General features: G+C 41.9%; 1 protein-coding gene across 1 annotated transcript; it reads left to right on the top strand.

The window, feature by feature from the left end:
- The first annotated feature begins 45,497 nt into the window (after window positions 1-45,497).
- Window positions 45,498-121,218, top strand: LOC124795029 (carbonyl reductase [NADPH] 1-like). The gene is made up of 6 exons (XM_047258804.1): window positions 45,498-45,648; window positions 63,763-63,891; window positions 63,988-64,119; window positions 97,685-97,923; window positions 119,452-119,657; window positions 120,835-121,218. The coding sequence occupies exons 1-6, from the start codon at window positions 45,634-45,636 to the stop codon at window positions 120,957-120,959; spliced, it is 846 nt and encodes a 281-aa protein (XP_047114760.1). The 5' UTR covers window positions 45,498-45,633; the 3' UTR covers window positions 120,960-121,218.
- Window positions 121,219-121,465: the final 247 nt, after the last annotated feature.

Here is a 121,465-nt window from a genome sequence, read left to right as displayed (position 1 = left end):
TGCAGACTGTAACTTACATAATGTAAAATGCAGTTCATGGGAGAATATCACTAGAGAACTAAATGAGATAGGCCAGTCATTAAACTGAATTGTTGATATTGCAAATAATTATGAACTGTTGCCCAAAGGTTCATGTTCTTCCTCATCAAGGTCATCCCCTATTGTCCACCCAAATTCATTATGTGCATTGCCCGAATGACCTGCAGTTTCTAATTGCAATAATAGTAGGAAGAAGAACATAGAAAGAATAATAACGTAAGTAACAGTGAGCATACGCTGAAAAATTTTTGGGGAAAGTAAAATCTTCATGAACAAAAACAGGCCGAGTCAAACTTGACAACGATATGACTTTTCTCCAAGTCTACATCTGTGGGTGTGGGTAATATCAGTACAACATAAAGTTCAAATTAACTATTTGAAAGGCAAGTAGCCACTTCCGAAACTGGATACTCCAAAATATCCGTCTCTCACCAAGTGATTACCATTGGAACAGGTGACTCTTCCATCCAACTGCATTACTATATGACCTGACATATACAAATAATTAAACTGAACACAACAATAGTGGCACTTGAGCGAGTTGGTAAGTTCCAGACTTAACTGAATGCATAAAATAGATTTATATGATAAAAATAATTCTTATCAGAATCATTTTGTTTTAGTGTTAGATTCAAATGAAGTACTTAAACAACCATTTTGCAACATTGTAGCAAATTAGTTAATGCAATAACTATTCTGAAATGGAATGGTAGAGCTTTATAGGAAGCATGAAAAATAGATATTCTGTAATACACGGATAATACAAAATATCATGACTTCTGTGCACCACAAGATTGAATGCTATATTAAGGCTCTGAGGGGTACAACATTCAGTGAGGAAAGTATATGAAAGGAGCAGAGATGAATGGGGAACAATTCTAGCAATGATAAAGGTCACAACTGGCAAAATTGACAAACGTAAGTCGCTTTGACAAATGACAGATTGTGATGGGCCAGTGCCTGGTAATGAGCATCACAGAAATGGCAAAGTTGATTGGCTGCACACGTGCTACTGCAATGAGCATCTGTGGAAAGTGATTGAAGGATGGTGAAAGCACTAGTAAGTTGTGAAATCTCTAGTGTGGCTTCGGCTGCCAGAGACTGTGTGTGTGTGTGTGTGTGTGTGTGTGTGTGTGTGTGTGTGTGTGTGTGTGTGTCAGAATGCAGGGGTCAGTGCTGGTGCAAGAGCTTCAGATCACACCACGTAGTGCACACCATTGAACATGGGACTCTGTAGCAGATTATCCTTACATTTCTCATGTTGACAAAACAGTATCATCAATTAAGACTGAAGTGGGCATGGGATCGTTGAGACTAGACCATGCCTGGTCAGCTGAATCATGTTTCTTGTTACACCAGGTCATGTCAGGATATGCTGTCGTCCAGGTAAAAAGTTGGTCAAAACGTGCATTCAGATACAAACACAAGCCAATTAGGAAGTATTTTACTATGGGGGACATCACTTGGGCTTCCAAGGATCCTGTGGTAATAATTGAAGCACCGTAACACCTGTGGACTATGTGAACATTATTGCAGACCATGCTTCATGTGTTCCCTGATGGCAGTGGCATCTTCTAGCACATAACTGCCCACATCACAAGGCCATAATTGGACTACAGTGGTTTGAAGTGCATCGTATTGAACTCATGGTGATAACTTCGCTACTAAAATCACCTGACGGAACACATTTGGGATGCTATCAAACTCCAGTTCCACGCCCATAAACCACTGGCCCATAATTTACAGGAACTGCGTGACCTGTGCATAGATATCTTGTGATACATACTTCTGGAAGCCTACCAAGCCAAATCCATGCTACAAAGAATCACTGCTGTACTGCATTCTAAAGGCAGGCCAACATCATATTAAGCAGGTGGTCAATCACAGTTCTAGATTAACATTGTTTAACACACAAACAGCTTGAGTGACATCAACAACTTTGGAAGTATTGAAACATAATGGCATCTCAATAGCTCTGAATTTTGATAATGCACCAAATGCAGATTGTCCCCTTGACAAAATGTTTCATTACATTTGTGCAAAGGAGAGCACCTTGTAAGCCACAGTGCAGAAAGGAACATCAAATGTTTTACCAAGTAATTAATTTAATTGCTGTAAATTATGATGTCATTGTTGCAAACTTCATCCAGAACTATCTGCATCTGCAAACCCAAAGCACAGAGCTAAAAAATAATTTGTAGTTCAAAAAGGCAGGTCACAAACATAGTGCTACCTTTACTTTTATATATTAAATGGTCAAAACTATCAACACAGTTAGGCATGTTCCTCAGTGCATACACATGATGATTTATTTCCTCTCATTTGGTCCCAGCTTGCTGCTTTTCTCTTGATTCTTTCAGTCTGTCTAACATAATATACTGACAATTTTGAGAGAATCTGTGGAAGTTCTCAACAAGATTGAAACCAATGTTCAGTTATTTCATTACATGTAATGTGCCACATTTCTCACCTTTCTGTGACTATGATGGATGTCTTCTTCATTGCTAAATATTTATAAGATGATCTACTGGCTCACAAACCTTGTCAGATGAAGATGAGATAGTTTGATACTGTTTACACCATGACCGTCTCGCCTACCCTGGTAGTGCTAGTCCACTGTGCTTTGTCCATGTCTTGTCTGCACCACATTCCCACCCCACTTTCACCATACATGCCACACTATTTGTCTTGCATCGTGCATAAGGATGTTTTAGGTCACTGTCCTGTTGCATATTTCCTCCTGTTGGTTATTTCTAAACATACTTCACAAAACTGACAAATGTTCTCATTGACATTACTGTAACATGCATCTAACTGAAATAATCTGGTATATGGCTGACCCAAAAAGTCATTTAGAGGCAGCTTAATGGAAGAGATAGATGTGTCATCTGTTCTGCACTTAAAAAATGAGAACTCTTGAGTATTACAATACAAATTCACAGCTAGTTTATGAACTCTTTCCACCATTTCACCTGTTCCATATTTCTTGGTCAGAACACATCAGTTGCATATTAAGCATTTCAGTTCCTTTGTTGCTGAATGCATTGTTATATTAACTTTCTTAACATTGTGTTGAAGTTAATGTGCTCCAATTTTCAGCACCTACATTTCTCTTTCAGTTTTAAATCAGGTTTCTATCACAGTTGGACTTCTCCATGCTCACTCTTTCTGTAACTGTTCTTATTGATCCCATTGGTGTTCTTATTAACAAGATATATACTCCTTGAAATTGATGTATATTCCTCCTTAAAATTACATAAGATATAAATAAGTCACTTTTAATATGATTTTATTTCCTACAGAGTAGAAACTTGTAACTAAGTACATTCTGTTCTTGCTATTCAACATTACTTATCTCCCAATCACTTAATTCGTCTTCCTTCCTGTCACTACTCAGAAAAAATCATAGGATTCTTCTTTATTTATATTGTTCCAAAATATTTTCAGTACTTCCTCTGTATCGGGCCAATCCATTGTCACTGTCACCAGATGAGAGTTACTGTCTTACAAAATTCAAACCTTTCTTTTCTATTGTTCATTAGAAGGCTCACATTTCTTCACCAAAGTTTTCATTTTAAAATGCACACACATTTTCTGCTCCTCCTTTCTCCATATTCTGTGAGAGATATTTCTTTCAAAATTTACATTGAGGTACACTATATGATCAAAAGCATCCGAACACCTGGCTAAAAATGACTTAAAAGTTCATGGTGCCCTCCATCGGTAATGCTGGAATTCAGTATGGTGTTGGCCCACCCTTAACCTTGATGACTGCTTCCACTCTCACAGGCATACTTTCAGTCAGGTGCTGGAAGGTTTCCTGGGGAATGGCAGCCCATTCTTCATGGAGTGCTGCACTGAGTAGAGGTATCGATGTTGGTTGGTGAGACCTGGTACGAAGTCGGCATTCCAAAACATCCCAAAGGTGTTCTATGGGGTTCAGGTAGGACTCTGTGCAGGCCAGTCCATTACTAGGATGTTATTGCTGTGTAACCACTCCGCCACAGGATGTGTGTTATGAACAGGTGCTCGATTGTGTTGAAAGATGCAATCGCCATCCCCAATTGCTCTTCATCAGTGGGAAACAAGTTGCTTAAAGCATCAATGTAGGCCTGTGCTGTTGTAGTGCCATGCAAAACAACAAGATGTGCAAGCCCCCTCCATGAAAAACACAACCTCACCATAACACCATTGCCTCCGAATTTTACTGTTGGCACTAGACACGCAGGCAAATGGCGTTCTCCAAACCCACACCCTGCCATCGGATTGCCACATTGTGTACCTTGATTCATCACTCCACACAACATTTTTCCACTGTTCATCCATCCAATGTTTACTCTCCTTACACCAAGCAAGGCATTGTTTGGCATTTACCGACGTGATGTGTGGCTTATGAGCAGCTGCTCAACCATGAAATCCAAGTTTTCTCACCTCCTGCCTAAATGTCATAGTACTTGCAGAGGATCCTGATGCAGTTTCTGCCTAAATGTCATAGTACTTGCAGAGGATCCTGATGCAGTTTGGAATTCCTATGTGATGGTCTGGATAGATGCCTGCCTATTACACATTACGGCCCTCTTCAACTGTTGGCGGTCTCTGTCAGTCAACAGACGAGGTCAGCCTGTATGCATTTGTGCTGTACGTGTCGCTTCACGTTTCCACTTCTCTATCACATTGTAAAGAGTGGACATAGGGATGTTTACGTGTGTGGGAATCTCACATACAAACGTACGAGACGAGAGACACCAAATCACTTGACCACATTCGAAGTCCAGGAGTTCCGCATGGAGCACCCCATTCTACTCTCTCATGATGTCTAATGACTACTGATGTCGCTGATATGGAGTACCTGACAGTAGGTGGCAGCACAATGTACCTAATATGAAAAACATATGTTTTTGGAAGTGTCCGGATACTTTTGATCACATAGTATATCTGTCATAAAACCTTAGAATCGAAGTTACCCCTTGTTCATTGTTTGTTCATGAATGGAGACCAGTTGTTTCATACATCTAATTTTTTCATTAATACATGTAACTGAAATTGATATAATGTGACATGTTTCCAGCATATGGAGTAAATCAATGCTTCCACTTCTACTACGTCAGCTAACAACAATTTTTGAATAATGCTAATCTACTCACACTGATATTATGGAATTTCTAGATTATACTATGCTCTCTTTAATACTATTCAGTTTCTGTTTTTAGGTACTATTTTCATTCATAGCATTTATGTAACTTTATTGATTTCACAGAACATTATCAGCTGTCCATATACTGAATCAGTTAATAAACCTTACATCCCTAGATCCAAATATTCTTATTAATTATGGAAACAGTGGCTGATAAGATAGTCTTTTACTTTATTTTTAAATATCTTTAAGGTTACAATCTTCCACGTGATGTTTACTGGCAATCTTTTCCAGACTTTTGCAACAGAATATAAAACTGTTCTGAACCCCTGACAGAAACTTACAGTTATGTGGAAGTTATTTCTACTTCTAATATTGTGTTTGTGGATTTCACTTCTCATATTAAATTCACTACAAATACCATTAGAGAATATGTGTGTTGGCATGCAAGAGTAAGAATCTATAGGTCCCTGAAGAGGCTGGTGCAAAGCGTTTGGTTACCAACTTTACACAGTATTCTTAAATGCATACTTTTGCAGAGTAAATACTTTCCTGACATTTGATGCATATCCCCAGAATATTATACCATAGTACAGTACCAAGTGAAAGTATCCCAGGCATCCTGTTCACAGATAGACACAGTGAAAGCAACTTGTAAGTGTAAAGTAGGCAGGACTGAGCTTCTTGGTTAACAGTATCACCTCAGTTTATTGGCCAATTGGATACAGAGGACTTTTATGCATGGGGTTTCATTTATTCAATTCCCACCCTGATCTCTACTCTCTACTAAGGCTGTCCCATTATTCTTCTGACTGTGGCTGGTATGTCTTCTATCTTGAATGCTACACTTTATTAAGATAAACAAACTACAAAATACACAGAGAATATTGCAAGAAACAAACCACAAACAAGTCCAATGGTTGCAAGAAATAAACCACAAACAAATCCAAGAGTCACACTCATGACTAACCAAAGTGACTCAGTATGGCGACAAGTGGTCATCTTGCAGTGTTTGTTCTATTCAGGAGTCAGATATCTACCAGATGTTGTGTCCATTTCTGAGGGCAGGGGCACTGCCATTGACTCAGGCATGGTTGTAACGGCATAGAGGTTTTCATCTCTTCTGGTATGCCCTTTTAAACCATTTGTCTCTGGCTAGAACACCATATTCCTCAGTGTTCAGTGTGCTGGCCATTGCAGCCAGGATCTCTCAGTGTGGATGATGGTCCTGCAACATTCTTAGTCAGATGTTGCCTGGAAATTTTGGTGGAGACAGTAGCTCCGGATTCATGAGTAGTGCAGTGGCTGCGACTTTTGGTCCTGCGGCAGTGGCTGCATCTGTGGGTCGTGGTAACAGATTAATGGCACTGGTAGATGTGGTTGCACCCTACAGTCACAGAGGTGGCATGGCTGCTAGCTTTGCTCCCACAATGATAAAGATGATTGAGGAAATGGCAGGGATGGTGGGCAAAGCATTAGTGCTGTCATCATCTATGGCAGGCAGGTCATGAAGGTGGACAGGGGGGTGGAGAGCACTGGCTAGACAGTGAGAGCAGCTGTACCACTAGTCATGGCTGTGACTGGGCACCGAGGGAGGTGGCGCAGTGGTTAGCACACTGGACTTGCATTCGGGAGGACGACGGTTCAATCCCGCGTCCGGCCATCCTGATTTAGGTTTTCCGTGATTTCCCTAAATCACTTCAGGCAAATGCCGGGATGGTTCCTTAGAAAGGGCACGGCCGATTTCCTTCCCCATCCTTCCCTAATCCGAGCTTGTGCTCCGTCTCTAATGACCTCGTTGTCGACGGGACTTTAAACAGTAATCTCCTCCTCCTCCCTGTGACTGGGCTATCAGATATACAGGTATAAAATTTTATTCATGGTTGTCAGTCAGCAGATGTGAAGCACATTTTAAGGATAGAAATTATCAGTCATCAGCTGCACTAATTTTTATTAAATTAATTTCTTGACTAGTTTCAGCAAATTAATTTGCCATCTTTAGAATATTATACAATTAAGCTTACATCAGAAAGCAATCATCAAGCAAACTCTAGACAATATAGTCCTCCATCGAAATTTTTACATAGTACTGTCAAACAGTTAAAATGTAATGTAAAAAAATGCAAAGATATAGTGACCAGAAAACTTTGCATTGTAAGGAAAATATTTAAAAACCTCAAGACATACAATGATTAGCATCAACAGACTAATCTAGTCTGTTGGTACTAATCATCATATGTCTCACGGTTTTTTTAATATTGCTTTTACGATGCAATGTTGCTTGGTCACCATATCCTCACATTTTTTATGTTACTTTTTAATTGCTTGACAATACTATTTAAAAATTTTAACAGTGGACTCTATAGTCCAGAGTTTGCTTGATGATTGCTTTCCAATGTAAGCTTAATTGTATGATGTTTTGAGGATGGCTAATTAATTTGCTGAAACTAGTCAAGAAGTAAATTTAATAAAAATTTGTGCAGCTGATGACTGATTATTTCTATTCTTAAAAGACACACAGGTGTATCTCTGTTTGGGGGCCAATAAGAGTCATGCCCTTCATCACTGATTGATGTATTGTGCACATGGTTTTGCATTGGTGAACAATGGGACACTCTGGGAAAAGACTGGTCTTCATTGTTTGATGTTACCTGCCACTATGAACACGTGGTTTTCTTGCATGAATGACGCAGTGCCCAGTTTCCAACCAAGGCACTACTATAAAGATTCTGTGCTGAGGTTACTGGTGTGGTGATAACTCATCAGATGTTGTTGTCTTGTTGCTACTGTGTTGGCAGTAATGACAATGGTGATCCACTGATGCCAAGGGCAGTGCTGTACCTGCTGCCAGCAGCTTGACGGTTATGACTGCCTGTACTTTGTCAAGGTCCGTAAGTGAAATACTGAGTGCTAGTATCCTTGACAGCTGTTGAGCCGGCCAGAGTGGCCAAGCGGTTCTAGGCGCTACAGTCTGGAGCCGCGCGACCGCTACGGTCGCAGGTTCGAATCCTGCCTCGGGCATGGATGTGTGTGATGTCCTTAGGTTAGTTAGGTTTAAGTAGTTCTAAGTTCTAGGGGACTGATGACCTTAGCAGTTAAGTCCCATAGTGCTCAGAGCCATTTGCACCATTTTTTAACAGCTGTTGAAATGGCCACTGGCCCTGGGTACTGCGGTGTGCCAGAGGTGTTGCTGGTTGTAGTAGAAGGCAGGGCAGCAAGAGGTAGCTTTGTGACAGTGGTCTGCTACTGTATGAGCAGAATCAGGATTTCCTGGAATGGAAGGCCATCAATGCTGCAATGGACTGGTCCCCTACAATAAGAGTGGCGGTGGTGACCGTTTTCATATAAAGGCAAGACTGCTGAGAATGGCGTTGCTGTGAGTGCACAAGAGGAATGCCCCTATTCTGCTTTATGTTTGTCCATCTTCTTGAGCAAGATCTTGCTTTCCACATCCAATAAAGGAAACATATTGGATCTGTGAATTCTAGGATCAGGATTACAGGTATGAAGAGTGTAGTTGGCATGCACTTTATGGTGTGAGAATCGTGCTGTGACTGAAATACTATGAAAGAAACATGTCACTGCACAGAAAGCAACTAAAAAGGACCATGAACCAGATCACAGCAAACTGAAGCTTTTAGTTGTAACTGTGCATATACTTGTTTTTAGTGTAATTGCATGAGTAGGAATAAAATGATAATGTGTCCATTAATATTAATACTAATTATGTATATGCATCATACTGACTCGTTCCTCATTTTCATAAAAGAACTGTTCAAATGATCTATGGAATATGTATCTAACTAACTAACTAATTTACAGGATTGAGTGGACAGACCTGATTGAGGCTGGTATGAAGTGAGTATAAGTCTCAGTTCCCATGGTGGCTTTGCAACATTGTCTGCTGCAGTAAAAAAACTGTCTAGGTTTGAAATTTTTAACCCAAAAGCTTGAAAAGTATCCAGGCTAAACATATTGTTAACCCTCAAGTGAGTGAGCCGATCTGCATAACACAAGCGGGCATGCATGTACACATAAAAACAGCTGTCTTTATTTTACCAAAGTAAACATGTAAGAGCAAAATAATATTTTAATCTTAGTTTAACTAATAACAATAAAATAAACTTGCATAATATGAGATGAAGGACTGTTTAATTACACAATAATGAACTAAACTTTCATTATAGCACTCTGTCTCCACAGACAGGTGCTACCACACAGTAATGACCCACTTGAAGCATTAAACAGCGCAGTTGCATCATATCCCAGCCGACTGGTTATTTGATTACTCATCATCTAGTAGACAGCAGCCTCATTGTAGGATTGTGCTGCTAGCTCATAATGTGGATCATTTTCTTGCACAAATCATTATTTTTTTCTAACCTAGCTCACTTTTTATTTTACATTACTGCTGCTCACTTGGATGTATGACAGCACAACTTATCACTGTGTTAGCTGAAGCAATAATGAAGGAATAGGTGTCACCTCATTTGTGAAACAACAATCAAACAGTGTAAAATAATCTGATTTGTGTTTGGTACACTTTTACATAGGTGCATCTGCTTGAGGGTTAATGTGGGCACTATTCCGAGTAATCATGCAAACAGAATGTGGCACATCTTTGCATTCTGAGATGACCACGGCTTCTCCTACAACTGAGATCTGATGACGTACATACCCAACAAATGAAGTGTTGAACGGAGCAAAGCTGAACACTTAGTGCAGTAGTTAGTCTCTATGTTTAGTTGTTTGGCTGCTTTTCTGGAGTCTACCTGGAAGGCAATGGTTTGGTTACCTGGGAAAAGTGCAATTTCAAACAGCCAGGGTGCTGTACTGGCAAGTGGTGGTATTAATTTCCATACCCTCTGCAAAATGAGAAACCCAAGGAGCTTATTTGTGACTGCAGAATGCTGCCTCAGTTTTGCCCTCTACGTTAAAACATCTGCACAAGTTCCACTGCTAGGGACAGCACTATCTATCATAGCACTTAAAATAGTTTTGGCTGGATAGTAAAGCTTTATTATTGTTACATTCTTCCCACGTCTGCAGCCAGATCATACTGCCCATCTGGCAACCATTTTCAGGTGAAGACTCCATTTGTTAAATCTTGCCAAAACGTATTCCTGCCACAAGCATCAACCCTTTTTTACACCACAGAGAACCAAACCACCTGAGAGAGACATTGTTGCTGCTGCCCCATAATGCAGTGTGAAGGTACAGTGCCCCAGTGGAGAAAGCTGGCAGAAACAATGAAAAGAATATGAGCCTCCGATAGCCAAGTCAAAGACCATTGCTTTGTAATTATAGATAAAATGGGATTCCACATTTTATTTAAAGGATAACTCTTGTCTCTATTTATAATATTATCTACTAGTCTAATTTCAATTGATTCTTTTCAGGTATAGTCCCAATAGCAGGATGCTGGAGCACATATCTGCCTCACCGTAGATCATTCTGTGTCCCTGTAAGACAGTACCCCACCACTGCAGATTCCTCAGGTTGTAGTAATCATTGCAGCAATGGCTGTGAATAGTACAAATCCTCTGATTAACATTTGTTTTATCACAGTGACAAAGTATTCTGTTAATGCTGAACTACTTCAATCCTAGATCATCTTTAACGAGGTCTAATATTGGCTGGAGGATGAAACACACTTTTAATATTAAATCTTTTTTTTTAAATCCTTCCTATCATAGATTATATGCTGCCAAAATATGGTGGGAAACAAATCTATTTACATATGTCTCATAATGGTCCTGGCACAGGTCCAAACGCGAAAGCGTGATGGATCTGTTTGTCTGTATAGCTATTCTGCTTGAATACAAGCTTACTGTTTTCTGGTTTTTGTGTCAAGGTTTCTTCATCCAAACCTGCATAAGCCCTCCTTACTAACATCCACAGTTTCCCTGTGTATTGATATGGCAGATGACAACTCATCACATGCAATTACTGGTAATGTGTACATTGATTTTTTATAGACACTGTATCCCAAAGTCCGATCATCCTTCCTACAGATAAGAATCCAGGAAAGGAACCTGTGTATCCCTTTCAACCTCCATTGAGAACTTGATGTTGAGGTGAGGGCAATTAAAGTGCTCCCAGTAACAGTTGAGAGTGTCTTGTCCACGTAGTCATATGATAAACATTTTGCTGGCGTACCTCCAAAAACAGACTGGATTAAAAAAAGCCATCCTCAGCACTCTGTTGTCAAAATTTTCCATAGAGAAATAGGTGACTATGAGGGATAAGGGATTCCCCATAGTCACTCTAGTAGTTTGTTCAAAATACTTAAAACCAAATTGTGTAGTTCACATCTGCCAGAGAAATAAAGATATGTAACAGCATTCCGACCAACTTGCAGTTACAGAACACTGCAGACCTGGAGCTGATTTGAGCTGAGTGGGCTCTAAAAATAGATTGTACAACATTCCTGCTAGGTTACATTTACATATCTGCTCTATCACAATGTCATATTCCCGGACATCCTAAACTTCACTAACAGCACCATTCATCACCATGTTACAGCAAAAATTGTAATGAATAACTCCATACATTGTCAAGTAATAGCAAAATTAAAACAAAATGCTTCATACATTGGCATTTGACAGACAATTATGATAAACTACCCTGTATTACAGCAAAATAGTAACATATTGCACATGTCACAGCAACATTGTTAGAAAATACCCAATACACCTCTATGTTTAGCAAAATTGTAACAATTTACACCACATATCATTGTATGCCTTCTACAATTCCTGTCCCACCATTTTTGTAAATACCATTCTTTAGAAGCATATTAAGCTTAGCCAAAACCATAAAGGCATAGACCAGTTGCAGTCTTCTATAATTAAATTTAGTTATTATTCTTTTATCACATGCACCACATAAATTTCTCTGTATGAACTATGTATTCATTGTGACATTTGCCTGCTGTATTTCCTTGTTGATGGTCCTCGGTGTCAATGCACTGTGTTGCTATACTGGGTGAAAAATGGGGGTGGGGGGTGAAAGTCAGACACTGGCTACTTCAAATGATGTAGCCAACAGGTGCACATTTGCACTTATGTAAATATTTTTGATAGTGCAGATAACCAGTATCATAAATATTTACATAAGTTGTGGTGTAAGTAGGACCGATGTTGTTCCTTTGATTACGTGATGTGTTATCATGAGAGATGTCGACCTGTTAACAATTACGGGATGCCAATCATCCGTACAGATTCTCATGTTTTCCCATACTGTGGTTGATGATTGGCTTCTAGATTATGTGAATTCATGTACTTGGATTGACACCCCTATATATAGAGATTTATCCATTAGTATTGATTATAAGGTAGTAGTTCATATGTTTGTGCTCGGTTATACCTACTATGGAGTTCACTATATGATCAATTTGATAGAGAATTCGCTTTCCCTTGTCAAACTCCATACTGGACACATTATCGTCTTTCGCTGTTATGAGTCGGTTTCATCTTAATCACTTAAGAGGCCTTGTGTTCAGAATAATTTTACTTCCCACTCTCAGTGCTTGTTCTCATAGTCAGTGGACAGCTTATATTTCAATTATTAGTCTTGTACAAGAACTGATGTATATGGATAAGTGAAATGAATGAGAGCTTATGGAGTATTGCTATGAGCTTGATCATTCTATTGACCATGTAAGCATACTAGAATTACACTACTTGTCACCAAGGTTACTGCTGTCAATGAGACGAAGACGTTGAAAAAAGGTTTTTCAGTGGCATGTTAACTTACGTTTTTATTCGAATAAGTAGGTTTAAGATTGATTAGCATGTGTTTTACTCCACAGAGTACCTTTCACTAACTAGTTTCCATACTTCTTTTCCGGTTTCTTATTATTCGCTTTGTGACATTATGATTGACGTGGTTTCAGTAACTTGCTTCACTGTCACTTTAGTATGATGCAGTGTTATGCAAACATAACTATTTCTACCTTTCCTGTCCTTTACTATTCTTTAACAATGGATCTTACCCTATATATGTCTGATTAGCAATGCATATTCTTTTTAGCACCGTTTATTATCCGTAAGCGTAACGGCTTGTCACCTAGGTTTTTTATGTATACTCCCATTTCATTTAATGCTTGACATTGATCTGCAATAACACGATCATGTATATATAATTTCATTTGTACTTATTGGAACCACATAAATTGTTAATCAAAATATTCACAGGTGTACTGCCGGTCTATAGTGTCCAACGGTCACAATATTTCGGCGATCATACATGTCGCCATCATCAGGTGAACTGACGGACTGAGCTCCTGTGAACGTGCCGGCACGGAGATCCGTACGCTATGGCTGCTCAGAGGGAACTGGGTTCGGTCGCGGCGGCGGCCGATTTAAATACCCTCCGCCCGCGGCGCGCTCCCTCCGCTGTCCGCGCCCCGCGCCATGGTCGCGCGGTGGAACAGATTGCGACGGCGTCTGAGATGACGTCAGAGTGACGGCTCTGTCCGCCGTGGTCGTCACAACTACACGTTTGCTCGATTTACTCTTGATTAACCCAATCGCTGGTTCCCAAGCCTTGCTAAGATTATAGCCACAGTCACGGTTTATAAGGTCGTCATTGCTGCGAATTTCGATGGCCTCTCTAACAACGCTGTCCCAGTATCTCGACGTCTGTACTAGAATCCTTGTGCGTTCATACTCCATAGCGTGATTTTCCGACAAACAATGTTCAGCGACCGCCGACTTGCTCGGATACATCAGTCGAGTGTGCCTCTGGTGTTCACGGCATCGATCCTCGACGGTACGCATCGTCTGACCAATATACGACTTGCTTCATTGACACGGAATCTGGTACCTGCCGGCCTTCCTAAAACCGAGGTCATCTTTGGCGCTCTCCACCAGTGCACGAGTTTTATTCGGAGGACAAAACACAGTTCCGACCCGGTGTTTCTTCAAAATGCGGGTGATTTTCCCCGAGAGTGCGCCTGTATATGGAATAAACGCTGTGCCTACCTCCTCCCTCGCGATTTCATCCATCTCCACAGGTTGTGCTGTAGTGGTTGGGCGGAGAGCACGTTGAATCTGCCATTCTGTATACCCATTTTTTCGAAATACAGTTCTCAGATGTTCCAATTCCTGCGGTAGACTCTCTGCGTCAGAGATAGTGCGCGCCCTATGTACTCGAGTTTTAAGTACCCCATTCCTCTGTGAAGGGTGGTGGCAGCTGTCTGCGTGCAAATACAGATCAGTGGGTTAATCAAGAGTAAATCGAGCAAACGTATAGTTGTGACGACCACTGCGGACCGAGCCATCACTCCGACGTTATCTCAGACGCCGTCGCAATCTGTTCTACCGCGCGACCGGGGCGCGGACAGCGGAGGGAGCGCGCCGCGGGCGGAGGGTATTTAAATCGGCCGCCGCCGCGACCGAACCCAATTCCCTCTGAGCAGTCATAGCGTACGGATCTCCCTGCCGGCACGTTCACAGGAGCTCAGTCCGTCAGTTCACCTGATGATGGCGACATGTATGATCGCTGAAATATTGTGCCCGTTGGACACTGTAGACCGGCAGTACACCCGTGGATATTTTGATTATCAAATACGCCGAGAGAAACTCAAGAATCACATACAAATTGTTAATTTCCAGAATGATTGCATTTAATGAAAATGGCCAAAATGTAATTAAATTTATTGTATTCGTCCATTATGTAATATGTCTATAATATATTTGTTTACATAATAACTCATAGATTACTGATGTCACATTGGTTGTTGTATGTATGGTATATTTTATAGGGCCTGAAGATGACAGTGTTACAACACTGAAACCAGTTGCCAAAATAAAATCGACACTTTAAATATAACTGGAGGAATTTCTTCATTTTTAATATAAATTTATACCAGCTAATGTCCCACTGTCCTCCATTTCAACTATGGACGTACAAAGATATTTCTAGTTGGTGTGATGAATGGCAGCTAGCTCTAAGTGTAGAGAAATGTAAGTTAATGCAGACAAGTAGAAAAACCAAGCCTGTAATTTTGGGATATAGCATAAGTAGCGTCCTGCTTGACACAATCATGTTGTCTAAATATCTGGACGTAATGCTGCAAAGCAGTATGAAATGGAATGAGCAGGTGAAGACTGTGGTAAGGAAGGCAACTGGACGACATTGGTTTATTGGGAGAATTTTGGGAAAGTGTGGTTCATCTGTAGAGCAGACCACGTGTCGGACACTACTGCAACCTCTTCTTGAGTACTGCTCAAGTGTTTGATCCACACCAGGTTGGATTCAAGGAAGACTTCGAAGGAATTTGGAGGCAGGCTGCTAGATTTGTTACTAATGTGTTTGAACAACATGTGAGTATTACAGAGATGCTTCAGAAACTCAGATGGGAATCACTGGAGGGGACACTATTGAGAAAATTTCGAGAACTGGCATTTAAAGCTGACTGCAGAATGATTCTGTTGCTGTCAACATACATTATGTGTAAGGACCATGAAGATAAGATACGAGAAATTATGGCTTATATGGAGGCATATAGAGGTTCGTTTTTCCCTCACTCTATTTGCGAGTGGAACAGGAAAGAAAATGACTAATAGTGGCACATGGTACCCTCCGTCAAGCACCATTCTGTGGCTTGTGGGATATGTAGATCTAGATCTAGATCCTTTTCATTATATTTGCATGGCAGCGGACATAAAAACAGTTGTCTGGACTATCACATTTTGTCATTTTTCTATCTTTTTCCTAGAAATTCCATGGCATAAAAATTAACAAGCTAGCATATCACTGCAAGTGCTGTAGGATGTGTTTTGGACTATCAAACCATCAAGTAATGATATTTTAGTGAGATGGACACGTCTATGTGCTTCCGTATGAGCTGTAATTGTTGTTGCCTTTGATGTTATTATGTGAGTTACACATTTGTGGCAGGAGATCGTTCTGCAGTCTGTCATAGATGTAACTTCTTTAAAATTTCTGACTTATGTTACACAAAAAGAATGACCGCATATCTTTGAGTTGGTTCAATGTCTTCCTTAAGTTAGTTAGTTACAGGTTCCATAGACCACTTGAATGATTCCTTTAAAGAAATGATACGGAATGAGTCAATTTACAAGATTTGTGTACATGATCAGTGTTAACATTAATGAATATATTATTCTTAGACCTACTCGTGCAACTACACTTAAAAGCTAGTTTTTCTACAGGCTACTAGTTGAAATTCGTCTATGTAATAGGGGGGTTGTCTAGGAGAAATGATTAACTGAGGGGTGACTCACAGCTTACAGCTGCTGCTCTGATACTATTGCCATCCAACTGTGTGGCATCTCACAGCCCAGTGATGCATGAGATCAGCTCGCTGCCATTAACCTACCTGTGGAGCACTTGGCTACAGCCTCAGCATCTATCTGTTAGATGACTTTGCACTCTCCTGCTAATGATGGCAAAGTTTTCTTGTCTTGAAATGCTGTAGCGCAATTAACCTGTTGGCTGCTACTCTAATGCCATATTGATCTTTTTCATAACCTGTATTTGAAAGGTATTTGGTAGTTACGATTCAACTTGTGACTTCATATGAACGAGTTTAGCTCTCAAAAGCAGAGGGTGCATGCTTGGTGCATATAAGCCTCACTTGTTTTGACACATCTAGATCTAGCTATTAACGAGAATGGCTTGTTTAATAGCTGACATTCCTCCCACACATTAATTTTTTGCAGTGAATTTTAATAAAAATGTATACACGCTTTGAACTGTCATGGACAATTTATTTCCCGTTCTCCAAGGTTAAATATCTGTGAGAAAGTAATGTTACATTTCTTCAACAGGTGGCAGCGTAACTCACATCACTCTGCAGCACAGCATGGCATGATGTGAAGCAAGTGGTGGCTGCAGAAGAGGCACTCCCTGTGATGTCCTACATATGTTTAAACAAAACGTAGTTGTTCGTATCCTGTTACACAAACACACATTGTAAATGTTTAATGTGACACCATTTTACATTTAGGATAAGTGCGTTTTTGAATTTCCCACCATTTTATACATGCTTCTACGGTTAGCATAACTGACCTGAAAACTGTGCAGCCCACACCTGTACCCCAAGGTACACCATATTGGACTTTCATTTTGGATTCTGACATCTTCAAGTCTGCCCTTGTGTCTACCATCTTAGAATTTATACTTAGGGGAATTGGGTGGGTAAATCTTATTGCACACTGGTAGCATCACATGTGATATCATTATGATGTGTACCAATTGCATCAAAGACGACAGAGACCATGTATTGAATTTTTTGATCATTCGAGATGCTAAGTTTTAGTAGCCATTTATGCAGACATATTAAAGGAGCAGCTCATTATTATTCTCAATTATTAATTGCAATTTTGGAAAGTATTGATGTGCTTATTTTCTCTGAAAATGTGAACAAGCAAACTTGAAAAAAAGGAGCTCACAGTAACTGGTAAATATAGGAGTGTTTGCAACATTACAGTGGCATCATGCTCAATTAAATGAAATTGTGCACTGAAAGAAGCCCTGTCTTCAAAAATTAAGAAAGGATCACTTTTTCATTTTGTTATTCTTATTTATTTTCATTATTTTTTAATACAAAAATTGCCGCCTAGTAGCAGCGTGGGACAGAATTTAAACTCGGCGCAAGTAGGAAATTGCCTTCAGAAATGATTCAGTTGTTAAAATTAGAGACATAAATGTCTAACGCCAAAGTATATTCTCCATTTTGTCGACCAGTTACACATATGATGTCAGTAAGATGCGAAGTTTCGTTAACATTACTCATCACAATCCTAAAAGCTTGGGACATGACTAATGACACTGTGTTTAAGAAAAGTAATCTGCCCTGACACATGAAGCATAGATGTAGAATGGCATAAGATGCCATAGATTATTTTTCCATGTATTTTAATACCTTTGACCCATTTTCCTCGTAAACAGAATCATTCAGTCCATTATTTATCATCATCTGCAATGAAAGTATGCCTGCAAAAATGTGTTGAATCTAAATGAAAAGTTAAATTTAGCGTCAGAGATAGTCTACTGATTTCCCTGATGTCTCTCAGCAAATAAGCCAGACTGGCACCAGTCTGTCTCCCTAGTGAGGTTGAAAACTTTACTAATACACTAACGTACTGGGGCAACTTCAGACACATTGTACCTTTACACTGCCTGTGATGCGATGTGGCGCGACGCGATGCGATGTGAGGCATAACGGCCAAAGCGATGCAATGTGATGGAGCGTTCACATTGCACACGATACAGCATGCGCGCGCGATCTGTCCAGCTGTTATTGAGCAATCTCGGCACAATGTTGTTTTTCCTCGACCCAGTAAATACTTTTTCATTAGAAAACAGTGCTCTGAGAATTCAACGCAGTCGTGAATGGTTGCATGAAATCAACAAGGAGAGGAGGGCTTTAGGAGAATTTCATCATTTCTACAGTAACTTGAGAAAAGATGAGGATAAATTTTGGAATTATTTCAGAATGACCTCCCCCCATGAACTTGCCGTTGGTGGGGAGGCTTGCGTGCCTCAACGATGCAGATAGCCGTACTGTAGGTGCAACCACAACGGAGGGGTATCTGTTGAGAGGCCAGACAAACATGTGGTTCCTGAAGAGGGGCAGCAGCGTTTTCAGTAGTTGCAGGGGCAACAGTCTGGATGATTGACTGATCTGGCCTTGTAACCTTAACCAAAACGGCCTTCCTGTGCTGGTATTGCGAATGGTTGAAAGCAAGGGGAAACTACAGCCATAATTTTTCCCGAGGGCATGCAGCTTTACTGTATGGTTAAATGATGATGGCGTCCTCTTGGGTAAAATATTCGGGAGGTAAAATAGTCCCCCATTCGGATATCCGGGCGGGGACTACTCAAGAGGACGTCGTTATCAGGAGAAAGAAATCTGGCATTCTACGGATCGGAGTGTGGAATGTCAGATCCCTAAATCGGGCAGGTAGGTTAGAAAATTTAAAAAGGGACATGGATAGGTTAAAGTTAGATATAGTGGGAATTAGTGAAGTTCGGTGGCAGGAGGAACAAGACTTCTGGTCAGGTGAATACAGGGTTATAAATACAAAATCAAATATGGTAATGCAGGAGTAGGTTTAATAATGAATAAAGAAATAGGAGTGTGGGTAAGCTACTACAAACAGTATAGTGAACGTATTATAGTGGCCAAGATAGACACGAAGCCCAAACCTACTACAGTAGTACAAGTTTATATGCCAAATGCCAACTAGCTCTGCAGATGACGAAGAAATTGAAGAAATGTATGATGAGATAAAAGAAATTATTGAGGTAGTGAAGGGAGACGAAAATTTAATAGTCATGGGTGACTGGAATTCGACAGTAGGAAAAGGGAGAGAAGGAAACATAGTAGGTGAATATGGATTGGGGCTAAGAAATGAAAGACGAAGCCGTCTGGTAGAATTTTGCACAGAGCATAACTTAATCATAGCTAACACTTGGTTCAAGAATCATAAAAGAAGGTTGTATACCTGGAAGAATCCTGGAGATACTAGAAGGTATCAGATAGATTATATAATGATAAGACAGAGATTTAGGAACCAGGTTTTAAATTGTAAGACATTTCCAGGGGCAGATGTGGTCTCTGACCACAATCTATTGGTTATGAACTGTAGATTAAAACTGAAGAAATTGCAAAAAGGTGGGAATTTAAGGAGATGGGACCTGGATAAACTGACTAAACCAGAGGTTGTACGGTGTTTCAGGGAGAGCATAAGGGAACAATTGACAGGAATGGGGGAGAGAAAATATAAAAATGCAGTAAATGAAGCAGGCAAAAAGGAATACAAACGTCTCAAAAATGATATCGACAGGAAGTGCAAAATGACTAAGCAGGGATGGCTAGAGGACAAATGTAAGGATGTAGAGGCTTATCTCACTAGGGGTAAAATAGATACAGGAAAATTAAAGATAGCCACTTGTATGAATATCAAGAGCTCAGATGGAAGCCCAGTTCTAAGCAAAGAGGGGAAAGCAGAAAGGTGGAAGGAGTATATAGAGGGTCTATACAAGGGCAATGTACTTGAGGACAGTATTATGGAAATGTGAAGAGGATGTAGATGAAGATGGAATGGGAGATATGATACTGCGTGAAGAGTTTGACAGAGCACTGAAAGACCTGAGTCGAAACAAGACCCCAGGAGTAGACAACATTCCATTAGAACTACTGACGGCCTTGGGAGAGCCAGTCCTGACAAAACTTTACCATCTGGTGAGCAAGATGTACGAGACAGGCGAAATACCCTCAGACTTCAAGAAGAATATAATAATTCCAATCGCAAAGAAAGCAGGTGTTGACAGATGTGAAAATTACCGTACTATCAGTTTAATAAGCTACAGCTGCAAAATACTAACGTGAATTATTTACAGATGAATGGAGAAACTGCTAGAAGCCGACCTCGGGGAAGATCAGTTTGGATTCCGTAGAAATGTTGGAACACGTGAGGCAATACTGACCTTACGACTTATCTTAGAAGAAAGATTAAGGAAAGGCAAACCTACGTTTCTAGCATTTGTAGACTTAGAGAAAGGTTTTGACAATGTTGACTGGAATACTCTCTTTCAAATTCTGAAGGTGGCAGGGGTAAAATACAGGGAGCGAAAGGCTATTTACAATTTGTACAGAAACCAGATGGCAGTTATAAGAGTCGAGGGGCATGAAAGGGAAGCAGTGGTTGGGAAGGGAGTGAGACAGGGTTGTAGCCTCTCCCCAATGTTATTTAATCTGTATATTGAGCAAGCAGTAAAGGAAACAAAAGAAAAATTTGGAGTAGGTATTAAAATCCAGGGTGAAGAAATAAAAACTTTGAGGTTCACCGATGACATTGTAATTCTGTCAGAGACAGCAAAGGACTTGGAAGAGCAGTTGAACGGAATGGACAGTGTCTTGAAGGGAGGATATAAGATGAACATCAACAAAAGCAAAACAAGGATAATGGAATGTAGTCGAATTAAGTCGGGTGATGCTGAGGGAATTAGATTAGGAAATGATAGTAGTAAAGTAGTTTTGCTATTTGGGGAGCAAAATAACTGATGATGGTCGAAGTAGAGAGGATATAAAATGTAGACTGGCAATGGCAAGGAAAGCGTTTCTGAAGAAGAGAAATTTGTTAACATCGAGTATAGATTTAAGTGTCAGGAAGTCGTTTCTGAAAGTATTTGTATGGAGTGTAGCCATGTATGGAAGTGAAACATGGACAACAAATAGTTTGGACAAGAAGAGAATAGAAGCTTTCAAAATGTGGTGCTACAGAAGAATGTTGAAGATTAGGTGGGTAGATCACGTTACTAATGAGGAGGTATTGAATAGGATTGGGTAGAAGAGAAGTTTGTGGCACAACTTGGCTAGAAGAAGGGATCAGTTGGTAGCACATGTCCTGAGGCATCAAGGGATCACAAATTTAGCATTGGAGGGCAGCATGGAGGGTAAAAATCATAGAGCGAGACCAAGAGATGAATACACTAAGCAGATTCAGAAGGATGTAGGTTGCAGTAGGTACTGGGAGATGAAGGAGCTTGCACAGGATAGATTAGCATGGAGAGCTGCATCAAACCAGTCTCAGGACTGAAGACCACAACAACAACAACATTCAGAATGAGTACAGAGACATTTGATTATGTAGTGTCCTCTGTTTCAAATAGATTACAGAAGCAAAACACAAATTTCAGAATGGTTATTACCCCTGAAGAGAAAGTTATGGTCACCATCAGGTAAGTACACAATATTAAGTTTACAGCAATCATTTTATTATGAAAAATTTACAAATTGTGATAGATTCAAACAATGAGAAGTAAAATACATCACAGTTCACTCACTTAAGTATCAAAGTTTTCAGAATCTTGGTGGCTTGAAATAACAGTGTCATCAGGTTGAATTTCAGAAATGACTATTTCATTTTGCGGATTTCCAGCAATTACGATTTCAACTGGATTTTCAGGTGCATAGGGCGACATCAGTGAATGTGCAGTGGAAGTGGTTGATTGTTCCAATTCTTCCAAAAGATCCTGCTGAATTTTTATCCTGGCTCTCAACTGAAGTGCTGGTCATAGTTTTCGCATTGCTGGCAGCAAACTCACTACGAAATGATAGCTGTCATTTTGCGTTTCTGATCTCGACATTTGCTGCTCAATTAGCTTCAAGTTTTGCTTCTCTATATTTAGCGACTCAGAGTTTGTCGATTTCTTGGATATCTTGTTTTGGTTTGTGAATAGGGTGGGTGTGGGAGGGGGAATCGAAACGCTACCCTCTGCACTTACAGTCAGTCTTGGTTGGTTTCACCAGGTGAAACAATCTCTCTCTCTCTCTGTAAGAGCTGGTGAGAATGGTACGTCTTCGTGTGCGTCGATGTGTTGCGATGCTGTTCTTTTACTGTGATGAGCATTAGTTTTCGTCTTCCGTGGCGTCATTATGTCAGTCAGGAAGGTCGTTAGCTCGTACCACAGCCAACTGGATTGGAAAGGCGGCATGCCACCTTCGTCTCCTGAACGTTCAGCACGAGTTTTTTTTTTTAGTTCAGAGCGGAAACTGTCACGTAGGTTCTTCCATTTATTCTTCAGTACCTCACCTGAAAATATAGACGTGAAAATATGCGTAAATAATTAAGTACACTGTACACTTAATACATTTTTTGTCCTTAGCACATTAACTGCAAATCCTACACATCCTTCAATTACGCTCATTTCATTCTTTTTCAGATATTTGTCGGTTCGGATGTCTTTCCATGCACTGTCACAGTCGTTTCGGATGGGTCTAACTACACTCGCACAATGTGTGCATGAAACGTGCGCCACAATATGTGAAATTCTGAGCGCTGTACACCTGCCTTCTCCTACTATACCACTGATTCAAACCGCTGCAAAACACATGTATGCCAACTGGAATTTTCCGAATTGTGTTGGGGCCATTGATGGTAAGCGTGTTCGGGTTAAATGAACCCCTCATTCTGGGACAAATGTATTACAATTACAAAAAATATTTTTCGCTTGCTGTACTAGCTGTAGCCGATGTTAACTGTAGATGAACAGCAGTTAACATTGGAGGCTATGGGAAGCAATCAGATGGTGGCATATTTAGAGCAAGTAACTTGTACAATAATATTTTGAACGAAACTGAAAATTGGCCTCCACCGAAAGAACTACCAGGTACTTGAGTAAAAGCCCCATTAGTGTTGGTTGGAGATGAAGCCTTTCCACTACTGGAAAACGTAATGCACCCTTTCCCTGGACTGTCACTGACTGAGGAAGAGAGGTTATTTAACAGGAGGCTGTCGAAGGCTAAAACGGTGGTGGAACGCACTTTCGGAATTATGGCCAGCAAATGGCGTCTTCTCCGAAAGAAAATCGAAACTTCTGTAGAACGTGCAGACATTATTATTCAGTGCATCTGTGTCTTGCACAATATAATAATCGATAAAGATGGGCCTGACATTTATTTCCCTTCAATTGTTTATTTACCAGGACATAACAGAACACAGTGCTTTAGCAGCATGCTTCCAAAATGACAGAGCAAATAGTAGTGCTTCAAGAAGAGCGAGGAGTGTCAGAGAGGCCTTCAAAAACTATGTCAACAGTCATTAATGCAAATATATTTCATGTCGAAATTATCAAATACTGTAACTATTGTGAACGTCATTTCATTATCAAAATACTGTAATAGTATCTATACACATCTAATAAACGGTTACTGTTACTTATTTCTTGGAGTCTTCTAGCTATTTATTTTACTTTTTTGTACTTACTGTCTGTTCCACAATCACATGGTATTTCATTCCATGCTTGACGAACAAAATCCCTATAGTGGTAATATTTATTTTTCTGGTCCCACAACACAGGGCGTTCACGCACATTGTTAATTAGTCTTTCGACGTCCATCGCAAGCAAGCAATTACTCCAGACGCAAGCGCAAACAAGCAATCGCTCCAAACACTCGCGCGTAACGCAAACTCGGTTGCGACTACAGCGGAGACATCGAATCGCACCGCATCACATCGCTCGGCCCAGCCTGCAGTCTAAACGGGCACCGCTCTGTTGCCACTTTTGAACCAAGCCTACCCACTGTCACGCGATTTCAGCGCGTCATCGCTCCGCTCGGCTCGGCATCGCATTGCGGGCAGTGTAAATGTAGCTACACTGATGCTGTTCTTCAATGATATGTGTAGTTGGTTGACAATATGGAGGACATGCTTTGGCTTTAGACATTTCAGTGTTTAATTTTGACAAATAAACCATTTCTGAAGGTAATTCCCTACTTGTGTCGAGTTTAATGTGGACTCCATACTGCACTGCACGCTGCTACTTGGAGGCAATTTTAATATTTAAAGAAAAATCTGACCTGATTTTGCTTCACACATACGACCTCTGTCACTGCATAACTCTGCCTAACAGACTGAGCCACTGTAATGTTGATGTAATTGACTCCTAAATTTACCATTTACAAAGCATATTGTGAGCTCTCTTTTCCAAAAGTTGGCAGATGCACGTTTTCAAATAAAGCAGACACATCAGTAGCTTCAAAAATTGCAGAGAATATACCAACTGAGAATATAATGAGCTGCTCTTTCAATTTGGCTGCAAAATGGCAACTGCCGTTTAGTGTCTTGAAATATCGCAAAAGTCAATTGTGGTCTCTGTCATCTTCGATGCAGCATGTACACATCATAATGACATCACACATGACTCCACTAGCGTGCAATAACACTCACCCAAATTGGTCTAGGTCTGCCATCTTGGACTGCTATGTTGGATTCTGACATCATAGAGGCTGCTCTCTATATGCCAACCTGAGTTATGTACTAAGCACCAGTGAGTTGGAAACCATGCAGTCCTCAGGTCTGCCATCTTGGATCACCAACTTGTACTATGATGTCATATCTCTGGGAAAAACCCAGAAGGACGAGTGTACATCTTAGATTCTTTACTTCCAACATCTTGAATTTTAGCCACAGACAAGTGAGCTGGGAATCATGTCGACCACCCTCAGGTTGGCCATCTTGGATTTTATAATTAGAACAAGTAACTTTGCAAGCCTGGAGGCTATCCTCAGGCCCACCATTTTGGATTTATGAATATGCCACCAGTAGGACAATTGTCCATCTTAGATTTTATGAATTTCCTACCAGTTTGCACTTAGGACAATTGGGCTCGTACCGGTAGCACAAGGAGCTGTGATGTCAGAGGGATGAGGAAGCTCAGTAGCACAGTTGGAATATTTTGAATTTCCTACCAGTTCAGACTAGGGACAATTGGGCAATTAGTACAAGTGATCCAACAACATAGGCTGGAAGGTAGGAGACAAGGTACAGGCAGAAATGAAGCTGTGCGGACAGGGCGTGAGTCATGCTAGGGTAGCTCAGATGGTAGAGCACTTGCCCACAAAAGACATAGATTGCGAGTTCGAGTCTCAGTCCGGCTCACAGTTTTAATTTACCAGGATGTTTCCTATCAGTGCACACTCCATTGCAGAGTGAAAATCTTATTCTGGAACAACACAGGCTGTTCCAGTATTCTCTAGCCTGCCATCTTGGTTTCTATACTACCTGTTAAAAAACATCTGTTTTGTGTTATACCAAAAACCAAAGGAAGAAGCACCTTCTCAGTAGTAGTATAATTACAGTCTACTTTGTTTAATTGTCTGGAAGCAAATGGGATTGTATGTTCATGACCATCAACTTCTTGAGACGAGATTGCACCTATGGCAAAATTGGATGCATCTGTTGAAAGAATAAAAGGTATACTGAAATCCGGATAGGCTAACACTGGGTCTGTGGTTGGAGCAGTTTTAAGTTCTTCCATTGCCTTTTTGCACTCTGTTGACCAATTAAATGTGGCTCCTTTCTTCAGTAGCTGTGTCATTGGACGTGCTATATTGGCATAAATGGCTATAAATCGTCTGTAGAAACTTGACAATCCAAGAATGATTGTAGTTCTTTCAAATTCTGTGGTTCAGGAAAATTGTTTACACCTTCAATTAATTTTGGATCAGGTCGAAAACCTTCACTGGTTATAACATGACCAAGGTAGTTACCTCCACTTTGTGCAAAATGACATTTATCTATTGATAAAAACAGGTTTCCGCTCCTTATACGCTCAAAAACAGATTGTAGTCTCTCAGTATGCTGCTTCATGTTTCACCAAAAATTATTACATCATCAAGGTAAACAAGTGCTTCTGTTGGGGTAAGCCCTCGTAAAACTGAATCCATCAGGTGTTGAAATGTAGCTGGATCATTACAAAGTCCAAACGGCATTCGATGATACTTGTATACTCCTGTTGCTGTTACAAATGAAGTTTCTGCTTGATCACCTGGATGCACTGTTAACTGGTGATAACCAGTTGTTAAATCACATACTGAAAAAATTCGAGATCTGCCCAAGTAATCCAAGGTTTCCACTAAATTTGGTAAGGAGTAAATGTCGGATGTGGTCACAGCATTCAAAGACCGGTAAACAATACAAAAAAAGGAACTGTGATTCTCCAGTCACTGATTTTTTCTTTACAATTACAACAGGAGAACACCACACTGGGTCTGAAATATCTCTTGGTTTTATAATTCCGGCTTCTAATTGTTCTTTAACCATGTTTTCTACCAACTCTCTTTGACTAAATGGTATTCGGTAAGGTTTCTGTGTGATTGAGACTGCATTCCCTGTATGAATACGATGCTGAACTAAGTGAGTGACAGGTAAATTTGCACGTTCTCGGAATAAATCTGCGTACTCCAACAAACAGACGCTAAATTCTTCTGTTCATCCGGTGTCTTCCAAATCTTGTGCTTCAGCTCATTATTAACTTCGTCTCCACATAATTTTGCGGATCTGTTACAAAAATCTGTGTTTATAACTGATGCATTTGTTACCTCATCTGGGATCCGTATTACGTCACTTCAGCAACTTTCGTACCTCGTGGCAAAACAATATCCTCATTGCACATATCCGTTATTGTAATCGGGGCTTTTGCGACATTCTGTCTCACCTTTGTAGCGACACCTACACTTCTAGCAACATAACAATGCATTGTATCCAGCAACTCACTTTTCCCCGATCGCTCAATTAATAACAAAGTTCCTTCCTTGCATCGGGGTGACTTCAACGTAGAATGTCTTTCCTATTCCCTTGGGAATAGGGAAGGTGGAGTGGTGGCCCGTACGTCCCCTACTCGTTTAAAGATCTGGCAGATTGTCTGTTGTTCGCATTACCTTTCTTCTTGTTGCGACAGTATCTCGACACATGACCCTGCATCCCGCAATGATAGCCAATCGAACAGCTTTGCTTACTTCCTCACTGTACAACCCATGAATAAATGTGTCCAAGGCTCTCTGGTTGGCTTCGAACAACTGAATGCGATTTTCATTTTCGACTTCTACCAACTCGTACGTTTGAGTGGTGATGTTTCGAATTGTGTCGGTAAACTGCTCGATAGATTCGCCTCGTCGCATTCGCAAACTGTAAAGTTGCTCTCTGTAAACTCTGATCTCATTTTTACGTTTAAATCTCTGAACAACAATCGTTCTAAACTCATTGTAATCTTCTGTTTTCACGCATGTGGGCTCCGCACTAATGAAATCTTGTGCTGCTCCCTTAATTCTTAATTTGGCAACCACTAGCTTATCGGAATCTGTCCAGGATCCTAACAGGGCGGCACCTTCAAGTTTACGAAAAAACACCTTCACATCATCTTCGAGTTTTCCGGTAAACACTGATGCTGATGGCAATAATGAAAAATTCTTTATTGTAGTTGTACCTGTACTGCATGAACAAGTCTTTCAGAATGTTACGCTTGCTTCTTCCTGCTTTTAACTGCCGAATCTCTTCTTGCAGTCATTAATAAGTTTACAGATCGACAAATTTACTTTGACTGTATTGCGACATTTCGTCTAATTTAACGTCAATGAGTCACTCAAATGTAACATAAAAATCCATCACTGCCTTTCGTATTCTAGCCAAGCTGAAGTAGACCAACCTGAATTCCAGCATTGGACCTCCCCGTGTAGATGGAAGATGTTCATGCTGCTGCTGCTTAAAGTTCACGTTGTGCTGCACCTCTTCAGGACTGTAGATTTTCCATAATTACCCCCATACTGACACCACTTCTATAAGGGAGTTGTTTGTGTTGTTGTCCCAGATGATAATTAGACAAAATATTTGTCAGGATTTGTAAGCGGGGTCCTTGAGGTATGGCAATACGTGAACAGAGAGAAGTAAGTTTAAACAGTTTTATTAACAAAGGCTGTTTATAAAACACGCACCCTACATGACCAATCATCACTGTGTCTGACGTCCTAATTACGGTCGTATCGAAAGGCTCTATTGTTAACTAAGAAAAGAGGCATATTCGCGCCCGAGGCCACGCTAGTTAATATGGCGCGCTGCGGACACTGGCCAGTCGCTTACTCCCTGCATCGCACTGCGGCCGGACGCACGTGTACTGACCAAGCAAATTGTCAGCATTCCAGATAGGTCGGCTGGTGAGCGCGTGTTACTTACTGTATGGCTGCGTGCAACCCGTAGACCCTTACAATATCTTCATTATGTTGCTTGTTAGATTTGAAATTTAATCAAAGCACTTAACAAATGGTGTTATGTAAATTTATTTCAGCAAACCTTTGGATATCATCATTTATTTCCAAGCTGCTTTTTATTTCGGGATTTTCTGTCACTGTCCTTGAACAGTAGGGTTGTATCATCCACATACGTAGGCCTACTATATTCTCATGATTAACAATTTTTAGATGTGATTCGTGCATAATATGAAGAACAATGGGCCAAGTGTAGATACCTGTGGGACAACAAATGAATACCCCAGGTGCAAATGCCGCTAAATGCGTTTTTTGTCGATTTTGAGTTGAGCACACCATCACATAGATTTTTTTCAGCGCCTACACTAAGGAATAGGTTTTAGGGAGCAAAACCCCCTATAACCCGTTGAAACTGTCTGTAGAAAATCGTGTTCGGTTGCAAAAGCCGCTAACCGCACGTTGCCTTCGTGTGCTAAATATCAACATTTGCAAAACTCGCCCAGTTCAACAAGCATAGCAGTCACCATACCATGTCCGGATGCAAAGCACGCAAACTGACGTCAGACTTATCAGTCTAGACATTCAAAGCTACCTTTCAGTTTGTTACAATAAAAAGGGATATTTTTCTTATTCATTGTTAGGTTGGCTGACTGAAGTAAACGAGCACACAACAATGAAGCTCTCGCTGCCGATGCGTTGTCGAAATATACGCCAGTAAGCACAGTTCAGCTGATCAGTAGGATGTCTTTTGATGTATTTGCGTGAGTGTTTTGAGGAAAATAAGTGATTTTCTGGGCAGTAAAATGCAGAAGATAGTACAAACGAAGTGGGAGTAATTGAAATAATAGGAATTCTGCAAGAAGCCGAACTGATCATTGTGGCTGCAAATGATCAAAACGAGACCGAGGACAATGGAAAAGGAAGGGGCATCCTGATCAGTGGAAAAGAAATGTCTCCAAAACAGAAAGGTAAGATCAGGAAAAGTATTATTAAAGGCCGGCCGGAGTGGCCGTGCGGTTCTAGGCGCTACAGTCTGGAACCGAGCGACCGCTACGGTCGCAGGTTCGAATCCTGCCTCGGGCATGGATGTGTGTGATGTCTTTAGGTTAGTTAGGTTTAATTAGTTCTGAGTTCTAGGCGACTCATGACCTCTGAAGTTAAGTTGCATAGTGCTCAGAGCCATTTTTATTATTAAAGCAATGTTATGCAACGAAAACGGTGTTGACACTAGTGGTTATGACATACATGGAAGGATTAGTGAAAGTTACTGGTAACTTGCATTTCCGAATTCAAAAAGCCAAAAGATCCTGTTCACGAAAAGCAAGCCGGCCGAAGTGGCCGTGCGGTTAAAGGCGCTGCAGTCTGGAACCGCAAGACCGCTACGGTCGCAGGTTCGAATCCTGCCTCGGGCATGGATGTTTGTGATGTCCTTAGGTTAGTTAGGTTTAACTAGTTCTAAGTTCTAGGGGACTAATGACCTCAGCAGTTGAGTCCCATAGTGCTCAGAGCCATTTGAACCATTTTTGAACGAAAAGCAAAATAAGGAAGATCGGTCTAGCTCATGGAGAATCCTTCTACAATTTTCAAGCTGGAGAGGGGAAGAGCAATCTGAAGAGGAGAAAAAATTTCAGCAAAGGAAACGACCTAGCACTAATCACAGCTGGTGTAGAACTTTCCGAAGCCAAATTCGAAGATGTCAAAAAGCATTTGGAGCTCCACTTTGATGAAGACTGGGTGACCTACGACAAACTCAAATTCTAGACAGAGGTGTTAGGCGAGTGGGAAGGCACACTAGAGTCGCTCCTGCCGCTGCTAACCATCAGAAAACGTGGGAAGCGATTTTGAGTTGACAGGAGTGTTGGGGTCAATGTCACTTAGAAGAATTTTCAGATAAATTCATTTTCTAGAATCTTTTTTCGCTGTTTTAACTGTGATGCAACTTTCCGCCAATTTTATTATATTCCAAAATTATGTCGATATTTCACTAAGATAAAAATCGGAGCTTATTTTATTTTCTACAATATCTTCTGATCTCAAAAACATGATGGTGTATATAAAAAAATTAGTGTCGAACTTACGTATTTGTTCCTTTTTTGACGTTTATTAAGCCAGTTTTTCGTGGTAAAATAATGTAATCTCCGTATTTTTATATGCCAATTTTGTAAACTTTTCAGATTTCTCTTCGAACTAAAATGTATTCTGTTTATATCCTCAATAATTAAATTCTGTCATTCCTAACATATGGTCGAATAGCAGATTTCACAACCAAATGTCTGTTTCGTATCTGGATAAATATGTTTGCAAAACCCACTAACTGCATAAATCGGGTGTAACAATTTCTAAGTCAATATTTCACTTAAGGTTTTATGTGTAATTAATTAATTATTTTTCTTAGGACCGGGTAGACATATCAAGTTGAAATCTATGTCACATGCTAAAGTCTATGGTTCCATGGCGGTGTAAAAAGCTTTAGCTTTTAAGTCAATATATTCAAAAGATACAGCCATTTATGTCACATAATTTGATACTCACAAACTTACTTGTTAGAACCTATAGGTACTTCCCATTGACCTAGAACCCTGAAATTTGGAAGAAGCGAGGTCTTGCAGTACAAGTAAGGAAAAAAAGCAGAAAATTGTTAAATTGTGCTTCTATCACATGAAAAATATTTTTTGTCATTTGTTATCCGACTTCAAACTGAAATTTAAACATTGTTGGAAGCCTTGGAACTCCCAGGACCAGTATCTTACCAGTATCAATATCGATAACAGGCAAAAATCGTCCGAGATTTTTGATTTCTGGAATGGATAAACTGTCTATACACATAATTAAGTTTGCCTGGAACTCCCACAACATAAGTCCTATTTACACCTGCCCCATTTCTTCTGATATGTATCAAAGTTTTCACCTTTGCTAGTTTTGTGCACCCTGTAAAATAGTTTTATTTTGTTTCTTGAGATAGATATGACTTTCCTTCTCCACTTTTCTGTGTTTTTTGGTGATGTTGATATTAATATTAATTGCTGGAGCTACTGTATGAAGATAAAAAGAAAAAGTATTCATAAAATTTGTTTCTTCATAATCCAATGAAAAATCTTTTTTTCAGTGGGTGGCTCTTATGCATTTCAAAAACTTCAGCAATAAACTCTACAAAGCACTGACATTTATCAGACACTTTAGAATTCATTGTACATACGCAGACAAGAAACACTAGAGTGAAAAAATAGCTGACTGAAACAGGTTTCACACTCCAGATTTCTTTTGATCTCCAGTCCATATGTTACGATTAGTCTGTGCAGCTGTGATTTCTGAGAAGACATCCTGTTAACCAAAAACAAATGTGTTCTTTAAAAGCTGTCTAGAACAGATAGTTTCGAAGCCAACTCGTGATGGAAGTATTATGGATCTAATGGCAGTAAATAGACCTGACCTGTCTGAGGGCGTCCACATCGAAACTGGTATACGTGACTATGAAGTAGTTGTAGCAACAACAATTACCATACCAATGTCCAAAGGGTAACTAAGGTAGGAAGATTTTTATGTTCAGTAGAGTAGATAATGACGCAGTAGTGCTGTGTTACAGTGAGGGATATTTAGCTCTGGACAGGAACGTGTAGAAGAACTGTGGCTCAAATTTAAAACAAATGGCCACACACTTAATATATATGTATCTGGTACCTAATAGAACTGTTTATGATGGCAGTGTCCTTTAATGGGATACAATCTTTGGAAGGATACTTCTAAGAAGCCAAAAGTGGTGCACAATCGATGTGAAACAAACCATAAGGTCTTTGTATTGATATATGCTAAATGAAACGTGTATGGTTGTCTAGAATGCAATGCATGACACCTTCAGTAACTACCATAGTAAAATTTTATCGAAAGTCCTCTCAAAAAACTCAAAGAAATTGGGTCAGATTTAAAGGTTATTTGACAAAAGATTAGAATCCATCAGCAATGATGAACAAGACAGGGACTGGAATTGGATGTAGTAAAGCAAAAGCAGAAATACTTGACGCCGTTTTCAAATGTTCCTTTACAAATGAAAACCACTACTGTCCTCATTCAATTCTCACACCACAGCAAAGGTGAGTAAAACAGATGTTAGTGTCGGTGGCATGGAGGTACAGGTGAAATCGTTGAAACTGAACCACACTCCATGCAATGGAATGATCACAGAAGCTGCCTTGTAAATACACTCCTGGAAATTGAAATAAGAACACCGTGAATTCATTGTCCCAGGAAGGGGAAACTTTATTGACACATTCCTGGGGTCAGATACATCACATGATCACACTGACAGAACCACAGGCACATAGACACAGGCAACAGAGCATGCACAATGTCGGCACTAGTACAGTGTATATCCACCTTTTGCAGCAATGCAGGCTGCTATTCTCCCATGGAGACGATCGTAGAGATGCTGGATGTAGTCCTGTGGAACGGCTTGCCATGCCATTTCCACCTGGCGCCTCAGTTGGACCAGCGTTCGTGCTGGACGTGCAGACCGCATGAGACGACGCTTCATCCAGTCCTAAACATGCACAGTGGGGGACAGATCCGGAGATCTTGCTGGCCAGGGTAGTTGACTTACACCTTCTAGAGCACGTTGGGTGGCACGGGATACATGCAGACGTGCATTGTCCTGTTGGAACAGCAAGTTCCCTTGCCGGTCTAGGAATGGTAGAACGATGGGTTCGATGACGGTTTGGATGTACCGTGCACTATTCAGTGTCCCCTCGACGATCACCAGTGGTGTACGGCCAGTGTAGGAGATCGCTCCCCACACCATGATGCCGGGTGTTGGCCCTGTGTGCCTCGGGCGTATGCAGTCCTGATTGTGGCGCTCACCTGCACGGCGCCAAACACGCATACGACCATCATTGGCACCAAGGCAGAAGCGACTCTCATCGCTGAAGACGACACGTCTCCATTCGTCCCTCCATTCACGACTGTCGCGACACCACTGGAGGCGGGCTGCACGATGTTGGGGCGTGAGCGGAAGACGGCCTAACGGTGTGCGGGACCGTAGCCCAGCTTCATGGAGACGGTTGCGAATGGTCCTTGCCGATACCCCAGGAGCAACAGTGTCCCTAATTTGCTGGGAAGTGGCGGTGCGGTCCCCTACGGCACTGCGTAGGATCCTACGGTCTTGGCGTGCATCCGTGCGTTGCTGCGGTCCGGTCCCAGGTCGACGGGCACGTGCACCTTCCGCCGACCACTGGCGACAACATCGATGTACTGTGGAGACCTCACGCCCCACGTGTTGAGCAATTCGGCGGTACGTCCACCCGGCCTCCCGCATGCCCACTATACGCCCTCGCTCAAAGTCCGTCAACTGCACATACGGTTCACGTCCACGCTGTCGCAGCATGCTACCAGTGTTAAAGACTGCGATGGAGCTCCGTATGCCACGGCAAACTGGCTGACACTGACGGCGGCGGTGCACAAATGCTGCGCAGCTAGCGCCATTCGACGGCCAACACCGCGGTTCCTGGTGTGTCCGCTGTGCCGTGCGTGTGATCATTGCTTGTACAGCCCTCTCGCAGTGTCCGGAGCAAGTATGGTGGGTCTGACACACCGGTGTCAATGTGTTCTTTTTTCCATTTCCAGGAGTGTATAACATGTGGCATACTCTAGTTTATTGGTAGAATACAGTGCAAGAGATATATAATAAGACTGTAAAGGAGATTCCTTATAAAACACTCATGCAACCCTTCCTAGAATGTTGCTCAAATGTGTAGGAAGCATACCAACTCGGACTAACATAGGATACTGAACGGTCACAAAGAAGTGCAGCACGATTAGCCACAAACTCTTATTAGTCATGGGAGAGCATCACTGAGATGCTGCAAGATCGGATCTGGGAAATGCTTGAAGATAGATTTGTGGCAACAGGGAGTCGCGCAATTGTCATCGAGCGATCAGCTGACCACTTACGAGTGTTAACTGAGTTCGCGCACTCGCCACTAGGAGCGCTGGCTTACATGTGATTACTGCATGCCGGGCATGTGTACGTTCCTTGGTTTCCGAGTTATATATTTAACGTTATTCCGTTGTTCATTAACTACTGAGACTCTCGCTCTTAGCTTCAGTCAACGAACTGTTTCCTGTATTTGTGTTAATTCTGTTTCCGTATTTCTTGTAATTCCTGCAATTTGGAAGCACAATAATTACGAAAAGAAAATGTATTGAATGTAGGAGCTGACTGAACGCAATTCTTCCACAGTAAGAATGTAGAATTAGGGCTTAAGCCTCATGCACAGCAGGACTTTCGACAGTGGTGATCCCGACGTGGTTTTTGATCAAGAAGACGATTTGCAAGGCACAAGAACATCACATTCGATAACAGAAACATGTCAGAGGCAGATGCACCCGCAGTCTCAAGACTGCTAACACCATTCTGGCTCCACATCGCAACATTATGATTTGCGCAAGCTGAGAGGCTTCCTTTGTGCCATTGTGACGTCTGATTCCATCAAGCTTGCTTTGGTAGCTAGTCAATTGGATCATCGATATGCTGCCGAAGTGCAAGATATTATAGCTTTACCATCCAACACAGAAGTGTACTGAAACTCAAGATTAGTAGGCCAGGTATCGGAATCACCAAAAGAGAGAGTGCGACGATTGCTAACACTAGAGGAAATTGGGGTCAAGAAACCGTCACTTGAAGAGTAAGGTCGACGCATGTAGAGTTCCAGACAAACTAGTTCATACCTTGTGGGGCAGTAGATTACTGGCTCAAGTGAAAGCTATTGTTGTGCCACAGATGGATATGCTGCTCGACGCCGAAGCCGATCTGGCTGGCTGTATTCAAGAAGCAATTATGCCTAACTCCTGCTCTGACCCAGCGATGGCGTGTAACAGCACATTGATGGGAACCAGACTCAACTATGAAAGTCTACTGAACAAAGTTGAGGCACTGAACAAATAGCTAAATGACAGCTTCTGGAGCAGGGTCGACGCTCCCAGTAAAGAGATGAGTGAGCTAGTCACTGGCCATAACTTTAGAGAACAGTCCCATTAGAGAGTCGCACTTCATCAAACGCACCCCTCTCTGGTAAGTCAGAGTCAGCGAGCTTTTGTTGATTTCAACAGCGATTTGGAGACCAAACAACAGATTTAAACTTCCATGTGAGTTTGTGAGCATCAGGTCATCCCTCTGAATGGTCACTCATGATGGATTGCAAGTCAGGGCGAGAGTTTTTGATAGATGCGAGATCTAATAGCAGCATTCTGCTGCAGGACAAGCTACACAAGTACTGTCCAACCACCATATTGTCAGCCGCTAACTGTTCTGTTGTCATGATGTACAGCATGTAGCACTTGCGACTGTATCTAGGACTGAGGCGTGATTTGTTATGGGACTTCGTAATGGCAGTGTGATGGAGCCTATCATTGGCGCAGATGACTTGGTGCATTATCGTCTGATTCCCGAATGTCGACAATGCTTGGCTACTGGACACCATCAATGGGCTGTCCACCATTGGGTTCCAGCATCACGCAACTGCATTTGATATAGTGACACAGACGACAGGACATCGGTATGCAAAGCTACTCAACCAGTTCTCTGCTCTCAAATCGCCTCCAGGGGCTCCGCAACAGATACGTCATGATACTTTAATGCTGCACCAGGCCCTCCAATTTCACGCAGGCTCAGCTAAATCAGAGTTTGACATTATGCTAACCGAGGGCATCATCCGCCCATCTAGAGGGTCATGCTCATTGCCTTTGCATTTGGTCCCAAAAAAGAATGGTATGTGGCGACTCCTGTACTTTAAACACGAGAATGACCCCAGACCGTTATCTGGCGCATCTACTACGACACTATAACCAAGCATTGTGTGAGGAACAGGTATTTAGCATGTTAGATTTTGCCAAAGTATTCATGCAAATCCCAGTTTCTGAGAAAGACATACCAAGCATGACTATTATAACACATTTTGGTTTGTTTGAAAGTTTATTCATGGTTTTAAGCCTAAGAAACACTGCGCAAATACGGCGGTAACTGATTGATTCAGTGGTACAAGGATTACCATGTTGTTCCACCTACCTATGACGTACTCATACTCTCAACAATGCAAGAGAAACATGAGTGGAACCTCACAGAAGTTTTTGAGTGCCTTCACTTTAGGGCATTGTTTTGAGTGTCTCTAAGTGTATGTCTGGACAATTGGAGATAACATTTTCTGGGCCACCTTATTTTGTCAGCAGGATCACGCCCTTTGCCTGAGGAAGTTGAAGCCATTTTGAATACTCCTCTCTCACAGACAGCCAAAGAATTACACAGACTCCTTGGAGTGCTCGATTTCTACCACTGCCATCTGCCACATGCAAGCAGAACTTCAAGAACCAACTACAGTAGCTCTGGCTGGTCTGAAAACAAAAGTCAGGGCATTTGTGCAGTGGTCACAATCAATGACACATGCATATGAGGCCGGCAAGAAGAACATAGCTGAGGCCACGTTTCTCACTCATTCTGCTGCAGATGCATCCTGTGTGCTAGTGGATGATACTAGCTAGGTAGCCATTGGTGCAGCATTGCAACAATATGTCAATGAGGCCTGGCAGCCCCTCACTTTTTTTCTCAGAATTTGTCTCCAGTCCAGCAAGAATGTAGTGCATTTGACTGAGAATTGTTAGCAATCTGTGCAGCTGTGAAATATTTCTGTCCCCTGCTGAAGGCAAGAGTATTCGCAATCTACACTGACCATAAACCTCTAACCTTCGCCTTCTACCAGAACAACAACAAATGCTCTCCGAAACAGTTTGTGGTTATCACGTATCGTAAGTCAGTTATAACACACTTTAGACATTGTAAATGCATTTATTAGACACTGAAGTAAGCGAGAACAACATGGCAGTACAAAAGTTGCGCGCTGAGAGAATATAGTACACAAGCCCCAAAGAAATCATAGTCAAAGGTAGGACGCTCTACGCCACAGGGGCCACAGAGCCCCCTCCCGGCAGTGCAGAGCATGGAGGAAGGAAGCTACGTCACCCAAACTCATAATCGTCGTGCCAGCGCGGCGGTTGAAGACGGCAGCCGGCGCGGAAAGTATGCGCGTCGAAAACTGCATTGCACGAGTCCCGTGTGGCCAACTGCTGTGTAAGCGGCGGGACGTTGCTCAAAGTCAGGTCCGCAGTGTCAGGAGGCGGAGCGGCAACGACGGCAGGCAGATCAGAAGCGTCAGAATGCAGGTGGGAGAGGGACAACACCGGCTTTAAGCAGTTAACACACACAGTCTGTGGTCGTCCATTTAGATTAATTATGAACATATTCACACCTCGTTGTAACATGTGATGAGGGCCTGAATAAGACGGTTGCAAGGCCGCTCTCACAGTCACCGTGCAGCATCAAAATTCACATGACGCAAGGTCCAAGGACGAACACTGGCAGGGTGGAATGAGGGCGTGGCGGGGGGGGGGGGGGGGGGGGGGGGAGTGCACAGGCATGTGACATGCACACAAACCTGTTCAACAAGGGCTGGAAGGTCCATAGTATCATCCGACGGTGCATCCTCCACGAACTCTGCCGTAAGGAGGAGGGGGTCTCTGTATAGAATCTCAGCCAATTATGCGTTCAAGTCTTCTTCGTGGGCCACAGGGATGCCAAGCAAGACCCAAGGGAGGGCCTCAGACCATAACCTGCCGCGGCACGTAAGTGTGGCCTTGAGAGTTCTGTGCTACTGCTCGACCAGGTCATTCGCCTTTGTGTGGTAGGCCATGGTGCGGAATTTAGTAACACCTCAGAGCTCGCACAGTCGAGCAAAGAGCGCGGATTCGAACTGTCGTTGCTGATCCGTCATAAGGGAAACAGGGCAGCCGAACTGAGCGATCCACGCAGATACGAAAGAGCGAGCCATGGTCTCGGCTGTGATGTCGATGAGAGAGACCGCCTCGACCCAGTGGGTTACACAGTCGATGATTGATAATATGTATCTGTACCTCTCAGAAGGGAAAAGTGGACCAACCATGTCGCTGTGGACGTGCAGAAGGCGACCTCTTGGAACATCGAAATTTCCTAATAGAGGCTTAGCATGCCAGCCGACCTTGCTATGCTGGCATGGGATGCACATGCTGGTCCAAGTGCAGCAGCTGTGCTTCACGCTGGGCCAGACGAAGCATTCAGTAACCAGCCCCGTCGTGGCCCGTGTTCCAGGGTGGGCCAAGTTGTGTAAAGCATTAAAGAAACTGTGCCAAAGAGCGGAGGGTACCAAGGGATGGGGAGTGCCTGTAGAGACATCGCAAAGGACTGGATTTGTCGACTTATGTAGGACATGAGCTTGGACAGCAAGCGATGAATCATTGTCCGAAACTAATCGCTGCATATTGATGTCTTCAGCCTGAAGTCAGGCGAGCTCATCCGAGTTCAACAGTGCGGTTTTGCATACAGATGCGATTCTCCGTGCCGTGGATATAGCGTGTATCAGAAGAGTGCTGACAGATTTAGCCCATATGGCGCAAACATCTCTGCAGAAGGTTCTTAGCCGGGTTATGAATAGCATTCACGAGAGGCTAGTAAACTATAACATTTGGGTTGCATTCAAAAAGTATTGATATAATCAATCAACCTGCTTGTATTCCGATTATATCATAAACGGTCGCCCCTCAAGGTCACTACGGAAGTGTATAATCGCTTTGTACACTGTGAGAAGCTCACGGTCGAAAGCCGACCACTTACACTGACTCTTAGTCAGTTTCTTGGGAAAGAAGCGGAGTGGTTTGGTGGAGTCGGCGATGTGCTGTTGTAAACAGCACCCTCAGCTGAGTCACTGGCATCAGTCATGATCAAAACACGGGCCTCAGGGACAGGCTAGGAGAGTGTGATCGCTTTGGCGAGTGCAGTTTAAAGATTACCAAATGCATCGGTCATGGGTTTGGCCCAGTCCAACATCCATCTCCCCGTGGTGTTTTTTCTGGAGATGGCGTCGGTGAGGTCCAATTGGACAGAGGCAGCCTGGGGGATATTGTGGCGATAAAAGTTTGCCATACACAGAAAACGAAGGAGTTGAGCATAATCTTCAGGAAGAGGGTGATCAAGTATGGTTTCGACGGTCGGCGGATGTCGGCAGAGACAGTATGGCCTAGGAATGTAATCAATGTGGAACTGAATAAAGGTTTGTCATGGTTGATCACCACGCCATTGGCAGCAAGGGCTGAACGGACTGCGTCGAGGTGGACTTGAATCACCTTAGGAGAGGAGGAAAAGATCCGTATGTCATCCAAGTAAACGTAAGCAAATGGCAGAGGTAGCAAAATGGAATCAATGAACTACATCTGTGCAGCATTTTTCAACCCAAAAGGCATGTAGCAGTATTCAAATAGGCCAAAGGGTGTGATGATGGCCGTCTTCGGAATATCCAGCAGATGCATAGGGATTTCATAGTATGTCTTCGAACAGTCTAAAACAGAGAAGAACTTAGAAGCATGTAGTAATTGCGTGAAATCCTGGATATGAGGAGTGGGATAGTTATCGATAGTTGTGTGAACATCAAGGGACCTGTAGTCCCCACACATGCATAAGGAGCCATTCTTTTTAGGAACAAGTTGGATGGGTGAAGACTAGTTGCTATCGGAGGGGTGGAGCACGCCTGAAGCCAACAAATTCTGAATGATATCTTTTGCGCATAGAAGTTTGGAAGCGTTACGGCGCCTAGCCTTATAACGTACATTCAAACTGTCTGTGGTGCAAATCCTATGACAAATGCCACTACTGATAGTCGATACCCATGAAGAGAGACCAGCGAGGAGGGGGGCAAGAAGAGGTCCAAATGCAATGGCACTTCGTCCGCAGCTCGTGGTCGTGCGGTAGCGTTCTCGCTTCCCGCGCCCGGGCTCCTGGGTTCGATTCCCGGCAGGGTCAGGGATTTTCTCTGCCTCGTGATGAATGGGTGTTGTGTGATGTCCTTAGGTTAGTTAGGTTTAAGTAGTTCTAAGTTCTAGGGGACTGATGACCATAGATGTTAAGTCCCATAGTGCTCAGAGCCATTTTTTTAGCAATAGCAGTTCACTGACCTTGCCAGGTCGGGGCGGTGTGGCTGGTGCATTGGCTGTAGTCGATGAAGGAAGGCATGGCACAGAAGCCACGTGGTGTGAGGAATCCCACATACCGTGAACAGGTGCATCTTGGAGATTCGTCTGTGGCAATGGGGAAATGGCAGCTGTTGGTGGAAGGCTCGACACAGGAGCAATGTGGTGAGGAGGTGGTGAGGAGATGCAGTAGGAGCATGTGTTCGTTCACCTTGCTGCGGTTCTGCAGATATGTGACATACTCGTATCATACACCGTATGTGTGACAATTCAGTAGAGGCAGAGGCAATGCGGGTGCATAATGCATCATTCTGGTTGCAAAGTTTGTCAATTTGTGTGCGAACGTCCGACAAATCAGAGAGCCATGTAGTAGTACATTCGAGCACAGATGCACATGTGGAAAGTGCAGCCAAGGAGGCAGAGAGCGAAGTCTTGCTGATCTCGTTTGTGCATGGGACAGTAGAAACAGACGCACGGTGGAGTGTGGTGGTCTGCAGTTCTGGTGAACGTTCGTAATGGTGTAGAAAGTCCAAACCAATCACAGGTTCATCCACGTCAGCAACATGGAAAGTCCAAGGGAATGTGTGGACTGGTGATAGGCGAAGCAACATCTTGATGGAGCCAAGGACCACGATAGGACAATGTTTTGCAATGATCAAAGCGAGGTTAGCAGGTGATAGTATGGTGCCTATGTGCTTGGCCTGGATAACGCTGACGTTGTCGACGAGAAAGCGAGTGCCCGATCACAAGTCCATGATGTAGAGGAGTTGCACCCCTGGAGCAAAAGGTGTGGCATTGGACGTAGGCGTTGTGAAAAATGGTGGCGGGATGTGGTGCCTAAATATGCCTGTCAGAACCATTTGGGTTGGTGCAAGGCATGCGACAGTTGCATGGGGCCTCCCTGTAAGTAACATGGCACTAGCATAGCGGGTCAGCTTGGAGGCGGGGTTGTGAGGAGTGGGAGGGGGCCACAGCTGGCTGTGTCATTGCTGGTGGCTGCTCAGGCTGTTGCTCGAGTGAGATCGGCTAATGTCGGGAGACCGCAGGCAGTACTTCCTGTAGGCCACTAGGTGGCAGCTCCTGACGGGCAGCTGAGGTGCTGAGGTGGGTGTGCTGGCGTCTGCCGGCAGAGTGAGGAACCAAAGGTGCAGGCATGCCAATTGAGGGTGATGGAGATGTCATCCGTGACAGGCGGTGTCGGTGACGAATGAGAGCATAAGCTCGATCGGTCATTCCTAAGCGAACCTCAAGGGCGTCGGCTACGTGAGATAGCAAGTGAAGTTGTAGATCTTAAGGCAATCTGACCATCCACAAAGTCCAAAGCGCACTGTCAGGTAATGCTTGATCATCAATTAATGCATGGAGGTGCCACCAAAGCTGCAAAGGTGTGTAGTCGTTGAGGTGCTCGTCGTGATTAATCTGGTGGATAGCCTCCGCCAGTGGATGAGAAGGCGCTCGATGAGCAGTCCTTTCGCCATCGAATATTTGTGCGAGGTAGGTGGTGGGAGGAGCAGGTCACTGATGAGGTCTGAATGAGCATGGAGGTGACACACCAGGCAGACGAAACGTTCATCATCATCTGAAACACCATGGATGTCTAGTAGGTGATCCACTAATGCGAAACAAGTCTTTGGGTTATCTTTTTCCAAAGCAGGCAGCTTAGGATACTTGCCAGGCAACACATGTTGATGCAGCACTGGCAGACAAAGATCTGTGTGTGCTGGGCAGGAAGGCCCCAGCATTGGGAGTGCAGTAGCTGTGGACGGTGTATCACCTGAGGTCTGCGTGGGGGGGGCGGACGCATCTAGCACACGGTATGGACTGGGCAGATGCAAAAGTTGGCACAGTGTGTCCCAACTGCCGGCCCGATGATGAACACGGCGCGGGTGTAACGGCCAGTGCTGTTGCAACAGCGGGCAGAATGTGGTCGCGGTGCAGCCACAGGGGGGCTGGCCCAGTAACTGGCGCGGGCGGAACGGCCGATACTGTTACGAAAGCAGGCGGAAGGCGATCGTGGTGTAACCATGGAGCGACGGTCGTAGAAAAGTGCGCGTTCTAGGCGATCGGCGTCGCCGAGACGGCCGTGGGGGGAGTGCTGCCAACTAGGTATATAAGAATGAGCAACACCATGCAGAGGAATGTTTGAATCACAGTTCTGGAACCTTTTCGGCACATCACACCAAACCGAAGGAGACTTCATAGCTGAGGGGTAAACCACAACGTCCTTAACTGGGTTATCGTCCACGATGTCACTAGGAGGCATGCAATGGTTATGTAATGGCCGTTGCTGTGTAGTCACACTTGACGGTGGCCATGCTGGACCGGTTAACGTTAAGTGGCTGCCAACATGGCTGGGCGTATCTTAGATAATCGTTCACTTTTAACCAAATGTGCATTAGGTACACTTGACCACTCATGGTCACAAGCACAGTTAATAGGATGCGTGGCACTAGCACCAAAAGACACTGGTAGATCCATTGTTCTGAAGACAACGTGGGCTGGCACACAGTCCATTAATGATGAAGAGAAGCACAAAATAACTCGAATCACATGACAACGATGTCGGGGACAACACTGTGGTTATTACGTATCGTAGGTCGGTAATAACACACTTTAGATATCGTAAATGCATTTATTAGACACTGAAGTAAGCGAGAAAAACATGGTAGTACAAACGTTGCGCGCTGAGAGAGCATAGCACACAAGCCCCAAAGAGAACATAGTCAAAACGTCAGCGGCGTCACAAATTTAATCAGCTAGGATTTTTTACGCAGTTTTCCACAGACATTTAAACATGTCTCAGGATTGAACAATATAATGACAGGCTGTTTATCGTGCGTCAGCGCCATCACAAAAATAATCGATCTCACACGCTTGGCTCAAGCACAACAGTCCGGCCAAGAACTCCAAGATTGCCTAAACAATACTACGGCAAACCTGCTGCTAACGCTCATTGATGGACCAGAGACAAACACTAACATGTATTGCAATACCTGCAATAGAAAAACTCGCCTGTTCGTTCAGGCAGAACTGCGCAAAAAAGCATTTCATAGCCTCCGCGATATGTGTCATCCAGGAGTAACATCGACGGCGAAGCTTGTATCTAATCGTTATGTGTAGCCTGGGATACAAAACAACTTCCATCGATGGTCTTGCGCGTGCATGAATTGTCAACACAGGAAAATTTCACGTCACGTTCAAGTACCAGTAGGCAAATTCCCACATCGACCGAGAGGTTCGCCTACATACATGTTGACGTCGTGCGACCGCTATCACCATCAGAAGGTCAACAACAGTTGTTAACCATTGTTGATAGATTCACACACTGGCCAGAGGTTTTCCTCTAGATAATGTCTCTGCCGAGACACTACCCATTGGGTTTATATCTAACTGGGTCACTCACTTCAGATATCCACTGATTATAACAACTGACAGAGGATGCCAATTCGAGTCCTATTTGCTTACGTTTTTGCAGTGTGTCACATCACACAACAACAAGTTATTATCCAGCCAGCAATGATATGATCGAGCAGCTGCACCAGACCCTAAATGCCGTCCTCATGTGTCATGAATAGAAGTGGACGACAGCCCTACCATTACCTCTGTTCGGCCTCCGCATTATAAGCAAGCCAGATCTCGACGCATCCTCTACTGAATTTATCTATGGGGAAACACTATAGTTTCCAGAGAGTTTGTCGATCCAGCGCCCTGCCGGGACGTATCACAGTCACTGCAGTTCATAGCACATTTGAGAGATCGGATCTCGCACATGCGACCGCAACCAATGTCACGATATGGCATGAAGCAACGTTCGTTCATAAAGAGTTGAAGTGTTGCATCCACAACATACTACGAAACAAGCCTACACTCAAGCCACCACATACTGCACCACACATAGTAGTAGCAAGACAAAACAATGGACATTTAGGTTAATGGCAAGAGAAACACTGTGTCTATCGACCGACTTAAACCAGCGTTTGTCTTGGAGAAATGTTTAGATGATAACATTCCCCATCACCGATAAATGCCAGCGTCTGATAGCCACCTCCTTCAACCCGAGCGACGCAGCTACAACGTTAGAAGCAGTCCGGGCGCACTTCCTGGCAATTAACGATGACGACGCTCCGCTTCCCAATTGGGGGTGGGGTGAAGGGCGTGTGTGTGGCTTATGGGCGCTCAACATCATGGTCATCAGCGGGGGTGAAGGGGAGGGGGTCTGCGTGGCGAGAGGCGATCACGCATCTGTCAGGGAGGGATCAGCTGATCGCTTACCAGTGTCAACTGAGTTCGCTAGCTGGCCGCTAGGAGCGATGGCTGACATGGTTATTCCTTGCCGTGGCACACGGAAGTTCCGTAGTTTTTGAGTTATCTTGAATATTATTCCGTTGTTGATTATTTACTGAGATTCTCACTCTCTTAGCTTCAGTCAACGAATTGTTTCCTTCAGTTGTGTTAATTTTATTTTCATGTTTCTTGTGATTACTGTAATTTGGAAGCATACTAATTATTAAAGTAAAGTGCATTGAATGTAGGACTCGCCTGAACGCAGTTATTCCACAATAAGAATATGTAATTAAGCCATAAGCCTCACGCACAACGAGACTTGCAATATATTCAAACTACCTCGTGAAAGCTTTCTTACGAAGTTTCAAAAACCAGATTTAAGTGATGTCTGCTGCGATGTGATGTTCGCCAACAGATGCCCAGATCTTTGTGTGTAGACTGGCCTAAAGTATACTAAAATAAAAATTGGAAAGTCACTGTGTCCCTTGTCCGTGTTGTCTCTTTGGTTCTATTGTTGTCCGTTGTCTCTTTGGTTCTATTTATCTGTAATTCTGTAGTTACTTTGGTCGTTGGCGGTAAAAGTGTATTTGAATGCTTCCGGAATAATTGTTTCGATAAAATGAAGGTTGCTGTGGTATGTAAAAGAACGATTTCCATATACAAATTAGTAAAATTTGATTATATGGTAGAAAATGTTTTTTCTTAGGTGACAGGGAGCTGCAAGGAGTCGAAATATTAAGTACGAATTCTTCGGAGTTGAGTTGTCTGCTAGTTTGTTTATCACACGTTTTGATTACTATGTATTGTATCTTTACAAAATCTAAAAAAAACTATGTTAAAATAAAGTCAGTTAATTAGCTATTACTTCAAGTCTGAAAATAAATTGAATTGTACGTTATCCAGAAAACAGAGAATAATCGTATACTGTGTTTCTGTTCTCATTCATTGCATGTGATTAAATAAATATAGGTATACGCCCATTTTGTTTGCAAGACCCATTTTATTTCTTTATGCCCGTGTAGATCAACGGTCAAGAACGTGCATGTGACTGGCATGTGCCAGAGTTTGAGTTTCAATCTGGCCAGGAGTTTCATTACATTTATGTTCTTCCAGTGAGACACAAGAGATCTCCAACTGGTGCTAAGCTTTCTGTCCTGACATTTCATGTGCCATCTTTACCAACTCGTAACCAAATCGCGGTCTTCCATCATAACCTACACCTTGGTCTAATGACGCCGGTCCATGTGTCAGCATAATCTTCTCCGATCTGCAAAGAATATGAAATGGTTTCAAAGTTGGCACTCTAAATACGTCACCTCTTTTTCTTTCCTATCAGTAATAGCATAAAACAATTCTTCCATCGGCTAACAGATGCGTTTCCAACCTGTGTACACTAAAGAGGAAACTCTTTCTGACTGGCGCCGCTCGTGTTCTAGAGTGAAGACCTACTCATCATCATTACATTTTATTTGTTTATTCTTTGTCCGTGGACTCTAGATGGAAATTTCCGCCCCCAGGGATATGGAGTAGGAATTTTTATTTACTACAGGATTGTCATACATTATGGAAGTGATTTCCCATTGTTTGACAAGATTGTCATTTAACCAGTTATATGTTAAGTGGCATGTGACATGACACATTGTGAATCTGGCCAGCTCATTCATATCAAAAATGGTAATTCAGACCTTGAGTCTTTCTTCCCCTCCTGCATTTATTTCTGTGAATGTATAAACAATAAATTTGCAATAAAAGAAAACAGGGCTAAGCTTTAAAATGAACCATCCAGGCACTGTTTTTGTTCACAGTAAAGCACAACCAAAAAGAGCATTGCACTTTCAAGCACATAAAAGGTTATTGCATTTTTTCTGTTACAAGATATTTACTTTCCTTTTAAATACTCACTTGAACTGTATTAACATTTCACCATGAGAGAGATGGTTACATGATTTTAAAAAAAAATAATTTCTTTCATTTAGCTAACTGAGGTTTGTAGATTATTAAAAACCCTTTCGCCCGCTTCACCAGGAGCACTTGTTGTCAGTTTGAAATTTCACTGTCTTGCATAATAATTTTCCTTTTGTCTTGTTCCATGGTCATGTATGTCTTTTTTAAGAATGTGAATATCATTTGTTCTCATTGCCATAATATTCTGATATACATATATATAATGAGTACACTGTCATAATATTATATTGCATGCTAGCTTGTCTACAGGAGTATCTGGGTGGTATTATTGCTATATACCTGACTGCTCTTTTCTGAATTACAAATATTGTTTTTAAGTATGGTAATGGAAAGTTCTCATAGAAAACAAATAGCTTGGGTTAATGGAGTGGGAGAGAAAGAAGGTAGGGAGTGGGAGGGAAGATTGGAGAAGAGTGGTTTATGGTTGGGGTGAAAGCAGCAGGTGCATGGAATGGGGATGCAACACACAACTGGCACTAGTGCGAACATGTAGCACACAGTGATGATGATCATGATGATGATGGTGATGATAATGAAGATGATGATGTGAAGGAGTGGATTGGGAAGAGTGACATAACAGAGGAAAGGGAGGCTGGAGATGAAGGCTTGGGTGCAGGACGAGTGGAAGTTAGAGACCTGGAGCGTGGTGGGAGTAGCTAGGACGAACTGAGACCAGGAGGATTAAAGGGACAGAGGATGTGTCACAATGACAGTTCCCCTCAACATAGAGAAGTTGGTGTTGATGGGAACAGTCCAGGTGTCACAGTTCCACTGAAATCAAGTGTGTTATACTCAGCAGCATGATGTGCCGCTTGGTGGTCAGCTCTGTTCTTATCGATAGTTGGCTGATGGTCATGTCAGCTTAACATGCTGTGCCCCTTACCTGTACTCACGCTATCCTAGGATCGTAAGTTGACTCGTCCATCACCACTCCCTTATCCCCATGAACTTCTTTTTCTCTGCGTTGTCACCCCCTTCAAATCTAGGCCTACTACTCCATGTCATCGTCATTTTGTGCTACACAAACTCACCAGTGTTGGTGCCATGTTACATTACTGCCCCACGCGCCTAATGCCTCTACCTCCTTTCTTCCCTCAGGCACTCCACCCCACACAATCACTCACTCTAGTTAAGCTGCAGGACTACGGTCCTGGCAAGTGTGTTCATCTGACGCAACGTAGTTGTACAGGTGTGTGTACATCCTTCTAATTTTGTTTTGTTTTGTTCTTTATGTGTAAACATGTAAGTAATATGCTTCAAAATACTTGTCCATAATCTAATATAGGTTTTCTGAATTTACTTCGTAGTTTGTTTTTATGATGAAGGATGCATTAAATATGGCACAAATGTAAACCTTAGGATATGATGCAAATCAGTCTATTATCACAACCTGTATTTGACATTCGCAATGTTGGCTATGCTGACTCACAACCAAATTATCACCTTCCAACCCAACCTAGACCTCAGAATATACTACAGATCAGTCTTTCACTGCAACCAAGATTTTTGGATGTGACTGGAGGAGGGGTGATACCACCAAACCCTTGCTTGAATGTCAGCAAAGCTTTCAGTGCCTGTAATCGATTTATCATCTCTACTGTTTGGTGAGTTGTTTTGCGTATGAGGATCTTTTTAAATAGCACACCTTTGTGCCCCCTCGCCCCATATCAAATGTGTATCATGATAGTTGTTAAAAGTTTTGTGCTACTTGCATCTTTAATTGACTTTGTATTTATATTAATATGTATGCTGTACCTTTCACTCTGGTGTAAAACACGGGATACATTGTTTTAGACTGATTTATGAAAATACTGTTTTGAAGAAGTTACTCATTTGCATCTTCAGTAATCAGGACTGTTTCTTTTTCAAGCTTCTCCTTGCTCTGAGCTGCATAGATAACTGTCATAAGTTTCTGTGTTATACTGTCTGGGAGCTTCCTATGAACCGTGCACGTTGCCAAGGTTATGTGCCTCAACAACAAACAGGTGCAACAGGAACAGAGGGGTATCTGTATAAAGACAAGACAAACATAAAGAGGGACAGCAGTCTTTCAGTAGTTTTATCAGTAACTGATCTGACTTCATAGCATTATTCAGCATTCCCTGGCTGTGCTGGTACTGTGAATGTTCAAAAAAGGGTGAAACAACAGCCATTATTTTACCTAAAGGCATGCTGCTCTACTGTATGTCTAAATGATGATGGCACACCATTGGGAAAAATATTCTGGATGTAATGTAGTCCCCCATTTGGATCTTGTGGTGGAGATGACTTGGGATGCTCTCGTCAGGAAAAACAAAATAGACTTTCTACAAGTCATAGCGTGTAATATAAGATCCCTTAATTTGGTAGGTAGGTTAGAAAATTTAAAATGATGATGGGTAGGTTGAAATTAGATACTGTGAGAATCAGGGAAGTTTGGTGGGAGAATGAACACGGCTTCTGATCAAGTGAGTACAGCATTATCAACACACAATTACATAGGGGTAATGCAAAAGTGTTTCCAATAATGACGAAGAAAGTAGGAATATGGCTAAGTTTCTATGAATAGTATAGTGAATGTATTATCATTGGCCAGACAGGCAAGAAGGCAACACACACTATGACAGCATAACTTTATATACCAACTAACTCCACCTGCAGATGCCAATAATGAAGATCTTGAAAGAATGTATGATGAGACAAAAGAAATTATTCAGACGGTTAAGGGAAATGAAAATTTGATCGGGATGGGAGACTGGAATTTGCTAGTAAGAAAACAGAGAGAATAGAGAGAGCATGGACTGGGGTAAAGAACTGGAAGAAGACACTGCTTGGTAGGATTTTGTATACATAGTAATTTAATCACCGCTAACGCTACGTTTAAAAATCGTATGTGGAAGAGACCTGGTGACATAGGAGGTTTCAATTAGATTACATAATGGTATGACACATTCTGAAACCAGATTTTAAACAGCAAAATATACTGTTCAAAAGAATTAAGAGAACATGACTTTAGGCATCTGCAATACTCCACTGAGCAGTCATTGATGTCTAAGTACACTACCAAATTATGCCTTTATCTTTCACAAATTAAGTACGCAGTGTAATATAACTAGGTGTATATCCTTGTTCATTTACATAACAAGAACTGAAACGTCTTACAGTTGTCAAAAACAAAATGGGAACAATCATTCATCCCCTCATCCTAGGTGCTTTTCATTGGACTTTGAGAGCTTCAACAATATGTATGTCTTCTGCATGTGTTTATCATTGCCTGACACCTACATAGCATACCCCATGTAAGTTTATGGAATTCACTCTGTGATCATTCCCATCTTCAGTGAGAGGCTTTGAGAGTTCTCACAGAGGCTATGTTGGACAGGGCATCTACAAACACATCTGTCAAGCATGGACTTTCCATTACTTTAGTATCCTGGATTGGCAAGACATCCCTAGTTATGCTCACCTCATGGGTCCTGTCATTATCATGCATGGTAAGTAATTCAGGGCTGCCACTATATGCAGCAGCATATCACATGGTTCAACAGGATCTGTAACGCAACCGTGGACAACAACAAGATATGTACAGCTGGCAACATTGATGCCTCCCCACACCATCACAGAACCTTGGTTGAATGTGTCAGTTTCCTGGGCAACATGTGGCAGGTACTGCTGACCATGACATCTCCACACATGAACATGGCCATCACCTTGAGTCAGAGAAAATCGTGACTCATTTGTGAGTAACACATTTTGCCAGTGACGAAGTTGCCTGTTGAGATGAGGATGACAGAACTGAAAGTGACCTGTAAGATGATGCTGTGTCAAGCGGGTTACTCGAACAGCATGTGTGGGTCTTAAAGGTCCTTTCTCTAACTTGTATCTTAGAGTCTGATCAGACACAGTGGCTCTGGTGGCCATTCTGAGGCTGTATTTCAGTGCTTTGACAATAGACATACAACATAGATATGGCCAACATTGGCCTTCTCATGGGTTTGTCTCCTTTTAGTGTTGCCACAGTCTATGTATGGCAGGTGGAGGACATTGGCATCTGCCGCAACATGATGGAAAACCCACTGCAGTAGCCACCAGAAAGATCGCGGGAGGCGCACATTGGCACGGCGCATCACGGACGGTAGTTGCCGCAAATTGTGTAGTAACACTGTTCACGTTTACGTCGCACTTCACTTAGCGTAGACCGGGACTGTCCCCTAGGCATGCCCGATGTTAACTGATTGGGCACGGCCCGTGCTGCCAGAGTAGTAGTAGTAGTAGTAGTAGTAGTAGTAGTAGTAGTAGTAGTTGTTGTTGTTGTTGTCATGCCGGCAGAGGTCGCGTCCGAATTCTCGCGTGCCCTCTGGTGGACGGGACTCTACTTGCGGCAAGTACCGTCCGTGACGCGCCGTGCCAATGTGCGCCTCCCGCGATCTTTCTGGTGACTACTACGCCCACCTTCTTGGATCAAACACAGTGCCCTTGTAACTTTCACTGCATTAGGATGTTGCCTTGCATGTGCTTGTTGAATACAAGGTCATCAAGTTACAACTGCCATCTGTGTGCCTCACTAGAGAACACTGGGACACCTGTACTCACTTTCTTCTGAGAGGTTTCCTGATGCCGTAACACGTAACACAACACATAGAAGATGAGTGGCTTTAGCTGTTGCATACATTGTTAATAAAGATCTCAAGCTGTGCAATAAGACCATGGATACCTCCTGTATCCGAATGCATTTAACTTACTGGATGTTGATAAATGTGTTCCCCTAATTTTTCTTGAGCTGTGTATGTCCAGGGGCAGATGTAGACTCTGGCCATAATTTAGTGTTTATCAACTGCAGATTAAAACAGAAAAAACCGAGAAAGGTAGGAAATTAGGGAGATGGGACCTGTATAAGTTGAAAGAACCAGAGGTGGTTGCAAGTTTCAGAGGCAGCATTAGGCAATGATTTACTGAAACAGGGGTTAGGAACACAATAGATGATTAGTAGGTATCCTTGAGACATGAAATAGTGAAGGTAGCAAAGGATCAAATAGGCTAAAAGACAAAGTTCAGTAGAAATCCTGTGGTAATGTTTAAATCTAGTTGACAAAAGGAGAAAATGTAAAAATGTCTAAAAAAATTAGATTGGCAGGAAGTGCAAAATGGTGTAGCAGGAATGGTATAGAAAGGGTGTAGAATCAATCGTATCTAGGAGAAAAATGTATGCCATCTACAGGAAGATTGAAGTATGTATGAGTATCAAGAGTTCAGATGACAGATCAGTACTATGCAAAGAAAGGAAAATTGAAATCTGGAAGGAATATAGACAAGGCCCATGCAAGGGAAAATAGCTTGAAGGCAATGTTACAAAAAGGGAAACGGAAGTAGTTGAAGGTGAAATTATAGATACAATACTGTTAGAAGAATTTGACATAACACTTTACGACCTCAGTCAAAACAAGACACTTGGAATCGGTGACACTCCCTCAGAATTACCGAGACCTTTGTGAGAACCAGCTTGAAAAAACTTGAAAAACTATAAGGGGAAAACTGAAGACCTGCCACAATGGGACTGCAGAATAGTTCCATTCAAAAGTAATCACCACATGCATTAAGGGATGTATTCCACTGGGAGATGAGACGGTCAATTCGTTTTTCATAGAACGCGGTTGGCTGCTGACAGATCCACAACTGCATCCAAGCTGGTATTTCCTCATTGGACTGAAACTAACATCCAGGAATGTCTTCCTTCAGGTCACCTAGGATGTGAAAATCATACAGTGAAAGTTCTGGGCTATATGAGAGATGTTGTTGTGTTTCCCAACTACACTCCTGGAAATGGAAAAAAGAACACATTGACACCGGTGTGTCAGATCCACCATACTTGCTCCGGACACTGCGAGAGGCCTGTACAAGCAATGATCACACGCACGGCACAGCGGACACACCAGGAACCGCGGTGTTGGCCATCGAATGGCGCTAGCTGCGCAGCATTTGTGCACCGCCGCCGTCAGTGTCAGCCAGTTTGCCGTGGCATACGGAGCTCCATCGCAGTCTTTAACATTGGTAGCATGCCGCGACAGCGTGGACGTGAACCGTATGTGCAGTTGACGGACTTTGAGCGAGGGCGTATAGTGGGCATGCGGGAGGCCGGGTGGACGTACCGCCGAATTGCTCAACACGTGGGGCGTGAGGTCTCCACAGTACATCGATGTTGTCGCCAGTGGTCGGCGGAAGGTGCACGTGCCCGTCGACCTGGGACTGGACCGCACGGATGCACGCCAAGACCGTAGGATCCTACGCAGTGCCGTAGGGGACCGCACCGTCACTTCCCAGCAAATTAGGGACACTGTTGCTCCTGGGGTATCGGCGAGGACCATTCGCAACCGTCTCCATGAAGCTGGGCTACGGTCCCGCACACCGTTAGGCCGTCTTCCGCTCACGCCCCAACATCGTGCAGCCCGCCTCCAGTGGTGTCGCGACAGGCGTGAATGGAGGGACGAATGGAGACGTGTCGTCTTCAGCGATGAGAGTCGCTTCTGCCTTGGTGCCAATGATGGTCGTATGCGTGTTTGGCGCCGTGCAGGTGAGCGCCACAATCAGGACTGCATACGACCGAGGCACACAGGGCCAACACCGGGCATCATGGTGTGGGGAGCGATCTCCTACACTGGCTGTACACCACTGGTGATCGTCGAGGGGACACTGAATAGTGCACGGTACATCCAAACCGTCATCGAACCCATCGTTCTACCATTCGTAGACCGGCAAGGGAACTTGCTGTTCCAACAGGACAATGCACGTCCGCATGTATCCCGTGCCACCCAACGTGCTCTAGAAGGTGTAAGTCAACTACCCTGGCCAGCAAGATCTCCGGATGTGCCCCCCATTGAGCATGTTTGGGACTGGATGAAGCGTCGTCTCACACGGTCTGCACGTCCAGCACGAACGCTGGTCCAACTGAGGCGCCAGGTGGAAATGGCATGGCAAGCCGTTCCACAGGACTACATCCAGCATCTCTACGATCGTCTCCATGGGAGAATAGCAGCCTGCATTGCTGCGAAAGGTGGATATACACTGTACTAGTGCCGACATTGTGCATGCTCTGTTGCCTGTGTCTATGTGCCTGTGGTTCTGTCAGTGTGATCATGTGATGTATCTGACCCCAGGAATGTGTCAATAAAGTTTTCCCTTCCTGGGACAATGAATTCACGGTGTTCTTATTTCAATTTCCAGGAGTGTATATTGATTGATAGTGTGGATGTGGGTGTTATCATACAACAGGGTGATCCCATCTGACAACATCCTGCAATTTGACATTATTGTGCGTCGCAGTTTCTGCAAAACTAAACAAAGTGCAAAGTTTCATCATAGTGCTGCAGATTGATTGTGGTTCCACACTTGAGGAATTCAATGAGTAGAGGTCCGCTGGAGTCGAAGGAGGTTATCAAGACTTTTCCAGAACTTGTGTGAACAGCTTTGGATATCTTTGGTCGGGGAGATGTAGGGCGTTTTCACTGTTGGTTTTGCCATTTGCCCTCTGCTGTTGGACAGACTCTATCTGTTGCATGATAATGCCTGCCCTTGTTTTGCCAATTGTACGAAGTCTATGTTTCAGCAAATTGGTCAGGAAACACTGTGACATACTCTGTACAGCCTGGTTCATTCAGTATGTGATTTTCACCTCTTTGGTGACCTGAAGAAAGACTTGTGAGGATGGTAGTTTCAGTCAGACGAGGAAGTACAGGAGTGGGTGCGTTTGTAGAACCGTAAGCGGCTCCGCCCATTGTCTAGGTGTAGCGTCTTTGATTAGTAATCAAAATGTCCTCGGTCCTGGTTTCAAAACACACCACTGCTTAAATTTTGATTATGTAAGAAATCACACTCATTCTAACAGTGGCTTTGTCAAAGAGGACGAGGAGTGGACATAGTTTCAGGGAACTCTCTTGTTCTTGGGGTGGGAAACTGCCCATAAAAGTGGAAGAATCGGCAATGATCAACAACATGAGGATGCAGAACACAGTGGAAACTGCTACGTTAAAGGCACACAATGTGTATCCACAGGACATGTGGCCTGTAATTGAAAGTGTCATGATGATCTCTCCAGTGGCAAAAGATTCTGGAGTAGTCCCCCATTCGGATCTTCGGGAGGTGACTGCCAGGGGGGAGATGTCCATGAGAAAAGATTGAGTAACCAATGAAAGGATAATGTTCTATGAGTCAGGGCATGGAATGTCAGAAGCTTGAACGTAGCAGGGAAGGTAGAAAATCTGAAAAGGGAAATGCAAAGGCTCAGGTTAGATGCAGTAGGGGTCAGTGAAAAGAAATAGAAAGAAGACAAGGATTTCTGGTCAGATGAATATAGGGTAATATTAACAGCAGCAGAAAATGCTATAATGGGAGTAGGATTCATTATGAATAGGAAGGGAGACCGGAGAGTGAATTACTGTGAACAGCTCAGTGATAGGGTTGTTCTTATCAGAATCAACAGCAAACCAACACTGACAACAATAGTGCAGGTATACATGCCGATGTCACAAGCTGAAGTTGAAGAGATAGAGAAAGTATATGAGGATACTGACTGCATAATACAGTACATAAAGAGAAACGAAAATCTAATACTCATGGAGGACTGGAATGCAATTGTAGGGGGAGGAGTAGGGCAAAGGTTACAGGAGAATATGGGCTTGGGACAAGGACTGAGAGACAAGAAAGACCAAGTGAGTCCTGTAATAAATTTCGGCTAATAATAGCGAATACTCTGTTCAAGAATAACAAGAGGGGGAGGTATACTTGGAAAAGACCAGGTGATACGGGTAAATTTCAATTAGATTACATCATGATCACACAGAGATTCTGAAATCAGATACTGGATTGTAAGGTGCACATATAGACTCAGATCACAATGTAGTAGTGATGAAGAGTAGGCTGAAGTTTGAGAGATTAGTCAGGAAGAATCAATACACAAAGAAATGAGATATGAAAGTACTAAGGAACAACGAGGTATGCTTGAAGTTCTCCAAGGCTATAGATACAGCATTAAGGAATAGCTCAGTAGACAGTTCAGTTGAAGAGGAATGAACATCTCTGAAAAGGGCAATCACAGACATTGGGAAGAAAAATATAGGCACAGAGAAGGTAACTGCAAAGAAACCATGGGTAGCAGAAGACATACCTCAGCAGATTGACGAAAGAAGAAAGTACAAAAATGTTCAGTGAAGTTCAGAAATACAAGTTGCTGAGGAATGAAATAAATAGGAAGTGCAGGGAAGTTAAGATGAAATGGCTGCAATGAAAAATGTGAAAAAAATCGAAAAAGAAATGATTGTCGGAAGGGCTGACTCGTCATGTAGGAAAGTCAAAATAAGCTTTGGTGAAATGAAAAGCAAGGGTGGTAATATTAGGAATGCAATGGGAATTCCACTGTTAAATGCCGAGGAGAGACAGAGTATAGGTGGAAAGAGTACATTGAAGGCCTCTCTGAGGGGGGAGATTTGTCTGATGTGATAGAAGAAGTAACAGGAGGTGATGTACCGTAGAAGAGATAGGAGATCCAATTTTATAATCAGAATTTAAGAGGGCTTTAGAGGGCTTAAGGTCGTATAAGGCAGAAGGGACAGATAGCATTCCATCAGAATTTCTGAAATCATTGGGGCAAGTGGCAGCAAAACGGCTATTCTCATTGGTGTGTAGAATGTATGAGTCTGGTGACATACCATCTGACTTTTGGAAAAATATCATCCACACAGTTCTAAAGACTGCAAGAGCTGAAAAGTGTGAGAATTATCGCACAATCAGCTTAACAGCTCATGCATCCAAGTTGCTGACAAGAATAATATACAGAAGAATGGAAAAGAAAATTGAGGATGTGTTAGATGACGATCAGTTTGGTATTAGGAAAGGTAAAGGCAAGAGAAGCAATTCTGGCATTGCAGTTGATAGTGGAAGCAAGACTAAAGATAAATCAAGACATATTCATAGGATTTGTTGCCCTGGAAAAAGCATTCAACAATGTAAAGTGGGTCAGATGCTCTAAATTCTAAGAAAAATAGGGGTTAGCTGTAGGGAGAGACTGGTAACATACAGTATGTACAAGAACCAAGAGTGAATGATCAAGAAAGAAGTGCTCAGATTAAAAAGGATGTAAGACAGGGATCTAGTCTTTTGCCCCTAATGTTAAATTTGTACATCGAAGAAGCAGTGATGGAAATAAAAGAAAGGTTCAGGAGCGAAATTAAAAATCAAGGTGAAAGGATATCAGTGATCCAATTCGCTGATATCAATTCTGTCCTTAGTGAAAGTGATGAAGAATTACATGAGCTGCTGAATGAACAGTCTAATGATTAGAGAATATGGATTGAGAGTAAATCGAAGAAAGACTAAAGTAATGAGGAGCAACAGAAATGAGAACAGCTAGAAACTTAACATCAGGACTGATAGTCATGAAGTAGATGAAGTTAAGGAATTCTACTTCGTAGACAGCAAAATAACCAATGACGGATGGAGCAAGGAGGACATCAAAATCAGACTAGCACTGGCAAAAAATGCATTACTGACCAAGAGAATTCTCCTAGTATCAAACATAGGCCTCAATTTGAGGAAGAAATTTCTGAGAAGGTATGTTGGACTATGGCATTGTATAGCAGAGAAACATGGACTGTGGGAAAAATGGAACATAAAAGAATTGAAGTATTTGTGATGTGGTGCTACAGACAAATATTGAAAATTAGATAGAATTATAATGAAGGAATGAAGAAGTTCTGTGCAAAATCAGAGAGGAAAGGAATATGTGGAAAACACTGACAAGGAGAAGGGACAGGATTATAGGATATCTGTTAAGGCATCAGGGAATGAATTTCAGGGTATCAGAGGGAGCTGTAGAGGGCAAAAACTGTAGAGGAAGACATAAGAGTGGTTGGTTTGTGGGGATTAAAGGGACCAGACTGCTACGGTCATCGGTCCCGAAGACATAAGACTGACATACATCCAGCGAATAATTGAGGACATGGGTTGCAAGTGGTACTCAGAGATGAAGAGGTTGGCACAGGAGAGGAATCCATGTCGGACCACATGAAACCAGTCAGAAGACAGAAGACTCAAAAACTAGAGGGGAGGGGGTGGCTGACCATGTTCTATGAAATGGGAATTGGTCATCTCCTTTCCCAGTTGGTTAAATGTCTTAACGTGTGTGATGATTACTTCTGAATATAACCCTTCCATGGTCCCGTTGTGTAGGTGTTCGGTCTTCGTTTGACTGCCTGTCTTATTCCGCATGGTACGCAGACTTCAAGATGAGTATACGTATTCCAGTTCCAAAGAAGGTTAGTGTGCGTGCAGGTGTGATAATTACTGAACTATCGATTAAATAAATCATACTTGCAAAATACTAACGCAAATTATTTACAGAAGAATTGGAAAACAAGTAGAAGTTGACCTTGACAAGATGTTTTGGTTCTGGAGAAATGTGAGAACATGCAAGGCAATACTGACCCTACGGCTTATATAGAAGACTGACTGAAGAAAGGCAAAACTGCATTTATACCATTTGTAGATTTAAAGAAAGCTTTTGACCGGAATACACTCTTTGAAATATAGCAGGGACAAAATCAGGAAACTAAAGGTTGTTTAATACTTGTACGGATACCAGACAACAATTATAAGAGTCATAGGGTATGAATGGGAAGCGATAGTTGAGAAGGGAGTGAGACAGGGTTGTAGCCTATCCCCAATGTTATTCAGTCTTTACATTGAGTTATCAGTAAAGGAAATCAAGTAGAAATTTGGAGAGGGAAAAGAATTTAAAACTCTGAAGTTTGCCAAAGACATTGTACTATAATTCTGATAGAGGCGGCAAAGGACTTGGAAAAGCAATTGAATCGAATGGATAGTGTCTTGAAAAAAGGTTATAAGACGAACACCACCAAAGGTAAAGTAAGAGTTATGGAATTAGTCAAATTTAATTAGCTGATGATGAAGGAGTTGAATTAGAAAATGAGACACTAAAAGTAGTAGATGAGCCCTGCTACTTGGTAGCAAAATAACAGTTGATGTTCGAAGTGGAGAAAATATAAAATGTGGACTGGTTATAGAATTTCTGAAAAAGAGGAGTTTCTTAACATCTAATCTAAATTTAAGTGTTGTTGTTGTTGTTGTTGTGGTCTTCAGTCCTGAGACTGGTTTGATGCAGCTCTCCATGCTACTCTATCCTGTGCAAGCTTCATCTCCCAGTACCTACTGCAACCTACATCCTTCTGGATCTGCTTAATGTACTCATCTCTTGGTCTCCCTCAACGATTTTTACCCTCCACGCTGCCCTCCAGTACTAAATTGTGATCCCTTGATGCCTCAGAACATGTCGTACCAACCGATCCCTTCTTCTAGTCAAGTAGTGTCACAAACACCTCTTCTCCCCAATTCTATTTAATACCTCCTCGTTAGTTATGTGATTTACCCATCTAATCTTCAGCATTCTTCTGTAGCACCATGTTTCGAAAGCTTCTATTCTCTTCTTGTCTAAACTATTTATTGTCCAAGTTTCACTTCCATACATGGCTACACTCCATACAAATACTTTCAAAAACGACTTCCTAACACTTAAATCAATACTCGATATTAACAAATTTCTCTTCTTCAGAAACACTTTCCTTGCCATTGCCAGTCTACATTTTATATCCTCTCTACTTCGACAATCATCAGTTATTTTGCTCCCCAAATAGCAAAACTCCTTTACTACTTTAAGTGTCTCATTTCCTAATCTCATTCCCTCAACACCACCCGACATAATTCGACTACATTCCATTATCCTTGTTTTGCTTTTGTTGATGTTCATCTTATACCCTCTTTTCAAGACACTGTCCATTCCATTCAACTGCTCTTCCAAGTCCTTCGCCGTTTCTGACAGAACTACAATGTCTTTGGCGAACCTCAAAGCTTTTATTTCTTCTCCATGGATTTTAATACCTACTCCAAACTTTTCTTTTGTTTCCTTTACTGCTTGCTCAATATACAGATTGAATAGCATCGGGGAGAGGCTACAACCCTGTCTCACTCCCTTGCCAACCACTGCCTCCCTTTCATGTCCCTCGACTCTCATAACTGCCATCTGGTTTCTGTACAAATTGTAAATAGCCTTTCGCTCCCTGTATTTTACCCCTGCCACCTTCAGAATTTGAAAGAGAGTATTCCAGTCAACATTGTCAAAAGCCTTCTCCAAGTCTACAAATCCTAGAAACATAGGTTTGCCTTTCCTTAATCTTTCCTCTAAGATAAGTCGCAGGGTCAGTATTGTCTCACGTGTTCCCACATTTCTACGGAATCCAAACTGATCTTCCCCGAGGTCGGCTTCTGCCAGTTTTTCCATTCGTCTGTAAAAAATTCGCGTTAGTATTTTGCAGCTGTGACTTATTAAACTGGTAGTTCGATAATTTTCACATCTGTCAACACCTGCTTTCTTTGGGATTGGAATTATTATATTCTTCTTGAAGTCAGAGGGAATTTCGCCTGTCTCATACATCTTCCTCACCAGATGGTAGAGTTTTGTCAGGACTGGCTCTCCCAAAGCTGTCAGTAGTTCTAATGGAATGTTGTCTACTCCGGGGGCCTTGTCTCGACTCAGGTCTTTCAGTGCTCTGTCAAACTCTTCACACAGTATCATATCTCCCATTTCATCTTCATCTACATCCTCTTCCATTTCCATGATATTGTCCTCGAGAACATCATCCCTGCATAGACCCACTATATACTCCTTTCACCTTTCTGCTTTCCCTTCTTTGCTTAGAACTGGGTGTCCATCTGGGCTCTTGATATTCATGCAAGTGGTTCTCTTTTCTCCAAAGGTCTCTTTAATTTTCCTGTAGGCAGTATCTATCTTACCCCTAGTGAGATAAGCCTCTACATCCTTACATTTGTCCTCTAGCCATCCCTGCTTCGCCATTTTGCACTTCCTGTCGATCTCATTTTTGAGACGTTTGTATTCCTTTTTTCCTGCTTCACTTACTGCATTTTTGTATTTTCTCCTTTCGTCAATTAAATTTAGTATCTCTTCTGTTACCCAAGGATTTCTACTAGCCCTCATCTTTTTACCTACTTGATCTTCTGCTGCCTTCACTATTTCATTCCTCAAAGCTACCCATTCTGCTTCTACTGTATTTCTTTCCCCCATTCCTGTCAATTGTTCCCTTATGCTCTCCCTGGAACTCTGTACAACCTCTGGTTCTTTCAGTTTATCCAGGTCCCATCTCCTTAAATTCCCACCTTTTTGCAGTTTCTTCAGTTTTAATCTACAGTTCATAACCAATAGGTTGTGGTCAGAGTCCACATCTGCCCCTGGAAATGTCTTACAATTTAAAACCTGGTTCTTAAATCTCTGTCTTACGATTATATAATCTATCTGAAACCTTTTAGTATCTCCAGGGTTCTTCCATGTATACAACCTTCTTTCATGATTCTTGAACCAAGTGTTAGCTATGATTAAGTTATGCTCTGTGCAAAATTCTACTAGGCGGCTTCTTGTTTCATTTCTTAGCCCCAATCCATATTCACCTACTACGTTTCCTTCTCTTCCTTTTCCTACTGTTGAATTCCAGTCACCCATGACTACTAAATTTTCGTCTCCCTTCACTACCTGAATAATTTCTTTTATTTCATCATACATTTCATCAATTTCTTCATCATCTGCAGAGCTGGTTGGCATATAAACTTGTACTACTGTAGTAGGCGTGGGTTTCGTGTCTATCTTGGCCACAATAATGCGTTCACTATGCTGTTTGTAGTAGCTTATCTGCACTCCTATTTTTTTATTCATTATTATACCTACTCCTGCATTACCCCTATTTGATTTTGTATTTATAACCCTGTATTCACTGACCAAAAGTCTTGTTACTCCTGCCACCGAATTTCACTAATTCCCACTATATATAACTTTAACCTATCCATTTCCCTTTTTAAATTTTCTAACCTACCTGTCCGATTTAGGGATCTGACATTCCACGCTCCGATCCGTAGAACGCCAGTTTTCTTTCTCCTGATAACGACGTCCTCCTGAGTAGTCCCCGCCCGGAGATCCGAATGGGGGTCTATTTTACCTCCGGAATATTTTACCCAAGAGGACGCCATCATCATTTAATCATACAGCTTAAGCTGCATGCCCTCGGGGTGTTAGGAAGTCTTTTCCGAAAATATTTGTCTGGGATATAGCCTTGTGCAGAAGTTAAACATGGACAATAAGCAGTTCCAACAAGAAGAAAGTAGAAACATTTGAAGTATGGTGCTACAGAAGCATGCTGAAGATTAGAAGGGTATGCTGAGTTAACTAATGAGGAGGTACTGAATTAGTTTGGAGGAAAAGAAAATGTAGGCACTACGTAATTAAAATAAGGGAGTGGCTGCTAGGAAACATCCTGAGGCATGAACAGATCATCAGTTTGGTAATGGAAAAGTTTGTATATATGGGGGGAGGGGGGGGGGGCTAAAATTGCTGATGGAGACCAAGGGATGAATACATAAGCAGGTTTAGTTGCAATAGTTATTCATAGATATAGAAACTTCCATAGAATGGACTAGCATGGAGAGCTGCATCAAACCAATCTTCGGACTGAAGTCCACAACAGTGACAACATTGTGTGAGAAATCATTCACGTAAAGAATAAATAGTGTTGACTGTAGTTGGAGTATGGAAACTTGCAGCACATTATATTTGACAGATTTAGCTCAGATTTTTAATTTGTTGTATTTTCCCCACAATTATGTCCTGATTTCTATGCATTGCTTCCCTTTCATGAAGTACAGTTTTATTATGTCATTTCATTTTCCACACATCCCCTACTGTTACAACAAAGATCTGTATAGTGATGTGTTTTAAACTGGTCCATGAAGATTTCGTAAATCTTCAGTTTCTGTCAAGTGAACTCTTAACATGTTCAACAAAAGCTGTTGGTGCTGTTCTTGGTGACTTATCTTCTCTGGAACAATGTTGTGATGATTGTAGTATTTTAAATTTTGTTATAAAGCTTACATTTCTAGTCTTTATTATAATTCTGAAGATTTTTGTAAATGTGGAAATCATTTGTATTGGTCTGTAGTTTCCCAATTCACCTCTGTTACCTTTCTTTAGTATTGGTTTTGCTTTACATGCTTTTAATTAATATGGAAAAACACATTCCTTTATTGTGGCATTGAACAGGTGTGAGCTTTTTAGCAGGCCTTCCCTGCATTATTTTATGAGACGTGATATAACATAATCTAAAACAGATGAATATTTTACTTTTAATTGCTTTCTTAGACTTAAAACTTCTATCTCTGTTGCTGTGACGAATGCAGTTGTATGCCTAATATGTGTGATATGTGGCATTTTTCTTCTTTCATTTATTTTATCAGTTCATCTGTTACAATTACAATAAATGTGTTGAAGATGTTTGTCATTTCAAGATGATGTAGGTCCTTGACTTGTCATTCGATTGCAACTTAGTACTCAGCTTTAGGTGCCATCAGAAAATGGTAACGGAGAGGCATGTAACTGCGATGTAGCCATCCTGCAATTAATGTGGACTTAACTGACTGCAGATACACTCCTATGTGTAAATATATTATTATGTACCACCACAATAGTCTGATTGTTCTGTGATTAATTTGTTTTCAATGTTCCCATAATGTTGATGAAAAGAAACAAATAAGTATTCCGTTTTTTGTATTCTTTTCATGCTAGTATTTGACAACTTTATACCTTTCTGCTAATTTGCTAACAGTGTTTGTTATTCTGTTTTGCTTTTTTCTAACACATTCATTTGCAAAAGTGTTATAATGTTAATATATAACTTCTGTTAAGGTTACTGGTGGAAACAAAGGCATTGGTTTTGCAATTGCCCGTGGTCTATGCGAAAAATTTGATGGCACTGTGTACCTCACGGCAAGAGATGAGACACGTGGTCTGAAGGCTATTGAAGAATTAAAAAAGGTGTGATAACCATACCTACTTCATTATACTGCATTATTTTTCCGTCATATCACTGTATAAAATTGTGTGTATAATTAAGCAAAATTTCTGTTTCAGAATGGATTAAATCCAAAATTTCATCAGCTTGATATAGATAACTTAGAAAGCATACAAAGATTTCGGGACTACATAAAAGAAAAATATGGAGGACTTGATGTACTTGTAAACAATGCTGCTATAGCATATAAGGTAAACAGATACTGATATAACAAAACCAGTACCTTTTTCTTTTTAAAGCAATATTATACAACAATTTCATATCTAATGTCAAGCATGAAAAATTAGCAGAGATGATAGACAATCTATTTTTGGTACTCTCTCCTACTTAAATTTATTGATCACTTTGATGGAAGCCAGTGGAGGTTGTTTATTTATTGCTGTCAAGTTTATGTTTAGTGTATAAATAGAGACTCTGATTGCCAGTCAGGGTGAAATGGAAGATTAAATGTGGTCAAAAAATTGTGACCAGTTGCTACTGTCAGCCACATGCAGCAGTTATTGAATTGCCAGAACACTTCAAGGTAGAATAAGAGATTATCACTGTGAACTTAAATGCGTGCCATAGTGATGAGAGAGAATTTCATTGTCATCAAGTGATTGGGACTTGCGTCACTGTAGTAACTGCAGCAGAGAGATTCCTGTAAAATTGTGTTCCAACTATGACTCCTGACACTGTGGAGAAGTTAAACTTGCTGTTATATAAAATCTCCCAGACATGCAAACAACACTGCATTATGACCATTCTGTGCGTAATTGGGAAGGGATGGGGAGGAGTTCTTGACAAGTTGAAGCTATGCGTTGACCTGCGAAATGTGCATGGATAATACTGTTCATAGGACACAGCATGCAAAAGGTAAGAATCCAGTTTAGAACAGTGGTCTGGCACACAGGTTTGATTTCTAATACAGCATGTCTGGGGTAAACATGTAGTAATAGAAAATGTAAAAACGTGAGATGTAATTGAGGTGTTTCTTTGCAGTTTGATTCTGCAAGTAAGGTAACTCAAAAAGTTTTCTGTGTTTACTTGTGACACTTGTAACTGCGTGCACATGCATGTAACTGCTTTGATCATCTAAACATGCATCAGTAGCACTGTGGACTCCACAGCAGAAGGTGTTCTGCGTGCTTTGTCCCACAGAGCTAAAGTCTGTTGCACTGGTACAATGTTGTTTTCGGCTTGAGTAAGGACTGCGATCAACTGACGATGTTCCCATTTACATAACAATCAAGATATGGGACAAGTGGCTTTGGGAAACTGGGAGTTTGCTTTTAATATTGGACAAGCACACCATTCCAGAAGCTACTGTTGCATTAATGTGTACATCCTTCCAGCAGATTCCTTGTAAGTCAATCCAAGCATGTAGGCAGTTACAGTTAACTCATTTGATAGTACATAACGTCATCAGTAAAAGGTTGTGCCTGCGGGCATGTAGACTGCTGCTTCATCACAAAATTAAGCTTGAGAACAGGCCATAATAGAAGGTATTCGGACAAAAATGAATGAAAATGAAGTGTTCCTCATTTTCTGTATCTTGGACCAAGCTACATTCCACACTTCCAGCGTGATGAAAATGCACAGTTGCCACATGTGGAAGCTGAACCTCCCCACGGTGATAGTGTAAATGTGACTCTCCAAAAGTGACTGTGCATGTAGATTGTTGAAGGACAGAGTTGTACGCTCATTCTTCTTCGCAGGGCCTACAGTTAATGCAACAATGTACACAAACATGTTGGAGCTGTATGCTGTGCCACAACTTCCTTGTGACATGATCTTTCAACAGGATGGTGTCCATGCCATTTTGCGAACATTGTGAGGGATTTCTTGGATCACGAGTTCCTAGGTTGCTAGATCGGGAGAGGTATTCCATCAATTGCTTTGCTTTCTATAAGCCGAGACATTACTCCAATTGATTTATTTTTTTTCTTCGATGGGGGTTTATCAAGAATCAAGTATACCAGACATCTGTCAATGATCTACCAGATCTGCGCCATCTCATTCGTGGAGATGTCACAAATGTTATGCCTGAAAATGCTGCAAAACACTTGGACGGTAATGGAATACAAATTAGATGTCTGTTGCTCCACTAATGGTACATATATTGAAGTGTGTTAGGTGTATAAAAATATTTTGAGTTGTTATACATATAGAAACGTACCATCTCAATAAATATCTCAGTTACTTTTCAAATTATTACATTTTATATTATTTATATATAGACCTGGACACCCTTTATATAATCAGATCCTGCACTGATATGCAACAGAACTGGTTCCTCTTTTAGGTGACTCTAAGAGACAGTTGATTCCAGATTTGACGGACCATCACAGGACAGATGCACTAAACTGCAGATCTAAATTGCTGATGCAGATTTGTTATAATATTATGGAACCTGTTTTTCACCTGTGTTGAATGACAAATTTGTAGGCTCAGCTGCCTCTTTACAGGGACTAGTGTGCGTTGCGCAAACTGCAGTTGTACTAAACTAAGACTGGTGTACCCTTTCAAGAATTTCAGAGGGTGAGAGTGTAAATTAAGACTAAATTTAACTTCTAGATAGCCTTTGAGATAGTTTCATGTTGTTGTTTAGTAAAGAAAAGTACACACCTGAATATCAGATCTGGTATGTGACTGGGTGAAGAACCTTCTTGTTGCCAGAACTCAAAAGGGGGGGGGGGCTAAGACTTTACGATTTGCCCTCGTAGATAAGTTCCAACCACAGTGAAATTATTAAGCCTGCTGACTACAATGCCCATGCTGTGCAGTGTCCAACCATCACAATTTACAATGTGTGCCTGTGTGATATCTTTTGCACTCTGTTTCTGGGCGATATCAAGGCTGCACATATTGAGTTTTTCAAGTATATGCCTGTTGTAGTCTTATAGTGTGAGGGTACATAGTCAAACAGCGCACACTACAATGGCTCAGTGGCCGGCCTACCTGAACAGACAGCGTAGCAAGTGCTGTGCTGTGTGCACAACAGCCCAATATAAGTCTTGTGTGCCGGGCCCTCAAACTCACTTATGTTTACTTACTTATTGTATGCTCACATAAGAGACTGTATGTTGCTGTTTTCTGTAGTTACAAGACTTTGTTCTGCTCTATACTTCAGTGTTATTGTGGATCTCTTCACATGGAAGCAGAATAAAACTTGGTTTGCATTACTTCTTGTGTCTGTACAATGTTACAGCATATTTGGCGATGAGTGCGGTATTCTACTCCTCATGTTTCTGTTTTGACATACAGTCAACAGTTCAGTGGAAGAAGTTCTTCCGTCTATTGAATAACAGTGACCAGAGGCAGACTCACTCGGTGGTACTAAACAGTTTGGCAGTATCATTTACGTGTGAGGTTCCAGCAACATTGATGCATATGAAAAATGCCTTCAGCAACATTCTCAAGCTTTTGGAGCTGCCAACCCCAAATTATATAAGGCTTTGTTTTTGTCATGGGTTTCTCCCTGTGTTTATCACCTTTTGTGTCAGCTAGCTCCTCTCCAGGAGCCTGCCAGTCTGTCTTTTGATGAAATGTATCAGTTGCTCTCTAATTAGCATTGCAAATGTGTTCATGTTGTTGCTGCTTGCGTTGAGTGCTACTGTTGTCAAAAGCAGTTGTAACAGTTGTACAGAGCTTGGGCAGTGGAAATTCATAGGCTTAGCTGTTGTTGCCAGTTTGTTATTGAGCCCCACCAGGACTCATATGCTGATTTGATAGTTTGTGATGCTATAATACAACTGGCTCATGATAGGGAAGATTGTGAATGTTCTTTACAATGTAAAAATGCTGCTCTTAGAGTCCGCGTAGTCTTTTGAAGTATCTATGGCAGAAGGAAACCAGATATAAGCATGGTGTGAAGTAGCTGCTGTTGCTTCCTCTCCTCCTTGTCCGCCAATCTTTAGCTCATGGAGAGAAAGACCACAATGTGGCCATGCAGTGGTGGCCTCCATGCTGCATTGGGCAGTGCCATGCTAAGCAGCAGCATTCAGTGTCACAACAGCAGCTGTGTGCTCTTCTTCCGTTGTGCCCGTATTGTTTTGTTCAACATGAGTTAGCCACGTGCCCAGAACGTTGGCAACGCGCAACTATTGTTGCTTATGTGTGCGGCTCTCAGCCTCCTTCACCAGACATGAACATGGATGTGAACAGTGTTTCCCAAATGATTGTAGCCACATACAAATTCTACATTGAAGTTATGTGTGATAAGCAAACAAGTGGACCCAGATGTAGCAGTGCCTTTGTTAGATTCTCAATCCAATGTGGATCTTGGGTCACCGGTATTATCCCCTGTATCTTGTTGGTTGGTGAATTACAACAAACAATAAATACCCATATTGAGACAGTTTTCTACTCCCGTTGCGTATAAAGCAGTTGTTAGGCCTTTGACCTTCCTAGTAGTGGATTATGCCAGTATGAAAACTTCTTTGAGTTAGTCGCCTTCAGAATTTTTGAATTCTCTGTTTCTGGTGAAGTGCATCTGGTATTGGATCAAGTTGTGTACGAACAACTGGACATACTCTCTTGGAATATTCCTCCCTGTTTTTGGAAGGTTTAGGGTGTTCTACTGATTTCAGGACTCATATCGCAATGAGAATGACAGTGCACTCCCACTTTTTTCATACCCATTCAGTCCCAGTAGCTTTAAGGTAGCAAGTCAATTAGACCGCCTTACATCCTCTAGTGAATGATCTACTCCATTGGTAATTGTCAAAAAAACTTGACGGCAACCTTCAGCTCTGTGGTGATCTTAAAGTGTGTGTTAAGTCCACAGTCTATTGTTGGTAACCTATTCCTTGTCCCATCTGGATGCACTCTTAGCACGGTTTTCTGGGACCAGTATTTTTCCAAAATAGATCTTCAGAAGCCTACCGAACGAGTCCTCGTAGTGAATACCGCCTTCGATTTACATAAATACCAGTGCCTGCCATTTGGTGTGGCTAGTGCCCATTTCATTTTCTAGTGATTTTTGGAGCAGCTCACAGCCTCCATTCCATGGTGCATTAACCACTTGGATGATATTGTGCCTTGCTCTCAGTGATACAGGCTGCTGGTTTAAAATGTAGCTCAGACAGATCACCATTTTTTCATCCGTCTGTCGTCTACCTTGATTTTGAAGTCTTGCATGGTGGTGACTAGCGTTTATGCCAGCATGTCGATTCCATTACAACTTTACCATGTCCTACCAATGTCAAAGAGCTGCAAGTGTTTCTCGGAAAGATTGTGTATTACAATAAATTTTTTTTCTGGTGCAGCCATGTTCGGCCAGCCACTATGCCCTCTTAAATAAAAATGTTGATTTTCACTGGTCACCCGCCTGTGAGCATGATTTTACTCTATTCAGGTCAAAATTACACTTGGCACCTTGGTTACTTTCCAACTAGGCCAACATCTTGTTTTGGCCACAGACATCTCCCAGTATGACCTAAGACTGTTCTCGCATACAAATATGTGAGTATTTCTGAACACCCTATTGCATATGCTTCCAAAACTGAATCAGATGCAAGAACCGCTGTTCACAGACAGAGAAAGAAGCCCTTTCTATCGGGTGTACGCTCAAAAAATTTTATGTTTTCCTATAGGTTCCAAGTTTCATTTCAATATTGATCACATACCTTTGGTATCTCTTTTCAATCCTTTGACATCTTTATTGGTCAAAGCAGCCCTTCGCCTGCTTCGTTTGTGTCTCACTATAACTAAAAGATTCCCCAGTCCATTGGAGTGGCAGAGCAGCTGAAGACCTTGATATGTTCTCGAGTTCATATACGTTCACTCCAATTGGCAACTGTAGCCTGCCGGAGCTGCTTCATGGTTGCCAGCCCAATATGCTAATTTGTCTGATCAGTGCCTGCCCACCTGGTGGTACCCACCTCGCAGCGATTCCATACAGGCTCCGCTGCCCGGGGCCTGCAGATTTGGTCGGCACCCTGTGTGGATTCCAGTCGTTGTCCATCAGGCCAAGAGTGCCTTCTCTGTGTTGGGCACAGCTCTGTCCACTAGTGTCAAACTGCACACCAGAGAGTCCTCTGCCCTGCAACCCTTTACGCTGGCCCCCGTGCTGCGGCCCACGCTTCCTCTGGCTCCAGCACTGTCTTCACTCAGGGTGCTGCTGGGCAGAGCAGGTAGCACTGGACTGCCTCCATCTTCACAGTCCCTGTCACTGCCCCCCCCCCCTTCCCACCCCCCACTTCCACCACTGCCTTCTTCTCTGCTGCCTACATCGCTGAGTGCCTGCCCAGATGTGGACATGGGTACAGCAACGGCATCACCAGTCATCCCTTATGGCTTCTCAGAGGGGAGTAAGCACCATGCCTGTTGGTGCCCGTGCTCTTTCAGACCACATTCTCCTGTGACAGCACAACAGCTGCTCCAACAGTCATCACCTACCAGTGAAGACACTGACATCTCCAAAGTGACAATTTTTCATCAAGTGGAAGGAGTATTGTAACCCTATAGTGTGAGCATGCATAATCGTATTACATGATACAAGTGCCTCCATGGCTGACCTATAAAGGTCACCTGTCAACTTGGGCAGACGACACAGCGAGCGGTGTGCTGTGTGTACAACAGCTCAATATAAGCCCAGCATGCTGGGCCCTCAGCCTCCCCTATGAGACTGTATATTGATGTGTTCTATAGTTATGAGACTTTGTACTGTTCTATATTTCATTAAATGTTATTGTGGATCTCTTCGTGTGAAAGCAGGAAAAAAGTTGGTTGGTGTTACTTCTGATATTGTGTCTGTATAATGTTACAGCAGTGTCAGTTTAGGACTTGAAACCTTTTTGCTGTATTATAGTGTAGTTGAGATTTGGAAATGTTCCTTGAGTGTTTGAAACATTGAACTAGACTTTTACTCACTGGTGAATGCCAGGTCTTTAGTATAATAACTTTGCAAGTTATTTGGAAGAGTGAGAAGTTATTGAATTTCAGTGAACATGTGCAAATTCGGAACTGTGACTAATTTTGAGTTATGGTGAACTGATCAAAGTGATCACTTGCTTATTTTTGTTGCTCCTTTGCCACTTACTGTCAAAACCTCTTGTCCATGAAGTAAACAGCTAGACATAATCGTAATCTAAACTACTACACATTTCAAACTAATAAACACCAGTTTCAAGTCATTGTGTTTCAATAACCATAATTTAAAAATATGACCCTATAGTATTTTAGGTAGCCTGAAGACAACACTGATAAAATTTTGAGGAGTGTAACTTGACAGCATGTTCATCTGCTCAGACAGTTGACAAGTGAAGTTTGACCATCCAGTGAACAGGGAGAACTGTGAAGGCTGGGATGACATTGTAGCTTCCAGAATCTCATAAACCAGATGGTTGTTAAATTATTTATATATAATAATGAAGAGTGTGCATAATAGAGGATTGGAATTGTTTTTTCGAGCAAATTGTTCCAAATTTTTTGTGTGTGTCAGTTCTGAGATTGTAGTGAGTTCAGCTGGTGTTATTGATGCCTTAGCAAGGAGCTGAATCTGTCCACAATATTGAGGTCTTTAATTGAAGAATATGTGTTAGTAAAAACAGGTTCAAACTATTCTTGGGTGAAGAGTACCTCTGGTCTAGCCATTTCTGGTATGTGTTCATAGTCTGGTATCCTTACCACACAGGACCAATAGAAGAGAGAGAAAAGGTTTTATCGAGAACAGTGTGATTCATGATAGGATTGCGTAAATTCGTGTAGTGTGTCACTTATAAAATCAAACTCCAATGGGACATGTTGCTTTCCCATGTAAATATAAAGGCACTTGGGCTTAAAAAATTATTTTCAAGAGTTCTTTATACAAAATCTTGTTTTGTGCTTGTACAGTTAACTATTCAGTTTACAGTTTCTAAAATAATATGATAATGGCTTATGTTTCAGAAAGAGAATCAACCAGTTATGAGTGATTTGCAACTGATGCATAAATAGGAATAACACTTCCACAAATGTTATCTGTTTCCTCTTTCACTTATCAGTATTAAAAGTTGGTCCTGTCCAAACCACAGTTTTTCTATTGTTGCATAGTAATTTATTTGGTTGATATTTTATAGGTAGTCTGCAGTTTGCCATTAGAAACATTTCCTCTAAAAGGTAATCATGTATTTGCAAGCAGTTCTTTGTTAGATTGAGGAATTTTCACCAACACAGAAATGCTACAACAGAGCACTGCTTTTCATCAGTTATTTGTATTAGATTGAAGCTATAAGCTAGGTGCACAATAGTAGTGGGCTTTCCAAAGAAATTTCTTGTCAGTGCTCTCACATTGCTGCTGAGCCAGAAACCTACTTCTCAATTGTGACTGGAAGAGAAACTGTGTGTGTGTGTGTGTGTGTGTGTGTGTGTGTGTGTGTGTGTGTGTATAAGCACAGAATAGATACCCCTCACCCCAGAAACACACGCGCGCGCACGCGTGTGTTTCTGGGGTGAGGGGTATCTATTCTGTGCTTATTGATTCAGAAGAGTAGTGAATGAATTTGAGAATAAATGGTTGTCACAAATTCATCGAGGCTTATGTCATCTGATAATAAACCATTTTTCCACTAGTGTTAACACAGGAATATGTATGCGAGGTACTCAGCACTATTCTGATTCTGTACACAGTGGTAACTGTAAGAACATCAGAGCATTTCCAGTGTAATGCCACAGAATAATGGTAGGAAGAAAAAAGAAAATTACTTCGAAGAAGTTTAAATATGTTTCTATAAATTTTAGCTACTTTATCATTGACTAAAAATAAGCAGAATGTTGAGCAGAAGGGCTCAGTTGCTTATTGTCAAATGTTTCAGGGGAAAGTGAGCAGAGCAGATGTTATTAACGATAACTGCGAGGCAGATGAACAGTGATCTATGATTTCAAAGATGATGAGGTTTTGAGAGTGTCATTGTGTTACAATATTTATGTGGACCACCTGACAACATGGAAGTACCACAAGTGCTTCACAAGAAGAAATGACTTAGTAGCTGAATTAGCACACTTAACTTCCTGGATGTGACATAGCTCACTGCTCTCCCAGGCACCTCTTAAAAAAAGGATTTTCTTCCTTGTTGTATTTGTGTGTTCACATGTTGTATTTCTCGGTAGACTATTTCGTGAATGCTGTTTCCGAGCTTACAGTTTTCTTTATTTTTACTTTCCTATAATATTTTGCCCATGTTGCTAGTGCTCCCCTAGAAGAAATAATATTTTTATTATGTAAATGATATTTCAGACTAGAGGCAACAAACAAAGTGAAAGGATGATTCATAAGTGGCACTTAGGCATATTTACTAGCTGTGTGTGTGTGTGTGTGTGTGTGTGTGTGTGTGTGTGTGTGTGTGAGAGAGAGAGAGAGAGAGAGAGAGAGAGAGAGAGAGAGACGATCTTCCTGCTTTAAGTGTAACTGAATCTGGAGTTTTAAAATTTGCTTGCCATCCGTGGTACATACAGTTGGAATAATTGAAAAATTTACAATATTACATGTAACTGTACTGAAGTACACTCCTGGAAATTGAAATAAGATCACCGTGAATTCATTGTCCCAGGAAGGGAAAACTTTATTGACACATTCCTGGGGTCAGATACATCACATGATCACACTGACAGAACCACAGGCACATAGACACAGGCAACAGAGCATGCACAATGTCGGCACTAGTACAGTGTATATCCACCTTTCGCAGCAATGCAGGCTGCTATTCTCCCATGGAGACGATCGTAGAGATGCTGGATGTAGTCCTGTGGAACGGCTTGCCATGCCATTTCCACCTGGCACCTCAGTTGGACCAGCGTTCGTGCTGGACGTGCAGACCGCATGAGACGACGCTTCATCCAGTCCCAAACATGCTCAATGGGGGACAGATCCGGAGATCTTGCTGGCCAGCGTAGTTGACTTACACCTTCTAGAGCACGTTGAGTGGCACGGGATACATGCGGACGTGCATTGTCTTGTTGGAACAGCAAGTTCCCTTGCCGGTCTAGGAATGGTAGAACGATGGGTTCGATGACGGTTTGGATGTACCGTGCACTATTCAGTGTCCCCTCACCAGTGGTGTACGGCCAGTGTAGGAGGTCGCTCCCCACACCATGATGCCGGGTGTTGGCCCTGTGTGCCTCGGTCGTATGCAGTCCTGATTGTGGCGCTCACCTGCACGGCGCCAAACACACATACGACCATCATTGGCACCAAGGCAGAAGCGACTCTCATCGTCTCATCGTCTCCATTCGTCCCTCCATTCACGCCTGTCGCGACACCACTGGAGGCGGGCTGCACGATGTTGGGGCGTGAGCGGAAGACGGCCTAACGGTGTGCGGGACCGTAGCCCAGCTTCATGGAGACGGTTGCGAATGGTCCTCGCCGATACCCCAGGAGCAACAGTGTCCCTAATTTGCTGGGAAGTGGCGGTGCGGTCCCCTACGGCACTGCATAGGATCCTATGGTCTTGGCGTGCATCCGTGCATCGCTGCAGTCCGGTCCCAGGTCGACGGGCACGTACACCTTCCGCCGACCACTGGCAACAACATCGATGTACTGTGGAGACCTCACGCCCCACGTGTTGAGCAATTCGGCGGTACGTCCACCCGGCCTCCCGCATGCCCACTATACGCCCTCGCTCAAAGTCCGTCAACTGCACATACGGTTCACGTCCACGCTGTCGCGGCATGCTACCAGTGTTAAAGACTGCGATGGAGCTCCGTATGCCACAGCAAACTGGCTGACACTGACGGCGGCGGTGCACAAATGCTGCGCAGCTAGCGCCATTCGACGGCCAACACAGCGGTTCCTGGTGTGTCCGCTGTGCCGTGCGTGTGATCATTGCTTGTACAGCCCTCTCGCAGTGTCCGGAGCAAGTATGGTGGGTCTGACACACCGGTGTCAATGTGTTCTTTTTTTCCATTTCCAGGAGTGTAGATCTAAGGGGGGCATTGTCACGATTTGAGTATTGGAAAAAAAGTATATATATTTCTGCCGAACAGTGGCAAACCATATTATTAATCTAACCACTCGACTGGTATGTAATGTCTAATAATTGGTTAATAGACTGTTACACTGACAGGCCTAGTCAAATCACAGGAAGTATTACTTAATGGTATCAGTATATACACAAATTTAGTTTCCCAACAGAATAATACCAAACCATCTGGTATACCACAAAGAAAACTTTCATGAGTGTGCTAAGACAAATTATTATTTTTGTGAAGCTTTTAGGTGCTGTATGGCTTCTCCAAAAATCAGTTGCCACATGAAGACAATGAGCTGCAAATATGAGGGTTGGAACTTGAATAGTGGCAACTATTTATTCACAACCGATACAAAAGAGTTAAATGTTTGCACCTGTTACTGTCCTTCAAAGTAGTCACCAGCATTGTGTAGAACCCGTTGCCAGCTATGTGGAAGGCGTAGTATACCATTAGCAGAGCCTGTTCCTTTGATGGTGCGAATGGAGCGGTCTAAAGTTGTGGTGATTCTCGTGTATGACTGTGATGGTGTCATCCTAACGCATTATATTCCTCCATGGCAGACAGTTAATGTGCAGTATTACTATTAGTTTTTGGAGCATCCCCTGTGACCAGCTTTGCGAAAGAAGTGGCGACACTTTCTGCACAACCAACCCATCATTTTGCATGACAGTGCACGGGCGCATACAGCACAAGCTGTGGCTGCTCTGTTCGCTCGATGGGACTGGGAAGTACTGTACCATCCACCATACTCTGCGGACTTAAGTCCTTGTGACTTTGATTTGATTCCGAAGATGAAGGAGCCACTTCGTGGCATTCGCTTCAGAACTGTTCCAGAGATTTAACAGGCAGTACACCACTCCATTCGCACCATCAACAGCACAGGCTCTACTAATGGTATACTACGCCTTCCACATCGCTGGCAATGGGTTCTACACAACGCTGGTGACTACTTTGAAGGACAGTAACAGATGCAAACATGCAGTTGTTGGCTGGGTTCATCATGTACCTGTACAGTTGTAGTTGCATGATAACAGGGAATGTACTCCTGGTGAGTGAGCGAGCTGAGATCTCTCCACGTATGAGGGAGTATATTGGTATCATTTTTTGGCACACTGGAACTCCGGTCAACATCGATCGTGCTAGGTGAATGTTACTGTGGTTGGACAGTGCCCATGTAGAGAGACCCCAGTCAGAGTGGTTACACCAGGATGGATAATTCACATTGAGCCCATCAGCTTGAGTGGGCGTGAGGCACCAGTGTGATTGAACTTCTTACATACTCTATCTGACCTGTATTAGCTGCCAGGATCAACATCTCTCATTGACTAATGTTCACAATTAATAAAAATAAGTAAAAAATACAGGAGTACAAACAATTGGTTGTCAAAATGGTAGCTAGTTTTGCAATGACTGTTGAAAATCTGTGTTATCGGATCTTTGATAACCATGACTGTGCCCTTTCACCCTCAGATGAGGCGGACATCACGTTAGACTCCCTTTTCACTAACACTGGTGATCTCAATCTCCTGCCCTCAGCCAGAGAAGCAGCACTCTTGCTCTGTGGTTTTCCACCCATTCTTCCTCTGCCTCTGTCCTGAAAATGGATAAACTCCCACTGCACTCAGAAGTTTCAGGAGCTACAAAGGAAAGCCCAGTCTGATTCTGAAACTGTGTATTTGCACTTGATGTACCACCCCTCCAACCTGTAACAAATTGTGATTGGCCACCCTTCATCCCAATGCATACAGCCTCCCTCCCCTCTCCTTTCATCGCCCCAAGACACCCACAGAGTGGTCACTTAATGGAACTGGAAGAAATATAACGCTACATCTCAGAACTGCGAGATTGTCATACTACTTCACAGAGCATGCTGAAAAGTGATGTCTTCAATTTTTTTACGTGAAAACTCTTACAGATTTTTTAATAAAAGAAATGTTATTAACATTCTCTGCCTTTATTCTTCATGTCTACACATTTGTAGCCCTCTGCTACTAGAGGGCTCGAATTGTAACATCTACATGGCAGTGTTTAACATGTGTCAGTGTGTGAGAAACAGCTTACTCTAGTCAAGTTTCAAATTCGAAGAGCTCTTCCACACATGGAAATAACCTATCCTTCAGCATGACAATGCCAGACCATACATGAGTGCTGTGACATCTGGAACAGTCTGATGCCTTGTCTTCATTTTCATTAATTGTACTCTATTGCAGTCTCTGCTTGGCCCCATCCGATTTTGATCTGTTTCCAAAATTTAAAGAAGGACTTCACTTTGATAGTGATGAAGTGATGCAAGCAGGGCTGAGGTTGTGGCTCTGTCAACAAAGTCAAACATTCTGCATTGGCAATATCAACTAACTGGTCCCTCATTGGGAGAAATATCTTTATTGATGGGGTAACTATGTTGGAAAGTAAATGTGTAGACATGAAGAATAAGGATGTAGACTGTTAATAACATTTATTTTATTTAAAAAAAGCTTTGACCTTTAACATAAAGAATTAGGAGGCATTACTTTTCAGCACGCCCACGTACATGGCCCTACAAGAAACACAGTTCGCTGGTAAGCGTTCCGTTGCACTCGGGCATTACTGTGCGTAGTATAGAAAATTTTCTAAGCCTGAGGGGGACATCAAGCAGAGTCAATATGATGATTTGCATTATATTCAAAGTGCTGATGTATGCAATGTTAAGATGATAACTCTGTGTATTTGGACAACTACTAAAGTCACCCACAGTAATATTTATCTCCCTTGTGATAAGTAAATAATGTATTCCAGATGGTAAACTTGTTGCAGCAATTCCGTTCACCCTCCCTCTTGGTCAGAGATTCCAATACATACAATCCTCTGTGGGAGAGCCTCAAGCAACATTGAAGAGGCCTCCTGCGTGAACGCAGTGGCTAGCACATTGGACTTGCATTTGGGAGGGCGACGGTTTAAATCCCCATCAGACCACCCAGATTTAGGTTTTCTGTGATTTTCCTAAATCACTCCAGGCAAATGCAAGGATGGTTCCTTTGAAAAAGGGCAAGGCCAATTTCCTTCCCCATCCTTCTGTAATCCGAGCTTGCGCTCTGTCTCTAATGACCTCACTTTTGACAGAACATTAAACTATAATCTTCACCCCTCCCCTCTCTCTCCTGCTTGAGCAACTAATTTCTAATTTTGACGTCAACATTTGAATCCTATTCATTTTAATGCAGCTCGAGACACATTCCACGGCACTGACTTCACAATTTTCTCTGCCAGTCTAATTGGTGGTCTGTGCACAATAACCTTTGTGACTGATCACCTTTCTAGTGATCCTATGGCTTCTATTTTGCCATCCATCAGTTCAGTCACTATGCTGCACACTTCAGAGGGCAGACTGGTAGACCTATACCTCCTGTGTCATATTTGTAGCCCCCACCCTCACCACCAAGAGTCAGTGACAATGTCCACAGAGATGTCTCTGCTGTGATCACCCATACTGCTGACACAGCGTCCCCATTTCCATGGGCTCTTGCTACCAGCAGTCTGTCCCATTCTAGTCTGAAGAAATTAAAGTGACCGTCTAGGACTGTCATAGAGTTTTTCTACAATATGAACTCCACTCCTTGGTGCAATGCCATAAGCATTTATGTGCAAGGGCTCATTTCTTAATCAAACGGAGGAAAATGAATCACTGTAATTTCCCTTTGGGAATGCACACATCATACTCCTAGGCCAAACTGCGTGGTCTATTAGGGCACCAATGACCAATAACCAATCCTAGTATCTCAATAATTGTGTGTCTACTGACCTGTTGTTCTCTGCTGAACATTTTATTATGCATTACATTAACAGTGATGTGAAAATTTACTTGTTATCTTCCTGCCTTCCAAGCACGTAAACAGCAGGTGGAAAATACCTGCCTTTGTTTTACTATAAACAGCCTCGAGACATGTAACTCGCCTTTTAATAAATAGTTATTGCATAGAAGCTTTCACTTGGTCCGTGGTACTGCCCCAGAGTTTGGCTTGATTAACAATCTAGTGATTCAGTACATGAGTCTGGATCATCTTGATGGTTTTCAATAATATATGACTAAGAATGGTGTGACAGTATCATCATTACAATTCCTAAGCCAAGCAAAAACCCAACTTCCATTGACAGCTGTAGACCAGTTATCTTATGAAAGTGCTACACAGATTGCTCAAGTGGATGGTGGCCAATCGATTGTGCTGCGTTCTTGAATCACAAGACCTTTTCTTGTATCACAAGACCTTTTCTCCTTCTACCTGTGTGATGTTACGGAGAGATGGTCAACAACTGACTACCTGGTCTGGTTTTTATGGAGGAATGTTGCAGTACAAGGAAATACTTTTGTTTCAATACTGAGTTCTTTTAAAGACTTACTCAGGGTACTGACCGAAAAGTACTCGTATTGAATTGATTCTACACAACATATCCAAGTAGTGAGTGACTATTTGCTTGTGTCTGTGGTACTGCGTTCCACCTGCCTGCACTGTCCTTCGTCCAGCGGGGCTGTTCATCTGTTAATCAGCTATATTGTTTGTTGTTCACAATCATGGAGTGCTTTGTTAGTGTTTGCTGCTGAAATCTAAATTATGGACATATATTACTACAATGAATGACACCATGGCAAAATGCAAAAAGTTTATGAAAACTGTGAAGTTTTGCGGAAAAATGTCGAATTCATTTACACCAGAACTCACAGAACTGTTCTAGAAAGAAAACAACAGAAAGTCAGCAGTGCCTCTGAGCCTGGTAAAACAAGTGAAAGGTATGTGTGAATCTAATAATTATTATTTTTTAATATTCTTTGATATGCCAACTGCTGTAGAGATGGAAACCCTCAGTCAACTTAAAGATTTTTGAAAGCCTTTGAAACATGTTGCTAGAGAAGCATGTGGAGAAAAGTATGTTACAATATCCAGAATTGTACCTATAAAAATTGTTTTGTCAACAGAACTTAATAGTGTCACCCCAGTCTCACTAATTGCTAAAGAATGCAAGGTCTTTTAATTGAAAGAGCTGAAGAAAAAGTATAGGTAAATTGAATTAAATGACCAACTCTATTGGACCCAAGGTTTAAAAACCGGCATTTTCGAGATCCAGCCATACACAAACTCAAAAGTATGGTTTACAGGCAACAAAGTAGTCAAAGTGAAAGGAGGATGATGCTGTCTTGTCTATTATAACATATGAATATGACTCTTGGAAACATCATAAAGAGCCAGTGCAGGGTTGCAAAAAGAAAAACGAAACACATCAAAGTCATGAAGTATCTCTTTATTTGTTAAAACTTTGTAATATTCTTAAGAAGCTATCCATTTTCAGAATAGACTTCTAAAAAGGTGTATGATGCTGCCTGATATCACATCTTGACTATAGTCCAGACTAAGGTTTCCAAATTGTTGAACTGCTTTTTATCCACAACATTTTGTCAGCTTGATGGTTTAGGGTTATCATCAGTGCACAGTTCCAAGAGGATGGTGTCCCTTAGGGCTCAATGTCGAATGGTATACATTTTCTCATAGCTCTTTATGTTGACTACTATTACATTTGGTACACTCTGATTCTGTGGCCTTAGATGAGTGTCAACATGAAGGAGCCATGTGGAGGGCCTCTTCCTGGGCCCTCTGCCATGGCGTCTAACTTTCTCTTGCTGAAATATGGGTCATGCACTTTTGGCACCACACCATATTCCATCCAGAGCCGAAGCACTACGTTGGGAACCAATGCCTCAAGATAGTCATACAATTTCAAATTAGGTCACCCCTTCAGCAGTGAACTGATGTAGTTATCCCACATCCAACAGACTGTAACAGGTTCCAAGTGGAAATTTAAATGCTCTCTGCATTCCTAACTATACCTCATACATACATAGGCTTTTACAAAGCACTGATCTTGGTGTGTCTTGACAGTATGCCATACGTATGATTTGACAGCACTATCATCTTTTCAACTGTTAGATCCAGTTAATCACTGTGGGATGAGGCTAACTACTGGTGTCTTTCACATGAGACCTGCTGACTGTCTTCTGGTGGAAGTCAGTTTCAGCAATGCCAGCTGCTATTCAGTTACCATCTGACAATTATCAAAGCTAACCAAATTATCAAATTTTGTTCCTCTCTGTGGAGTATCAACCTCCCATAACAAATGACCTAGGTCAGGCTTCCAAATTGGAATGTATTTGGAAAGTCTTCATACCTGTCTTTACCTCCTTCCTCTCAAATGTACCAGTGCTCTTCCCAGGTGTGTAACCAGACAATAGGTCCAATTAGATTTATTGCAAGGCTCTAAAATCCGTTACCCCTGTTGATTTCCATTATAGGTTTCTCGTAGTCCCCTATGACTATCAAGGAGCTGAAATAAAATTTATACTGATTGTTCTAAAGGTGCAGAAAAGGCAGGACGTGTTTTTATATATGCCTAAAGTCAGGAACAACACTCTTTACCACATGCCCTTAAGTATCTAGTTGCTAATTGCTAGAACACCCTGTTTCATCAAGAAGGAAACTTGCAACATGTTTTTTGGTATGCAGTGACTCTCTCGGCAATCTCTAATCTATTGACTGAGGTTATCTTCACTATCTGACAGTGTCTAGTATCCTTGAACTCCTTATGGTCTTCCCCATACTGCATGCTCAGTCATTTTCCTCTGGATCCCGAGTCATATGGGAAACTCAGGGAATGTGAGCTAGCTGATCGCTTGACCAGTTAAGTGACCACACAACTTACACTAGTAATGGAGATACTGGGCTCTGATTTACAAGGAGCGATGAGACTTGCAATTCATTGTAAATAGAACAGAGAATGATGGGCTGCTTCTCTGTCCAATAACTGTATACCATCAAGGAGATCACAGCTGCCATTGTCACAGAAAGAGTTCTCTGTCTAGTGCCAGTTTCATATTGTTTACATCTGACTCATGGTTTTATCTCTGCAACGGAACACTTCCCCAAAGCTAGCACACATCCTAATGGAATGCCCCTTCTTTACAGCTCACCGGTGAACGCAGGGTCTAGCTGTCCAAATCCTTTTACTTGCAGTGACCTCTACTTCATGCATTTTGAAGGGAGCTGTGTTTTATGTTATTGTTTTATATGTGTTTTGTGTCACGTGGGGTCAGGGTAGTTTCTGCACCTCTTGACGCGAATGTGAGGGAGGGAGGGGGGGGGGGGGGGGTGGCAATTCCCTCTGACCCACACACCAGCCTCATTTCAGATCTTTTTCACTCTTCCAGTAGTTTCAACTCATAGCATTATTAATGTTGTCATTATCATCTTATTGCACCTATCTATTGTTGTCAGACATATTTTTGGAGTTGTTTGTAATTTTATTTTTACAGTGTGTAGCTGGAGTCAGCCCAAACAAGTGCTGCTTCTCATGTCTTTCATGTAACACCCATTGTTGACAAAGAAAACACTGGCTCATTCCCTGTCACAAACAAAATTATTTCTAAAGCAGAATTTCATACACTCATTCGACTCAAAAGTCTGCTAATGATGAATGAAGGGATCATGTTGTTAAAAAGTGTCCTGCAGTTACCAGCTATTGAATGTTGGGTCCTGTTTCGATTGCATATGAGGATGGATTCTAGCTACACATTGGTCAGGGGGACTGAGGAAGGCATAGTGAAACACTGAAAGTGGTCACTTAAATAAAATAAAAGTTGAAATATAAATGGCTGAAGGTGTTTTTGATTTGGGATTTGAATGGTGTCTTGGTTATAGGAAGGGAGACTGCAGGCAGTTAGTTGCTATAGATGCTGGTCAACCAAGGCAAAAGATCTTGCTGTGGGAGTGCTTTAACTGTCCACAAGGGGATGGCCGGTAGCTCTTGTTTGTGGAGTTTTGGGATCAAATAAAAGATGCAATGTACAGGGAGTGATTAGGGAGGCACATTTAAGTGAATGGTTTTGAAATGAACCTAATGTTTTGAGTAGCTCTGCGGAAGTCATGTGGGTAATGAATTAGGCAATTGATGATTTAATTAAAAACATATTTATTGCTTTTTTATCTTTGAAATTTTAAATATGTATTGGTATATAGTGAGCCTCTACATAGGCACTTCTAATGAAAACCCAAATTCAAAAAATGTAACAGTTGTTACATTTGTAGGATATAGCAAGAAAACTTGGCAGACATATGTGTCACAGGTAAACAGATTAAAATCAAACAATGGAAAATCTGGGATGGAATGTCACAATATTATGAAAGGAAAGTTGCTACTCACCATATAGTGGAGATGCTGAGTCACAAATAGGCATAGCAAAAACACTCTCACAAATAAGCTTTCAGTCAGCAAGGCCTTTGTCAAAAATAGATGACTGAAACACACACGCAGGTGCGCGCACACACACACACACACACACACACACACACACACACACACAAGTGCAGTCTCTGGCAACTGAAGCCACACTGTGAGCAGCAGCACCAGTGCGTGATGGGAGTGGTGACTGGGTAGGGGTAAGGAGGAGGCTGGGGCGGGGAGGGGGAGGGAGAGTAGGGTAGGGGGGGGGCGGGACAGTGAAGTGCTGCTGGGGAGCATGCAGGGACAAGGTGGAGAGAGGGTAGGGCAGCTATATGCAGTTGGGAGGTTAGACGGAGGGCAGTGAGGGGGGAGGGGGGGGGGCGGAAATGGAGAGAAGTAAAGGACTGGGTGTGATGGTGAAATGAGGGCTGTGTAGTGTTGAAATGGGAACAGGGAAGGGGATAGATGGGTGAGGACAATGACTAAGGGAACGTAAGATATATTGCAAGGAAAGTTCCCACCTGCACAGTTCAGAAAAGCTGGTGTTGCTAGGAAGGATCCATATGGCACAGACTGTTAAGCAGTCATTGAAATGAAGGATGTTGTATTGGGCAGCATGCTGAGCAACAGGGTGGTCCACGTGTTTCATGTTGCTGAATTGATAATGGAGTGAACAAGGCAGTAATCTGAAATGTACAAAGTGTGGAGTACAAACATGTAAAATTAAATCAGGACTTCTTTCATGAAATCATTGCTGTTATACCAGTAACAATATAGCTGTTTTTATACCAGTAACAATATAGAAAAGAAGGTGAGGTTTCTACTGACACAGTATATTTGCGAGGAACAGAAGATGGAAGAGGTATGGCAAGACCCAGAAATATATCAGTCAGTGAGTCAAATTACTCTTCTGTATCTTTATTTGTATCTTGTACTGTACAATGTTCAACTGTAACAATTTTGCCATGGTACAGTTCCTTGTTGCCTAAAAAAGTAATTTGCAAATTGATTGTGAATCTGTTTACATGCTTTTGAAGTTCCTCTTGATATATTTAGAAGTGCAGTAATAGATGAAATATAATCATCTTGTTTCTGTGTCTCTCAGATAACATTAACACTCTGTAGGCAATAAGAATCAAAACTTCCTTATGAACTGTAATAGTTCGTTTTCTCACATTACATTTCAGAAAAGGCAAAACACCAAGGCCATAATACCAAAAGTGTTTTCTACAGCCATCAGTGCCTTGTACAATTAGGAACTAAAATTATTTCTTTTTAGGCTAAATTGAATGTTTTTGGATATGGCTTCATGATTTTTTCCTGTAGTGGAAGAATATCACACACTAGGAATACGAATGATAGTATCTTTGCCCCATCACATAGACATTAATGAGATGGCAAGTTTAGACTTTTTGTGAACTAATTCACTTATAAGAACCATTCCTGAATATACTTCCATGTAAAATTATTCTTTGCTAACCCCGGTCATCTTACAAAAAGTTGTAGTAACATCAATGACAGCAAGTAGCACAATGTTAAATGTTGCAATTGTGAATTTTATTCCCTCTTTCAGAACGGCAAAGTAGGGCAATTTTTCCCATCAGTTGCTCCCACACAGTGGAGGAAGTAGAGGACCTTGCAGAACACATTTGGTTTTTCATGTTTTTCGTCTTCAGTCACCAGCATTTGAAACAAATAAATTTGATTCGGGTTCCACAAGTACCAGTTCAGGAGAGAGTATAAGATGCTGCAGATTCATCTTATGGACTGCCTAGTACTACACCTCACAAGAGTGGTTGAAAAGGGGGGGGGGTGTCTTTGGAAATGTGAGAACATAAATGAAGCTGGACTAACGTTGTTGAAGATGCAACTAAAAGATAAGATGAATTCAGTCAGTGCATCTGGAGAATATGTTACTCGTGTATTACATAAACTGCCTCCTTATGACAGGACAGGTGTCAAACACGAATTATTTTAGGGTCTCTCTGAGGCAGAAATAAAATTATACAGAACCATTGTTGCGCACAGGTAGCACCATATCTGTGGCTGGAAGACTTGTGTGACTACCCCAGGACAGTTCTGCGGAGAGACAGATATTATCCACAGTTGGACTTTGGAAGGACAGTGTGTGACATTATGGGAGATGCGAGCTACCACACTGGCCGGTAGCTTGTGTCGGCCTGTCACTGCAGCTGGGCAGCCTTATGCCTATCACATGTGGCCACAAACCTTCCTTGCGAATCATTCTAGCTATTGGTGAAAACCACATCAGAATCCCTACAGTTGTTACCGAGGTAATAATCTGTATCACTTCAGGCAGGGGGGTTACCTTCATAGTCTCGGATGTTACTGAATTTAGCATATGTTAAAATTCAGGAGTAAGTAAGAAACACACATTTTTTGTTTTCTCCAAATAAATTCCCACCCTGAGATACAGGCCTACAAAGATGACACTGCAAACACCATTCTGAAGATACGAATTTCGGAATTTTTTTTTTAAATGTAACAGTTCTTGATATTTTGTTAGAGGTTTTTTAATTTGAAAGATAATTGCTTTATGATTACAGTTGTATCCTCCATTGGGGCATATCTGTCAAAGATCTTTTACTGTCACCTTTTGAATTTTTTTATAATTTACAGATTTTTTAAAAAAATGCCAATCCAGAAAAGTTCGATTTTTTTATGTTGATTAGTACCATGTAGTACTATATTCTCTGTAAAGGAGAGCATTCGCTTTTAAGTTGGACAGGTTTTATTTTGAAAAATTTTTTTTTTTTTTTTTTACTTTCAGGCATAATGTATGTCTTCACTGAGGTTGTTTCTTATCAATTTCTTTGTTACAATGTTTATTTCTATTGTCTTTGTTGCAGTTATTTCTTATCACTTTCTTTGTTGCAGTTATTTCTTTTTACTTTCATTGCCGCAGATATTTCTTACACTTTGTCGTAGTTCCTTGTCAATTTCTTTGTCATAGTTGTTCATTGCAGGCTTCTGTATTGCAGTTGTTCAGTTTGTTTGCTGAAGAGGCTTTTAAGAAATCTGAGACCATCCAGTGAGTTCTGTGTTTTTGTGAAGAATTTACCAGTTGACGCAGTTGCTGTGTGTTTCGTGGGATGGACTGTTTTAAATGTCTTTTGACTGAGGCCACAGGAGAGTGAAGTGTGCTGACTATTTGCATATCCATAAAAGAGTGATATATAAGACAAACAAAGAAACAGACTTTGTTCAGGTTGGGAATAAGTGTTCTCATTTGAAGACTCTGTTTCAAAGAGAAGATGTTTCCAGTGGCAATCTTTTGTGTTCTACATGTTTTGACAGAATAACAACAATGATAGTATCTGAACAAGGTGACTCCTCCCATGGTGCAAATTTTGCAACAGTAGAGAAAGAATTAAATACCTGAATTAATGCAGATTTTGCAACAGAAGAGGAAGAATTAAATACCTGAATTAATCAACTGCAGAGGTAGGTGTTAGTCCTCTTAAGAAACCATGGTCAGTGAAGTCGAGTCATAAGCTCTATGTATCAAGAAAGCACAGAGAAATTACTAAAGCCATGGATGAATACACTACAGGAAAACTGACCACACTCTTCAAAGTAGAAATTCCATCTTCAGAAGGAAATGAACCAAAGCACTTTTGCACCTCTCACCAGGAATTTTTCACAAATATCAGTTCAGCTGTTGGATATTGTGCTTTCTATAGTGAAAAGGTGCAAGTTTTAACTATTATTCCAGAGACATTTTCAAATAAAACAATTTTGAACCATGTTCCATCGCTATCAAAGTACATGGTAGACAAATCAAGAAATGTGAGGTCTGTAAAAGGAGTCTTTGGAACACCAGATCCCTATTATGGTCATCCTGTAGAAGCAGTTCAAGTTCAGAGTGAAAAAAAAGGGGGCGGGGGGGGGGGGGGGGGGGATCTAAAAGTTGTGAAAGTGAAGAGGTACATGTACATGCCTTGCAGTATTAAAGAAACTTTTGCAATTTATAAGAGCAACTAAACAACTTCACAATTTTATACGCTATGATCTAAGTGAGTATTTCCACACTCACCTAGAGATGTCTGTTTATGTGTGTACTGCATGAATTTTGAACCTAGTGTGTTAACTTTGAAGAGCACATGACATATGACACCTTGGTTGGGCGTGTGAAGTCCTTAGTAGTCTGTAACGTAAAGCGAGAGACTTGTTTGTTTTAAGAATGTGGTGACTGTCCTGGAAGGCAGGACTGTCTTTACAGACACTTCGCCTGGAAGACATAGCAGGTAACTCTGCAGAAATTACATATGTGACATGGGAGGAAAATAAACTAATTAAGAAAACTGTTGCCTTTGACAGTTTCACTGATGAGCACTACACGCAACAAGCGGCTACACGGGTAGCAGGGGATGTGTGGCGTGGGCTGGGTGGTTTTTTAGGTTAGATGGCCTTGGGCAAGTACAGAAAGGGCAACAGCCTCGACGGGTGCGGGGCAAAGTCAGGACATGCGGGGACCAAGCAGCAATCGGTATTGTAATTGTCAACTGTCGAAGCTGCGTTGGTAAAGTACCGGAACTTCAAGCGCTGATAGAAAGCACCGAAGCTGAAACCGTTATAGGTACAGAAAGCTGGCTTAAGCCAGAGATAAATTCTGCCGAAATTTTTACAAAGGTACAGACGGTGTTTAGAAAGGATAGATTGCATGCAACCGGTGGTGGAGTGTTCGTCGCTGTTAGTAGTAGTTTATCCTGTAGTGAAGTAGAAGTGGATAGTTCCTGTGAATTATTATGGGTGGAGGTTACACTAAACAACCGAACTAGGTTAATAATTGGCTCCTTTTACCGACCTCCTGACTCAGCGGCATTAGTGGCAGAACAACTGAGAGAAAATTTGGAATACATTTCACATAAATTTTCTCAGCATGTTATAGTCTTAGGTGGAGATTTCAATTTACCAGATATAGACTGGGACACTCAGATGTTTAGGACGGGTGGTAGGGACAGAGCATCGAGTGACATTATACTGAGTGCACTATCCGAAAATTACCTCGAGCAATTAAACAGAGAACCGACTCGTGGAGATAACATCTTGGACCTACTGATAACAAACAGATCCGAACTTTTCGACTCTGTATGTACAGAACAGGGAATCAGTGATCATAAGGCCGTTGCAGCATCCCTGAATATGGAAGTTAATAGGAATATAAAAAAAGGGAGGAAGGTTTATCTGTTTAGCAAGAGTAATAGAAGGCAGATTTCAGACTACCTAACAGATCAAAACGAAAATTTCTGTTCCGACACTGACAATGTTGAGTGTTTATGGAAAAAGTTCAAGGCAATCGTAAAATGCGTTTTAGACAGGTACGTGCTGAGTAAAACTGTGAGGGACGGGAAAAACCCACCGTGGTACTACAACAACACATTTAGGAAACTACTGCGAAAGCAAAGAGAGCTCCACTCCAAGTTTAAACGCAGCCAAAACCTCTCAGACAAACAGAAGCTAAACGATGTCAAAGTTAGCGTAAGGAGGGCTATGCGTGAAGCATTCATTGAATTCGAAAGTAAAATTCTATGTACCAACTTGACAGAAAATCCTAGGAAGTTCTGGTCTTACGTTAAATCAGTAAGTGGCTCGAAACAGCATATCCAGACACTACGGGATGATGATGGCATTGAAACAGAGGATGACACGCGTAAAGCTGAAATACTAAACACCTTTTTCCAAAGCTGTTTCACAGAGGAAGACCGCACTGCTGTTCCTTTTCTAAATCTTCGCATAAACGAAAAAAATGGCTGACATCGAAATAAGTGTCCAAGGAATAGAAAAGCAACTGGAATCACTCAATAGAGGAAAGTCCACTGGACCTGACGGGATACCAATTCGATTCTACACAGAGTACGCGAAAGAACTTGCCCCCCTTCTAACAGCCGTGTACCGCAAGTCTCTAGAGGAACGGAGGGTTCCAAATTATTGGAAAAGAGCACAGATAGTCCCAGTCTTCAAGAAGGGTCGTCGAGCAGATGCGCAAAACTATAGACCTATATCTCTGACGTCGTTCTCTTGTAGAATTTTAGAACATGTTTCTTGCTCGCGTATCATGTCATTTCTGGAAACCCAGAATCTACTATGTAGGAATCAACACGGATTCCGGAAACAGCGATCGTGTGAGACCCAACTCGCTTTATTTGTTCATGAGATCCAGAAAATATTAGATACAGGCTCCCAGGTAGATGCTATTTTTCTTGACTTCCGGAAGGCGTTCGATACAGTTCCGCACTGTCGCCTGTTTAACAAAGTAAGAGCCTATGGAATATCAGACCAGCTGTGTGGCTGGATTGAAGAGTTTTTAGCAAACAGAACACAGCATGTTGTTATCAATGGAGAGACGTCTACAGGCGTTAAAGTAACCTCTGGCGTGCCACAGGGGAGTGTTATGGGACCATTGCTTTTCACAATATATATAAATGACCTAGTAGATAGTGTCGGAAGTTCCATGCGGCTTTTCGCGGATGATGCTGTAGTATACAGAGAAGTTGCAGCATTAGAAAATTGTAGCAAAATGCAGGAAGATCTGCAGCGGATAGGCACTTGGTGCAGGGAGTGGCAACTGACCCTTAACATAAACAAATGTAATGTATTGCGAATACATAGAAAGAAGGATCCTTTATTGTATGATTATATGATAGCGGAACAAACACTGGTAGCAGTTACTTCTGTAAAATACCTGGGAGTATGTGTGCGGAACAATTTGAAGTGGAATGATCATATAAAATCAATTGTTGGTAAGGCGGGTACCAGGTTGAGATTCATTGGAAGAGTGCTTAGAAAATGTAGTCCATCAACAAAGGGGGTGGCTTACAAAACACTCGTTCGACCTATACTTGAGTATTGCTCATCAGTGTGGGATCCGTACCAGATCGGTCTGACGGAGGAGATAGAGAAGATCCAAAGAAGAGCGGCGCGTTTCGTCACAGGGTTATTTGGTAACCGTGATAGCGTTACGGAGATGTTTAATAAACTCAAGTGGCAGACTCTGCAAGAGAGGCGCTCTGCATCGTGGTGTAGCTTGCTCGCCAGGTTTTGAGAGGGTGCGTTTCTGGATGAGGTATCTAATATATTGCTTCCCCCTACTTATACCTCCCGAGGAGATCACGAATGTAAAATTAGAGAGATTAGAGCGCGCACGGAGGCTTTCAGACAGTCGTTCTTCCCGCGAACCATACGCGACTGGAACAGGAAAGGGAGGTAATGACAGTGGCACGTAAAGTGCCCTCCGCCACACACCGTTGGGTGGCTTGCGGAGTATCGATGTAGATGTAGATGAACTTGGTAAATGGTCAGTGAAAGCAGTAACACCAGCATCTGAAGAAACTGAAACAGCACATTGCAGAAGTGAAATGGTGTGTACAGGCTGAAGAACTATGTTTAGTGCTTTACTGGGATTTTGCTGAGAACAGGTTTGTAATACTCCCACAAGAAGTACAAGGAGTAATGACCAGGTTTCACTTTTTACAGGAGTGACATATTTTGGAAAACAAGGCCACAAGTGTTGCAGTTATAAGTGAAGACACAGGACATGCGCAAAATTCTTCAACTGCAAACAGGGGCAGAGAAGATCATCATTATTTCTAATGGTGCTCCTAGTCATTTTAAAAATTGTTACCAACTGTTTGAATTGAGTAAGTTGCTTGTGCCAACTGACTGGGTATACAGTGCTTCTGGTCACAGGAAGAGGCCTTGTGATGGTGTAGGCGGCCTGCTGAAGCACCATGCTACAAAACATAATCTTTCCAGACCAAATACAGCTGCGATTGAGAATGCTGATGAATGTGCAACAGTCTTGATATCTTACTCATCCACAGCCCTCATTCTTTTGTCCAAAGTGGAAATCAAAGGGTTCCGTGAGCAGAAAAAAGAAGAATGATCTAAAAAAAAAAAAAAAAAAACTACTCCTGTGAAAGGAATTTAGAAGACTTTTTGGATTCAAAATGATGGGCGAACTCATATTGCACACGCTTTAAAGAGCAAGAAAGAAGAAATTTCGTTTGTTCAGCCAACACCTCATAAACAGCAGGATAATATACAGATTCACAGCCTGAGAAGGGGGATGTTTGTGGCATGTGTGTATGATTGTGACTGGTGGATTGCAGAGATTATAGACACCAGTTATGAGTTAAATGAAATTGTAGTGAACTTTATGCTACCACATGGACCACCTGCTGATATAGGTTTCCAACTGAAGGACAGCAACAACACCATCAGTGCTCACTTCCTGTTCACAATGTTTGGAAGATTGTAAGTGCTCCAGTTCCCATTGGTTCAACAGAAAGGCATCACTCTATATCAAAGGAAGATACTGAAGCAGTGGAACACATATTTAGTTCACTGACTGGCTAATTTCAGTACAAAACAGAGTGCACGGAAGTTGTATAAATTGAAACCTTTTAAGTCTCTGGACCTTTGACATACATTTTGGAACCATTTAAAATGCTTGACAAATGAGTCTCTTACTCATCTTTAAAAATCAAAATTATGTTAAATAAGGCAGGTTTTGATTTTTATGAGTCTGTTATGTAATTATGTGATAATAAAACAGGTTTTATGTATGCCAAAAATTTCAATTGTTTATAAAACCTGTTCAACCTAAATGTGGAAGCTCTCCTTTTCAGGGAATGTAGAACTACATGGTGTTAATCAACAGAAAAAAAATCAAAATTTTATGGATTGGCATTTTTGAAAAAAAGAAATTTTCCATAAATTTTTAAGTTCAGAATGCTGTAGTAAAAGAAATTTGACGGATAAGTCCAAATGGAAGATTTCTTTGTATTCGTAAAGCAATTATCTTTCAAATAAAAGAAAACCCAACAAAGTATCTACAACTGTTTCAGAGGTACAGCATTTTAAAATTTTTTCCAAAATTCACATCTTCAAAATGACATGCCAGTGTTATCTTTTGAGGGCTGTATCTCGGATCAGATTACTTTTTTTTTTTTTAATTTTTTTTTTTTGAGAAAACAAATGCTAAATTCAATAACATCCAAGACCATGAAGGTAAGATTTTTTCCTAGCCGGCCTGAATTGATATGAACTATGCCTGAGGTTAATTGAACATACAGGCAGAAACCACAGAGGCTAACTTTGTGTGTGTATAGAAGATAGATAGATAGATAGATAGAAAAATGGATAGACAGACACATAGAAGAGCATGGTGCAATCGTTGTTAAGGATTATTAATGTAGCTCCACATATCTTTATTCAGCCTCTGCACTGAACATAGTGTAGTACGATGTGGAATGTTTTACTTGAGGTTTATCACAGCAGATCATAGGAATTCACACATAAACATGTTTTAAACATGCAAGAGGACCTTACGGATTGACTCTGTTCAGTTTTCTTCATACTTCGAGGACTTGAAGGGTTGCTGTATATAGACGTCAATTTACTAAAGCAGAACAAGGCAATTCTCAAAAATACCCTAAAGAATTAGGCTTGAAAATTTGAAAATTCAAAGCACTGTTAACTACAAAATATTTCTGTCAATTTAACCACATTGCCTGTAGCTGAGTAATCTGATAAGCTCTAGATCGCTGGTTGGATCCCCAGCAGAGATAAAATTTTTAACTTTTATTTGAATTCATATTTATTTTCACGTTGAAGCGTTAGCAAATTTTGATGTGAATGATAATTTTTAACCAAAATTATGTATTTTCATTTTTAATTAGTAATTGCATGAAAAAACTGGTGTTAGTAGTAAATTAATTTTTTCAGTGATATCATATTTGTGTTTGTTTGTATTTTTGTAATTATGACGAGTAAAAAAGTATTTTAATTTCTAAATGATGTTTCCCAGTTTTCATTATGAATATGTGTTTTTTCACGTGAATGGTAGTTAAAAATGAAAATTTATTATTTTGATTAAGAAATTATGATTCATGCTAGCATTTGTTACCTAAGAATTCTATTTATTAATAAATGTTGAATCCAAACAAAAGTTAAAAAATCTACCTGTAATGGAAATCAAACCAGAAACCCTGTGGTTACAGGGGTAGATCACTACACCCTGAGCTATGGGTTGTTTGATAGGATAAATAGAAAACTTTTATTATTTTGACTTTTTTGAGAATTTTATTGTATTGCTGTAAGAAATTGATGTATGTGTACTGATCTTGAAGTACTATAAGTATGAACAAAATCCAGGTGGGCCTGTCTATAAGGTCTCCTTCTCAGTGTAAGTGCAGCTTTATGGAACAGTGGAAAAATGTTGAACATTGCACTTGTGAAAACTGACAAAGACAGTGTAACTGGACTACCAATTGCTGTTCCTGCATTACATATGTAAAACTTAAATTTATTTGTTACAAAAAAATGTTGACTTGCTGTGTCAGTGCTAGTAATATAATATGTATACAATTATAACCAAGATGTTTTCCTATGACACTCTCAGTCGAAGTATTGTGTTTTACAGTTTGTTAGTTTTGTGATTTTCCACAAAAATGTGTATTATTGCATGACAGGTTTAATCAGAAATGGTATTATGAAGAACAGTTGCTTGTTGCCCTTACCTATTGGATTTACATTGATCATTTTTTTATGAACAGCACTCGTTAGATTTATTTCTGATGTATTAGGGGGTATAATAATGGAAGGAGCAAAGCTCTCTCTCTCTCTCTCTCTCTCTCTCTCTCTCTCTACACACACACACACACACACACACACACACACACATTGCACTGGTGAGATCACCATAGAGTACACATGGGAGTTTGGGAGTTGTGTGCAGAAAAGGATGAAGTGTATAGAAATAGTTTAACATAGGGAGACTGCAGAGAGGAATGAGTGGGTGTAGATTATTGGAGTGAAGTGGTGGATATAAGGACAGGAATGGAATTGGGTGTGGGAAGGGGGCCAGCAAAGATTGAGGCCAGGAGGACTGTGGAACTGAAAATGGTTGTAAAGAAAATTTCCATATCTTTGTAATTCATAGGACATTGCCTGACAGCTCGGCAACACTTTCAATCTTATTTATGTGCCTGTCTATCATTCAACGTTAGCTTTATTCATTATCATATATACTACTCACCCAGCATCTCTTACTTTTCTTGTATGCAATGTATGTTTGCAATGTGTCTTACGATTTCTCCATAAAATGTGGATGGAAGTATTCAGTTTAATTTGATTCGTATTCCATGCGGCATGACAAAAAATTTGTACTTATTGGAAACTAACTGTCTGGTGTACGACCTGTTAGAAGTCAAGGAGAGGATAAATTAATTATTGAAGCAATATTATATTCGTTGCTTGAACTTGTAGTCAGAGCTGATGATAAGAGAGAAATACTTCAGATTAAATTTCCTTAGGATAGGTTCCTTAATCCTTATCTGCTACAGACCATCTCAGACTGCTACAATTTTTTTCTCTCTTGATATTTCACACACCCCTGTGAAGCGACGTGGACTGTTCTGGTAAGCTACATTTGCCAATACTCTTGCATTGTTGCTGCCTTTTGTTTCATATTTATGGGCCTTGAGAGGTGTCACAGATGTACCGTTATGTTTACAAGTCTTGTTTCTGTTGAGTATTACCGTTTCTTCATAGCGAGGAAAACAGGACAGTGTATGTGACCTTCTGTGTTTCTACAAGATATTTATTCACAGTGGCAAACACAGACAACCACTAGCTGTGGTGACACTGAAAATGTGGGATGGACCAGGACTCAAACCCGGATTCCCGCTTATTGCGAGTGGTTGCCTTACCATTAGGCTATCCCATCATGACTCATGGCCAGACCCAAAGTTCCATATGTTGTCAACTGTGTGTTTTCTCTTGTTTAAATGAGACAGATGTTGAATTTCAAGAACGCCTTGTTGAATTGTCAGAGGAAGACTTTGCTGACAGTGATAATGACCCTGATATTGATATATTTAATGATCCCAACATGAACTTGGAGCTGGAAACTGAAAGTGATGAAGACGTGTTAGCTGGATTATGGAGAAGCTTACTTCTTCAGTGAAAACAGATTTTTTTAATGGAGAAAATAGCAGCTACCAGCTTATGTAAGAATGACGACACGACATTGTCTTGCAGCTTCTGTGGGCTGCGACATAGCAAAAAGTCTCAAAGAAAGACCTACTGTTTTGGAGATATGAAATCTGTTTTTGCCCAAGATTTTGTAGACAAAATCAATCTTTGGACAAATGTGAAAATACCTAAGCTTAGAACACAATACACTAATGATGCTTATCATATCTAGACGATGTTGATGCCATTGAATTTAAGGGACTAATTGGGCTCTACCGTATTCAGCCATTTTCAAATCAGGAAGTGAATCATTTAACTTATTATTTGCAATTTATGGAAAAGGCAGAGATGTTTTCATACATTATGTTAGTAAAGATAGATTATTGTTTTTATTATTAGCATTATGATTTAACAACCCAGATGATAAGAAGGAAAGAAAGAAGGTAGACAAATCAACAGCAAATTGAAATATCTTTCTGCATTTCATTGAAAACAATCAACTTAACTAGTCTGTAGGTGAAGCAGGTAGTGTCAGTTAAATTCTTGTATATCTTTATGGCAGATGTGGTTTCAGAATGTATATGGCAAATATGGCATGAAAATTCAGTGTTTGACTGACACACATACAAATCACTTATATAATGCTTACATTTATTCCAGACATACGGTGGTGATCACATCCTTTCAACCCATGAAAAAAGCCGCAGTGTTCCCAGGTAGGCTGTTATTCGATTGGTGAAAACTATTGAAAACACATTGAGGAATCGCACATTGGTTGGTAGGCTGTATAGAAACACAAAGGAGATTCCATAGCAATTTCCAGCAAATAAGAATCAAGTAGATTTTTTCATCTATCCATTTAAATAAGAATCAAGGCATAAAGACAACTGTTTATGGTTTTATTGAAGACATGACACTGGTTTCTGTTGTGTTCAAAAAAATTCAAAGCTTCAGTACTAATTTCTTCAATGCACCATTCAGTAAACAATGACAAAAGATGATGTTGGACTGTCTCGGCTTGTTCATTAAGTTGCTGAACAAGGTGATGACCTTTTCTTCACATTAGTGGATGTTGCTTATGGTGTTAGTTCACATGTATTACATCGAGTTTATCCAAAGGCAGAAGTAGCAATGAGGTTGATCTTCATGAAGACTCTAGCAAGAGATCTTATTGAAACTCGTATGAAGCATAGACTTCATATTGGATGCTTGCCACAAGAGTGGAGTGGCACCATAAAAGAATACTTAATATAAAAAATGATACTCAAACACGTAAAGAATTGTTTGAAAACCATGTGTCTTTTGCCCTCCTTATCTGAAGAGGAAAACAAGATAACCATATTTTGATTTGTTAGGAATATTCTAGAAAGTTCTGCATCAAATGTGTGCATGTTGAAAGTTATTAACATGTTATCCAAGGCATCACAAAAATATATAACTACTTTGGCAAATTTTCTCCTTTTGTAGAATTAAAGGGTGCAATAATGACTTCGTGTTGAAGCAATGATAAGTAAACTCAAAGCTGATTTTGTGTATGGTTTCTCGTAAGTGAAATGTGTTTTTGCTAATAGTTATGTTCCGAATCTGTGATGTTATCTTCCTCAAGTTAAGCCGTGAGTGAGTGGAGAGGTAATTATGTATTATTATTTTAGTAAGACATTACTCAAAAATATACTAAAATTTTGCTATGTTTTAGTTGTCCAGGTGTTTTAAATCCTGCATTGTTTATGGAAATTTGAATTTTTTAAAAGCATACTTCCAAGAACTGTAACAAACAGCAAGCAGTCATGAAGTTATATAATCACCATGGTTTTAGACATGAAAAATAAAAGGGCGATGTGAGAGACCCCTCCATAGTAATTGTGTTCATGTCCAACAGACTTAGTAGTTGAGGGTTAAAATTAATGTAACAACTTTCCACTTCAGGTAAAAAAGCATAAACACATTCACTAGTAATGTAGCAGCATATAATAAGTAGAAGTAACTGAGTGTAGGCTAACAGACTGTGCACTTCGTACTTCGCATTATGTGAACTTTCCAAAATAAGTTGGCATTCTTCATTCTGTTTCCAGTTAGTTGTTTTACAGGTTCTTATCCAGACAAAGTTGAAATTTACTGCAGTTATGGAGCATTTTCATGTAAATAAATCTGTATATCTACTCACTCCAAATAAAGAAAAATACATGATGATCAATATTCTAAAGCGAATTTTTAACACAGCACTATGAAACTGCTTGTGCCTTGTGCTGAAGTAGAGTTTTAATATTTCTCAGAGTCCATTACAGTGTTGGTGTGAATAAACAAGAAATTTGTTTCAACATTTCAGAGTTGTATCATAGACACCGGGTAGACAGAACCAAAACTTGCACACTTGAAGCGAAGAAAAAAAATTGAAAAAAGTTAACTGGAAATTTCTAGCAATGATTTGTTTTGTAGGTACAGTCATATCATTTGCCTTTATTCATGTTTTAGATTTTTTTCTGATTCATTTATCTATTAAAACTGTTGGTGAATTGCCAATGAGAACTTTTGTAAGTATGCAAAATTATTTTGACTCATTATTTTTGTCTTTGTTTTGTTTTCAAGAATGCAGCAACAGAGCCATTTGGCGAGCAAGCAGAAAATACAGTACGAGTGAATTATTTTGGAGTTTTGGAGACATGTAAAGCATTGTTTCCTCTGCTTCGTCCTCGTGCTCGTGTTGTCAATTTGTCAAGTTCAGCTGGGCATCTTCTGAGAATCCCTGGAGAGAACCTTAGAAAAAAGTTTGTGGATCCTAACCTGACTGAAGAGCAGCTTTCAGAACTAATGAAAGAGTTTGTAGAGTGAGTAGGTATACACAGTTTACAAGTTAATATCAGTTTTTTGTACTTAGCCTGTTATTGAATTACACATGTATTTAATGAAGATTATTTGAAATAAAATGGAGGATGTATTAGGTTAGCCTCAGATAGGTATTAGTTACGGCGTTGTTCAGCTGTGTGACAGACCATGTACATGGAGTGTAATGATGTGGTCAGAAGTGGTGTTAGTACTAACTACCAAGATGTGGGGTGTATGTTGTTGTTGTTGTGGTCTTAAGTCCTGAGACTGGTTTTATGCAGCTCTCCATGCTGCTCTATCCTGTACAAGCTTCTCCATCTCCCAGTACCTACTACAACCTACATCCTTCTGAATCTGTTTAGTTTAGTCATTTCTTGGTCTCCCTCTACGATTTTTACCCTCCACGCTGCTCTCCAATACTAAATTGGTGATCCCTTGATGCCTCAGAATGTGTCCTACCAACCGATCCCTTCTTCTAGTCACGTTGTGCCACAAACTCCTCTTCTCCCCAATCCTATTCAATACCTCCTCATCAGTTATGTGATCTACCCATCTAATCTTCAGCATTCTTCTGTAGCACCACATTTTGAAAGCTTCTATTCTCTTCTTGTCCAAACTATGTATTGTCCATGTTTCACTTCCATACATGGCTACACTCCAAAAAAATACTTTCAGAAATTACTTCCTGACACTTAAATCTATATTCGATGTTAACAAATTTCTCTTCTTCAGAAACACTTTCCTTGCCATTGCCAGTCTACATTTTATATCCTCTCTACTTTGACCATCATTAGTTATTGTGCTCCCCAAACAGCAAAACTCCTTTACTACTTTAAGTGTCTCATTTCCTAATCTCATTCCCTCAGCATCACCCGACTTGATTCGACTACATTCCATTATCCTCGTTTTGCTTTTGTTGATGTTCATCTTATATCCTCCTATTCAAGACACTATCCATTCCATTCAACTGCTCTTCCAAGTCCTTTGCTGTCTCTGACAGAATTACGATGTCTTTGGCGAACCTCAAAGTTTTTATTTCTTCTCCAAGGATTTTAATACCTACTCTGAATTTTTCTTTTGTTTCCTTCACTGTTTGCTCAATATACAGATTGAATAAAATCGGGGAGAGGCTACAACCCTGTCTCACTCCCTTCCCAACCACTGCTTTCCTTTCATGTCCTTCGACTCTTATAACTGCCATCTGCTTTCTGTACAAATTGTAAATACCCTTTCACTCCCTGTATTTTACCCCTGCCACGCTCAGAATTTGAAAGAGAGTATTCCAGTATTTTGCAGCTGCGACTTATTAAACTGATAGTTCAGTAATTTTCACATCTGTCAGCACCTGCTTTCTTTGGGATTGGAATTATTATATTCTTCTCGAAGTCTGAGAGTATTTTGCCTGTCTCATACATCTTGCTCACCAGATAGTAGAGTTTTGTCAGGACTGGCTCTCCCAAGGCTGTCAGTAGTTCTAATGGAATATTGTCTACTCCAGGGGCCTTGTTTCGACTCAGGTCTTTCAGTGCTCTGTCAAACTCTTCACGCAGTATCATATCTCCCATTTCATCTTCATCTACATCCTCTTCCGTTTCCATAATATTGTCCTCAAGTACATCGCCATTGTATAGGCCCTCTATATACTCCTTCCACCTTTCTGCTTTCCCTTCTTTGCTTAGAACTGGGTTTCCATCTGAGCTCTTGATATTCATACAAGTGGTTCTCTTTTTTCCAAAGGTCTCTTTAATTTTTCTGTAGGCAATATCTATCTTACCCCTACTGAGATAAGCCTTTACATCCTTACATTTGTCCTCCAGCCATCCCTGCTTAGCCATTTTGCACTTCGTCTATCTCATTTTTGAGACGTTTGTATTCCTTTTAGCCTGCTTCATTTACTGCATTTTTATGTTTTCTCCTTTCATCAATTAAATTCAGTATTTCTTCTGTTACCCAAGGATTTCTACTAGCCCTCGTCTTTTTACCTACTTGATCCTCTGCTGCCTTCACTACTTCATCCCTCAGAGCTACTCATTCTTCTTCTACTGTACTTCTTTCCCCCATTCCTGTCAATTGTTCCCTTATGCTCTCCCTGAAACTCTGTACAACCTCTGGTTCTTTCAGTTTATCCAGGTCCTATCTCCTTAAATTCTTACCTTTTTGCAGTTTCTTCAGGTTTAATCTACAGTTCATAACCAATAGATTTTGGTCAGAGTCCACATCTGCCCCTGAAATGTCTTACAATTTAAAATCTGGTTCCTAAATCTGTCTTACCATTATATAATCTATCTGAAACCTTCTAGTATCTCCAGGCTTCTTCCATGTACACAACCTTCTTCTATGATTCTTGAACCAAGTGTTAGCTATGATTAAGTTATGCTCTGTGCAAAATTCTACCAGGCGGCTTCCTCTTTAATTTCTCCCCAACCCCCCCCCCCCCCCCCAATCCATATTCACCTACAACTTTTCCTTCTCTCCCTTTTCCTACTTCTGAATTCCAGTCGCCCATGACTATTAAATTCATCGTCCCCCTTCACTATCTGAATAATTTCTTTTATCTCATCATACATTTCTTCATTTTCTTCGTCATCTGCAGAGCTAGTTGGCATATAAACTTGTACTACTGTAGTAGGCGTGGGCTTCGTATCTATCTCGGCCACAATAAGGCGTTCACTGTGCTGTTTGTAGTAGCTTACCCGCACTCCCTGCCGCCGTTAGATAAGCAGCTGCCAGCAGAAAGTCGTATACTCCTTGCTCACTCATTTGTTACATAGTTTAATTCTTAATTTCTTTGCGTGTTTTTGGTACTTGCATTGTTTAATTCATAAATTTCGGGCATATTATAGTATTTGAGGGTTGTAGCATCGCGTTTCAGTACCTGAATAGTGTAAATTCGCGTAGTCTCCTCCCGCCGCCGAGCCGTGCATCAGCAGTGCGCAAGTAGCAGCATTACTGCATTTACTAGGCAATCTTGTATTTTAATAACCGTTTAAATTTTGTGTCGATTTCTTTGTGCTCTCTCTAGATTAGTTCAGACTTTCTTTGCACAACAGTTTTTAGCATGGATAGGGACTGCAACTGCTGTGTTCGGATGCAAGCTGAGTTGGCATCTCTTTGCTCCCAGCTTCAGGCAGTGCTGGCTTTGGTCACACAGCTTGAGGCTGTTGCCAATGGGCATCACTGTGGGGGTCCGGATGGGGGTTTGTCGGGGACGGCCAGCTCGTCCCACGCATCCCCCTATCGGACTACGACTGTGGCTGCCCAGGATACTGCCCACATTGAGGCTGATCCCTCACCTGTGGTAGAGTGGGAGGTCATCTCGAGGTGTGGCAGGGGGCCAAAGACATTCCGGAGGGCTGAACGGAAGGCCTCTCCAGTTTGTCTGACGAAGAACCAGTTTCAGGCGCTGTCTCAGGCTGATACTGATCTTCGGCCGGACGTGGCTGCTTGTCCTGTTCCAGAGGTTGCCCCTCAGTCCGGGCGGTCGCAGAGGGTGGGCTTACTGGTAGTTGGGGGCTCCAACATCAGGCGCGTAATGGGGCCCCTTAGGGATATGGCAGCAAGAGAGGGGAAGAAAACCAATGTGCACTCCGTGTGCATACCAGGGGGAGTCATTCCAGATGTGGAAAGGGTCCAACCGGATGCTATGAAGGGTACAGGGTGCACCCATCTGCAGGTGGTCGCTCATGTCGGCACCAATGATGTGTGTCGCTATGGATCGGAGGAAATCCTCTCTGGCTTCTGGCGTCTATCTGATTTGGTGAAGACTGCCAGGCTCGCTAGCGGGATGAAAGCAGAGCTCACCATCTGCAGCATCGTCGACAGGACTGACTGCGGACCTTTGGTACAGAGCCGAGTGGAGGGTCTGAATCAGAGGCTGAGACGATTCTGCGACCGTGTGGGCTGCAGATCCCTCGACTTGCGCCATAGGGTAGTGGGGTTTCAGGTTCCGCTGGATAGGTCAGGAGTCCACTACACGCAGCAAGCAGCTACACAGGTAGCAGGGGTTGTGCGGCGTGGACGGGGGGGTTTTTTAGGTTAGATGGCCTAGGGCAAGTACAGAAAGGGCAACAGCCTCAAAGGGTGCGGAGCAAAGTCAGGACATGCGGGGACCAAGCAGCAGTCGGTATTGTAATTGTAAACTGTCGAAGCTGCATTGGTAAAGTACCGGAACTTCAAGCGCTGAATCGGTATTGTAATTGTAAACTGTCGAAGCTGCATTGGTAAAGTACCGGAACTTCAAGCGCTGATAGAAAGCACCGAAGCTGAAACCGTTATAGGTACAGAAAGCTGGCTGAAGCCAGAGATAAATTCTGCCAAAATTTTTACAAAGGCACAGACTGTGTTTAGAAAGGATAGATTGCATGCAACCGGTGGTGGCGTGTTTGTCGCTGTTAGTAGGAGTTTATCCTGTAGTGAAGTAGAAGTGGATAGTTCCTGTGAATTATTATGGGTGGAGGTTACACTCAACAACCGAGCCAGGTTAATAATTGGCTCCTTTTACCGACCTCCCGACTCAGCAGCATTAGTGGAAGAACAACTGAGAGAAAATTTGGAATACATTTCACATAAATTTTCTCAGCATGTTATAGTCTTCGGTGGAGATTTCAATTTACCAGATATAGACTGGGACACTCAGATGTTTAGGACGGGTGGTAGGGACAGAGCATCGAGTGACATTATACTGGGTGCACTATCCGAAAATTACCTCGAGCAATTAAACAGAGAACCGACTCGTGGAGATAGCATCTTGGACCTACTGATAACAAACAGATCCGAACGTTTCGACTCTGTATGTACAGAACAGGGAATCAGTGATCGTAAGGCCGTTGCAGCATCCCTGAATATGGAAGTTAATAGGAATATAAAAAAAAGCAGGAAGTTTTATCTGGTTAGCAAGAGTAATAGAAGGCAGATTTCAGACTACCTAACAGATCAAAACGAAAATTTCTGTTCCAACACTGAAAATGTTGAGTGTTTATGGAAAAAGTTTAAGGCAATCGTAAAATGCGTTTTAGACAGGTACGTGCCAAGTAAAACTGTGAGAGATGGGAAAAAGCCACCGTGGTTCAACAACAAAGTTAGGAAACTACTGCGAAACCAAAGAGAGCTTCACTCCAAGTTTAAACGCAGCCAAAACCTCTCAGACAAACAGAAGCTAAACGATGTCAAAGTTAGCGTAAGGAGGGCTATGCGTGAAGCGTTCAGTGAATTCGAAAGTAAAATTCTATGTACCGACTTGACAGAAAATCCTAGGAAGTTCTGGTCTTACGTTAAATCAGTAAGTGGCTCGAAACAGCATATCCAGACACTCTGGGATGATGATGGCATTGAAACAGAGGATGACATGCGTAAAGCTGAAATACTAAACACCTTTTTCCAAAGCTGTTTCACAGAGGAAGACCGCACTGCAGTTCCTTCTCTAAATCCTCGCACAGACGAAAAAATGGCTGACATCGAAATAAGTGTCCAAGGAATAGAAAAGCAACTGGAATCACTCAACAGAGGAAAGTCCACTGGACCTGACGGGATACCAATTCGATTCTACACAGAGTACGCGAAAGAACTTGCCCCCTTCTAACAGCCGTGTACCGCAAGTCTCTAGAGGAACGGAAGGTTCCAAATAATTGGAAAAGAGCACAGGTAGTCCCAGTCTTCAAGAAGGGTTGTCGAGCAGATGCGCAAAACTATAGACCTATATCTCTGACGTCGTTCTCTTGTAGAATTTTAGAACATGTTTCTTGCTCGCGTATCATGTCATTTCTGGAAACCCAGAATCTACTATGTAGGAATCAACATGGATTCCGGAAACAGCGATCGTGTGAGACTCAACTCGGTTTATTTGTTCATGAGACCCAGAAAATATTAGATACAGGCTCCCAGGTATATGCTATTTTCCTTGACTTCCGGAAGGCGTTCGATACAGTTCCGCACTGTCGCCTGATAAACAAAGTAAGAGCCTATGGAATATCAGACCAGCTGTGTGGCTGGATTGAAGAGTTTTTAGCAAACAGAACACAGCATGTTGTTATCAATGGAGAGACGTCTACAGACGTTAAAGTAACCTCTGGCGTGCCACAGGGGAGTGTTATGGGACCATTGCTTTTCAAAAAAAATGGCTCTGAGCACTATGGGACTCAACTGCTGAGGTCATTAGCCCCCTAGAACTTAGAACTAGTTAAACCTAACTAACCTAAGGACGTCACACACATCCATGCCCGAGGCAGGATTCGAACCTGCGACCGTAGCGGTCTCGCGGTTCCAGACTGCAGCGCCAGAACCGCGCGGCCACTTCGGCCGGCCCATTGCTTTTCACAATATATATAAATGACCTAGTAGATAGTGTCAGAAGTTCCATGCGGCTTTTCGCGGATGTTGCTGTAGTATACATAGAAGTTGCAGCATTAGAAAATTGTAGCGAAATGCAGGAAGATCTGCAGCGGATAGGCACTTGGTGATGGGAGTGGCTGGGAGTGACCCTTAACATAGACAAATGTGATGTATTGCGAATACATAGAAAGAAGGATCCTTTATTGTATGATTATATGATAGCGGGACAAACACTGGTAGCAGTTACTTCTGTAAAACATCTGGGAGTATGCGTGCGGAACAATTTGAAGTGGAATGATCATATAAAATTAATTGTTGGTAAGGCGGGTACCAGGTTGAGATTCATTGGGAGAGTCCTTAGAAAATGTAGTCCATCAACAAAGGAGGTGGCTTACAAAACACTCGTTCGACCTATACTTCAGTATTGCTCATCAGTGTGGGATCCATACCAGATCGGGTTGACGGAGGAGATAGAGAAGATCCAAAGAAGAGCGGCGCGTTTCGTCACAGGGTTATTTGGTAAGTGTGATAGCGTTACGGAGATGTTTAGCAAACTCAAGTGGCAGACTCTGCAAGAGAGGCGCTCTGCATCGCGGTGTAGCTTGCTCGCCAGGTTTTGAGGGGGTGCGTTTCTGGATGAGGTATCGAATATATTTCTTCCCCCTACTTATACCTCCTGAGGAGATCACGAATGTAAAATTAGAGAGATTCGAGCGCGCACGGAGGCTTTCAGACAGTCATTCTTCCCGCGAACCATACGCGACTGGAACAGGAAAGGGAGGTAATGACAGTGGCACGTAAAGTGCCCTCCGCCACACACCGTTGGGTGGCTTGCGGAGATTAATGTAGATGTAGACTCCTATTTTTTTATTCGTTGTTATACCTACTCCTGCATTACCCCTATTTGATTTTGTATTTATAACCCTGTATTCACCTGACCAGAAGTCTTGTTCCTCCTGCCACCGAACTTCGCTAATTCCCACTATATCTAACTTTAACCTATCCATTTCCCTTTTTAAATTTTGTAACCTACCTGCCCGATTAAGGGATCTGACATTCCACGAACCGATCCGTAGAACGCCAGTTTTCTTTCTCCTGATAGCGACGTCGTCCTGAGTAGCCCCCGCCCGGAGATCCGAATGGGGGACTATTTTACCTCCGAAATATTTTACCCAAGAGGATGCCATCATCATTTAACCATACAGTAAAGCTGCATGCCCTCGGGAAAAATTATGGCTTTAGTTTCCCCTTGCTTTCAGCCGTTCGCAGTACCAGCACAGCAAGGCCGTTTTGGTTAGTGTTACAAGGCCAGATCAGTCAATCATCCAGACTGTTGCCCCTGCAACTACTGAAAAGGCTGCTGCCCCTCTTCAGGAACCACATGTTTGTCTGGCCTCTCAACAGATACCCCTCCGTTGTGGTTGCACCTACGGTACGGCTATCTGTATCGCTGAGACGCGCAAGCCTCCCCACCAATGGCAAGTTCCGTGGTTCATGGGGTGTATATGAGAGCCCAATAATGGATCATTTCTTTAACACGTGAACTCTACTTTTGGACAATAGTTGATTACCTAAAGAAGACACACATTTAACAAGATACTGTAAGTTGCCCAGGTTACTTAAGTTTATTATATTTATTTAAAAACAGAAATACTGGTTTAGGTAATGTAAGAAACTCTGTGGATTCATGTTTGAAGCCTTGAGAGGAACTTGATGTTTGTAGGAAGTTTTGCAAGTTTATATGCAGAGTATTTATTTGTTTCCACACTTCCAGTCAAGAAACTCCTTTATTGTTGCTTTACACAACTGGTTTTGAGCTTGACAGACATTTTCAAGTACAATATGTAAAATACGTATACACATAGTGTCACTGTGTCAGCTGTGCACCAAACATGTGACAGAATTACTGATTGTCAGTGTTTGATTAATACCAGAGAGTGACATAATCACAAATAATTAAAACAACAGTATTTGCATATCTTATGTAAATACTTTTGGGCTAAAGGAAACCAATAATGAAAACTAGAAGCATTGAGTTGTCTATAAGAACACAACAAAAGAAGGAATACTTTCTAGCTTTCGGAGTAATCTTTTTTGAGCTAGAGTAAAAAAAAACCACACACGCACACACACACACACGCACACACACACACACACACACACACACACTTACTTTTGACAGTGCTGCATTTTGTCAGGTAGACTAGGTTGTGGGGTGATGTTGGATGGAATGGACAGAGGGAGAGAGGTGGGAGGCAGGGTGGGGGATTGGGAAGGGCAACTGGCGGCTCAGAATGAGGCAGCCGGTTCGTCAGTTAGGATTGTGAGGGGGAGGGGTGATAGGTACACAGTGGGGTGCACTGTTGTTGGAACCTGTGGGGAGCAGCGCACACTGAAGGTGATGTGGAGACATGGATTTTTAAAAGAACAGAGGAAAGGTGCACTATTGGGTGGAGGGTGTGGTGCGGGAGCAGTGGGCTACTGGATATTGAGGCCAGAACAATTACAGGAGTGAAGAATATGTTGCAAGGATAACTCCCATCTGCGTATCTCAGAGAAGCTGGTGGCGGAGGGATGGATCCGGATGACTCAGGTTGTGAAGCATTGAAATTGAGTATGTTGTGCTCAGTTGCATGTTGTGCCATCAGGTGGTCAATTTTGTTCTTGACAACAGTATGGCAGTGACCATTCATCTTTGTGGAAAGCTGGTTGGTAGCCATACCAACATAAAGAGCTGTGTAGTGTTTGCAGCAGAATTAATACTGTATATGGCATCCCTGCTTTCACAGCTGACTTGGCCTCTGATGGGTTAGGATAAGCTTTTAACAGAACCAGATTAGGAAGTGCTGGGTGGGTGGATTGGACAGGTCTTGCACCTTCTCTACCACAGGGATGTGATCCATGTGGTAAGGCATCAAAGTCCTGACAAAGGTCATGGTTCAATTATTCTAGTCCAGTATTGGGTGACAGGGAGAGGGGGTGGGGGGTACTGCTTTGTAGCTGATACTTGGGGGTAGTGTGAGGATGGGGATTCATGAGGATATGGAATGGAAATCTTTTTGTGGACTAGATTTCGGGGTAGTGTCTGTCTGTGAGGAGTGTGTAGTAAGGACTGCATGTGGTACTGGGATGCCTGTGACATGGAGAGGTTTCTTTGGTGTATCAAGCTTTTGAGGGATAGGCACTGGCAGAATCAGGAAAGGTGTAGGCTATTATGTAAGGAGGATTGGGTCCCAGAGATGGGGATTTCTATGGATAAACCATTGGGGAAGGGGCGGGGGGTGGAGGTGGAATTCCATGGCTTAGGCAGCATTTAATGAATAGTATGTGGGGTTGGGCTTAGCCAGGGAAAACTAAGTTTCTGAACTGGTGCAGATAGCTGGAGCAGGGGTCCATTGGCGTAGAAATGGTGTTGAGAAATGATGCGTGAAATGGGCAAGTGAAAGCATGATTGTAGAAGGGGAACTGGATAACAGAGCATGAGTGGGAAGTGAAAAGGACAAAAGAAATTGTGCTAAGGGCAATAGGATAGTTTTGTGACATGAGGATTTTTGATCACACGTGCGTTTGAACATCAACCTGTTTATGGTCCATATTGAGCAGGGGTGTCCATTCTCTTAGCTTAAATGGGCTACGTTGGCAGAGGATCAGTATTTTTGGTCCGCACATAATAGACTTAACACTAACAATATTGCTGAAAGGGAGGAATAAAAGACGGAACGAACCAGTGATAGAATAGTTACAAGTGATGGGAGTTTGAAATAGAAAATATTCAATTTATCGTAACTTTACATAAACGACTGTTCTTTCTTGATCATGTGATAGTTGCTCATTTTTTGGGCTGCTTTGATACTTGCTTTGGGCTGTATGTGGGCTGCTGGCTGGACACCCCTGATCTAGAAGATACTTTCCTAACCACCCAGTCCATAGTCTGTCTGATAGCTTCATGCTTTGGACTCAGGACTGAAACACCCTATCCTCATTCCTTCACAACCTCACCATCTTCTATCCCATCCTCTTCAACCAACCTCCTTAATCAGACATGCTACCTTCCTGGACTTTGACCTCCACTTCTGTGATAGCTTCATCCCTCCACATTTCACCCACTAACCACCAACAGACCTATATTTCAATAGCTGCTGTCCCTTCTATACCAAAAGATCTGGAAGCTAACGAATATATAGTTGCTGTCTTTGCTCTCAAGCTTGATACGTATAACTATTTCCTGTTGTGCCGTAAGATAGATTGTTCATGTGAAGAATAAATTAATTATTACACATGTGACCTTACTCTCGACTGGAAATTACTTCTGTACTTTATCATTACTTTAATATTATTTATGGTGCTTTAATGAATATTGTTCCTTGAGACTTTTCATGTTACTGGTGGGTACTACAATAAAGTTTTCACTCATTGCTCACCATTAAATGAGATGTATTGAAATTAAACCTGATTATATGTTTGTTTATTAGGTTTCCGCAAAAGACATGAATTTCTATCAAACTTTGCTTGATGACTTTTACAAAATTGATCCTCACATCGAAAGAGCCACTATTCTGATGTTGCTATCACAGTATCCATTCTTAATTATCGAGTTATAACATCAGTATTATATAACTTACTAGTGACATGTAATGGCTTTGCACAGGTAGCATTAAGTACCTATGGCCGCGTTTGTGAAGCTTAGATGCACTGTGATGTGTTGTTAAGACTCCTTGCTGCAATTCTTTGTTGTGGACTCTTTATGGCAGACTTCTTCGCGGTGCCATGCAAAGAATCATGCCCACATCCAAGTTTGACTCAGGGAAAACAGAAAGTTGAAAGTTGTGCCAACTGCTGCACTATTGCAAAACTTACTTTATATAAACAAAGTAAAGCTGCATCTCATGCTACACTTCACCCTATACATAAATAATTGAAAATCACAGATTTTAGACTCACTTGATTTTTCACTATGCAGGTGTTCTGAAAAAACTGCAATCAGTCGGATGTCACTTAGTGGTGAATCTCCACTTCATTGAGAGATGAATACTAGGTTAAAAGGCAAACTGAAAAAAAAGTACACATTCAAGTACTCATTCAGGAGCCCATCCTACAACCTTTCGGTTTCTAGCCAAATGGTATACCACTAGAGCATCACACCAGATGCGAATTTAGTCATGCTTTCTGCTGCCTCAAGCCACTGCTGCTTTCTCGAGTTATGGCAGCTGTTTGCTAAGTGGCAGTGGCACTGTTTTCTCATCTTAACTTGAATTCATCATAATTCAGACAATTTGCGTGAAATAATTATGTTACATACAAAAGCTTTCCTCGTGAGTCAGTGCATCTGTTAGTGATCCAAATTCCTACAGCAGTTCCGGAGATTAGCCTGCACTTACAGAAGGACACGAGGTGTGTGTGTGTGTGTGTGTGTGTGTGTGTGTGTGTGTGTGTGTGTGTGTGTGTGTGTGCGCGTGTGTGTATGTTATATACACTGATGTTCAAAATTAAAGCAAGAAATGGAAATTCTGCAAGGTTGTGTTTACTTTGACACAAAACCATATAAACAGGCGATAGTGAAGTAGAAACTATGTAAAGAATACAGATCACAAACAACTGCATAATGGTAGAGAAAAATGTTGTTCTGAATTTTTTCCAATTTGGATTTGCACACACATTCTGACAACTGGCTAATGTGTTCAGTACAGGGTGTGACCACATCTAGCTTCAATACAGGCCTACCAACAATGGGGTATGCCATGAATGATGTAATCAATCTCATGTTGAGGAAGTAATACCTATTCTTCTTGCAGAACTGCTGTCAAGTCTTGGAGAGATTGCTTATGTGATGCAACCTGTCTCCCAAGAGTGCATTCCAGACATACTCTATGAGATTCAAATTGGGAGAGGGAGGAGGCCATGTCATGCTGGCAATATCTTCTGTTTCCAAGAAAACATCAAGCACCCATACTCCACGAGGTCGAGCATTATCGCCAATCAGTATGAAGTCTGAGCCCCCAGTACCTCGCAACAATCACACATGAGGTCCCAAGATCTCCTCACAGTACCTGCCAGCAGTTAAACCTTGCCGATTCACCCATGCAGTTTCATGCAGAGGTGTTTTTGAGTGGTCAGCATTATCCCTGCTCACACCATTAGGGATTCTCCTCAGTATTGATCTCTTTTCACAGTGTTTGGGTCCGGAAATCATATTCTGCTGTACCTCCAAATGCGAATCTGTTGAGAATCACTTTGCAGACCAAATCAGGACTTATCTGTGAAAAGAACATTGGCCCACTGTTCGACTGTCCAGGTGGCATGTTGACGTCTCCGCTTTAGACGTTCTCTTCTGTGAAGAGGCATCAGAGGTACACATACTGCAGGTATCTGACAATAAAGGACACTCTGCCAAAGCCTTCTGTACACTGTTTGCCTTGATACAATACATCCAGTGGGTGCTACATGGTCAGATGCCAGATACTGTGCAGTACTAAGGCAGTATCGCAGTATTCTTACAGACAAGTACTAGTCCTCTCTTTCTGATGTCACATCTGATCAGCCCTGTCCTGGCCTTCGGGATACAAGTTTGATCTCTATAAACTGTTGCCCGATCCGAGAAACAACAGAACGATTCACTTTAAGCCATGAGGTCACATCATTTTGCGACTGTCTGCTTCTATTCTTCTTATGGCCCTCCACTGCAGAGAGTCTGGTAGGTGTCTTCTCTGTGCCATACTGCACCATCTGTGACTGTGTACACAATGATTATGGATGTGGGACTATACTGCAACAAGCATTACGCCATTTGATGGGTGCCATGACATCATTGCTGGCGTAGTTGTCTGTCGACCAGATTGCCATCTTCCGTGCAGAACACGATCTTACTGACATGTGTTGACAGTTCGTATGATTATATCGTGAATTAGACATAGGAAGGGAAAATAGCAGTTTGTTGCTTTAATTTTGGACAGCAGTGTGTATTTTTGTTCTGATTCATGTGCATGTTTACTCATCACAGGAACCAACACTTGACTAGCCTTAACAACTGGTAATGTTTGGCAATAACAATAAAATATACAAAACATGTAACAAATAAATGAAGAGGAGTTCACCACCTGAAGAGGTACAGGCCAGCTTATCTGCCACCTGTAACTTTTTGAATTGAGGTTTTCTCTCTTTACAGTTCTGTTTCAATAATGACAGACAAATAAAGAAATGAAGAATTTCCCTCTTTTAGGTAATAATTTTATCATGAAAGTGATCAAGTTCTCACTTCAGCATTACAACAGTTGAATCCCAAGCCTTCAGAAACAGATCCACTTTATTGAAAGAGCACTCAGAGCTGAAAGTACAGGCATTGGAAAGGACAGAAATAATGTGGCTTAATCTCTGAGATTTGAGCCCTTTTACTACTCCCTGTTGCATTCTCATTGCTGGCAACATAGATGCCATCTATGTTGTGTTCTATATACAACCTTCCTTAGTTTAACACATCAGCATGAGAATATGTTGCAATTGTTAAGAATGTGTTGACTAAGCGAGAAAGTATATATTTGTTTATTTACTAGCCAAGAAACTGTCATTGGCCAGGTATTTATTTATTTATTTATTTATTCCAATCCTCTATTAGTGCATCTCCTCCTCCATCCTATCTGTACATCTCCTCCTTCCTCCTCTCCCTGTATATCTCCTTTTTCCTCCTCTCTGTGTCCATCTTCTCTTGTCCCTCTCTCTGTCCATCTCCTTTTGCCCCTATCTGACCATTTTCTCTTGCCCCTTTCGATGACCATCTCCTTTTGCCCCTCTCTCTGTCCATTTCCTCTTGCCCCCTCTCTCTGTCCACCTCCTCCCTTCCTCTCTCGTTTTATCCACCTCACTTCCCTCCTTTCTGTCCTCCCCTCCTCGTCTCTGTCCATCGCGGCTACCACCCACTCTTTCTGTCCATCTTCATCACCTTCTCCTCTCCTTTCCTTTCTGTGTCCGTCTTCTCCTCTCCTCTCCCCTCCCATCTCTCTGCCCATCTCTGGCTCTTCCCTTTGTCTGCCCACTTCCATCTCCCCTTCGCCCACCTCTCTGCCTGTCTCTTCCTCCCACTGCCTCTGTCTGTCTGTCTCCTCCTCTTCCCTTTTGCTGTTATCCATCTCTTCCTCTCCCCTCTCTCTGTCCATTTGCCCCTCGCCTATCTCTGTCCATCTACTCCTCCTCCTGTTTTCGCCTACCCCCTCCTTCACCCTCACTGTCTGCCCCTCTCCTCGTCTTCCCTTCTCTCTCTCTCTCTCTCTCTCTCTCTCCATGTTACCACACTCACCCCAGTAGGAGGATGGTGGTTTTTATCCCTGCAGTATTACTTTGCAAATTATAACTAATATGTGTACCACATTTCATTGAAATCATTCCAAGAGTTTAGGATGAGCTATTTACCTATGCCTTTGCATATGCACATGTCAGATATATTTCATGCATATTTATTGTATTCCACGCGTATTTGTACCAGTTTCACCTGTATGTCTAGCAAATTTTGCCTGCAGTTTCATTTCCATGCAACTTAATGTTTGTGATGTCGTATATCCTGAGCTATTTGCTGTATGATATATAATTTTGCAAGTACATCCAGTGGTGTATGTGCCTACTGTCTGTGGGGGTGTTGTGAACAGAGTTAGTAGTAAACAAGTAATAAATTAAAACGTCATGCATGGTGTGAACAGTTTTTCACACATCTCAGTATTTGACGTCGTATCTCCTGAACTGCATGTGGTACAATGATATATTTTAGCATGTACTTACAGCAGCATATGTGGATACTGTCTGCAAAATGTGTTGTGAATACTGCTAGTAGTAAACAACTAATAAATTAAAACTTCATGGTCTATGTGGGGATGATGACCACGCAGTTAAGCGTCCGACAAACCAAACATCATGTGGCAGTTTTAATGCACGGGCAGTGAAAATGTAATAAATGACTAACTTTTTTCCTTTCATTATTTTGTGGAGGTTGCCAGTGAGAAAAAGTTTTATTAAGGTTGGAAAATATATTTAAAGGTTTTTGTAAGTCTCTAATTGCTCTCATTATCACTTAAGGGATAACTAAAGTATGGGTATTCTCAGATTGTGGACTACACTGCTTTTTCACCCAAAACACTTTGATAGATGGGTGTTTCCTACCCCCACAGTGATTCTTTCCGGACAGGAAATGAGATTTTACCAAGTTTGGTTGAAATCAGTCCATTGTTTACGAGGAGGTTTGGAACATACATGCATACGCACAAATACACTATGTGATCAAAAGTATCCGGACACCTGGCTGAAAGTGACTTAAAAGTTCGTGGCACCCTCCATCAGTAATGCTGGAATTCAACATGGTGTTGGCCCACCCTTAGCCTTGATGACAGCTCAGCTTCCACTCTTGCAGGCATACATTAAATCACGTGCTGGAAGATTTCTTGGGGAATGGCGGCGCATTCTTCACGGAGTGCTGCACTGAGGAGAGGTATCGATGTTGGTCGGTGAGCCCTGGCATGAAGTCTGCATTCCAAAACATCCCAAAGGTGTTCTGTAGGATTCAAGTCAGGACTCTGTGCAGGCCAGTCCATTACAGGGATGTTATTGTCATATAACCACTCCGCCACAGGCCGTGCTCGATTGTGTTGAAAGATGCAATCACCATCCCTGAATTGCTCTTCAACAGCGGGATGCAAGAAGGTACTTAAAACATCAATGTAGGCCTATGCTGTGATAGTGCCTCGTAAAACAACAAGGGGTGCAAGCCCCTTCCATGAAAAACATGACCACACCATAACACCAGTGCCTCCGAATATTACGGTTGGCACTACACATGCTGGCAGATGACGTTCACTGGGCATTTGCCATACCCACACCCTGCCATCAGATTGTCACATTGTGTACCATGATTCATCACTCCACACATTGTTTTTCCACTGTTAAGTCATCCAATGTTTACACTCCTTACACCAAGTGAGGGGTCTTTTGTCATTTACCAGTGTGATGTGTGGCTTATGACCAGCCACTCTACTGTGAAATCCAAATTTTCTCACCTCCTACCTAACTGCCATAGTACTTGCAGTGGATCCTGATGCAGTTTGGACCCTCTTCAACAGTCAGCGGCCTCTGTCAGTCAACAGATGAGGTCGGCCTGTATGCTTTTGTGCTGTACACGTCCCTTCACGTTTCCACTTCACTGACACATTGGAAACAGTGGATCTAGGGATGTTTAGGAGTGTGGAAATCTCGTGTACAGATGTATGACACAAGTGACACCCAATCACCTGACCACATTCGAAGTCCATGAGTTCTGCGGAGTGCCCCACTCTGCTCACTCACAATATCTAATGGCTACAGAGATTGCTGATATCAAGTAGGTGGCAGCACAATGCACCTAATATGAAAAACGTATGTTGTTGGGGGTGTCCGGATACTTTTGATCATATAGTGTATCTTTATAATTTTTCTGGATGTAACTTTATCTGATCATGGTCATCAGTTCCTCTCTTACATTGGACCAGTGTTTCACACATACAGTATCTTCTCTTATATTATAGTTACCTAAGAAATAATAATTTTGAGATTACAAATAGTATTAAATTGATTTGAGTGTCTAAAAGGGCAGTGTGAGTAAATTATACTGACTATAAACTAATAAAGTTAATACTGGCAGTACTTGTACTACTGCAGCTGCTTCCACCAATAGTTACAATGGTAATAATGCCACCATAGTATTCAGTCATATACTCCAGTGAGTGGAATTGTAATGGATTTTCCACCACTTGGCTGAGCTACAGCCGCTTTTAAGCAAATACCCTGCATTCTGTATTGCCACCCAGGAAACATGGTTTCCAGCAACTCGGACCCTGTTCTTTATGGCTACTGAGATTGTTTTAAGAATCGTACCAACTATAGAGGGTGTAGGATGGAGTTGGTAGGTATGTGCTGGACTCCGTATACAGTGGCTTTGTGCCTCTTGATACACCATTGGAGGCTGTCGCTGTTCGGGTATTGGCATTTCAGGATTTATTTACAATCTGTAATGTTTATCTCCCTCCCAATGATGTTATGTCCCAAAGTGTACTGCCTGCATTACTCTCTCAACTCCTCCAACCTTTCCTAGTCTTGGGCGATTTCAATGCTCATAACACTTTGTGGGGTACAACAATGATTACTGGCTGTGGTACAGCCATCGAAACTTGACTGGCACATCTTGATCTTTGCTTCTTGAACTCTGGTACCCCCACACACTTCAGTGTGGCACACACAACTTTTTCAGCCATTGATCTCACCTTTTGCAGTCCTGGTTGTCTACCATCTATCCACTGGAGGGTGCTTGATGACCTGTGTGGTAGTGACCACTTTCTGATCTTTCTGTCCCTCCTTCAGCATTGCTCCCATAAGCACTCACCCAGTTGGGTTGTCTGTAATGCTGACTGAGATGGATTCACCTCTGCTATCGTCCTTAGTTCCCCATTGCAAGGCAGTATCATTGAGGCTATTCACCATACAATGGCAGTCATTCGTTTGGCAGCCAACCAAGCCATCCCTTATTCCTCAAGATCCCTCTGTCGGAAGATGGTGCCTGGTGGACCCCAGAGATTGCTGCAGCCGTTAAGAGATTGTAGGCAGGTTCTCCAATGCCATAAGTGGCATTCTTCGCTGGAGCACCTCATTGCCTTTAAAACAGCTGCATGCCCAGGTTTGCTATCTCATAATAAAACGACGAAAGCAAGAATTTTGGGTTTGGTACGTTTCCACCATTGGACCATGTAGCTCTCCATCACAGGAATAGGCAAAGATCAGGCGACTCTACGGTTTCCAGTCTCCTGCAGGTGTACCAAGTATTTCCTTAGATGATGCCATTTATACTGAGCCAGATGCTGTTGCCAAGTATTTTGCTGAGCATTATGCTCGTGCATCTACTACCCCACCTTTTATCTCATAAAAACAGTGGGAGGAGTGAATGCACAGTCATATAATGCTCCATTCAGTGGATGAGAACTCTCCAGTGCCGTAGCCCATTGCCCTGATATGGTCCCAGGGCCAGACTGCATCTAGAACCAAATGCTGAAACATTTCTCAGTGGATTGTTAGCATCACATCCTTGGCCTCTTGGAATGGGGGTGAGTTCCCATCCCAGAGTCAAGAAAGCACGATAGTTCTGGTACTGAAACATAGGTAAGAACCCCCTCGAGATGGACAGTTATCATCCTGTAAGCGTTACCAACCTTCACAGTGTTGGCTCCTTGAGTCTCAAGGCCTTTTGGCTGCATCACAGGGTGGTTTCTGCAAAGGCCACTCCACTGCTGATAACTTGGTTCACCTAGTCCGCCATACGGACAGCCTTTGCTCGTTGTTAGCACCTCATCGCCATATTTTTTGACCTACAGAAAGCTTATGACACGACATGGCATCACCACATCAGTACTACGTCACATGAGTGGAGTCTCTGGAGTCCACTCTCAATTTTTGCTAAGAATCACTGTGGCACCGTATGTTCTGAGGTCAAATGGGCAGATCACTCGGTACCCGCCCTGCCCCCCTCATATCCAAGAGAACGGTCCCCACAGGAACTGTATTGAGTATCCCCATCTTTCTGAAGGCTATCAATGGCCTTGCATCACTCTCTTTATATACTGATGGGTTTTTGATTTCATCACTCCTCTAGTATGGTTGTTGCAGAGTGCTGCCTACAGGAAGCCATAAGAAAGGCACAGTTGTGGTCTCTCACCCATGGCTTTTGGTTATCAGCAACCAAGACTCGTGTCATGCTCTTCTGTCACCATCATACTGCCCACTTCTTGTAGTTGAGGTGCCCACTGGTCTTCAGTCCTGGCAGACATGGCTTGCACACCTTCATGAACTTAAGCAAAAGTTCTGGTGACACCTCATTACACTTTGCTGCCTCAGTAACACTAGCTGAGGTGCAGATTGTGTAGTGTTGGCAGTTAGCCAACACTACGCACACTAATTGAGAGAGGAGTCCGAAATGCACGCGTTAAACTCACGCAGGCTGGCGTGAGGTCTGAAACAGGATACGGAATGAATGCTATAAAGAAAAGTATGTAGCTGCTGGAATACTTAACTTTAATCCATCATTTGTATACATCGTTCTTGACGGTACTTATAAAGAATATAACTGTTAATGGCGCCTTGCTAGGTCGTAGCCATTGACTTAGCTGAAGGCTATTCTAACTATCTTCTATGCAAATTAGCGAGGCTTCGTCAGTGTTGTATCGCTAGCTAAGTCGTCCGTACAACTGGGGCGAGTGCTAGTGCGTTTCTCGAGACCTGCCGTGTGGTGGCGCTCGGTCTGCTATCACTGACAGTGGCGACACGCGGGTCCGACATGTACTAATGGACTGCGGCCGATTTAAAGCTACCACTTAGCAAGTGTGGTGTCTGGCGGTGACACCAGATTGCTCTACCCTTTTTTGGCTCTACAAAACCCTGATTCAGTCCTGTCTTGACTATGTGAGTCTTGCAAATGCTTCAATGTCATCCTCAGCATTGCGGATGCTGGACCTCATTCATCATTGTGGGATACAACTTGTGACAGGTCCCTTCTAAACAAGCCCTGTGAACAGCCTATTAGTCAAGGCTGTAGTCCCTTCATTACCTATCAGGCACCAACAAAAGCTGCTGAATTACACTGTATGCATTTGTAGCTTCCCTGAACATCCAAACTATCATGTCCTTTTCCTTGGAAGTGACTCCACCTCCAACAGAAGCGATCCAGAACTGGATTTACAATTGTTGCATGCCTCCAATTTCTGTTTGGAACTGCAGCTTTCTCCACTGTCACCTCTGGTCAGAAAGGCTTGCATATGTCCCCATGGCTTGTGCCCCGACCTCAGATTTTCCAACAAGTCTCCTTTGGTCTAAAAGATTCTGTTGACCCCATGATTTTTCGCCACCTGTTCTTGGCTGCGCTTGTGAAGTATCCAGGTTTGGAAGCGGTATTCACCAATGACTCTATAGTTGACGGACGAGTGGGCTTTGCGAACTCACATGCCTAGTGCAGTGAATTCCACTCTCTGCCAAATGGCTGCAGTGTCTTCACTGCTGAATTGATGGCCATTAAATTAGCCCTTAGCCATGTTCGTTCTTACACTGGCAAGAGTATCCTAATCTGTTGTTCCTCCCTTAGCAGCCTTCAGGCTGTAGATCAGTGCTACTCTCCTCACCCACTGGTTATGGCTATCAGGGATCTTGTCTCAGACGTCCATCAAGCTGGTCTGTCATTTTCGTTTGGACCCCGGTCATGTTGGGATTTCGGGAAATGAACGAGCTGACCGGTTCGCCAAGCTGTCCAGCAGGATGCCAATTCTGGAAATGGGGGTCCCAGAACCGGACCATTGTTTGTTTATAAGCCATCAGCTGCTGGAAGTCTGGAACTCAGAATGGCCTGTCCTGATCTCCCTTACTCATAGACTGCCCTAACTTGGCTGCTTAGGGACAGCATGTTAATCTTCCTGTCATGCTACCTTTGGTGTTAGCAGACAATGACAACTTGCCTGACCTGCTGTTAAGTTTTTGCCCACAAAGGCGGTTCCTATTCATCCCTATAAGGTAGGGCTCTTTGGTGTCATTGACTGCCTTTCTCTTTATCCTTTTTCATTCTTGGTTTAAATGCCTTGTCTTGACTGATCTTTTAACAACTTGTCTGTGTTGTCTTTCTTCTGGACTTCATCTCTTTTTTAATTGTGTTAGTTACACTTAGGCTTTCCAGGATTTGCCTTTCACCTCCTTCCTTTGACTTCTGCTCCTGGTTTGCCACTTAACAGATGAAGGAACTGAAGACCTTGCAGTTTAGTCCCTTTCACTCCAAACAAACCAGTCAGCATCCAGGAGATGGTATGTTGGTTTGAGATCACAAATGTGCAATAAGACAAACCCAATAACTTATTTGAAAAGGCTCAGAGTAGGCCCACAGCTACAACAGTGGCATGAAACAGTTGTTATATCTGTGGCTGAAAGTAGTAAACAGTCAGAGAGAGAGAGAGAGAGAGAGAGAGAGAGAGAGAGAGAGAGAGATGTTCTTCCCTCATCTCATAATATTAATTTTTCATAATTAAGTGTTCTTGTTATTGCTTGTCATTGGCATTCATTTTTTATGAAATGGATTAAATAATATATGAACAGTACTGCTTGCTAAAACATTACAGGATTAAATTCTGACATATTAACCTTGCTTCTAACTGATCCTTCCTCTTCTTTAGGTCAGCAAAGAAAAATACACATTCTGAAGAAGGCTGGGGCAACTCCGCCTATGTTGTATCAAAAGTTGGAGTTACTGCTTTAACTTTCATACAACAGAGAAAGTTTGACTGTGATGAGAGACCTGATCTTGTTGTAAATGCTGTGCATCCTGGATATGTTGATACTGACATGACAAGTCATAAGGGACCATTAACCATTGAAGAAGGTATTGGTCTTAAATGTATCTGTGATAGTTAATAGAGCATATTTATTTAGAAAGCAAATGTATGATCAGTAATATGGCATAACTAGATTAAAATGTTCAGCAGTATTTTAACATTTAAATTAACGTACAGCCCATAGTAGATGCCTGACCTCAGCTTTAGTTTACAATGAGTCAAGTGTAGGGAGAAATCTGACTTTTGGGATCAGATCACATCTCATCCTTAAACAGAAATTTAAATATTTCCTCAGAGTACTCCTGTGAAGTGACAATGGAATGTGGCATTGTGGTTAAGAATCTAAACTCACATTTAATTGGAAAGGGCTTGAAATGCCTGTCCAGCCAACTAGATTTAGATTATTCTCAGTTTTCCCAAATCACTATTGGCAAATACTGGATGGTTCCTTCAAAAGTGATGTAACCAGTTTCCATGGCCGGTCTTTTTCTAGCTTGAGATTGTTACTTTTCTAAAGCACTTTTTGTGGACAAGATGTCAAACCCCAAACTTACCTACTTTTTTAAGAGCTACTTCACTGCCACATATTTACAACACTTTAATTTAGAACTTCGTTTCATGGTGAAATGTTCTTTTAGTGTGTTTTCTCCACAATTACTGTGGGTTTCATAAATCACAATTTATTTCTAACTCATCTGCTGCTTTTATTAAGGTTTTTAATTTTCTTATTGTAAGGTTTAGAATTGCACGACTGAAGATAACCTCTCAGCAGATTTTAACATTGTTGCATAGCTTTTGTACTTGAGCTGTTCATAGGAACATGGAAACATTCTCTCCACTGTGCAGTTCAAAGGATGGTCAGGCATCAGCTTCAAAGAGGTGTGTGTGTGTGTGTGTGTGTGTGTGTGTGTGTGTGTGTGTGTTTTTAAAAATAGCTTTACTGTCCTATTTCTTGTCTGTGTATCTGTCAGCTGCTCAGTACTGCCGCCATCTGGTGAAATCATCTTTATTCATCCCATTGCTTTTAATTTATCCAAGATTTTCCAAAAACATGACATTTTGCAAGAAATTATCACTGGAACACTCTTTATTCGTAATCATCAGCTCCTCTTTAATTTATTTGTTTAGGTGTAATTGTTCAGCAGTATGTGCTAAATTTGCCAATTTATTCAACTGCTTACATAAAATCAAAATATCTAAATCTGTGTATTTTCACTGTTTCAGGTGCTGTTGCACCTTTACATTGTGCTCTCCTGCCACCTGGAGTAAAATCACCTCGTGGCAAATATATTTGGTGCGATAAAAAAGAGGTTGACTGGATCAGTGGACCAGTTCCGTCACAGTGCTAACTGATGTGTCTGTTACAATGAAAGCGTTGTACTTTGATTGCATGAACTATACTTGCTAAAAATATTACCTGCTCTGTTAGGACACACATTCATGCTTCTGTTACCCTTCAGTGTAAGAACAATGTACAAAGGAAAAAATAAAGTGTTTGGGCAAGTAATTACACAGTGTAAAGACACACTTACTGAAATGAATTCAGTTGGAAGTTTTTGGGTTAATGTACCATTTGCTGAATAAAAATATTGTGTATCATTCAATGAATTTCAAATACGAGAGCTATCCAGAAAGTAAAGAACGTTTGCGCATACAGTCAGTGTGCCTGTCTTGTGGCAGCCACTCATTGGTTTGTGGTGTTCAATGTGGTGCAGACAATTGCCACAAGTGATTGGTCAGACATTGTCATCTGGTAAGTGCAGAGATAGCTGTGACCATGGTTGTGCCAGTTGCGAACCCTGTCGACTGTGAGGTATGTGGTGTTATATACTTTCTCCAGGTTGCAAATGTTAGA

The sequence above is a fragment of the Schistocerca piceifrons genome, chromosome 1 (genome assembly GCF_021461385.2).
Source record: "Schistocerca piceifrons isolate TAMUIC-IGC-003096 chromosome 1, iqSchPice1.1, whole genome shotgun sequence".
NCBI lineage: Eukaryota > Metazoa > Arthropoda > Insecta > Orthoptera > Acrididae > Schistocerca > Schistocerca piceifrons.
This window is presented reverse-complemented; position numbering and strand designations above follow the sequence as displayed.

Bases quoted from the DNA above. Each gene is read 5' to 3' on its own strand.
- LOC124795029 (XM_047258804.1), top strand. The intron at 64,120-97,684 runs GTAAACAGATAC...TTTGTTTTCAAG, and splicing joins ATGCTGCTATAGCATATAAG to AATGCAGCAACAGAGCCATT. The intron at 119,658-120,834 runs GTATTGGTCTTA...TCACTGTTTCAG, and splicing joins ACCATTAACCATTGAAGAAG to GTGCTGTTGCACCTTTACAT.